This window comes from Eubalaena glacialis, chromosome 6, assembly GCF_028564815.1.
Source record: "Eubalaena glacialis isolate mEubGla1 chromosome 6, mEubGla1.1.hap2.+ XY, whole genome shotgun sequence".
NCBI lineage: Eukaryota > Metazoa > Chordata > Mammalia > Artiodactyla > Balaenidae > Eubalaena > Eubalaena glacialis.
This window is the reverse complement of record NC_083721.1, coordinates 119749488-119870136: the sequence shown is the minus strand read 5'-3', so window position 1 is coordinate 119870136 and position 120649 is coordinate 119749488. Positions and strand designations below refer to the sequence as shown.

General features: G+C 38.8%; 2 protein-coding genes across 7 annotated transcripts; one reads left to right on the top strand and one right to left on the bottom strand.

Moving 5' to 3' along the window:
• Nucleotides 1-204: 204 nt before the first annotated feature.
• Nucleotides 205-44109, top strand: HPS3 (HPS3 biogenesis of lysosomal organelles complex 2 subunit 1). 3 transcript variants are annotated; one of them, XR_009701359.1, is made up of 17 exons: nt 205-513; nt 14106-14597; nt 15148-15319; nt 15425-15510; nt 18617-18809; nt 23262-23343; nt 25802-25956; nt 27428-27536; nt 30146-30327; nt 31180-31360; nt 32292-32525; nt 33517-33702; nt 34044-34232; nt 35310-35417; nt 39754-39960; nt 40558-40652; nt 43888-43976. XR_009701359.1 is itself a non-coding variant. In XM_061194583.1 (17 exons), exons 1-17 carry the CDS (start codon nt 297-299, stop codon nt 44013-44015), a joined length of 3012 nt encoding a protein of 1003 aa, XP_061050566.1. In that variant the 5' UTR covers nt 205-296; the 3' UTR covers nt 44016-44109. The 3 variants fall into 3 exon arrangements, 2 of the variants coding, with proteins under 2 accessions (XP_061050566.1, XP_061050567.1); XM_061194583.1 differs by having other exon boundaries at nt 40562-40652; nt 43888-44109; XM_061194584.1 differs by lacking the exons at nt 39754-39960; nt 40558-40652; nt 43888-43976 and adding an exon at nt 36933-37044.
• On the bottom strand, nt 33425-102919 carry LOC133094078 (ceruloplasmin). Of its 4 annotated transcripts, XM_061194579.1 has the most exons (20): nt 102745-102918; nt 94122-94369; nt 92067-92279; nt 91527-91700; nt 89662-89916; nt 88189-88360; nt 84109-84248; nt 80492-80629; nt 79243-79457; nt 63089-63239; nt 60955-61167; nt 59921-60128; nt 58185-58324; nt 56961-57089; nt 53871-53977; nt 52187-52403; nt 51623-51762; nt 50132-50294; nt 38299-38403; nt 34141-34229 (listed from the first exon to the last, which is right to left on the bottom strand). In XM_061194579.1, exons 1-19 carry the CDS (start codon nt 102888-102890, stop codon nt 38300-38302), a joined length of 3273 nt encoding a protein of 1090 aa, XP_061050562.1. In that variant the 5' UTR covers nt 102891-102918; the 3' UTR covers nt 34141-34229; nt 38299. The 4 variants fall into 4 exon arrangements, with proteins under 4 accessions (XP_061050563.1, XP_061050562.1, XP_061050564.1 ...); XM_061194580.1 differs by lacking the exon at nt 38299-38403 and having other exon boundaries at nt 33425-34229; XM_061194581.1 differs by lacking the exons at nt 34141-34229; nt 38299-38403 and adding an exon at nt 45370-45763.
• Nucleotides 102920-120649: the final 17730 nt, after the last annotated feature.

Genomic DNA, 120649 nt, shown 5'->3' with positions numbered 1-120649 from the left:
GGCGTGGTCAGCACTGAGTGGCCTGGTCCAAGGCCAAAGAACTAAGGGCCCGCGGGGCGCGGCGGTGGCCGGGCGGGGCGGGCGCGGCCTCTCCTCCGGCTCCACCCTCGCCCGGTAGCGGTCTCTTTAAGAATCCGAGCCGCTAACGGGCCTGCTGGGACTCATGTGACTCCGCTCAGCTCAATCGCTCGCGGAAGTGGTGTAGCCTCCGCGTCCCGCGAGGGGGTCTCCGGGTGCCCCGCGGGGCGGGCTGGCCGGAGCGAGCACCGCCGGGCGGCCCACAGCAGGTTGCTGCGATGGTGCAATTATACAATCTGCACCCGTTCGGGTCGCAGCAGGTGGTGCCCTGCAAGTTGGAGCCTGAGCGCTTCTGCGGCGGGGGACGCGATGCGCTGTTCGTGGCGGCCGGTTGCAAGGTGGAGGCGTTCGGAGTCGCCGGCCAGGAGCTGTGCCAGCCGAGGTGTGCCTTTTCCACGCTGGGCAGGGTGCTGCGCCTGGCCTACAGTGAGGCCGGTGAGTAGCGGTGGGGTCAGGGGGCGCTTGGGCCCCGGATTGGGGCCTCCTTCGTAGAGGACCGAGCGACGCCTATAGCTCTGGATGGGGAAGTACTTCGTGCTTGCCGGACAGTCTTGCCTGGTCTGGCAGCTGATGGAAGGTGTGCGCTGTGCGGTTGTCCTGGCAACCACAGGTTAGAGCCCGCCTTTGGTGGGCGGGGGACGCTGATTGTTCCTGCTTTTCTGGCGTCTTCGCCGGGAAGTACCTTGTTTGGGTGGCTGGATTCCACTCAACCCAGACACTTCAAACCAGATAAACTTCTTTTAGTATAGAAAACAAGTACACACAAAAGTAGGGAGAATAGTATCCTGAACCCCCAGTTACTCCCATCTTCAACAGTTATGCCAACTCATGGCCAGTCCTTTATCTACTTCTTGTCGATTTTTGAAAGCTCACATTACATGCTGATTTTTAAATCTGTATAAATAGAACTCAGGTCTTAGACCCCTTTTTCCCCAAACAGGGTAACAGCATCCAGTACTCTTTTTCCACCAGAAACGTGAAACAGTGCCAAGGGGGTACTGTGTGGGTGTATCCCTATTTTAGAAAAATCGAACATTTAAAAATAGGTACTTCTTCAGATTACAGAAGAATTCCCCACAGGATTCTTTTAACTGCCTGATAATACACTTAAAATTTGAATCCTGCTTTTCAAGAAGGGTGTAAAGGTGTAAATTGCAGTATTTAGGGTGGAAAAGCCTTTGGCTGAGGTACTTTACTAATAAAGTGGAGAACATGAACCTGGAGGATTGGAGATCTCTGCCTAATCGCTACTCTGTCTGCAACTGATTAGGTGTGAGTTTATAAAAACTTTTGGGTCTCAGTTTCTGTTTAAAAAAAAAAAAAAGTAGGGCTTCCCTGGTGGCGCAGTGGTTGAGAATCTGCCTGCCAATGCAGGGGACACGGGTTCGAGCCCTGGTCTGGGAGGATCCCACATGCCGCGGGGCAACTAGGCCCGTGAGCCACAATTACTGAGCCTGCGCGTCTGGAGCCTGTGCTCCGCAACAAGAGAGGCCGCGACAGTGAGAGGCCCGCGCACCGCGATGAAGAGTGGCCCCCGCTCGCCACAACTAGACAAAGCCCTCGCACAGAAACGAAGACCCAACACACCCAAAAATAAATAAATTTTTAAAAATGTAAAATTAATAAAAAGAACTTACAAAAAAAAAAATAAAAATAAAATAAATAAAAAAAAATAAAAGTAATTTGAATGCTAGATCAGTGATTTCCAGACATTGGAATTTTGTGGATCAGCAAAGAATTGTGGGGCTACCATACACAGTATCTGACTGTTCATTTTGTCAAGTAAAGATATATATTTAAAAAAATGAAAAGCCCTACTGTTTACCATCATCGTTATTCATACTGATAATAGGAGAAACACTTAGCTCCAAACACTGGATGTCTTTCTTTATGAGCAACTTACTATACTGTTATTATTTTTTCTTTTTGATTAGTGAAGACATCAATAGGGGCCTGCAGGCCCACAGAACAGTTTGAAAACCACTTATTAGATCTGTAAGTTCTTTTTCAGCAGAAGATTCTGATTTTGGTATTTTTAATGATATTATTCTCCTAATCATTTCACAATATTAGTAGTTTTCCCCATCCCATCTCCTTTTTAGACGTAGGAGTTCTCACCTTCAAGAGCTCTGCTGAGTGGCAAACTCACCAGTTTCAACATTAGTATGTGTGTGTCTGCTGGTGAGGGAGAGACAGACAGACACTGTTTACATGATTTGTACCATTTGTCTTCCAAATGGACATTTAATCTAGAATTGGAAGTGGCAGGCATTATGTAAACCTCTAGCTTTCTTGCCTGTCAGCAGTGGTGATTCTGGGGAATCCTTTGATGCCGCTACTTGTGTATAAGAATCACCTGCGGGAGCTTTAAAAAACCCAATTCCTGAACCACAACCTCAGAGAAAGTGTCAGTTTCCTGGGGTATGGCCCAGCATTGGGTGAGTCTGGTGTTTAGTCAGGATTGAGAATCACTGACCTAGAGCCTTACTGGCTGCTGTAGGCAGTGAGTAGTATGGTACTGAAGCCTTGAAAAACAAAGATATTTTTGTAATTTAGTTGGCTGTCTTAAAAAACTTCAGGAGTCCTGTGGTATGGCATTAGCATGAGTCAGATAGCTCAAGGGTAGCTTTCAGCTTGAACTTAATGCCTGGGTACAGCTTCTATCAATCCACAGGTAGCGGACTCCTAGCTATGCTGATATCCAGATAACTCGTCTTACACTTTTCAGCTTTTTCTTTTTCGTCTCTGTCCTTCCACTCACAGTAACATGGACATGGGGATTCCTGCTCTAAGCCCAGGGTCTCCTCCACCCCCAACCCTGTCAAAAACAAAGTGAATCTTAGATCAGGGATTTATATTTACTGTAAATGCTTTGCAGGTCTCTTATCCAAACAGAAAACATTTTCAAGTTTTTTTTTTTTTTTCTCCATTTCTAATTAGCAGGATGCCAGTCTCCTTTCATAAAGTTTGGGGGTATTAGAATGTAGGTCGAAATTTTGAAGGATGGGCCCTAAATATCACCATCAGTAATGGAAATTTAATATAGGTTTTGTGTGCGAAGGGAGGAAGAGGAGATGTGAGAACTCGCTCTCGAGGGAGAAAGACCTGGTGGCCAGGGTTGAGTGCTGTGTGGGGAGCCCTGGTGCTGGACACTTGCTTATGGGGTGTCTGGAGGTGGTGAGGCAGAGAGGACAAGACCTCATGGCCCTCATTGCCTGTCCTTTAGCACAAGTGCATTAAAGAGCCCTAGAATGTCTATTATCTCCCCCCAAGCCCTACCCTCCCTCAACTTTTTTAAAGTCATAAAACATATTTTCATACATTGTATGTTATTTCTGCCTTCTGATATCCATTTTTTCATAGGAGTGCAGCCTTTTCCTTAATCTGGTATTAGTGTTAACCAGGTTTATGATCTTGCTGCATAAAAGGAAAAGTTTACTTATTTTTTAAAAAAATCAATGACTCTCAGCTTAAGGATAAATATAAGAATGATTTCTTAATTTACTTACTGAAGACAGGCTGTTGTAAAATAAGTAAAATAAAGCCTTGGGCACATAATACCTTAAAAAGTTTAATTCCTTTCTCTTATAAAGGGCTATAACCTCCACAGAATCCTCTAGACTTATATCTCCTTTTGAACATTTTGAGAGACAGCGTGGAATGAACATTGGCTTTTGAGCCAACCTGATCGAGGTTTAAACCCCAGTGCCATCCGTTTGTTGGCTATGTTGCCTTAGGCAGGTTACTCAGCTTATCTGAGTCTCAGATTCCTGATCTATAAAATGGAGAAGGGGATAATGTCTTGAAGAGTCGTGAGGATTAACTGAGAGAACTCTAAAGCTCTGTTCAAAAGGCTTACCAGGTAGACACAGCAAGTTCTAGTTCATCATTTATAAAACAAGTTATTAATTTGAAAACATATTAATACAAGACAGGATAGGCACTATCTATAGTTTGCAAATTATATATAAAACCATTGATATATAGACTTTACCAATGAAATAAGGATATATTTATACACATACGATAAAAAGCTTTTACTATAACTAAACAAATATTCTTAGTTTTAAAATTCATTTAGTAACTTGAATATGACACCAAAGCACTGACAAGATGACAAGAGAAAAAATAGAAAAATTGGATGTCATCAAAATTAAAAAGTTTTGTGCATCAAAGGACACTATCAACAGATTGAAAAGGCAATCCACAGAATGGGAGAAAATATTTGCAAAGCATATACCTGATAAGGGATTAATATTCAGAATATATAAAGAACTCCTATAACTCAACAGCCAAACAACCCAATTCAAAAGTGGGCCAAGGATTTGAATAGACATTTCTCCAGGTGGCCAACCAGCACATGAAAAGATGCTCAGCATCACTAATCATCATGGAAATGCAAATCAAAACCACAATGAGATACCACTTCATACCCATTAGGTTGGCCATTATCAAAACAAATAGAAAATAACAAGTGTTGATGAGGATGTGGAGAAATTGGAACCCTTGTGCATTGGTGGTAGGAGTGTAAAGTGATAGAGCTGCTGTATAAAACAGTATGATGGTTCCTCAAAAAATTCATAGAATTACCATATGATCCAGCAATTTCACTTCTGGGTGTATACACAGAATAATTGAAAGCAGGGACTCGTGCAGATATTTGTACACCAGTGTTCATAGCATTTTTCACTAGAGCCAAGAGGTGGAAGCAGCCCAAATGTTCATTGACAGATAAATAAAATGTACGATATCCATACAGCCTTAAAAAGGGATGAAATTCAGACACAAGCCACAACACAAATGAACCTTGAAGACATTTTGCTAAGTGAAATAAGCCTGACACAAAAAGACAACAATTTATGCATTCAGAGAGACAAAGTGGAATGCTGGTTGTCAGAGTCTGTGTACTCGAGGCACCACTTCTGATTTACTGCAGTGTTCAGTCCTAGTTTTCAGTTTTATTCTTTTTTTTTTTAACATCTTTATTGGAGTATAATTGCTTTACAATGCTGTGTTAGTTTCTGCTGTATAACAAAGTGGATCAGCTATATGCATACATGTAACCCTTTTGCATCTCCCTCCCACCCTCCCTATCCCACCCCTCTAAGTGGTCACAAAGCACCGAGCTAATCTCCCTGTGCTATGCAGCTGCTTCCCACTAGCTATCTATTTTACATTTGGTAGTGTGTATATGTCAGTGCTACTCCCTCACTTCGTCCCAGCTTACCCTTCCCCCTCCCCGTGTCCTCAAGTCCATTCTCTACCTCTGCATCTTTATTCCTGTCCTGCCCCTAGGTTCATCACAACCATTTTTTTTAGATTCCATATATACGTGTTAGCATATGGTATTTGTTTTTCTCTTTCTGACTTACTTCACTCTATATGACAGACTCTAGGTCCATCCACCTCACTACAAATAACTCAATTTCGTTTCTTTTTATGGCTGAGTAATATTCCATTGTATATATGTGCCACATCTTCTTTATCCATTCATCTGTTGATGGACACTTAGGTTGCTTCCATGTCCTGGCTGTTGTATATAGTGCTGCAGTGAACATTGTGGTACATGACTCTTTTTGAATTGTAGTTTTCTCAGGGTATATGCCCAGTAGTGGGATGGCTGGGTCATATGGTAGTTCTATTTTTAGTTTTTTAAGGAACCTCCATACTGTTCTCCATAGTGGCTGAATCAGTTTACATTCCCAGCAACAGTGCAAGAGGGTTCCCTTTTTGCCACACCCTCTCCAGCATTTATTGTTTGTAGATTTTTTGAGGATGGCTATTCTAACCGGTGTGAGGTGATACCTCATTGTAGTTTTTTTTTTTTTTTAATAAATTGATTTATTTTATTTATTTAAGTTCGGCTGCAGTGGGTCTTCCTTGCTGTGCGTGGGCTTTCTCTAGTTGCTGCGAGCAGGGGCTACTCTACGTTGCAGTGGCTTCTCTTGTTGTGGAGCATGGGCTCTAGGCATGCGGGCTCAGTAGTTGTGGCTCGCCGGCTCCAGAGCGCAGGCTCAATAGTTGTGGCTCATGGGCTTAGCTGCTCTGCGGCATGTGGGATCTTCCTGGGCCAGGGATTGAACCCATGTACCCTGCATTGGCAGGCGGATTCTTAACCACTGCACCACCAGGGAAGTCCCCCCTCATTGTAGTTTTGATTTGCATTTCTCTAATGATTAGTGATGTTGAGCATCCTTTCATGTGTTTGTTGGCAATCTGTATATCTTCTTTGGAGAAATGTCTATTTAGGTCTTCTGCCCATTTTTGGATTGGGTTGTTTGTTTTTTTGATATTGAGCTGCATGAGCTGCCTGTAAATTTTGGAGATTAATCCTTTGTCAGTTGCTTCCTTTGCAAAGATTTTCTCCCATTCTGAGAGTTGTCTTTTCGTCTTATTTATGGTTTCCTTTGTTGTGCAAAAGCTTTTAAGTTTCATTAGGTTCCATTCGTTTATTTTTGTTTTTATTTCCATTTCTCTAGGAGGTGGGTCAAAAAAGGATCTTGCTGTGATTTATGTCATAGGGTGTTCTGCCTATGTTTTCCTCTAAGAGTTTTATAGTGTCTGGCCTTACGTTTAGGTCTTTAATCCATTTTGAGTTTATTTTTGTATATGGTGTTAGGGAGTGTTCTAATTTCATGCTTTTCCATGTAGCTGTCCAGTTTTCCCAGCACCACTTACTGAAGAGGCTGTCTTTTCTCCATCATATACTCTTGCCTCCTTTATCAAAGATAAGGTGACCATATGTGCATGGGTTTATCTCTGAGCTTTCTACCCTGTTCCATCGATCTATATTTCTGTTTTTGTGCCGGTACCATATTGTCTTGATTACTGTAGCTTTGTAGTATAGTCTGAAATCAGGGAGCCTGATTCCTCCAGCTCCGTTTTTCTTTCTCAAGATTGCTTTGGCTATTCGGGGTCTTTTGTGTTTCCATACAAATTGTGAAATTTTTTGTTCTAGTTCTGTGAAAAGTTCCATTGGTAGTGTGATAGGGATTGCACTGAATCTGTAGATTGCTTGGGTAATATAGTCATTTTCACAATGTTGATTCTTCCAATCCAAGAACATGGTATATCTCTCCATCTATTTGTATCATCTTTAATTTCCTTCATTAGTGTCTTATAGTTTTCTCCATACAGGTGTTTTGTCTCCTTCGGTAGGTTTATTCCTAGGTATTTTATTCTTTTTGTTGCAATGGTAAATGGGAGTGTTTCCTTAATTTCTCTTTCAGATTTTTCATCATTAGTGTATAGGAATGCAAGAGATTTCTGTGCATTAATTTTGTATCCTGCTACTCTACTAAATTCATTGATTAGGTCTAGCAGTTTTCTGGTAGCATCTTTAGGATTCTCTATGTATAGTATCATGTCATCTGCAAACAGTGACAGTTTTACTTCTTCTTTTCCGATTTGGATTCCTTTTATTTCTTTTTCTTCTCTGATTGCTAAATCTTCCAAAACTATGTTGAATAATAGTGGTGGGACTGCACAACCTTTTCTTCTTACTGATCTTAGAGGAAATGGTTTCAGTTTTTCACCATTGAGAATGACGTTGGATGTGGATTTGTCATATATGGCCTTTAGTATGTTGAGGAAGTCCCCTCTATGCCCACTTTCTGGAGAGTTTTTGTCATAAATGGGTGCTGAATTTTGTCTGAAGCTTTTTCTGCATCTATTGAGATTATCGTATGGTTTTTATCCTTCAATTTGTTAATATGGTGTATCACATTGATTGATTTGCGTATATTGAAGAATCCTTGCATTCCTGGGATAAACCCCACTTGAACATGGTGTATGATCCTTTTAATGTGCTGTTGGATTCTGTTTGCTAGTATTTTGTTGAGGATTTTTGCATCTATGTTCATCAGTGATATTGGGCTGTAGTTTTCTTTTTTTGTGACACCTCTGTCTGGTTTTGGTATCAGGGTGATGGTGGCCTCGTAGAATGAGTTTGGGAGTGTTCCTCCCTCTGCTATATTTGGAAGGGTTTGAGAAGGACAGGTGTTAGCTCTTCTATAAATGTTTGATAGAATTCGCCTGTGAAGCCATCTGGTCACGGGCTTTTGTGTGTTGGAAGATTATTGATCACAGTTTCAACTTCAGTGCTTGTGATTAGTCCGTTTATATTTTCTGTTTCTTCCTGGTTCAGTCTCAGAAGGTTGTACTTTTCTAAGAATTTGTCCATTTCTTCCAGGTTGTCCATTTTATTGGTATATAGTTGCTTGTAGTAATCTCTCATGATCCTTTGTATTTCTGCAGTGTCAGTTGTTACTTCTCCTTTTTCGTTTGTAATTTTGTTGATTTGAGTCTTCTCCCTTTTTTTCTTGATGAGTCTGGCTAATGGTTTATCAATTTGTTTATCTTCTCAAAGAACCAGCTTTTAGTTTTATTGATCTTTGCTATTGTTGCCTTCATTTCTTTTTCATTTATTTCTGATCTGATCTTTATGATTTCTTTCCTTCTGCTAACTTTGGAGTATTTTTGTTCTTCTTTCTCTAATTGCTTTAGGTGTAAGGTTAGGTTGTTGATTTGAGATTTTTCTTGTTTCTTGAGGTAGGATTGTATTGCTATAAACTTCCCTCTTAGAATTGGTTTTGGGTCATCGTGTTTTCATTGTTATTTGTTTCTCGGTATTTTTTGATTTCCTCTTTGATTTCTTCAGTGATCTCTTGGTTATTTAGTAGCGTATTGTTCAGCCTCCATGTATTTGTATTTTTTACAGATTTTTTCCTGTAATTGAAATCTAGTCTCTTAGCGTTGTGGTCAGAAAAGATACTTGATACAATTTCAATTTTCTTAAATTTACCAGGGCTTGATTTGTGACCCACGATATGGTCTATCCTGGAGAATGTTCCATGAACCCTTGAGAAGAAAGTGTATTCTGTTGTTTTTGGGTGGAATGTTCTATACATATTAACTCCATCTTGTTTAATGTATCATTTAAAGCTTGTGTTTCCTTATTTATTTTCATTTTGGGTGATCTGTCCATTGGTGAAACTGCGGTGTTAAAGTCCCGTACTATTATTGTGTTACTGTTGATTTCCCCTCTTATGGCTGTTAACATTTGCCTTATGTATTGAGGTGCTCCTATGTTGGGTGCATAAATATTTACCATTGTTATATCTTCTTCTTGGATTGATCCCTTGATCATTATGTAGTGTCCTTCTTTGTCTCTTGTAATAGTCTTTATTTTAAAGTCTATTTTGTCTGATATGAGCATTGCTACTCCAGCTTTCTTTTGATTTCCATTTGCATGGAATATCTTTTTCCATCCCCTCACTTTCAGTCTGTATGTGTCCCTAGGTCTGAAGTGGGTCTCTTGCAGACAGCATATATATGGGTCTTGTTTTTGTATCCATTCAGCCAGTCTGTGTCTTTTGGTTGGAGCATTTAATCCATTTACATTTAAGGTAATTATTGATATGTTTGTTCCTATTACCACTTTCTTAATTATTTTGGGTTTGTTTTTGTAGGTCCTTTTCTTCTCTTGTGTTTCACACTTAGACAAGTTCCTTTAGCATTTGTTGTAAAGCTGCTTTGGTGGTGCTGAATTCTCTTAGCTTTTGCTTGTCTGTAAAGGTTTTAATTTCCCTGTGGAATCTGAATGATATCCTTGCTGGGTAGAGTAATCTTGGTTGTAGGTTTTCCCCTTCCATCACTTTAAGTATGTCCTGCCACACCCTTCTGGCTTGCAGAGTTTCTGCTGAAAGATCAGCTGTTAACCTTATGGGGATTCCCTTGTATGTTATGTGTTTTTTTTCCCTTGCTGCTTTTAATATTTTTTCTTTGTATTTAATTTTTGATAGTTTGATTAATATGTGTCTCGGCATGTTTCTCTTAGGGTTTATCCTGTGTGGGACTCTCTGTGCTTCCTGGACTTGATTGACTATTTCCTTTCCCATGTTAGGGAAGTTTTCAACTATAAGCTCTTCAAATATTTTCTCAGTCCCTTTCTTTTTCTCTTCCTCTTCTGGGACCCCTGTAATTTGAATGTTGCTGTGTTTAATGCTGTCCCAGAGGTCTCTGAGACTGTCCTCAACTCTTTTCATTATTTTTTCTTTATTCTGCTCCCTGGCAGTTATTTCCACCATTTTATCTTCCAGCTCACTTATCCATTCTTCTGCCTCAGTTATTCTGCTATTGATTCCTTCTAGAGTATTTTTAATTTCACTTATTGTGTTGTTCATCACTGTTTATTTGCTCTTTAGTTCTTCTAGATCCTTGTTAAATGTTTCTTCTGTTTTCTCCATTCTGTTTTTGAGATTTTGGATCATCTGTACTATCACTACTGTGAATTCTTTTTCAGGTAGGTTGCCTATTTCATCTTCCTTTATTTGGTCTTATAGGTTTTTACCTTGTGCTTTCGTCTGTAACGTATTTTTTTGTCATTTCATTTTTTTTTTTGATGGGTGGGGCTGTATTCCTGTCTTACTGGTTGTTTGGCCTGAGGCGTCCAGCACTGGAGTTTGCAGGGAGTTGAACAGAGCTGGGTCTTGGTGCTGAGATTAGGACCTCTGGGAGGCCTCACTCTGATTGATATTCCCTGGGGTCTGAGGTTTTCTGTTAGCCCGGCGTTTCGGACTCAGAGCTCCCACCACAGGAGCTTGGGCCCAACCTCAGGTCTGGGAACCAAATCCCACAAGCTTTGTGTTGCAGCAAAAAAAAAAAAAAAAAAAAAAAGAAAAAAAGGAGCAGTACAATATCAAAGAATAAAAAACAAAACAAAATTAGAAAGATAAAAAATAGATTAGGAAAAATAAAAATACAATTGAAACAACTGCAACAAGGTAAAACAAAACCGCAACAGAAAAAAGAAAAAAAAGGGGAGTGGGGGGAACAAGCCAAAAGTAGAGAACAATAACAAAGTATAAAGAATAAAATAAAATTAGAAAAATAGAAGATTTATTAGGAAAAATAAAAATATAAATGAATCAACAATAATGAATCAAAAAGGTAAAACAGAACCACAATGTAAAAGAGGAAAGAAGAAAAAAAAAGCCTTGGCTGTGGGGGCGGAGTTTAGGCAGGGGTGGAACTTAGGCAAGGGCGGGGTTTAGGGTGGGGTGGGACCTAGGCGGGTGGGGGGGTGACGCTTTAGCATGGGGCGGGGCCTAGGCTCAGGACCCGGTCTCTTGTGGTTCCTCCTGCCCCCTTAGGTGTCTGTGATCCCCCACGGGTGCCAGGTAGGTGCCTTGGTCGAGCGGAGATGCGAATTCCACGTCCTCCTAGTCCGCCATCTTGACTCCACCCCCTCACTTTTATTCTTAACGCACTTAGTTTTGCTTTCAATTTTATGTACCTTAGTTCTGAGTTAGATCTGCAGATGTGTACAAATAGTTCATATTTATGTATTGCACATAATCATGCTGTTCAGCATTGATGCTATACTGTATTATGTAAGTAATAAAAGCCACGTACAGAGGGTAGGAATGGGGAGTTATTGTTTAATGGATTCAGAGTTTTGGGGAAGATGAAAAAGTTTTGGAGATGGTGGTAATGGCTGCATAACAGTGTGAATGTACTTAATGTCGTTGAATTGTACACTTACAAATGGTGAAAATGGTAAGTTTTATGTATATTTTACCACAATAAAAATTTTTGTTTAATGTATTTACTGAGGGAATTCAAGGAAGATGGAGGCCACAAGGCATCTTTTGCCCCCAACTCCATCAAACTGCTTCTCTGGAACAGAGTGAGCAAATGTATGGGGCCTGCAGGGTATATTTAGGCATTCCACCAAGATCTCCGGGGAGAGAACAGGTACAGGCTCCACCTCTGTGGCATCAAAGGAACCAGCACAGGAGAAGGTTTGCTTCTGTTGAAGGCTGGTTCATTCTGGAGGAGGAGGGGCTTGGCCAGCCTACTTGCTGTCTGCAGAAAGGGGCTGTCCCCGGTTGCTTGCTGCATCTGTATATGGGAAGTTCGTGTGCTAACAGCAGCATTTCAGTTTCAATTCATTGGAAAAGGGCTTGTTTACCTAATAATGTTTAGCATATAGTAAGTTTTCTTTTTAGAATAACACTGACTTATCCCCTCTGACCCACAAAGTTCTAAAAATTAAAAATTTAAATGAGGACCTTCCTGGTGGCGCAGGGTTAAGAATGTGCCCTCCAATGCAGGGGACCCGGGTTCGATCCCTGGTCCAGGAAGATCCCACATGCTGTGGAGCAACCAAGCCCATGTGCCACAACTACTGAGCCTGCGCTCTAGAGCCCGTGAGCAACAACTACTGAGCCTGCGTGCCACAACCACTGAAGCTTGCATGCCTAGAGCCCATGCTCCGCAACAAGAGAAGCTACTGCAATGAGAAGCCCGTGCACCGCAATGAAGAGTAGCCCCCACTCGCTGCAACTAGAGAAAGCCCTCGCGCAACAACGAAGACCCAATGCAGCCAAAAAAAAAAAAAAAAAAAAAATTAAATTAAAAAACCACTAAAATAGAATATGTAAGTGTGTGTTTATGTAACTGGAGGACATAAGAGACCGTTTAAGCAAGTTAGGAAACACAGAAGCCAAGAAGGAAAAGATACATAGCTGGTTACATATTGTAAAAGATGCCATACAAAGTCAAACCATAGCAAAGTCAAAAGTCAAACTATAGACTACCAAAAATGATTTGCTATTCATGGCCAATGAAGGATTAATTATCACTTTTACCCAGAGAGCTGCTCTTCTTCGATAAGAAAAATCAACCTAATAAAATAGTAGATAACTTGCAGAAGAGAAATTATACATGGCTGAATAAACATAGGATAAGATGGCCAGCTTTATAAGTGGTCTGGAAAATATAAATTATAATAACCATTAGAGTCCATGTTTCCCCCATCACATGGAGTCAGTTCTAGTGAAGATGTGGGGAAATAGGCCTGTTTAAACAGCGCTGGTGACAACATGAATCTCTATTACATAATTGTGATTGTAATCTGGCAATATGTGTTAAAATTAAAAATGTACCTGCCCTTTGACCTAATAGTCTTACTTTTGAGAATCTATGCCATTGAAACTTACCCCCCACTAAATAAATATATAGGTATAGGCTTATTTATTACAGTATAAAGTATAGTAGCAAAAAAACCCTGGAAATACTTGAATGTAGTATCTCAGTAGGGGAATTATTGAATAAATTATGGCACATGTACATACAGGATATTTTGCAGATATTTAAAAAGATGTTAGATATCCATGTATCTAACCTGGAGGGAAAGATATTTGGTAATCTTTTGGTAATACATTGGTAATTTTTTAAAGTTGCAGATTATTAAATATATTTAGTGTGATTCCATTTTGGTAAAAACAAAAACGACAAACTACCGCTCTATGATCTAGGTTTATATGAAAGAAAGGTTTAGAAGGACATGGGTTTAGGCTGTGTGGGCTAACATTGTCTCCTCATGGATCGGACTGCCGGGGAGAGATCATTATGCTTTTCATTTTGCACCTCTTTATCACTTTGACTTCTCACGACAAAGAGTAATTCCAAAATTACTTTGTAATTTAAAAAAATCTAAGAAAATCAACAATTAAGGGAAAATTAACTTGGATTGAAATTTTATTTAATATGTATGGCTTTATCCTATTTCTCAGAGTTGACATGAAGATATGACTTTTGTGGGAAGGGGAAGGGTTGTAGTATAAGTTCTGCTAACCTCTTCAGAGTTCCTGAATTTATACCTAATTTTAACATCACACTAATACCAAACTCTTTATGTCAGGAGAACTTTGTTAGAGCTGTAGATTCAGAGCTACAATAACACTTAGAGCTATCATAGGAATAAATCGTAGAATTTCTCTGTAAGCTTCATGAATAATTAATGGATTATCTTAAGACATTAAAATGGGGGAAATTGTATTTCAGAATCTAAATGTCTATTAGTTAAAAATACACCTAAGATCCTGTTACTTAGAGTTTCGTTCTAGTCAATCTTTAATTCAAACATTCACATTAGATTCAGTTATAGTTCCTTTTCATGGTGCCAGGTACGTGGTGGTTTCTAATTACAAATTCTAAGGATAATCTTATTTCTTTCTCAGGAGACTATTTGGTAGCAATTGAAGAGAAAAACAAAGCTATGTTTCTACGTGCTTATGTGAACTGGAGAAGTAAAAGGACTGAAAACTCCCGAGTGTGTATCCGAATGGTCGGACATGACGTGGAGGCACCCTTCAGTGAAACCTTCAGAGACCAGATGTCTATTGTGGAAATGCCGCTTTCTGAGGCTCCCCTGTGCATTTCCTGTTGCCCTGTGAAAGGAGACCTTCTTGTTGGCTGCACAAATAAGTTAGTTTTATTTAGTTTGAAGTATCAGATCATTAATGAAGAATTCTCAATATTGGACTTTGAACGTTCTTTAATTATCCATATAGATAATATCACCCCTGTTGAAATTTCTTTTTGTATTGGATATGTCGCTGTCATGTCAGACTTAGAAGTTTTAATCCTAAGACTGGAGTCAGACCCCAAAAATGGAGAAAGTGTTAACCACCATCCACGTAAGACCAACAATCCAGTGAAACTGTCAGAAGGTAAATAATGAATTTAGCTTACTTTCTTGTTTTGGGTGCAGAGAAAACCCTTATTTCTGGCAATCTCTGAAAGGCTCTAGTATGTATATTGCAAGCCACATTATTTATGTTGTAGTTGTTCCTAATACATGGGATTTGGATTTATGATCTGGCTGCCCATATCTTATTCTGTAGCATGTAAATGTATTTCAACATATATTTGTCATGAGAAATAATGAAACAGCTGCTGTTGGATGAGGAGTTTCTAGTCCCAGCCCTCATATTTACTAGCTGAATGACCTTGGGTTAGGAATACCATCTCTGAGTTTCAATTTCCTCATGCGTAAAATGGGGATGGTGATAATATCCCATTGTACTTTATCAGTTGTGAGGGATAAATGAGCAAGTGCTGAGACTTTTCAAAATCATAGTGCTTTATAAATATGTGAGATGTGTGTGCCTCAATTATTACTATGTCTGTTTAATTGGTGGGGGGATATTGTGAAATCTAATTTGCATTGGAGGGGTACTTGGAGTTATTAAATAATTTTCTTCAATTTTATTTTTTAAGACATCAGTAATGAAACTTTGCAGCTTGAGTCAGATGATTTTGTTATCTGCCAAAAGCCCATGGAACTTCTTGGTGAAAAAAGCGAACAGTCTGGAGTATCTGTTACACTGGAGTCAACAGGATTAGCTGATGAAAAAGTAAAATATTTCCACGTTCAGCACCTGCTCTATAGGTATTAGAAAGCTTTTTATTCACCAGCATTTAACATATATTTACCTACTTAAAGTACATGGAAATTAGATCTCTCCCCTCTCTCTCTCTCTCTTTAAACTCACAGACGTTTTGCTCCTGATATTTCATCCTATGTCTTGTCGGATGACATCAAGTTGCATTCACTTCAGTTGCTACCCATTTACCAAACAGGTAAGTATGACAGTGCTGCAGTGCAATGAGGTGAAAAGGCCCTCTGACGGGAGGGGAGCCCGGTGTGAGAAATAGATTAGGTTCTTCTACTGAGGCTCCCTGTGGCCTTGGGCAGATTCCTTAGCAAATAACAGTGAGTGCTAGAAAGGGAAGTGGTGACTGCTAGGAGAAGCCATGGAGAGGACGTGACTGACACAACCCATTTCCCTTTTTGAAATGGTCACTAGGTCCCAAAAGGGAAATGGAAGCCCTGTTATAGCTGAGGTTCATCTGGGTCCAGCTGGGTCATTTGCCAGAGCTGCTTATGATGGCCTTGTGAGCCAGGTGGGAGAATGTGGACTGAATGGAAATCCATTTAGAGTGGTGGTTTTCAACCTTACTGCACATTGGCCTTACTTGGATGCTTTTCAAGATACTGTTGCCCAGTCTTTACGTGTTGGAGATTCTGACTTAATTGGTCAGCTATGCAGCCTGGGCATCAGTATTTTTTAAAACCTCCCCAGCAATATGATGGGCAACCGAGATTAAGAATCACTATTAAGTTTTGTACTTAGTTCTGACCTGCTTAATATCTTTAGGAGTTGCCTAGGGAAAGATATGAATATTTTTCTGATTAAATGTGTTTATAACCTTCATTATTTTTTTCTTTCTTTTAGTAAACATTTACTGAGTACCTACTATGTCGGGTATTGTGCTGAATACTAGGGAACCAATAATGAGCAAAAGTAGGCAAAGTACTTGTACTCAGGGAGCCTGTTGTCTCGCGGGGGGAGGCAGACATGAATGGAATGATCACGGGAAGGAGTACACAATTACACTCTGACCTGAGTGCTCTGTGAGAGAGGAACTCTGCCTCGGGAGTGTATAACCAAAGATCCTGACCTCCTCCTGGGGTCAGGGAAGGCTTCCTGAGAAAGAGGATCTGCATAGGGGCTGATTTGGGGATAGGGTTGGTACAGAGGAAGCAGTGAAGGCCTTGTGGCCGAGGGAGAATCTTTGCTTGCGGAACTGAGAGAAGCAAGGGAGAGGGAGGTGTAACACGAGGCAGGAGACCAGAGGGCACACAGCCACCTTAGAGGGTTAGCTCTTTATCCAGGGGTTTCCCGCAGCACCTGGAACAAAAGCCCAGATCCTTTTCATGGCCTCCATGACCCTGACTCGGAGCTCTTCTTGTCCCACTCACCCTCTTACAATTCTCCATCCATGTGGCTTTTCTCTGTTCCTCAGATACACCGAGCACACTCTTATCTAAGACCTGTTAATTTACTCTTCCAGTGCTCAGAAGGAACCTCCCTCAGAGCTTGCGTTACTTGGTGTCTTCCAGTTCTTCAGTTCACAGCTCAAGTATCACCTCGCCACAGAGAACTTCTCTGACTTCTCTATTTAAACTGTCCCCTCTCCACATACTGCAGAGTTTGTTCATTCTCCACCCCACTCCCCCTCACTAGAATGAATGCAGTTACTTTGTCTTGTGCACTGTGGTATACCCAGAACCTGGAATAGTGGCACGTAGTAGGTGTCTGAGGTGTCTGATGGATGTTTACTTAGTGGACAAATGAGGGGATGGGTAGTACACATATGAGCTGGGCCCTGATGGATGAGGAAAATTTTTAGAAGTTGGACATTTTGGTAAGGTATTACATAAAGGGAACCAGCACGTGCAAGGTGTAAAACCATCATGTGTGTTTGGAGATGAGCAAGCAGCTCTGTCTAACTAGAGCACAGATGTGTGTAGGAAAGAAGAGGAAGTAGAAACTGGATCAGTTGCTTTGGGCCAATTGTGGAAAGTGCTGTAATTGAACTTTCTTCTGTTATTGATGGGTGTCCTTGAAGGGTATCAATCAGAGCTATATGTTTTTTTAAAACACTTTGATTATGAAAAATTTCAAGCACACAGATGTAGAGAAAATTGTACAGTGACCCCTATGTACCCATCACACAGCTTCAACAGTGTAGCCTCATAACCACACCCCACCCCATGCCAGATTATTTTATGCAAATCCAAGAGTTTATACCTTTTCATCTCTAAATATTTCAGCATGTGTTTCTAAAAGAAAAGGATTCTTTTATTTAAACAAACCCCAAATGTAATTTCACATTTTTAAAAAACGGCTTGATATCATCAAATACCCGTCAGTTGTTCAAATTTCCCTGATTGTCTAAAAAAATTTTTTCTGCAATTTACTTGTTTGAATCAGATTCCAAGTAAGGTTCATACATTGCAATTGGTTCCGATGTCTTCTACGTCTCTTTTAATATGTAGGCTCTGCCTTCCCCTCTCTTTCTTTTTTCTTTGCAATTTAGTTAGCAAGAAACTGGACTGTTACTGCAGAATTTCCCACAATCTGGATTTTGCTGATTGACTCCCCACAGTGTCATTTAACATGTTCCTGTATCCCGTGTATTTCCCTCTGATCTAAAACTGCATTGTTCAGTATGGTAGCCATTAGTCACATGTTGCAATTGAGCACTTTGAAATGTGACTAGTCTAAATTAAGATATGCTGTAAACGTAAAATTAACACTAGGTCTTAAAGACTTAGTACAACAAAAAAGAATATAAAATATCTCAATTTTTTATTGATTGCTTATTGGAATGATAATATTTTGGATGTGTTGGATTAATACAATATATTTTTAAAATTTGGCCTGCTTTTTATTTTTTAAAAAGTGATTACTAGAAAACTTCAAATTACATATATAACTCACATTATATTTCTATTGATGGTGCTGTTCTAGACAGGCTTGATCAGATGATGGTGATGATCATGATTTTCTTTTTGGTAACACAAGTAGTGTTGAGTTCTCTTGGAAGGTACATAGTATTAGGTTGGCTCTTTTTGTTAACAACCATTGGTTAATCAATGGTTAACAACCATTGATGGTGATCACCTAGATCTGTTAATTTATTAGGGATTTCAAATGGTGATATTATATCACTCCTTTTTCTTTTTTTACTGGCATTCTTATATAAAGAGCAACTTCCCCTAAGCAACTCTTTGGTTCTCCATTTATAGACTTTTTTGCATAGAAAAGTCAAAATATTGGTTCCCTTTATTTACTGGTTTCATGGTTGGTTTGTTTTTTTGTTTGTTTTTTTCATGCAGGGTCTCTTACTTCTGAGAGAAAAAATTCATCTCAGGAAAAAGAGTTGCTGAGCCTCTTTTGTTTTTTCTCATTACCCCATGTGGGCTATCTGTACATGGTTGTGAAATCTGTTGAATTAATGTCAGTCTACCAGTATCCTGAGAAGTCTCAGCAGGCGGTACTCACACCACAATTTTTGCATGTCATCACAAGGTATGTTCCAGTCACTTGCTGGCTTTTGCATCACTCATTTCTCTGTAAATTCTTGAGGTGCTTTCTAAATCCTTAAATGAGAATTATGTGCACCGGTGTATAGCACTGTAAATTAATGATATACATCTGGGGTTTTTTTTTGTTCTTTTTTTAATGGCCCATACCTGCCTTTTCAATGTCAGAGATGTAGATTCCGGTTTTGCCTTTGTTTTATTTTCTTAGACTGGATGGGGATCTTTCTAAGGAAGTATAAAGTTCTTCATGAGGGAAGATTTTCGTAGGGAATTCTAATGAAAAGTCAGTGGAGCCAGTCAGGGCATCTCTTTAGACTTTGTTTTAGATTTCCTAATTTTTTATCACTGCTGTCCTATCTTTTCCGTATGAGTTGAGTTAATTGATAATGGTGTAGGACTGTCAAGAGGCCAGAAAGACCAACTGATTCTACCCTCTGAGTAGTGTAGATGGGGAAAGAAACCAGAGGTTGGGGGTGGTCAAGGTCATGTGGCTAACTGGTGGTGGATGTCTTCTGAGTTGCCTTACCCTAGTAATCTGGCATGTAAACTGGGTTCCTGAGCAGGGCTTTAATGTCATTTCCTTTTATCTCAGCAGTAAGTGATGTTTATGGTTTTATTTCCTGTTTTTTGTCAGTTTAGATTATAGTCAAGGCACTGCATTAAGCCCTCTGGCCAACCACCTGTGAATAAGGCACACCATCTGCTTTCTGAAGCAACAACATAAGAGAGGGCTAGAGACAAGGGACACAAACACTAGGAGATTAGTGAAAAATGTCTTAAGACTTCGTGAAAGGGGCGTAGGCTGTGGGAGGAGGGAAATTACTTCTGGCTGAGTCACACAGGTAAGGTTTTTGTGTTTGAAGTGAAGCCCGAAAGCTAGTTAGAATTTGACAGATAGAGATGGGAAGAGAAAGACATTCTAGATAGAGGGAAAGCTATAAACAAAGCTATGTCCAGGTTTGCGGGAGTGTCCAATAATTAATTGCATAGGACAGTGATTTTTTTTTTTTTCAACTGAGTGGTAATATCAGAATCTCCAGCAGGTGCTGGAGTGTATTTCACACAGCACAGGACCCACCTGGAGATGCTGACACCCACTCCTAGCGGGGGTGCTCCCCTGTCTTCTCACTCCCTGGTGTAGGGAGAAATGCTATTGTGTGTTCCTTAAATGAACAGTGTGGAGGTAGCTAGTCTTTTTAATTTCCAAAGTGTTGTGTAGTTATGTCCTTTAAATGTAAAGGAGCTGAAACATAGAGAAATGGGGAAAACAGTGCTTGAGAGAGAGCTCAGGGCTTTGGAAATTAAGGAATTTTTTGAGATTTTGACCAAAGAAAGGGATGTGAATAGAGCATTGCTTTAGGAAAATGAGTGGTGGCCACTGTGGAGGATGGTTTGAACATAGATAATGAGCTATTGGGATGGTTCAGTAAGGATAATGAGGGGTTGCATTTGGGCAGGGCAGTAGCAGTGAGAAGAGAAGGAAGCATGGATGGGAGAGAATTACAAGACTTGATGTCTAGTGGGATACTGGGAATGGAGAAGACATGAGAAAACCAACCAGTTTTGAGCCTGCTTTTATGAAAGAATGGAGGCTGCTATGGCATGGGGTGAAAGAAAAGTTTGGTTTAGACATTGGAGTTTGAGGTGCTTAGGGAATACCAAGAGGAAATGTTGATAGGTTTTTGGACACATAGGACTGAAGATTAGGGAAAAGAGGAAAGGTTAGATATTTTTATTACCAACAAAAAAGAGCTCATTATCAAAGTAGTGATCATGACCCCAAGAATGTGTAGACAGAGAAAAGTAGTTGGAGAACTAAAGTGGTGAAAGTCATGTTTAGAAAGCGAGGGGAAAAAGGGAAGGGTCTGTAAAGATGCTGAAGAATCCAGAAAACTATAGCTTCTGAGAAACCAAGGAAAAATTAGAGGGAGAAAGAAGGAAGAAAATATTTATTTCTGCCCCAAAATATTTATACAACAGACTATCTTTTATCCATCTGATTGCATAAATGTACAGGATACTGAGAATTTAGTGAGTGGACCCTCTAAATGCCCCTCCACCCAAAGTATAAGCCATGAACTAGTTTGGAATGTAGAGTCCCGAAAACATGGTATAGTGAGGGCTTGAAGAGACTTAAAATCTGTGGGTTTTGCCTGCTTCCAGGTGGGAAATTATTGAAGCTTTTCTTAATATTAGCACCAAAAGATACTCTGACATCATTAACCTGACTATGGAAGCATTAGACATTAGAATAGCAGTTGTTATATATAAATTCAGATTCTTAATAAAGATTCCCCACCCCTATATTTAAAATCCTATATTGTTGAACTAATTTTTACATATTTTTTATTTTACCCAATAGATATGTATTTTAGAAACATCTTGATCCATACGTTTGTCTTGAAAAGTTTCTTGAATAGTGATGAGTTTATATACGCCAAAAAAAAAGCAATAAAATATTTTTTAAAAGACTCTAAGAACAATATAAAATCATGTAATAAAATGTCATCCTTGTAGACATACATGACTCGGAAGGCCTCCCATAATCTGCCTTCTCAGAGTCAACCTTGTCAACACTTGGTCTATATTCATCCAACTTTTTTTTTTTAAAAGAATACATACACAACTATGGTTTGTTTTTTACAGAAGTGGATCGTATGATGTCCACTTTTCAGCAACTTGCTGCTTCGCTTAGCAGCGTATCCTGGTTGTCTTTCCAGGCCAGCACACTTCAGTTCACTTTGCTCTTCTCTTACACTGCTTCTTAGTATTCCAGCGATAGCTACATAGCTGGATTAATGTTGCTGGAGGTGAGTTGGAGGATGCAGCCTTTTTATCTCTGGAACCTAAAGGTCATCTTTGTGGTCATAGCTACTCTGACCTGTCATTCTGGCCCCACTGCAGGTACTTCTTTTGGTTCCCAGTATCTCAAAGTCCCTTCTGTTCAGTTTCCTTCGTGAGGGCACCCTCTACCCCAGATTTCTAAGCGGTGGTGCTACCGTCCCAGCTATTGTCATGACTCCAGAGGTCACATCCTAGAGCTCTCTGGACATGGACACAGTTGACAGTGGGCTGAGACCAAAGTGGAAGCCCCAGCAAACAGATGGAGAGTCCTGACGGATGCCTCTACATCGTGCCAAGTCTCGCAGCTGTGAAAATGTCAGAACGATTCTTTTGTTAAAGAAGTATTTCTTCTATTTTAAGGTTATTGTTAGATTTGCTTTAGTCCTTCATTTTTTTATTTCAATAAAGTTCATTTTTACTTCTCTCACTTTCCGATTTTTTAAAAAATTTTACTTATTTATTTATTTTTTAGGCTACGTTGGGTCTTTGTTGCTGCGCACGGGCTTTCTCTAGTTGTGGTGAGCAAGGGCTACTCTTTGTTGCGGTGCGTGGGCTTCTCATTGCTGTGGCTTCTCTTGTTGCGAAGCACAGGCTCTAGGTGCACGGGCTTCAGTAGTTGTGGCTCGTGGGCTCAGTAGTTGTGGTGCACGGGCTTAGTTGCATGTGGGATCTTCCCGGACCAGGGCTCGAACCCGTGTCCCCTGCATTGGCAGGTGGATTCTTAACCACTGCGCCACCCGGGAAGCCCTCTGATTTGTTTTTAAAAATCATTCCTGGGAACCCACGACAAGATGGGTTTCGTAGCAATTTCTAAGTTAACCATTGATGGTTTTCAGTGTCAGTGTTGGAGAGTTGACTTGTAAGTCTCCAAGCACTTACTGTAGGGTCTCCAGGTTGCTTTGCTGTGCAGACATAGCCTGGGGTTGTGGAAAGAGCTAGAGGAGTGTGAAGAGTGAGGAGACCTGGGGTCTAATTTAACTCCATTCTCCAGAGAGGACTTGGACCAATCATGTACCTTGCAGGCCCTAATCTTTAAAAACAAGCTGCTGGACTAGGTAATTCTGAAGGTTCCTTCAGACAGTCTCTGATTTTCTCTTCTACCGTTGGATTGGGTTTGCATAATCTAAGTGTGTTGCCCAGCATAATCCAGGCTCCGTTTCATCCCGAGATAATAATCAGTAAACTTGGGTTCTAACCTTGGCTTTCATAGTCACCTCTCTGTACTTTGGGCAGATCCCAGGGGCATCATTTTGTCTATAAGATGAGGGTATTGACCCAGATCCATGGTTCTTAACTAGGAGTGTACGTCACATGAGGAGCTTTGTAGAAATATACGTGTCTAGATTCAGCCCCTAAGAGATTATGATTTGGGTAGGAGTGAGGTGGGGACCAGTCATGTATTTAAAAAAACACTCCATAGGGTTTCTGAGGCACTCTCCTTGTTAAGAAGTAGCCTAACTTGTCAGCATTTGACAAATGCTTGGGTCTTCCCCCACCCCTGCCATTGCTCTGTGCTCCTGTGAAATCCTCCCAACAGTGGGCACATTGGTTCCTGGCCTCCACTTTGTTCAGTGGCATCTCTCCTCTTCCTCAGTAACAACCTGCAGTGTTACACGGTACGGTGCAGTGCGGCGGCCGCTCGGGAGGAGGACCCGTATGTGGACACCACCCTGAAGGTTAGAGCTGGCTTATGACAGTGAAACCTGAAGATCACAGTATGAGTGCTTGCAAATTTGCTCTTTGCGTCTAAGCTTGGCAAACACTAAAGTCTTGTTTTCTTAGTTAGAATGTTGGAATGTAAAATGATAAGCATTTTGTGATTCGTGGTTTAGATGGTAATTTTTAAGATTACTTTGAAAACATTTTACTCAGAATTTAGATATAATGCATAGTTTTAAAAATTTGGTAGAGAATATATATATATAGTGTAACTTCAGAGAGAGCACTTCACAACTATGGTATACTACAATTTTATTCATTTCATAGAAGTATTGGTGGCAATTGTATAGAGCTGTTAACAAAACAGTACAGAAATCAGTATATTCAAGAGCACAAAAGTGAATACAGCGCATTCAGATGATTTATTTATACTGTTATCAGATATGCCTTTAATTCTTTAATCGTTTTGCAAAGCCTTCCGCAACTTTTCTGTAGTTCTGTAGTTTTGATCTAGTGTAAATGGATATTCTAGATCAATAACCTCATTTTTAGTGAGTAGTAATACGCTTAGTCTCTGAAAAGCTCTTGACCGCCAAATAAACAGAGGCAGTTTTATGATGAAATTCTCTATTTTCTGACCTTGAATTTCTGTTCTCAGAAATACACTGATCATTTGCACCATATTCCTCATGTGCAGTTTTACCTCAGGAGCATAAGCTATTTGAATGGGTGTTTGCTGTGCATATCCGTGCTGTAGGGAACCCCCAAGTTATGATGGCCTCTATTTCACATGTTAATGTCCATCTGGCACCTGGAACGCCTTTTTCTGGAAAAATGAGTGTTCAGTGATGATGGTGTGTAGTACTTAATGTGTCTGAGGCACTCTTCCATTATCACTGTCACCCAAATTGTGATATGCACTGGCGTTTTCTCGAAATTGTGTCTGAGTTCTTTTTTGCTATGGGCTGCCTATCGCTTTCTGCTGCTGACCAGGCTTACTGCCTACCTTCAGCCTCTTAGGAAATCAGAATCATAGCTTTCCCATGCCTTTCTGTCCGTGTTTAAGATATACACATAGCCTTTTCAGGAGATTATTTTAAAAATAAGTGTTATGTCCCTAGTAAGAATGGAAAGGTGACAGATTCTTTGTCTCTTGCTTCCTCTCTCCCCATCCCATCTTGCCTTGTTTTTTGTTTTTTGTTTTAAACCTCAGAGAGACATAGGCTTGTGTAGGTAGTGATGGTGGAGTGAGGGGTACATAACAGATTGAGGTAGGATCAATCTGCATTTGGAAATAAATCTCAGTTCTAGGCCTTCTCAGAGTCTCATAAAACCAGAGGGAAGGAACACAGAAGAAAGGAAGGTAGAAAAGAGGAGAGATGGGCAGCTGGTGGGGAACGCTGCCCCTGAGGCCAGTCCTCCTGAAGGTGGCAGAGGGGAGGACGATGATGATCACACCTCCCGGCTCCCCCTTCCCTGCGATTCCACCGTTCTGAAATCCTAGATGCCCCTGAATGAGCACACCATCATTTTGCTCCCTTGCTGACTCAGGCTTTGGGAGCTGCGGTGTCTGAGAAAGGTTTCACAACCTCAGAGTCGGGACCGAAGTACACGCGATCTCCATTTCCCTTTCCTCTGAGATTCTGGCTCAGCATCACCAAGGCCACCCTAACTATTCTTAGGAATGTAAACAATAGATGGAGGTTTTCCCCCATGTGCTTTGTACAAAAGGGACAATGAAGATGACCTCAGAATCAAAACAGCATTAATGGAGGAGAGGGGAAGGCCTGGCAGCATCATTTTGTGAGTCACAGAATGAGCTCTTCCATTATCTTTCGTATCCATTCTACATGAGTGAATGGTCCCTTATAAGGACAGGAGGCTGGCTCCTGGTCCAGGATTTCCTCCAGTTTGCCTGACACACCCCAGCCTGTTGGCTGTTCCAGGCAGTGTTCACATCTACAGAGCTAACAGAGGCCATCGGAACATGAGAGTGTTTCTTTCGTACACACGCATCCACCAAGAAACCATTTCACGTACTCTACCTGAAGTACAATGTCCTTTTATAGTGTCTCATTTTGTCTAAAGAGGCCACTTGAACGTACCCTGAGCCAGCCCACTGTTAGTGGGGAATTTCCTGGGCGGCAGGTAATCAGCCCAGGGCTGGGCTCCTGGAGGGTCTCTGTAAGGCAGAGAGTTCCCGCAGCTTTGAGGGGCCTCAGGTGTACCCACTCTCTGCATTCCTTAAATCAAAGTCAACAGATACTAAGTAGCTCTTTGGCAGACACATGGATGAGATAGTTGGTTAAATAGTTTAGATAGGATAACCTCTTACTCTGATAAGAATAGGAATTTGAATTATTTGTGGGGAGAGTGAGGGGGAAGGAGACATTGTATCAAATAGATTGATTTTTGAAGATTAAAGTTCATGCACTTTATTCCTTGGCTAAATTTCGGATTTTTTTTCCTTATTAGGCTTGCCCACCTGTCAGTATGGATGTCTGTGCTTTAAGAATACAGCTTTTCATAGGCTTGAAAGCCATCTGTCACTTTAAAAACCACGTTATACTTCTGACCAAGGCAGACCCTGAAACAATTCCAGAGAGAAGAGAGTCACCCAAGAGGCTTCTGTAAGCATCCCCTCACCCCAAGACATTCCTGCGAAAGTTTCTGGAATGAATTGTTAATGCTATATTTTGCATACATCTTTGTTGATATTTTTTTAAATAAAAGCTTTGAATGATCAGATAGCTTTTCTAGGTGTTCTTTTTCCAGAGTAAGAAAAGAAGTTTCTAATGGTCTCTAGGATATCCTTTATTTTTTATTTTTTTATTTTTTTTTAGAATATCCTTTATAATTGACCTTGAACTTTTAGAAGAAGATAAAGTATAAAATTAGTTCAGTAAATATCTGTGGTGTTTTAGATAAGAAGTTAAAGGGCATGCCTTTTTGTGTAATTAACAAGTAAGACAGAGCCTCTTATGCTGATCCAAATGACAAGGCTCTTTATTATTTTTCTTCTTTGGTCTTTAAGTGGCTACATTTTTATCCAAAGATTATTTTCTGGTATTTCAATGAAAAAGAAATTAACAATGCATTTCTTACCTTAAAGCACATTCATGATGTATAGATTATGTGTTAATCTACCTTAGAGTAAAAGTGCATTATTCTAATCTCAGGTTGACACTTTGGTTTTCTGCTTTCACATTGTTTGGAATAGAATGCTTAATTCCAGAGTAGTTATGCTTCTGAAATTCGATGTTTTCTATACTGTGAACTTAGTGGTAGGGAATGCAATCTAATTTGAACATTCCTCTATGGAAAATTAAGTAGGAAAGAAATCTGTTTGCAGGGGAGGAACACAGATTGTATTTCAAGTCAAACATTGTTTTCCATTTTTAACATAAGTTTAAGCTTTTTTGAATTATTTGTGCCTGTGCTTTGTTCCACCAGCAGGAATAACCAGGTTCCCTTGGGTAACTGGTCACTTAGAGTGTGCACAACGTGGTCTGAGACTGACTGATCCTAATAGCTTTCTGGCGAGAGGAGAAATAGCTTGTAATCTCACACATTTGACATCTTAAAAGTATTGTATATTTTTAAATGATTTTTTTTTAATTCTAATTTATTTGAAAATTCATTTGATCTAGGGTCTGCATTTTTAAAAGATTGCATACTACAGAAAATGCATCATATAGTGAAAGCAAGAGATAAGATAGTGCTTCCAGCAGATGTTCAGTTCTGTCTTTTACATTTTCCCAGCAGCCCTGGCCTCATGAAGACCATATCCAAGTCTTTCTTCCTTTTGAGGGGTCTTGCCTGTTCTGTGAACTTATTGCCTATTTAACAATACTTGTGGAATGAATTGGAAGTGCTTGGTTTATCAGTCCATGAGAGTGCAGTATGTTCAACGCTGTTAGGCCTACGTAGCATTGTGCACTAATGTTCTCTAAAAATCGACTGTGTAGTTAATCAACAAAGAAAATATTAAATGAAAATGATATCATAGTTACAATATTTTAGGTATCTAATATTTACCATTTAAAATTCCCATTTATTAATAATATGTCTTATAATTCTTGTCCTTTGTTTTGCTTTTAGTTCTAGAAAAGGTACCAGTGTTAATCTCAAAACACCTCCTGTAGCTGAGGCTGCGTGGAATTTGTATATTGTGAATACGATCTCACCAGTGCAACTGTACAAAGAAATGGTACTCCTTTCAGACTTCTAATTCTTATTTGTAGAAATTTTTAGAGTCTAATTGATGACTAGAAATTGATTCTAATTATCGTACATTCAGAATGCCACAGCCAACCAGCTTCCAGGCTCTGTCTGACACTGAAGTGTATATCTTCACCTTCTTGTTTTCACAGCTCCTGATATTTGAGGAGCCAGGAGAAATTCCCTTCACTAAAATAAGACTCCCTTGTTCATACCCATTCTCTTATGAGAATTGATTAGCCAGTCTAAACTTAAGTAGCCTTTGACCTTTACTTTGAACCCTAGCAAAGAGAACCATGAAATGGAGCCGAAAGAAATCCTAGATCATATGTCCCTGTCTCACGCGTCTTTGAAATATTAGCAGATAGTCCCAGGGCACTGCAGCACTTGTAGCATTGTCCCATAGGCATCCTTATTCCTCTTCTAAGAGTGACAACTGCCTACTCATCCCTGACAATTTTTATAGACTCTTTATTTTGAAATAATTTCAAACCTACAGAAAAGTTGCAAGCGTAAGACTAGTACAAATAAAACCTGTGTATTCCCCACACAGATTTGCCCATAGCCAACATTATACTCCCTTTGTTTCTCCCTCTCTTTTCTTCTTTTTTGCACTCTTGTACTTTCTAAACGCGCAAGCATGCATGTATATTTTCTCCTGATCCATTGGAAGGTATATTGCATACGTCATAGCCTAAGGCCCCTAAATATTTCAGTGCATGTTTCCTAAGAATTGAGATATTTGCTTATATAACCACGGTACACACATATGCTTCAGAAAATTTAACAATGACACAATACTTTATCTAGTCTATGGTTCATATTCCAGTTTTGTCAATTGACTCAATAATGGCCTAGTAGAATCCCCCAGCACCCCCTGCCCCAGGTCCAGGATCCAGTCTAGCATCAAGTAATGTATTTAACTGTCATGTCTCTTTAGCCTCCTTTAATCCAGAATATGTTCACAGCCTTTCTTTGTTTTATTTAAAAAAAATTTTTTTTTGTTTTTTGTTTGTTTTTTTTTTTGTGGAAGTATAGTTGATGTACAATATTATAAGTTACATGTATAAACATAGTGATTCACAGTTTTGAAAGGTTATAATCCATTTGTAGTTATTATAAAATATTGGCTATATTCCCTGGGTTGTACAATGTATCCTTGTAGCTTATTTATTTTATACGTAGTAGATCGTACCTCTTAATCTCCCTCTCTTATCTTCACTGGTAACCACTAGTTTGTTCTCTGTATCTGTGAGTCTGTGTCTTTTTTGTTTTATTCACTAGCTTGTTGTATTTTTAGATTCCACTCTTTGTTTTATAACAGACGGTTTTGAAAAATATTTCTCCCCCCACCACCTTTTAAAAATTTATTTTTTCATTTCATATCATTTCTCATGATTAGATTCAGGTTGTATATTCTTCTTCCTGGCCAGAACATTGTGTAGGTGACGTATCTTTCTCAGAGTATCACACTGGGAGGTGCAGAATATTCATTTGCCCTTCACTAGTAATGTTAATTTTGGTCATCGGGTGAAGGTTTTGCCTGATTTGTCCCTGGCATTTTAATGCTGATAATTTTATCAGCTTTGTTCTGTGTTTTCAGTCTTGCTTAATTGAAAGTCTTAGACGTCATCTAGGTGATTTGCCTACTGGAGTCTAAAAATACTGATTGACTCAGATTAGCTAGTGATAATTTTTTTTTAAATTTTATTTATTTTTAGCGGCGTTGGGTCTTCGTTGCTGTGCGTGGGCTTTCTCTAGTTGCGGCGAGCAGGGGCTGTTCTTCGTTGTGGTGCGCAGACTTCTCATTACAGTGGCTTCTCTTGTCGCGGAGCACGAGCTCTAGGCGCTTGGGCTTCTGTAGTTGCAGCACGCAGGCTCAGTAGTTGCAGCACATGGGCCCTAGAGTGCGCGGGCTTCAGTAGTTGCGGCACATGGGCTCAGTAGTTGTGGCTCGCAGGCTCTAGAGTGCAGGCTTAGTAGCTGTGGCCCACGGGCTTAGTTGCTCCAAGGCACTTGGGATCTTCCCGGACCAGGGATCGAACCCATGTCCTCTGCCTTGGCAGGCAGAGTCTTAACCACTGCACCACCAGGGAAGTCCTAGCTAGTGATAATTTTTATAAGCCCACTGTGAGTTACAGAAATAGATGTAGCAGAACCTAAATTCACAGATTGAAACTAAGATAGAGGAAGCATACTCAATCTGAATTTGAGAAAGATTTAAATCATAGAACTTAAAAATAAAGTTAAGGTTTTCAGATATGTTCATTAGCCTTATCAAATTGTGATCAAATTATTACTAAGTTAACAGTATTGTTAGTATTACAGTATTAATTGTACCTTCTCTAATGATTAGCACTGTTTAACAAGAGAATATTTGCAATCATGTGTGTGTTAAACTGGCTCATAGATCATGGGGGAAAAGAAAACCACTTTAGCTAGGCCTTATCAGAATGATAAATAACCACTTTTTATTTTTTAGGATTTAATGTGTTCAGATACTGACTTTAGTAACCAACTGGATAGATATTCTTAAGAACTGGGAAACTTTGGGGAGATGTCTTCAGCAACATTAGCTGCTTGCCTTTTTTGTGTTAGGTAGACTACAGTAACACCTACAAGACTGCAAAAACGCAGAGCTGCATCCACCTTCTCAGCGAGGCTCACCTGTTAGTGAGAGCTGCCCTGATGGATGCCAGTCAGCTGGAACCTGGAGAAAAAGCAGAACTTTTAGAAGCATTTAAAGAAAGCTGTGGGCACCTTGGAGACTGCTACAGCAGGTTGGTGATGCTACTTGGAAACTTGTCAGAGAAGCCACCCTGAGCTTCAGGTGTGCTTACTAACTTTTCCACCTCTGGCAGTTACCTGACAAATGGGAGGACGCATGAGGGGAGGTGGTTTAGTTATTCATTTATGCCACAGCATTTGTTTAGCACATCCTGTGGGTCAGGTACTGGGCTAAGCTTCGAGAGATGAATATGACCTGTTGCCTGCCTTCAAGGACTTAGAGTTTATTAGATGAGCAGTTCATGAGTCTCCCATCAGTTAATTTAGGAATTTGAAGTTTCTTTTCAGACCTTTGGGTGGGCGTGGGGCATGACCAGTGAACATCCCTGAGACGACCATATTACTGTTAGCTTTAAGGGAGAGATACTAGTTGGACACTGTGATTTTAATCTTAGTAGTCAATGCTTTTATGATGTCAGAAAAGGACACTAGGATCAATAGTGATTTCTCTTTTTGAGAATGATCTTTATAATTTTTTTCATATATAATTGTTTCCAAGGCTTACTTGACCCATGGGAGTCATTATAAATTAATAAAAGACTTTTCCTACTTATAAACACCATTATTTTAGAGCCACATTATGAATATTAAAATTCACTTAATGAATTGTTTTTGTTTTTCTTATGAGCAAGCAAAAAGAAGCTACATTAATTAGAATGACTTTGCAGAACAGAACTCCGGAGTTTGTTCCAACTCCTAATGGCTGTAGAAAAGTATTTTGAGATTTATATCTTCTGGAAATCATGATCTGTTTTATTATTAAATGTGTTAGACATCCAAACTTAAACATGACAAATCTGAAGTGTTTTTTTTTGTTTGTTTGTTTTTTACTTCCTTCCCTTTAGGCTTGACACCCAGTATTCCCACCTCGCCTTGCCATACTATAAGATGTCTGGTTTGTCTATGGCTGAAGTTTTGGCCCGAGTAGACTGGGAAGTAGAGGATGGATCGCAGAAATACGAGAGGGGATTAATCTTTTATATTAATCATTCACTTTATGAAAACCTGGATGAAGAATTAAGTGAAGTGAATACAGTTTTCTATTTAGTTATATCTAATATTTTTAATTTTTAATTTTAGCAATTTATTTTATGTAATTCTGTTGAGAAATCAAGTTCCAAGTATTTTTCATTGGTATTATAGTCTTTTTTTTCTAAAAAAGGTAACTAGTGTGCCCTTTTCTTCATTAATAATACTCATAGAATTACAGCTTGGAAAAGAACTTATAATCATCTTCTCATACTTTCTCATTACATAGACAGGGGGGTGTGGTCCACTGTGGTTGAGTGACCTGCCCAATGTGACAGTGGCATGTCTTTAGAAGAATGACACAGAACCTGGGCTTTGCCTGCCTTCTTCTCATCTGCAGCCCTTTTCACAACCCTAGTTGCCCCACTCTCCAGGTGTCCAAAGTTTCCCTTATGAAATCCTGGCCCAGCAACCTTCAGACATATTAAGGATCATTTTTAGCCCCTCCTGTATTTTTAAAGAGTTGAATGCCAATATGCAAAATTGGGTACTATGATACCAAGTGTTCTAAGGTTTTAAGAGAAATAAAATTTTCTCATAAATATTAAGTATCTTTTATACATTAAGTATAAGTAAATTTTGTATTAAGCAGTAATTTTCTATAATGGACTTTTGAGTATAATTTAATCCAATATTTGTTTTCTTCTTCTGAACTCTTGTTAAAATTAGAAATGCTGGCCACAACTTGGTATACACTTTACCTGCTTTTTCTTCATTATAACTCAGCAAAGAGATCACTTTAGGTCATCTCAGCTCTCCCACGCTATCACCATCAACTCTCTTTTTAAATCGAAGCATAGTACTGTAATTTTATCTTAATTGGAATGTTTGTATCTTGGCTTTTTATCCTTTTTTTTTTTTTTTTTGCTGATTTTGTTGCTTTCTATTGGCTGACTGACCTTTTATTTCTCGTTTACGCTCACCAAAGGAATTGGCTGCAAAAGTGGTTCAGATGTTTTATGTCGCTGAGCCGAAGCAACTGCCGCATATTCTCTGTAGTCCTTCTATGAAGAATATTGATCCTTTAACTGCCATAAGCTATTTAAGGAAGCTGGATACTTCTGGGTTTTCATCAGTCTTAGTGACATTGACCAAGGCAGCAATGGCTTTGAAAATGAGAGATCTTGACATGCACAGAAATGAAATGAAAAGCCATTCAGAGGTACGGTGCCCTACCTGGTATTAACAGCAAGCTAAAATAGGACTCAGTGGTCCTGAGGTGTTTAGTTTTCTTCTGGCTTCTGTGTAGCTCATTTTTTTCTTAGTTGTAAAGGAAAATAGACTTAATATTAAAAAGGAAGTGGCCCAAAGTGGGAGTGCTTGGGCTTTGGATTTGGCAAATGAAAAGGAAAAATGAAAGATAAATGGCAGCAATGGATATCCAAAGACTTTTCAACTTAGTGTCAGGTATGTTCAGAACACAGTGCTTGGCACTGAAGAGTATACAGGCTCTGCCCTGAGCCAACAGTCTGACCTGGCATGAGGGGGTGGTGTGGTTTGTCCCTGAAAACAGAACAGTGATGTATATTCAAGTACAGCAAGTAGGTTATTAATCTTGAGTCTTAGGAGTCCAGTAGTTGCAGAAATAGCCTGCACTTGGGAAGATCACAAATGACTGTGTGGGAGATTAGGCACTTGAATGGTGTATCAAAGAAAAGGTAGCTTCCCCTTGGAAGAGAGGCCATTTAGGGACATAAGCCAAAGAAGTTAATCACTAGAGGAAGAAATTAAGAAGTGGCATTAATTGAGCACTTATTATGTCTCAGGTCTAACCAAAAAGAGCAGGAGTGCTTTATTGCTGTACAAATGGCACATTTTATTATGATGAAGAGAGCAAGTCAACACTGAGATGTCCTCTACTTTGAAGAGTAGAATTCTAGAAAGATGAATTTTCTTTTCATAATTTCGAAAAATCCTATATAGACCTAAATTTAAAGCTGTCTACAAAATAGGACATCTTGATGCTTAATTAAGTAATAATAACTTCTACAAAGACAGTTACCAATGATGTCCTTAAAACTTGTCTTTGTAAAGAAAAAATTAAGATTACAATAAATTATTAATGGCTTATCATTGATTCTTGAATTCACTAGCGTGTATTTCCAAGATGAATGCAATGTTTATTCTGTTCCTCAATTTTTTTTTATCTGAAGATGAAGTTGGTATGTGGCTTCATTCTGGAACCTCGGCTATTGATTCAACAGAGGAAAGGACAGATTGTTCCAACTGAATTTGCAGTTCACTTGAAGGAGACTCAGCCTGGATTGCTTGTGGCTTCAGTCCTTGGCTTACAGAAGAACAACAAAATTGGAATTGAAGAAGCAGATTCCTTCTTTAAGGTTTGTCACTTTGAAAATGTAATTGTTCTGGATGGCCTGATGAAGTTGGTGGGGGGATGGGGAGCAGAATAAGAGAAGTGAGTTTTCATTTGTTTATTGAAAAATGAGACTTACACATAACCATTTATAAAAGTACAGATTAAAAAAATGTATCTACAAAAATTCCGTTCATGCAACCTGGAGTCTGTTAAAATGTCTAAATTTGCTTTTGCCACGGCACTAATGCTAGTGATAAATTATTAAATACATGGCCCACGTGATGGAGTGCTGTTCAGACCAGCTGTAACTTGATCAGTACTATATTTATCTGAGCTATGGAGGCTTGTTTCACTGTTCTCAAGGTGCTTTGTGGTAAAGATGAAGATATGATTCCTCAGCTCTTAGTAGACTTTTGGGAAGCTCAGCTGGTAGCATGTCTCCCAGATGTGGTACTTCAGGAACTCTTTTTCAAGCTCACATCACAGTACATCTGGAGATTATCTAAGAGGCAGCCACCTGACACCACACCATTGAGAACATCAGAGGACCTGGTAAGATAATGGAATAGTACAGTGAATTAAACTTTATGTACATTATACATTATGATAATGACCCTTCTTATTTTTTTTTGTTTTGTTTTTTTTGTTTGTTTGTTTTTGTTTTTTTGTGTGTATGTTTTATGTTTTTGTTAAGTTTTTATTTCTTTCTTTTTATTTTAATTTTTGTTGACCCTTCTTATTTTTAATGGCATAAATCAGTCGTAATTCATATTACCAGATATCTCTTTAAAGCAAGAGTTAAAAATACATTTAAAACTTGTCTGTGAGTGAAGTTGCCCACATTTTAAACACTTTTGTAGGCTAAAGAGCACCTTCTACTGCTCCTATATTACTTATACCTACAGTGGTACTTCAGTAGCCAAAGTGTGGGAGAAAGGGCTTTTCCCCAAATCCACCTGTGCTCCCTCAGGCAACAGTCATGAAGTGGAACATGAGAGAAGAGACATCTGCAGACCTCCCTGCTGGGAGAGGAACTGCAGAAGGCTTGTGGGAGAGAGACTTCCTTACCAGACTTGCATTTCCTGTCAGCTGCACAGACAAGAGCTGTTCCGCAGTCTGCAGCAGCCCTAACAACTCTACTCTTATCCTTCCTGTTCCCCCCGACCCCCGGCAGCCCCTTTGTCCCTCACAGTGACAGAGTGGCTAATGTGGGTTTGCTTGAATAAGGGAGTCTTTACGGGAATTGTCTTGAGAACTTATGGACGAGATTTTGCCTCCCAAGGAAAGTAGTAGAAATAAAAATTATTTTCAGTATTACTGTTAACTTTTTTTGAGTGTAATTAGCTTAAAGGAAGTATTGCCCTTTTTGTGAGAAAGTGCCTCTTTGCAGTTTTTTGAAAGTTAAAATATTAGGAAATATTTAGTAAGGATTTATTCAGTAAGAAGCAGCAAAACTAAAACTTTTTCCAGGGGAATACATTCTAGGACTTTCTTCCCATTACCAGGAAAATGTATACCTAATTTTGGGACATGGCAGAATGTTAGGGATTGCTTGCTGTTTGTGGGATGGATGAAGAAAGTCTTGTTTTGTTGTATTTTTGTTTATGATAAATTTCTTTTACATTTTAGATAAACACCTGTAGTCATTATGGCTTAATCAGTCCATGGGTTAATGTCTTAATATCATCCGAATCCTTGGCTGATAAAAATTATATGGAAGACCTTTCAAAATTACAGGTAAATAAAAATGCCTCCTTTTCTTATGAATATGCATATTACCATATAGTATAGGACTTAAATTTGGTAAGATCCTGGGTGTCCAGTTAATTTAGAGTGTATAATTCTGGAGACAGAATCTATAATAGGCATACTCAAGAGCGCTGGAGGGAATTCCTGCCTCTGCCTGGAACTGCTGACGGGAAGTCTGGTTTCGTTGCCAGTCGGTGAGTGAGCTTCCAAGTCCTGTGACTCTTGCCTCATTCTCAGGATGTGCTTGAAAACACGTTGTGAAATGAAAGTATGGCAAATGTTTCGCGGTGTTTTCATTGACGAGATTCACTTTTATTTTAGTGTTCACTCACACAGATTAGGCCTCTAGCCCAAACCAAGCACTACTCTCCGTCTTATAGGAAATAGGTCAACGTAGCTAGCTTATCTGGCTCCTGAAAGGATTTTTTTAAAAGTAAGAAATATGATCAAGAGAATGTAGACCATCCTGCAAGAATTCTGGACGTGAGTGTTTTTGACTGAGAATGAGAAATAAAGTCCACATTTGACCTGGTGGATTGGGCTGGGCTCATTGTGGATGTGATTTTGTTTAATGTGATCAGTGGCCCAAGGACTGAGTATAATCCTCACATCTGTTGTGTTTGGTCTTCCCAGTGTAGCTGCCAACATATGAAAATTGAGATTTCAAATTCAGAACTTTGAGTTTCAAGTTTCTCTTTGAGAAACTCAGCAGAACTTTCATTCGGCAGTAACCCTGGGCCCTCACTGCCTGAGACCTGAAGGTTGGAGCCACCTACTGGCTCCCCTCCTTGGGCAGTGCTCGTGCTGTCCTGTCTGCCACAGTTCCACCTCCGTGTCTCGCTGGTCCAGATGCTGAGTGTCTGGCATCCATTTTCCTTATACCCAGCCGCCTTCATGCGTTTTCATCATCTGGTTTTCATCATCTGGTTTGGCCTTGTTAAGCTTTTGAGTTTGTAACCCCTGATTTACTCTGGGAACTTAGTGGAAGTGTGGTTATTGCTTATAGAAACCAAAATGTCAAATTGGGGATGGGGTGGCAGGATGTGAAGCTCAAGAGACCATAGTGCTTAGTCTTAGCCTCTAGACAGCCTGTGATGTCGCCAGGGAGTTACTTACATTTTTAAAAAAATTACCAAAGAAGGTTCTTGTTGGTTCTTATCTCTAGTACCCTTATGATACAGAGGCTGCCAAGCACTTAGTCTCAGATTTGTTCATTCCACAAATATTCCTCAATCACGTACTGTAAATGTGATTGATGTACAGCATTGGACGAGGCAGACAAGACCTTGCCCTCCTATAATGTACGTACTAATTACGTATTTAAAATGCTAATTGCAATAAGTGCTATTAAATATCCCCTGATAAATCTTCAAAGCATATTTATAATCTCTGCTTGAAAAAGTATAATTCAGTGATCTTTAGAATCCATTTTAAGGTATTTAAAAAGGGTATCTTGGGACTTCCCTGGTGTCACAGTGGTTAAGAATCTGCCTGCCAATGCAGGGGACACGGGTTCGATCCCTGGTCTGGGAAGATCCCACATGCCGCGGACCAACTAAGCCCGTGCGCCACAACTACTGAGCCTGCACTCTAGAGCCCGCGAGCCACAACTACTGAAGCCCGTGCACCTAGAGCCCATGCTCCGCAACAAGAGAAGCCACCGCAATGAGAAGCCCGCACACCGCAACAAAGAGTAGCCCTCACTCGCCGCAACTAGAGAAAGCCCACGCGCAGCAACGAAGACCCAAGGCAGCCCAAAATAAATAATAATAAAATAAATAAATTTGTAAAAAACTAAAATAAAAATAAATAAATAAAAAGGGTATCTTCTTTCTGGGAATCTTTGCTGTTAGAGGATAGAAAGTTTAGTCAGTCTAAACTTTTCTAAATCCTTTTCCTAATTATAACTCTTTCTAAATTATCTGGGGTCAATTAGTCTTAGTCATTAAGAAAAAACTAACCATCAAGAAACAAAAAGATCTCACCTGCTCTTACCTAGAGGAACAGGGGGTCGGTTCAGAATCACTTGGAGAGCTTTTTCAAAATTGCATGACTCCCCTCTACCCACCAGCTCACCACCACCACACAGATTTGATATAAATCTTTGTCTCTTGTTCTTAATCACTGTAATAGTATATTTGTGCAAGAACTAAAAACAATCTATAAATCATCTATGTGTCAAAAAGCCACTATTCAGAATGACACAGTAACTAGTAAATGCCCTGCCTTTTACCAGAATTGTCCTGGTCCCCTCTCCCCGCCTCCTTGCCATCCACCCGTCTTAGAGCCACAGGTGTGACTGTGTAGAGAATTCTGTGGGTTCCAGCCCTGCAGAGTCAGCTGAGCATGAGAGATCTAGATCAGAAAAGGGAATAAATAGTGCCTGTGTTGGGGGTGGAGAGTCCATTTCCAATATTGGAAAAAAAATAAAAAGGAACACACTGCTAAGAAGCAGACAACACTAAGAGTATTTTAAAGAGTAGTAGTAACCTGTGGGCCGTTTTTTATCCAGTGATATATGTGTTGTCTGGTGTTTCTTATTTTGAGGGTTTTTGTTTGTTTTGTTTGTTTTGGCCGCCCTGTGTGGCCTTGGGATCTTAGTCCCCCGACCACAGATCGAACCCGCGCCCTCAGCAGTGAAAGTCCGGAGTCCTAACCACTGGACCGCCAAGGAATGCCCTGGTGTTTCTTATTTTTAAACTTCTTGATGATATGGATATAACTACTTAAAAGTTCATGGGTAACCCATTTTGTACCAAGCTTTGACTCATTTCACTTTAACCACCTTATTTCGTATTTGCTATCTTATTGTCAGGGAAATTTTCAGATGAAGGTGAATGTTAAATTTGCGGGAAGGAAAGGGACCAACCTTATTCTCCTAGCCATTCCTTGGTAGATATTTGGAATAAAATCACGATGCTGACTGTAAATGGGTAGTTCATGTTCCATACCTTCCTGTGAGTCTGAGAAGATGCTGTAGTAAAAAGGATACAAGAAGAAGAAAATCAGGATATGAGCATTTCATTTTTATCCAGAAGAAAGGGAAAGCAGAGATTATTTTGGTGGTAGATTCAAAAGTAGTATTTATAGTTTAAATGTTTAAAAGTAAAATATTGTCAAGTTCTGACTACTGAAATAATAGCTGCTCTGTGTCATTCAGGTTGTAGCAAATGGTATTGATACAAATTATTAAGTTCTTAAGGATTGCTGTAGTTTTCTTAAATGTTAAATTTTATTTTTGGTTCTATGTGTAGTGCATGCTTATTATAGAAACCTTGGAAAATACAGGGAAGTGTGAAAAAGAAAAAAAAAGTTGGCTTTGTCCTCCCATTCCAGTGAACTGGTCTCTGTTTCAAATTTCGATGCTCTTCCAAAGGCATTTCTAGATGTGCATGTACCTATGTAGATTTTATAAAACTGATCATGCTCTGAATATAACTTTGTATTGAGATTTTTTACTAATTTTATCCTGAGCATTTTGTCCTTTGGCCTTTGAAAACAATTTTGATAGCTATAAAATATTCCATCATTTGAATATATCATAATTTATTTACTCATCCCTTCTTATTTTTTTTAATAAGGTATGTGAGATACATCCTTAACTTTTTTTTTTTTAATTTTATTTATTTATTTATTTATGGCTGTGTTGGGTCTTCGTTTCTGTGCGAGGGCTTTCTCTAGTTGCGGCAAGCGGGGGCCACTCTTCATCGCGGTGCGCGGGCCTCTCACTATCGCGGCCTCTCTTGTTGCGGAGCACAGGCTCCAGACACGCAGGCTCAGTAGTTGTGGCTCACGGGCCTAGTTGCTCCGCGGCATGTGGGATCCTCCCAGACCAGGGCTCGAACCCGTGTGCCCTGCATCGGCAGGCAGACTCTCAACCACTGCGCCACCAGGGAAGCCCCATCCCTTCTTATTTAATGTTTAGATTTCTTCTAGTTTTTCAGTATTATAAATATTCTTGAGGTGAACATCATTGGACATAAATCTTGACCACCATGTTGATTATATCCTTAGGATAGAGTCTTAAAGCATTCACATTAGTTTAAACTTACAGTCTATTCAGAGCAAACACAATCATGTTATTTTAAAAAAATCATAGCTTTGTATTAAACAGATTTTTTTTCTTTAAACTAGAGGTGGTTTCAAGATTAATACTTTGGTCTAATTAGACTTACTAAGTAAATATATGCGTGTGCTCTAAAATTACATTCTTTTTTTTTTTTTTGGCAAGTGAAATTTATTCTTTTTAAAAACTGTATTCTGTATGTTGTGCTTTAGTTTTTTGGGTGCCTCATTCCATAACATTTCACTTTTCTGTTCATAGTCTCTCATATGTGGTCCTTCATTTGACATAGCTTCCATTATTCCATTCTTGGAGCCACTCTCAGAAGACACTGTTGCTGGCCTCAGTGTCCATGTTCTGTGTCGTACGCGTTTGGAAGAGTATGAGCGGTGCATAGACAGGCTGTTAGAGAGATGCCCGGAGGCAGTCATCCCATATGCTAATCATGAACTGAAAGAAGAGAATCGGGTATGCTTTTCAGATTACGGTTTTCGGCTTTATCAGTGATAATCAAATGTTAATCTTGTCGCCTTATCTGCAAAATGGGGACAAATTATGCCAGTCCAACCTCACAGGGCTGTGTGAGTTAAAAGAGCATATATGTTACATGTTTTGAGTACCATTAGAGGCTGTTAAAACTTATGGTGCTTGTATGTTATCTTCACTAAAGGTCTCTTGTTTGGAGATGAAGTAGGCTATTACCTGAAGATTTGGAAAACATAATAAATGTTGGGAAAATTCTTTGTGGACTATCTGGTCTTTAGAAATTAGAAGAGTTTTTGACTTGAGAACTTTCTTGCTACCTAAGAGATGAAAACAAGACATGTCTATGTTTCTTCCTGAAAATAGCGGTGTACATATGTACAGTGTATATATTATTAGATTTTCAAGTTACAGATCTGACTTTTATGTTCTAGCTTAAGCAGAAGACTGTTCTAACAAAGTCTGTTCCTTAACCAAGATGATGTATTTTTGCCCTGGGCTTCCCTGCACAATCTTTTTCTTCTTGTTGGAAATCTGAATGTAAAATGCATCAAACTTAAAAAGTATTCATTTTTCCCTAAGATAGACTTTGTGGTGGAAAAAACTGCTGCCTGAACTTTGTCAGAGAATAAAATGTGGTGGAGAGAAATATCAACTCTATTTATCATCACTAAAAGGTAAAATAATCTTTTTTTCTTGATTATAAATTGAATTGAGGGTACTCATTTCCATAACTGGCTGAAGCCTTGCTGTCTCTCGTTTTTCATGTGATTCTCAAGTGTGGGGAAGAGGGTCATCGCAGAATCAACTGGAGAGCTTATTTTTAACATTCATGTGTGCTCCCGCCACCACATTTGATATTCATTTATCTCTTTTAGCTCTAGAGCTGATGCTTTTAAGTTAATCTTTCCAAACACTTAACAAATTATCACAGTCAGAGAAACTCACAGCCTCAGTATTTTAAAAATTGGAATAGCCATTAAAGTCCATTTTATATTAATGGTCTGGGTGCTTAATTTACTTCATGTAGGAAATTAAAATTATTATCATTATTAATCATAATTGTAAGCAAGTACTGAGGAATGATAAATTTCTCAAAGATTTAGAAGTGTAGTGTGTCTAAATTACGCAGTTTTTTACAGCGTAGGTAGTTATTGTTTGAATTTTTATAATTCATAGTCATTTATAAATCTTGATAGCTATGTGGTTATCAGTTTCGCTACTCTTGTGTGTTAATAGCACCAGTTAATGGTTGGCCTGATGACAAAGGTATGGTTATGTTAATACCAGTGTGCATAAAATATTAGAAGTTGACAGTGTTGGAATTGTATTTTCCAGCTGAGGGAATTGACTTTCAAAGTGTTAGGCAAAGCCAAGTGGCCATTGGATGGTGTTTTTCTGGAAATCCTCATTAAGTAAAGTTGTATGTTTGTGATTGGGAAGACAAGGAGGGGCCTTTATACTATTTGTCCTACCCATCTCTCTGCGTGATTTTTTGGTTGTCAGAAGGTAGAAGTGTCAGGTGTTTGATTGCCCAGCCCCATCTGCATCAAATTTATCACATAAATTTGAACTGATTATTCTTGTTGGTCAATCACTTTCTGGTGCAGATAGCCCACATCTTCACACCCCGGTAACATCATTATCTTAGTCAAACGACTCTTTCTTCATCCTTTTCTGATCCACACCCACAAACTCATAACTACCCCATAATCTTTCCTTCAAATGTTCCATTTTTCTGTGTCTTTAATATGTATTCACACACATGTGCATGTATGTATGTGTGTGGCTTATGGGACTAAATGTTGTGTGTGATTTACCTTTATTGTAATACCTCCAGAGCTGGTATAGTGTTTTATTCATTTTTCATGTTGCACTTTCCTTGCCAGCAATGTGCTTCTCCATACGGCGTATTCTATAACTATTTATTGATTTGAAGGGAAGACACCTGAATAACCTCAGGTCCGTTTTCATGGGGAGTCTCTCTGTTGGCAGCTGTGGTATACCAAGAAGGGACCAGGATTGGAATTAGGAGAACTGGAACTGAGTTCCAAGTCTGCTACTTACTGAGTATCCTGAAGCAAGACAATTTTTTAACTGCCTGGGACTAATGGGAGGTTCAGGACTGACTCTAGAGTAAAATGTTAGGCAAAAATTGCAAGATGGTGAGGTTGGAGATGGAGATCAGGGACTTACATAATATGCTTAGGAGCTTGGCTTTCTTACTCTCTAATGCAGCGTTCCTCAGCCTTGTCACTGCTGACATCTTGGACCAGATAATTTGTGTGTAGGTGTCCCTTGTGCATTTTAGGATGTTACCAGCATCCCTGGCCTCTACTCACTAAATACACTAAATACCATTAGCACTTGCCCAGTTAAAACAGAAATGTCTCCAGCCATCACCAAATGTCCCCTGGGGGACAAAACTGTACTAGTTGAGAACTGTTGCACTAATGCAGAGCCATTGAAACTGGGGTTAGTGGTTGACTTCTTTGTTTCAAGGCAGTACTTATGACTGTTTTTGTGACAGTGAGCTGTGTTTATTAATAAAAATTCTAGTACTATAGTAAATTACAAAGTTTAAAAAGTCATTTTAAACTTCACCAGCCAGAAATAACTATTTTCAACATTTGACACGTATTTTCTAGACACACTGGAGGATTTAAAGTACTCTATGGATTTAAGATATTGACCTTGTTCTTGGAGTTGTAACCTGTATTAGCCTTTCACTAGTTGGAGGAAGAGGAGAATAGAGCAGTGGCAAGATTTTTGTTGGCTCTATACCTACTTTACACTGGCCCCCACCTCAGTTTTTTGTATCTAGGATACTACTTACAGGTTCCACATTTAGGCAAAATAAACTAGTTTGATAGGAAAACATTGGTAATTCATGAGTTTTACAAATTAGTTAGCAGTTATTGTTTATTAAAGTTCTATTTTGTGTCAGATGTGCATCATTGTATTTTAAATTAATTCACAAAGGACTCTGGAAGCTAGCAGATGGTACCACTACATTATAAATGAGGAAACCAAGACCGAGGAGGTTGACTTTCTTAAAGTCACCCAGAGCATAAGTAGAAGAGTGTGATCCCTGCCCGAGTCTGTACGATTCCAGAGCTAGGGAGCTTTCTCATACGTCACACTATTCATTAACTTTTTAGCAACAAGAGCATGTCATTCCTTTGTGTAAGGGATGGTTTAGGTTGCTGGATATTGGACAGATGACTTTGGACGGATGCACACACACCTGAGCCGGAGATTTTATATTTCGGTTACTCTGCAAATAGAATAAGTGGTGGGCATGCACGAATCACACACGGAATGGACTGAAGAAGGTTTGGGAACATTGTTCTTAAATGTCACCCCCTTCTCTTCCCAGCAGAGGGCAGCATGCATGCATCGAGAAACAACAGAATCATAAAATTACATAGTTACCTTTACAAAAATGTTTACTAAATTCCTTAATATTTAAAATAGTCATTAGAACACATTAGTTTGCAGTTTGAGAAAAAAAGTAAATGGTCTTGAAAACAGATTTGTGCTTATTAATAACATAAAAATCTTATAATAGAGAGGAACTGATTTAGGAAAATGTCATCCAACAATTAATAGTATTTCCTGTCCTGCCAAACAGTCTTTATAAATCAGCTGCAATATAGTCCTAACATTAAAAACAGTATTCAATTGATTGTATTTTCCTACAAATGATTCTAGAAAGAATAAATAAGAAGTTGTTAGAACCATAAAGCAGTCTGTGGATTTAAAAGACTGGTTTTTTGGGGTTTTTTTCCTCTCTCTCTCGTAGTTATAACATTTTGTCACCTGAATTAGCTTCTAATTGGTTGAGTGATAAGAGAATAGGATGAAAGACAGAATTTCAGTTCTAACTCAGATATTCTTTCCTACAAACAGAAACACTGTCAATTGTTGCTGTGGAACTACAACTAAGGGATTTCTTAAATGTCCTCCCAGAAGATGGCACTGCAGCATTTTTCTTGCCATATCTTCTTTACTGCAGTCGAAAGAAATCATTGACTTGAAGGTATCATTTGAAATATACCACAATGGCATATGAGACTGAATTTTTCAAAACTGAATGCCAGATAAAAAATATATATATAAAGGATTTTTATATTGAATATGTACATATATTGCAAATGCTTTCAGGCTGCTTACCTCAGTGGTATTATTAGTTTCATAATTTATGACCTGAGTCCATTTAATTGTCCAGAATGTAAAAAAGCTACAAGATATAGGAGTTTCCTCAAAGAAGGCATATATTTTTAAAGGTAGAGACTGACTTCTATTCCAAGGAACATCAATTTACTGTTGTTGGGGACATGACAATCTTTTTCATCACGGGAACACAAACAATTTTTAAGTATGCTCGAAGGAATGTCATTCCAAGTGGTCCACAATTTAACCTTCTTGATTTTTCCAGATTTTTCTACTGGGTCACTTTTAAAAATAGTTATTTTCTTTGAGAAAGATGTTAATGTTTTCCCACAGTAAAAGATTTCAAACTTTATTTTCTTGTTACTTTTAAAATTCATGCTAAGTTTCTTTCTGAATCAAATGAAATAGAAGTTTACAAAGCTGACTTTCTTCTTGTCTGGCTATTAACATGATTTGTTGAGTGCATGTTTTTCAGCCAAAGCCTTGTTTCCATTTTTTGTTGATGTGTACTCTTGCTCTTTTAGCCAGAGTGTATGTGAAAATAAAGAAATATAAAGAACTGTGTCTTTTTTTTAGCCTCTTATTAAATAATTTTGAGTCCCAGTTCAGTTCATTGACAGTGTGCTTTGACTTTAGTTAAGGCTGGGCAAAAATGTTACTCACCTGATGTTTCCACAATGATATTTTGAAAACTTTTCTCCTGATGGCAACATTCATCTTTACCAGGATTTCATTTATAGATTGTTTCTCAATTCTGCCTTTCTCCAGTTCCATATTAACTTCCTTTTGATCATCTCTTCGAGGGTTCACAAAACTCAGATTGGCAACATTTTATTTTATTTTAAAAATTTGTTTTATTTTATTTAAACATTTTTAAATTTAAAATTAACAAAAAATTTTACCAGCTTTATTTAGGTATAATTGACATCTTCAAAGGGTACCCTATTGATTTTCTATTGCTGCTGTAACAAATTATCACAGGCTTAGTGGCTTAAAACAACACAAAATTAATTATCTTACAGTTCTGTAGATTAGAAGTTCAATATTGCCCTCACCGTTTTGAAATTTTATTATTAATATTTTATTTTATCGTGTTTAATTTTTTATTTTACTTCCTCTACACCTGTGCCCTTATCCCACTGGTCCATTAGGACTGACGTCAGCAGTGTGTTAGAGGGATTGATGGGAAGCCAAAGTTTGGAAACATTTCATTGAATCTTATTTGTTTGTTTATTTTTTTATTTATTATTGAAATCATTGAATCTTAATAGTGATCCTTTGAGGACTGTCCAGGACAACATCTGCTCATAGATTTTTTTTTTAATACAGTTTTGTAAAGCCCTAATGGTGGTGATATGTGTATTAGAGTCAGTCATGTGTCGTAATACAGTCTATTGATCTTTTCATATGAAACAGTGTAACACAGTTTTCCCCATAAATGCACAAAAGTATATGTTTTCAGTCTTTTTTTTTTAATGCTTATAGCCATTCCAAGTAAGCCTTCTATTCAACACTTTCACATACATTGTTATGAATCATTGTTTTTTCTTTTTTCTTTTTTTTTTTTTTTTTCACTTATCACCAATTTATTTCTTTCATCCAGACTGGGTCTCTATAGAAAAAGAAATTTTAAGACCATTATTAAATATAGTATATATCATATGGTTAAAAAAATTGGCACATGGTGCTTTAAATGTATTATAGTTTTTTAAAAGTTATTTTCTTTATTCTTGATTCATTTATATTTTTCTGCTCTTTATATATTTAAAACACATCTCTCACTCTAGTACTGCTTTATTTAAAGACAAATTAACTTTCCTCCCTGCAAGATCTTTATTTATTATCAAGGGAAAATTAGTCATTTTATAGTGGAGAAACCTGGCAGATACCACCATAAGCCCAAATGCTCAAAATGAACACAACCGGTAAGGGAACAAATCAGCATCTTGTGTCTCTTGACATGTATGCTGAGAAAAACACAATATCCCTTCTGTGAGAATCTTGCCAAAAAATGCATAATCCGAATCTGATCATAAGGAAACATTAGACAAACCCAAATTGAAGTCACATTCTACAAAGTGACTGCCCTGTATTCTTTAAAAATGTCAAAGTTGGGAAAGACAAAGACCAAGGAACTGCTCCAGACTAAGGAGACAAGAAGACATGTCAGCTGAACTCAGTGCATGAGTTGGATTTTCTTTTTCTCTGAAGAACATGATTAGAATAATTGGTGAAATATGAAAGGGGTCTGTAGTATTGAATTGTTTTTAATTTCCTGGTTTTGATAGGTGTACTTTATTTATGTATAAGAATATTCTTGTTTTTAGGAAATAGTATATGTATTTACAATATCTGTAGTCTGTGTGTGTATAAAGAGATACAGAGATAGGAGAAAGGACGAGAAAGTACATGATGCTGTGCAAAATGTTAAGATTTGGGGAATCTGGGTAAAGGGTATACAGGAATTTTTTTGGTACTGCTCTAGCAACTTTTCTATAAGTCTGACGTTGTGTCCAAAAAAGTTTTTAAAATTCCTTTTTATTGAGTTAATATGTGGTTAGATATTTACCAAGCAGTGTATTGGATTGGATTTGTGCACCTACTAGAAGTACAGAATATACACTCCCTGCCTATAAGGAACTTAAAGCTGAGTAAGCTTTTCCCCTCAGACAGCTCCAAGAGGTTGTCTGACTGTCATGGAAGTGTCAGTCTAAAAAAAGTACCTTTTATATTTGTCAGAGGAGGTCTTTATTATGCTTCCTCTGGTAGAAATAAGGCATTACATTAAGCATGACAGGATATCCACAATTCTTTTCTAGTGATCTTTTTTCTTTGTGGAGAAAATTGTCTCCCTGTGCGAAATATTGAAAGATTTCACTATAACTTGATTTCTCCCTTGTCTCTGTCATGGTAGGCTGAAATTCTTCTAAGATTTAGAATTAAGGTTAACTTGGCCAAAGCTTTATCAAACTTTCATTTAAAGATAATTGAGACTGATAAATGTGGCTCCCCATTTTTCTGTGAATAGTTCAAGCTATCTTTTTTGTTCATTACTGCTTCTTTCAGTTCCATGCAATACCTTGTCTCTTTGTAAAAGTCAAATTTCTCTTTAATCTTTTTTTCCAACATGTGTTTTGCCTCGCATTGCTATTTGTTCTACAGTTTTTAGTAGGGCTTTTAAAACAAGTATCCCCTTTCTTAACCAAGGAAACAGTCATTTCCCTTATCTCCTCCCAGGCTTATCCTACAGGAGGAATTTTTTCATGGTCTTTGTGTGTAGGCTTAGCCTGTAGCAGCATCCTCTACATGTCAGGCATTTGCACACATGAATTTCCAGAATGCCTGCCTTGGTATTCCTTCACTTTTGATTATCAATCTGAGCAGGACCATCCTTTTGTGTGGTTTACATGTGTGCTAATGTTCTTTAAGCTCTACTTAAGGTTTTCTTTCTCATGTTTGACTCTTCACCTTGTTCAGCAGTTACTGGCATTAGACCCGGTGGTTTATATGTTTGTCTGAGTCTTTGGTGTTCTGGTGCTCTCAGTACCACACTTTGTAATAAAGAGTTTTAGTGGAAATTTTTCATGTTATGAGGTCTTTGTGTAAGACCCAGGAACAGAAATTAAAACTTTTCATTTGCACTGACAAGTAATCTTTCAGTGATTTTTAGGTTTTGAAATATATTTACTTCTGTATTTTCTTCCATTTATGTGTTCCCTTTTATGCCAGTGTGAGGAGGAAACCCGAGTTGTTTTCTCTACATCATTTCCCCTCATTGGATTTGCTATTGCCAATTCCAACAATTCTGAACCCAGAAGACTCAGGAAACACCAAAGCCTGTGACCAAAAAGCAGGAATTTTACTTTTTTTTTTAACCTCAATTTTTAAAATTGAAGTATAGTTAATTTACAATGTTGTGTTAGTTTCAGGTGTACAGCAAAGTGGTTCAAAAATATATATATTCTTTTTCAGATTCTTTTCCATTATAGGTTATTACAGGATACTGAGTACAGTGCCCTCTGCTATACAGTAGGTCCTTGTTGTTTACATATTTTATATATAGTAGTGTGTATATGTTAATCCCAAACTACTAATTTATCTCCTGCCCCTGTCTCCCCGCCCCACAGTATTTCCTTTGGTAACCATAAGTTTGTTTTCTATGTCTGTGAGTCTATTTCTGTTTTGTAAGTAAGTTCATTTGTATCATTTTTTTATATTCCACATATAAGTGATATCATACGATATTTGTCTTTCTCTGTCTGACTTACTTCACTTAATGTGGTAATCTGTAGGTCCATCCATTTTGCTGCAAATGGCATTATTTTGGGGTTTTTTTATGGCTGAGTAATATTCCATTGTGTATATGTATGTGTGTGTGTGTGTATGTGTATATATATATACACACACACACCATATCTTCTTTATCCATTCGTTTGTCGATGGACATTTAGGTTGCTTCTGTGTCTTGGCTATTGTATTGATAAATAGTGCTACTTTGAACGTTGGGGTGCATGTATCTTTTCAAGTTAGAGTTTTCTCCGGATATATACCCAGGGGTGGGATTGTAGGATTATATGGTAACTGTATTTTTAGTTTTTTAAGGAACCTCTGTACTGCACCAATTTACATTCCCGTCAACAATGTAGGACGGTTCCTTTTTATCCACACCATCTCCAGCATTTTTTATTTGTAGACTTTTTAACGATGGCCATTCTGACTGGTGTGAGGAGATACCTCATTATAGTTTTGATTTGCATGACTAATTATTAGTGATACTGAGCATCTTTTCATGTGTCCATTGGCCATCCATATGTCTTTGGAGAAATGTCTATTTAGGTCTTTTGCCCATTTTTTGATTGGGTTTTTTTTTTTTGATATTAAGCTGTATGAGCTGTTCGTATATTTTGGAAATTAATCCCTTGTTGGTAGCAGGAATTTTACTCTTTATATAACGCATTTCTTTAGTTTTTATCCATAAAAGGACTGCTTGTTTTCCTGTGTTTTTATTGTGTGTGTGTATATGCATATGCCTGCATAGGAGGGAGTGTTCTTGCTGGGGTGGGCGGAGCAGCAAGATTTTAGAATCTAAAAATAGATTGTTTTTTTTTTTCCTGGATCTTTGCTATGGTCTAAATGTTTGTGTGCCCCCAAAATTCATATGTTGAAAGCCTAATGCCCAAGGTGATAGTGTTAGGTGGTGGGGCCTTTGGGAAGTGATTGGGTCATGAGGGTGGAGCCCTGGTGAATGGGATTAGTGCCCTTATAAAAGAGGCCCCTGGAGAACTAGTTTGTCCCTTCTGCCATGTGAAGGTATAATAAGTCTGCAACCTGGAAAAGGACCCTAACCCAACCATGTTGGCACCCTGACCTCAGGTTAACAGCCTCCAGAACTAGGAAAATAAATTTCTGTTACTTATAAGCTACCCAGTATGGTATTTTGTTACAGCAGCCCGAATGGCCTAAGACAATCACTGACAAAACAATAATCAGTAATTCCTCCCCTCCCCCAGAAGCACAGAAAGACACTGTTCTGCCTGATTGACTATTTGAAATTATATTAGTTATATGGGTTTTTTTTGGGGGGGGGATGCTTTTTCCTGTACCAGGTACTTCCTAGAAAAAAAGTTAATGTTTTCTATTAAGAAAGAAATTAAATTTTAAATGTCTTTTGTTAAGTCACAACTACTCTCTTACACATGTCAGTTTTAGGAATATTAATTACACTGCATCAAATTGGTGTCAATTTGTATTAGTTTAGAGACTATTGGTGCTGTTATCAGTACCAGCTATCAGAAGATAAGCAGTATCCCACACCACTTAGCAGTAAAATAATTCCTATTTGGAAGTAGAGAAGGAAGAAATCAGGGCAGCAAATTCAAAAAAGCTTCAGTTGGGGGGAAGTATTGATATATAGGCAAAGTAGTACATCTTAATTATATTTGTGATATATACCTTCTAGAATTACTAAGTGGATATTCACCTTCATTTGGTAGAACGGTGTAAGTAGTTTCCATTCCAGCATGAATGTGGTCAGTCACATGGCAGTGGAGTAACCAGATTCCAGGTGTTTTTGGAGACATTTCTAAAGTTTGGTATGTCCCAGGGAAAATGTCAAAGACATCAGAACTATAAATGCCCCTGTGCTTAATTAGAAAAAAATAATGTTTATTATATGTGAGAGTTCATTCAAATAATCTTTCATTGGCCAGCTCAGGGATATTAGAAAATGGATAAATCCGTTAAAAAAAAGAAAGAGAGAGACCCTGCACATTGCTATGTCTAATACAAACAATGAGGTAGTGGTCTTTGCTAAACCCTTTGCACTGCGGGCTATTAAGTGGGTGTGAATGAAAGATGTGATGAAAGTGAATTCATCAGTCAGGAACATCTGACTCTGGTTTGCCTTTTTATCAGAGCACTTGAGTTACACAAAGGAATTTAGCTGTGGCCTCATTTCAGTCTTAATCTCACTCTTGCCGAACCTATCCTAGATGAGCTTGTCTGTGAAACTTGAAGGCTGGTAGGTAATGAAGGGAGCAGGAAAGGAGGCCAATGGAGAAGCCAAAACCAGGGGCAGTTCAGGTAGAGTCTTGACTAGACAGAGTATTCGGGCGGTATTTCGGCAGGGATGGAATTGAAAGTCTGCTAATAAGTCAACCAAAAAGCGATAATAAAATGGTTCTGCAGTGTGCTTTGTGGTAGCTTCTGAATTTTCTATGTTAACGTGAAGGTAAAACAGAAGCATTTCCAAAAGGGTTATTGATTCCTGCTGAAATCAGCACTGGGTGAGAAGTCAAAGTAGGATTGAGATCTAGGGACCAATCAGTTGCTTGACACCAAACTGCCGATCTTGTTTACTTCAGGCCATTTAAGATCCAGAACTTAGAAGAGGCAAAGTTTAAAATAAAGTCTTGTCTCTACTCTCTAATCCATCATTACATGAACATGCCTACCCTCTCTGCTGACAATTCTATTCAAAGGCCTTGCCCAGGAAAATGTGAGCAGAACTCCAAGAAAATCCAGTAAAAACGAAATCTAAGGGAGAGCCCAAGGTGTAAAAAGGTTCGTAATGACGATTGAAGTTGCTGTGTGCCGCACTCTGGAAATAATTTAGTTGTCTCTCTTTTTTTTTAATTGGAGTATAATTGCTTTACAATGCTGTGTTAGTTTCTGCTGTACAACGAAGTGAATCAGCTATATGTATACCTGTATCCCCTCCCTCTTGGACCTCCCTCCCATCCCCCACCCCCATCCCACCCATCTAGGTCATCACAGAGCACCGAGCTGAGCTCCCTGTGCTATATATATTTGACATAAATGCAATACCATGTGTAAAATAGATAGCTAGTGGGAATTTAGTTGTCTCTTGAAACCTTAAACTTTTCATAAGTCTTTCTGAGGAAATTTTTTCTTCATTTGCATTAAAACATTTTCAAATAGAGCAGGAATAATGACCATGGTTGGCCCTTACCTGGTATTGGAAGCTGTGGCCATGGAAATGTACCGAGTGCAAGTCTATTTCATTGCCCATTCCCATCAGATACCAGTTGACTTCATCTCCCACATGCATTGTGAGGCCTTGTAAGTTCCCAAACATTCTTCCATTAATAGCTGGGGAAGACACATGAGTTTTTATTACCTTCCAGGATATTTTAAACCAACAGCTATTACACAGAAAATAGGTTTATTAGGTTAATATATGGGATCTTTTTGAGGTAATAGAACTTATTTCACTACAGATAGGGGAAATGGGTACTTTAAGGTCAATAATATCACACTGCTTTTATAGTCACTTAGCACCAAAAGCCTTATTCCTAATTTTGCATTTAAAAGGGAATGAGACTTTGGAACTGGGAGAGAAGTTAATGGATGATTTCAAATATAGTCCCGTTTTTGCTTTGAACAGAATTCTACCTCACATGCGAAGTGTGGCAGAAGTGGTTTATTATAAAATAAAACAAATGAATAGTTTCCAAAGTAATTTTATTTGAAAGAAGAAAAGGGAAAAAATAGGTTTTAGAATAATGTATCATACCATGCATTTTATTGCTTTCTATGAATTCATCATTGGCTTTGTCTACTTTCTCAGGGTGATCAGAGTATGTTTTGATGTTGTCATCTAAGTACCAAGATTCATTCTCATCAAAAACAAGAAACAGAAGGGAAAATTCCAGTTTCTTTATGGGATTGAATACTTGCAAGTAATGTTTCCGACAAACAATCAGTGGGCCAATTAATCCACTATAGAGATCCTGAAAACAAGCAAAAACTTAGTCATCCTTTTGATATAGGTCGGGATTTCAGAGAACTGGGACCTTATCCCCCATGACCTCAGGAATTTTGGAGGGACTGATTTAGGTAGTAGACTTTGCCCAATGTGGTTCTGTCAATTCAGTAACTTTCCACTTGGAGTAGTTAAATTGGAACAATGTCGAATTTGTGTGGGTGATGCTCAAGTAACAGAAATGTGTTGCAGAGGCCAAATATTGGCTCAGCTAATGAGCAGCAGTTGAAAAGAACCCCAAGTGAACAGTGCTGGTTTGCTTATGGAATCATAAGCCAGGCACTATGCCAGTCACTAAAAATCCAGAGATGAATCAAACAAAGACCCTGCCTCCTACTAGGGAAAATAGATGAATAGAAGAAATGAACCACTTGCTGCGATGGAGGTACAAAAAGTGCCAGTGAACACAGGGAACACCACAATGGACTTAAATCTACAAGAACTTTGGTTTGGCTGGGCATCAGTAATGGCAGATTAGATCTTGAATGGCCTTTGAGCTGTATTATGTTCTGGAATTTTAGATTTTGTCTTGTAGGTCATAAGTAGTCACTGAAAAATTGAACATGGAATGGCAGTATATTTGCATTTTAGACCAGTGATCCTGGTGGTAGAGTGAAGGAAGGTTTGTATGGGGAAGAGACTGGAGACTAGGAGGCCACTGCAGTAGTTGAGGCAAATTACTAGCACCTGATCTGTGGAGATAGAAGGAATGGACTGAGCTCTGTATAGGTGGGTGAATTGCCTGGGTGAGCCAGGGTTAAGAATTAGATACTCTATATCCAGGGTACTAGTTTGAACAAATGACTAGGTTTGGTACTTGTGCTATTTATCACAACTGGGAATATAGGAGGAGGTGGAGGGAGATCTCAGTTTCCACTGTAGACTTGCTGAGTTTCTGTGCCTGTGGGACATGCTGGTAGAGGTGTTCAATCGGCAGGTATATAGACAGGTCTGGAACTCAGGAGAGAGATTTGGACTAGAGGTTTAATTCTACAAAAGAGTCTTGGTACATGTTCTGATTTATAGTTGTTGAGTGCTTTTTTGGCTTTGAAATATTTAATCAAACAGCAGCTGTAGCTGTGCTGTGACTTACTGCTGAGATCAGCATTTTTATTATGTAATAATGGAGCTCTGAAATCATGTACCTCAGTTCTTTAGTATGTATTTTCATATCAAAAGGGAAATAGAATACCATATTAATATTTAATCCTGTGGTACCCATAATCAGCAGTTACAGAGTTGATACATTTATAACTGTATCCTTAAACAAACCAAAAAAAAACCAAAAAACAAAAAACCCAAAGTGAATTTCAGAGCAGCTTACTTTCCTATAATTTTAACAGAATTGGACCACAGGAAAACTCTAACCTCATCTTCCTTCAACTGTGTGTCTATTTGGGGAATCTGCACAAAACACAAATGATTTAAAGTTTACCTTAACCCGATCCACAGTTGAATAGTAAGCCCATGGAATACAAGGAGAATCATCTATTCCAGCTCCAGATCTTTCTGGGATTTTCCATATGTAAGTGCGAGTTTCACCTAAATTAATCAAGTGTTAATGTATCTGGTTATATTTGGTATGTATTTGATATATGTATGTCAAATTGTTATCAAAGCCTTGATAACCAATGACCCAGAAACTGGAAATGTCAAAGTAATTAGTGTTGAAAAGCAGCAGTACTCAAAGTTGTTTTCAAGAATTTAGTTTTACTAGAAGGAAACATAATAACCTCCATTATTTCAGAGATGATGAAAGTCAGGAGCACACAAGATATTTGCTCTAAGTTATAAAGCTAATAAATAGCAAAAGTACAACTTAGATCACAGGCATGCCAGTGCTCAGACCTGTGACCATCCATTACTATTTGTTGCTTCTCAGAAAACAGGCAGAAGTTTCATTGTCTTCAATGATGAAAGGAATATTAAAAAGGAAAACTGTTACACCTCTGACCTAAACGATAATGAAGCCAACAATTAAAAAATAATTTTCTCTAAGTAAATTTTGTCTGAATTTGGAAAAAAAAAAGAATTTAGTTTTAAGACCAACTGTAAGACACACTTTTATATATTCTTTGTCAGTTATAAATTAACTAGCCATGAAACACAGGCCACACTACAAAGCCAGGAGGTGGCAATTCAGTATCACAATTTGAAGAAACTTCACAATAGATCTTTCCTTAGTTTGAAGTCTGCTTCTCTAATACACTTTTTTCTTTTCAACTCTCAAGCGATTTTCCCCCGGTGCTAGTTGCTTCCCCGCTGTCTTCTTTGTGTCTGTGTATCTGGACTATCCTGTGTAATTCCTACAGCTTCACCACCCCCTGCCTTTTTTCCTTTTTCACCATTATCCTCAGTGATTTCACAGTTCCTGGCAAGGAACCATTAGACTGCTTGATCTCATGGGTCACTGACCTGTCAGTGACCTCTCTTGTCCGCCCCATTCTGTCATACCATACACTGTTCTGTCACATACAGGACACGACCACACCCTGGACCTTTACATTTTCAAGTAGCTCCACCCTCCTATCTTGCCAAGGTCTTTACCTTCTTCCATTTGCCCTGGGCTTCTCTCCAGCCTGATCTTTGTGGCCAGTCACCTCACGGCATCCTGTACAACTACTCACAAGACCTTGACTTTCAGCCATGGCCACTCACTGTCTATTTATGCAGACCTCACCATTATATATTCCTGCTGTCAGAGTTTAATTAGCTAGAATTTGACAAACCTTTACGAGGGAATCAAGCAGGACTTGAGGGATGGTCTCGGGATATGGTAGACTTTTTCCTTTTTCCTCAAGTCCTCCATCTTACCTGCCCCTGTGTCCTCACCCTTTTTGTAAACAGAATGTTTCACTGAAAATTTAAAGAGTAGATTCATCACCTGAACATTTTGTCTCTTCATCTAAACTCCTACTGTCTCTTCTCCATTCCCCGCCCCAACCTGCTCTGCCATCAGTGTTTGATGCCCAAGCCCTGGGCTTGTCCTTGACTCCTCCTTACTTAACAACCAACTTTTCAGCAGGTCCTTTTAGCACCACCTTTAAAATGGAACCAGAATACAATTCACCACTTCAGCTGCTTCTACCCTGGTCCAAGTCTTACTAATTTTTTACCCAGATTATTGCGATAGTCCCCTAACGGATCCTTGATTTCTGCCCTTGTCCCCTACAGTCACTTTTTCACACACCAACCCCCGGGCTGCGGGCCAGTACCTGTCCGTGGCCTGTTTGGAACTGGGCTGCACAGCCGGAGGTGAGCAGCGGGCAAGCAAGTGAAGCTTCATCTGCCACCCCCCATCGCTCCCCACCGCTCACATTACCCCCTGAACAGTCCCCCTCCACCGCCCCACTGTCCGTGGAAAAATTGTCTTCCACGAAACCGGTCCCCGGTGCCGAAAGGGTTGGGGACTGCCGCTTTAAAAAGTGTTCATCGGATCATCACTCTCCAGCTCAAACCCTCACATGGGATTTCAGAATGAAATGTAAGGTCGTAACCATGGCCTCTGATGTCCCCCTCCCTCCTACTGCATCCGGCTCCCTGACCTGCCTAGATCTCATCTCCTCACATTCTGCCCCTGTTTGCTCTGCTCTGGCCTTTGGCCATTCCTCAGACACACCAAGTCCACTTCCATCTCAGGACCTAGAATGCTCTCCCTCTACAACTCCCTGAGGCTCATTACTTCTCATCATTTAGGTGTCTTCACCAGTGGCACCTCCTCAAAGAAGCCCTCCTGACCAACCCCCTACCTAAAATAACACCCTTTTACTTAATTTCTCTCATCTGCCTTAATCTTTTTCATAGTACTTTCTACAATTTGATATTATATCTATATTTATTTACTGTTTACCTTGGAAGAATGTGAGGGTCATGAAGCCAGGGCCTTTTATTTCTATTCCTCTATACTGACAAGACCAACTCTCTAGAGTAATTTATTTTTTCTCACTTGATATATTTTGAAAACTGCTAAATTACTGAGAAATGGTCCTTTCCTAGAAGCCAACTTTCCAACGAATAGAAGAAAAATATAGATTTTATTAAAGAAAATACACATTTATGTATTTAATCTATTGCACTTTTTACTCTGTATTAATTAAAGAGACATTTACTGAGTTCCTAGTCCATGCCAGATATTGGACTAGATTCGAGGGATTTGAAATTCCAAGTGGCAGCATCTGCCCTTAGGACACTGTCTTTGGATACAGGCATGGAAACTTTCAGCCACATGATAGATGCTGTCTGGGATGTGTTCTACCTGAGCCTGGGTAGATCATCTCTGCTGACTCAACCTTGAGTATGTGTAGGTGTTCAGTACCATCAGATTTTGTTCTTTACAGTCCTGTGGATTTTTTTTTTTTTTTTTTGGAATGTGCATGTAGGCATATATCACACAGCCACACCTCTGTGTGTGCCCTCTTAACCACGTGCTTCTTCACTCTCTCAAGACGCACTCATGTGGGTAACAGGTGTTTGTGGAAAGGCTGTAACGTCTATTAAAATGTACCCCTCCCCACACCGTGAATACCTGGTGCGGTTGGAGTCACTGTAGAATTCTCCGTTTTCACCCCATGGGCGTGTATTGAGTAGGACCTTGTGGCCATGTTTTTAAAGATAATATTAACTTTGTCTCCAACATCTGCATGAAGTTGTGGACCTGGCAAGAGTGAAAAGGAAGACTGGCTTATATACCTGTCAGATTGGAAGCTCTAACTCAGTAATAAAAGCAAGATCAGGTAACTTTTTTATCGTTAAGAATGTTGTCTTTGTCGTGTCCCCCCTGCCACCCCGCTTCATGCTGTAGTACTCTTGGATTGATACCCGGTCCCAGAGGATTCAGGATAAAAACACTAGTTATGGCTGTCTCTAAAGATGGAGACTATGGGTGCATCTCTCATCAAGAGTCCAAGGGGAGGTTTTGGCCTGAAAGTTCTAGACCTTCCTGTGAATTAAGGACAGTACCGCCTTTGAAAGGATAGGTGGGGCTACCACACCCATTCCTACCCTCTAGCCAATTTTAGCTTGTCTCCTGCCTGAGAGAATTTCTGTGACCCGAAAACAATGCCACTCTCCCTTGGGTGTCTTACTCACTCCAGGGACGGAGGATAAGAAAGCCCCAGGGAATTCTGTTAGTGTAGGAACACAGTGGGCTTGGGAGTGGCTTCCCCTTCACTTGATGATTTTAAAGAAAATTCCCAAGACCAGTGTTGGTGGAGTTCTTAGACATTCTGTCTTAAAGTGATTCCTGAAAAATTGAAGTCAACTTTTCCCCAGCCTTGTACACCATAACACTTTTCCCTTTTCCTTATTTCCTTGTTTATATGTATACTTCTTCTTAAAGTTGATCATTTACATCTTAATTTTAAAAGTAAATAGCTATGATTTTTTGGGGGGGGAGTAGTAGAATAACAGGGGGAACTTGGTTAAGAATTTCAGTAGAAAGTAATTTCTAGCAATTTCATCAAAAATAAAGGCATCAATTTGATAAACACCAAATATATACAATTTCATTAGTACATGGGATATTGATATTATACATTGTTTCTGATAGAAATAAGTAATATTTTCTTATGCCATATTTTTAGAAAATATAGGCTTCTCATTTTATTAAATAGATTTTGTTTTTCATTTTTATTTGAATAACGTTAATAAATGAACCAAGAAAATGAAGCCCACAGACATGGACTGACTCTCACCGCGTGGATTACCACATCACCAACCCACACCCGATGAACTGGAGCTAGGGCAGTACCTAGAATTCCCAGGTGTTCTTCTTCAGGTTTTCTCTCCCCAGGAACTTGGAATGTGCTGTCAGTGAATTGCCGATACACAACTTTCTTGTACTTTGAGCCTATGTAAAATTCTTCCTTATCTAAAAATGCATTTGAAAGACTTAAAACACACACGCGCGCACACACACACACACACACACACACACGACTAAGGTTAGTATTTATCTTAAGGAAAGTGGAAGTTGAGTTTTAAATTTTGAATAAAAATATAGTTTTTATTTAATTATGCTAGTTTTTAATATCACTGTCCCATTTGAGCAAGAAAGAATAAGACTTTAACAATAGACAGGTGTGGTAGAGAGTGTACCTAGCTAGGAGTGGAGTCATCAGAGTCCTGGCCCTGACTCTGTCACTAGCTAAAATGATGTCTAGCTAGTCATTGCCTGTCGGAGCCTTAGTTTCTTCATCCCTAAAATGAGGTATTCAAGGGGATTCCCTGGCAGTCCAGTGGTTAGGACTCTGCACTTTCACTGTGAGGACCCAGGTTCAATCCCTGGTCGGGGAACTAAGATCCTGCAAGCCAATGAAATATTTGGAGGAAAGATAAGCAACAAATAGTTGGTAAAGAAAATTATTTTAGCTCTGAATGCAAGCCAAGCAGCGTGGCAAAAAAAAAAAAAAAAAAAAAAAAAAATGAGGTATTCGATGAGGTCGTCTCTAAGTTTTCTATATGGCTCTAAAATGTTATGAGTCCAGATTTCATCAATGAAGTGTTCTCTGCTTACTGCAGTATTTCTGGTCTATAGGAACAGAAATGGCCCCTTTATCCAGCCATTCCCTGATCTAAAGCTTTCATTGACTCCTAACAGCTCTGCATACTTTTGACAGTTCTATCCCAATCATTGAAATAAACTTTTACTCCCTTACACCACAAATCCCACTCACCATGGCCGTCAAACTGACCAGCTAACCACCTGCCTTGCTGTAGGTTACCAGTCATGTTGTGCACTCCAGATCTGAACACAAGCCCACCCTGATCTCTCAAATCATATCCCCAAAGGGTTAGTGCATAATGGGAGACGGTAGAGGGGAGAGTGCTTAGCAAAGTATAAAAGAGCTACACCTGGAAGTGTCAGGTGATGCTGCTCTAAATGTATTGTTTCTGAAGCTCCAATAACCATCCTTTACTTACATTTGTTCACTGACCTCACTTTTACATTTCCACAGCATACATGTTATTGGTGGTTTTTGAAGCATATTATACTGTAAGTTCTTAGAGAGCAGAGACCATATCTGCTCTAGTGCCCTCAAGAATTTAAAATATTCTTCCATATATAATAAATAGTTTTAAGAATGTGAAATAACTGATTACTAGACTCATAATGAAATATTTGGAGGAAAGATAAGCAACAAATAGTTGGTAAAGAAAATTATTTTAGCTCTGAATGTAGGCATTAATTTTGGTTTTAGTTTGAAAATCAGTGACAAGGGCACATGAGTATGAGAAGAGAGTCTAATAGAAAAGAAAGTAAGATGAGTAACTGCAAAGAATCAAATGAGATCAATGAAAATTTTCCTGTGAGAAAATTGAGAGAAGCAGAAATGAATGAGGAGGGTCCCTAGGAAGCATTTTGTTGTTGTTTTTGTTGTTATTGTTTAATGCAACTGTTCGTTGGTTTTTAATTTAGCATAATTCTTCTTACTTCTCTGAAAGAGAAAGCTAAAAAAAATTAGGAATCAGAATCTGGAGAATTACTTTAGTTCTTGTAAATGATGCAGCTCCTTTTCCCATTTCCTACTTGGGGAATAATCCCATTCCACCTCCACTGCTGCGATGTAGTAGGTCCTTTCTCCCAGGTAGTGGTATGAATTCTCAGATGGCCGACTGCACTGGTTCACAGTGTATTTTTGTTTCATGCCACCTGTGTAGTGATCAGTTGTGAGGCACTCAACATCAAAAGTCCCTGGAATGGTAAATAAAAAGGCAGTTCACCTCCACAGAGTATTTTTACCCACCTTTCCCCATCAGTCATCAGCCCCTTCCCCTGCCCTATTTTTCTTCATAGTATTTATAACCACTTGATATACGTATTAATATACTTGCTTGTTGTCTGTCTCCCTGCATTAGAATTTCATCTCCATGAAAGCAGATACTTTATCTCTTTTGCTCACTGTTGTATTTACATTTGCCTAATAAAGGAAAGGTGACACTGAACATGTCCTGCGTTTTAGTGGCATCTAATGAACCAAATAAAGCCTGAGGCAAGTTAGCATATTTTCATGTTTTGGTTAAAATTCTTTTTTGTTTTAGTTTGTTTTACTCATTCAGAGACAGTTCTGTCAGTGTCTCTGAATTTGCACGGCTAGAGTTCTAATATAGCCTATTCAATTGTAGACAACTAATAAGCCAACGCTACATCTAGGGTACAGAGACATGACAAAAAGTTTAGATGCAAAGCCTTTGTGGGAGTCATTCCCTTTCTAGTCTGATTTGCCAGCTATCTTTAAAGGCCCATAATTGAAAAGGAGACCATCTTGAGGATTTGACTAGGTGGAAATGGGAGAAACCTCAGTCCACTTTTGTCACTCCCTTCCCTCCCCCCAACAACCAGGAAATGGACCTCTCTGGCATATGCTTAGCTGACAATAGCCCAGACATATCTTCCAAGGGAAGGAAGAGTAGTTGGGAGGCTTGGGGAAGGGATGAGCTTATCATCCAACACAGAATTTTAAACTGAAACCACACAAATCGATCCAACAGAAACTTGTCTTGACTTTAAAGGAATATACCTTCAGTGTCAGGCTGCATGAAGAGCCTCAGACTTGTTTGAGGGAAGAGGTTTGCTGTGTCTCTCCTTTCTCCTCTTGACAGATAAGTGTTTCCTGAAAAGTATATCCCGTGTACATCAACCTCATTTCCAGCACTGAATAAATACCACACAACCGAATCTCCTTGGCACATATTGAGACCAGGCTGATTCCCGTACATGAATCCATTCATGGCTGTAAAGGTTGGGAAATGATATTTTGAAAGTGGTTTAATCTTATGTCCTACTTCATGACAACCTCCCAGACTTTCCAGAGCCAACTAGGTTTATTTAATTTTTAAAAGATCCATTCAGGCCTGCCCACCCCTTTATGTGTCAGGAGTGTCTCTGCAACTCCTTGCTGTACCCAGCACTTCCAGGCAGGCCTTGGCTGAAAGGCGTAGAGCTGAATGCAGGGTTCCTGAAGTTCTGGGCCCTGGGAATCTCACTGTTCTTCCCAGCGAGTCACTTCTCAGTTCTCTCAAGGGCCATATCTGTGAGCACCAAAATGGGTGCCTAATAACAGCTCTTCCTGGGCACTGTAGGCTGGGAATGTGTTCATTGCTCGAGATGGAAAATTCTCTGATTCATCTTGGATAACAGGGAAGAGTATATGCAGGAAGTTTCCTCTCACCACTATTTTTTTTTATAACTCTTTCACTTTACCATCCAGTTTGATAGATCCTTTTATTTATTTATTTATTAATTTTTGGTTGCGCTGGGTCTTCGTTGCTGCGCACGGGCTTTCTCTAGTTGTGGCGAGTGGGGGCTACTCTTTGTTGCAGTGCGCGGGCTTCTCATTGCAGTGGCTTCTCTTGTTGTGGAGCATGAGCTGTAGGCGTGTGGGCTTCAGTAGTTGTGGCACACGGGCTCAGTAGTTGTGGCTCACGGGCTCTAGAGTGCAGGCTCAGTAGTTGTGGCTCACGGGCTTAGTTGCTCCGCAGCATGTGGGATCTTCCCAGGCCAGGGCTCAAACCCGTGTCCCCTGCGTTGGCAGTCGGATTCTTAACCACTGCGCCACCAGGGAAGTCCCTCACTGCTATTTTTAATAGATAATATTCTTGACTCCTCCAAAATGCAAAAATGCAAAATCAGAAGAAGTATTTTAAAGATTGTGGGTGGTGTGACTATTAATAATCCAATTTAAAAAACAACATCAGTTTGTAATACAACTTTACGTTTTTTCCTTCTAGTTACAGTGATTTTCATATGTTGTCCATTAGTGGCGTGGACATTATGATCGATCAGCTCGCTATCTCTAAACTCTAACTGTATTTTATTTATTTTTTTAAAATTTTATTTTTAACAGCTTTACTGAAATACAATTCACATACCATATAAGTCAACCATTTGTTTATTTATTTTTGGTAACACCCTCGGCATGCGAAATCTTAGTTCCCATACCAGGGATTGAACCCGTGCCCTCTGCAGTGGAAGCATGGAGTCTTAACCACTGGACCGCCAGGGAAGTCCCTCTAACTGTATTTTAGAATTACACTAGTAGTTAATCTGATGCTGTTTCAATTAAATAAAAGTCTATGGAGGTTGTCCTGAGGATTTAAAAAGTAGTTTTAATAGTTTGTTAAAACTCCTAGGGGATTCTTACGTGTAGTCAAGGATGAGAATCATTGAAGTTCTTGGGAGCAGAGATCATAAAAGGAGCCTGTCATTATTAAGCCATAGATGAGAAAAGCATCCAATCCAGTAGCTCTCAAATTTAAGCATATATCAGAACAACCTGGAGGATTTGTTAAACACAGATTTCTAGCCCCACACCCAAAGTTTCTGATTCAGTAGGTCAGGGTTGGAGCCCAAGACTTTGCATTCCTAACAAGTACCTGGGTGATGCTGAGATGGCTGACCCAGGGACCACATTTTAAGGACCATGCATCTAATTGGCATATATTGTATGTTTTTTTATTCTGAATTAAGTGAAACAAAGTTTCAATTGACTTATATGTTAAATAATTAACAGTATTACCCTTAGAGCACTATGGTATTTAATCATTTATTGAAAATTAATCAATGGGCAAAGCTATTAGTATTTTGGTTTAATTAAAAGCATTACATGTGCAGCACTGAAATAACTTGATATTGGTGGATGATGCAGTACTTACAGTGCATCTTATTAGATTCCTGAAAGTCTTCATTTTCCTTATTCACCTGATCAGGTGCTGTTGTAAACATTCTAATATTATCATCCAGGAGTAAACTCTCATTCTCATCAAACACTGTAGGAAACAAATAGAACTCCTTGTCTACATCCTTCTGTAAATCAAAACAAGAACAATGAGGTGAAGACAGAAAAAGTAAAGCAGAAAGACTTCCATATATACAATACTATTTATGCACAAACATGCTAAAGGAAGGACAAGAACTGAAGTTTCCATTCCTCTTTGAAAATGGAGCTCACAATGTACTCCTGTTGACCACCAGAGTTTTGATTGGTATGTGCGTAGTAGATTTTTGGCTCAACATGATAATCTAAGCCTCTCTCTGCACTTAAAAGTTCTGACTCTCCTCTCCCTACCTTTCTGCCAGCTCTGCCCATTCAACTTGAACCCACCCCCAAATTGTTAAAATGGGGCAGGGGGATATGCGCTTGTGCTAGAAATTAGGGAAGGTGCTATTCACAGTCATGAAAGCTCAAAGAGTTACTGTAAAGCAGAGCAGGTGGAAGCAGATACATCTTAAGTGAAGAAATAGCCTGCAAGTGAGTTGGAACAAGAATTCACACACAGATTGGTTCAAGATGGTGGAGTAAAAGGACGTGCTCTCACTCCCTCTTGCAAGAGCACTGGAATCACAACTAACTGCTGAACAATCATTGACAGGAAGACACTGGAACTCACCAAAAAAGATACCCCACATCCAAAGACAAAGGAGAAGCCACAGTGAGACAGTAGGAGGGGCGCAATGACAATAAAGTCAAATCCCATAACTGGTGGGTGGGTGACTCACAAACTGGAGAACACTTATACCACAGAAGTCCACCCACTGGAGTTAAGGTTCTGAGCCCCACATCAGGCTTCTGAACCTGGGGGTCTGACAACGGGAGGAGGAATGCCTAAAATCAGACTTTGAATGCTAGCGGGATTTGATTACAGGACTTCGACAGGACTGGGGGAAACAAAGACTCCACTCTTGGAGGGCACACACAAAGTAGTGTGTGCATCGGGACCCAGGGGAAGGAACAGTGGACCCCATAGACTGAACCAGACCTACCTGCTAGTGTTGGAGGGTCTCCTGCAGAGGCGGGGGGTGGCTGTGTCTAACTGTGAGGACAAGGACACTGGCAGCAAAAGTTCTGGGAAGTACTCCTTGGCATGAGCCCTCCCAGAGTCTGTCATTAGCCCCACCAAAGAGCCCAGGTAGGCTCCAGTGTTGGGTTGCCTCAGGCCAAACAACCAACAGGGAGGGAAGCCAGCCCCACCCATCAGCAGTCAAGCTGATTAAAGTTTTACTGAGCGCTGCCCAACAGAGCGACAGCCAGCTCTACCCACCACCAGTCCCTCCCATCAGGAAACTTGCTCAAGCCTCTTAGATAGCCTCATCAACCAGAGGGCAGACAACAGAAGCAAGAAGAACTACAATCCTGCAGCCTGTGGAACAAAAACCACATTCACAGAAAGATAGACAAGATGAAAAGGCAGAGGGCTATGTATCAGGTGAAGGAACAAGAAAAAACCCCAGAAAAACAAGTAAATGAAGTGGAGATAGGCAACCTTCCAGAAAAAGAATTCAGAATAATGATAGTGAAGATGATCCAGGACCTCGGAAAAAGAATGGAGGCAAAGATCGAGAAGATGCAAGAAATGTTTAACAAAGACCTAGAAGAATTAAAGAACAAACAAACAGAGATGAACAATACAATAACTGAAATGAAAAATACACTAGAATGAATCAATAGCAGAATAACTGAGGCAGAAGAACGGATAAATGACCTGGAAGACAGAATGGTGGAATTCACAGCTGCAGAACAGAATAAAGAAAAAAGAATGAAAAGAAATGAAGACAGCCTAAGAGACTTCTGGGACAATATAAACACAACAACATTCACATTATAGGGGTCCCAGAGGAGAAGAGAGAGAGAAGGGACCCGAGAAAATATTTGAAGAGATTATAGTCAAAAACTTCCCTAACATGGGAAAGGAAATAGCCACCCAAATCCAGGAAGCGCAGAGAGTCTATACAGGATAAACCCAAGGAGAAACATGCTGAGACACATAATAATCAAATTGGAAAAAATTAAAGACAAAGAAAAATTTTTGAAAGCAGCAATGGAAAAATGACAATTAACATACAAGGGAACTCCCATAAGGTTAACAGCTGATTTCTCAGCAGAAACTCTACAAGCCAGAAGGGAGTGGTATGACATATTTAAAGTGAGGAAAGGGAAGAACCTACAACAAAGATTACTTTACCCGGCAAGGATCTCATTCAGATTCGATGGAGAAATCAAAAGCTTTAAAGACAAGCAAAAGCTAAGAGAATTCAGCACCACCAAGCCAGCACTACAACAAATGCTAAAGGAACTTCTCTAAGTGGGAAACACAAGAGAAGAAAATGACCTACAAAAACAACCCAAAACAATTAAGACAATGGTAATAGGAACATACATGTTGATAATTACCTTACACGTGAATAGATTAAATGCTCCAACCAAAAGACACAGGCTTGCTGAATGGATACAAAAACAAGACCCATATATATGCTGTCTACAAGAGACTCACTTCCGACCTAGGGACACATATACACTGACAGTGAGGGGATGGAAAAAGATATTCCATGCAAATGGAAATCAAAAGAAAGCTGGAGTAGCAATACTCATATCAGATAAAATAGACTTTAAAATAAAGAATGTTACAAGAGACAAGGAAGGACACTACATAATGATCAAGGGATCAATCCAAGAAGAAGATATAACAATTATAAATGTATATGCACCCAACATAGGAGCACCTCAATACATAGGCAACTGCTAACAGCTCTAAAAGAGGAAATCAACAGTAACACAATAATAGTGGGGGACTTTAGAAAAGCACAACCTTCCTAGACTGAACCAGGAAGAAATAGAAAATATAAACAGACCAATCACAAGCACTGAAATTGAGACTACGATTAAAAATCTTCCATCAAACAAAAGCCCAGGACCAGATGGCTTCACAGGCGAATTCTATCAAACATTTAGAGAAGAGCTAACACCTATGCTTCTCAAACCCTTCCAAAATATAGCAGAGGGAGGAACACTCCAAAACTCATTCTATGAGGCCACCATCACCCTGATACCAAAACCAGACAAAGATGTCACAAAGAAAGAAAACTACAGACCAATATCACTGATGAACATAGATGCAAAAGTCCTCAACAAAATACTAGCAAACAGAATCCAACAACACATTAAAAGGATCATAAACCATGATCAAGTAGGATTTATTCCAGGGATGCAAGGATTCTTCAATATACGAAAATCAATCAGTGTGATACACCCTATTAACAAATTGAAGAATAAAAACCATATGATCATCTCAATAGATGCAGAAAAAGCTTTTGACAAAATTCAACACCGATTTATGATAAAAACTCTCCAGAAAGTGGGCACAGAGGGAACCTATCTCAACATAATAAAGGTCATATATGACAAACCCACAGCAAACATTGTTCTCAATGGTGAAAAACTGAAAGCATTTCCTCTAAGATGAGGAACAAGACAAGGATGTCCACTCTCACCACTATTATTCAACATAGTTTTGGAAGTCCTAACCATGGCAATCAGAGGAGAAAAAGAAATAAAAGGAATACAAATTGGAAAAGAAGAAGTAAAACTGTCACTGTTTGCAGATGACATGATACTATACATAGAGAATCCTAAAGATGCCACCAGAAAACTACTAGAGCTAATCAATGAATTTGGTAAAGTTGCAGGATGCAAAATTAATGCACAGAAATCTCTTGCATTCCTATACACTAATGATGAAAAATCTGAAAGAGAAATTAAGGAAACACTCCCATTTACCATTGCAACAAAAAGAATAAAATACCTAGGAATAAACCTACCTAGGGAGACAAAAGACATGTATGCAGAAAACTATAAGACACTGCTGAATGAAATTAAAGATGATACCAACAGATGGAGAGATACACCATGTTCTTGGATTGGAAGAATCAATATTGTGAAAATGACTATACTACCTAAAGCAATCTACGGATTCAGTGCAATCCCTATCAAATTACCAATGGCATTATTTATGGAACTAGAACAAAAAATCTTAAAATTTGTATGGAGACACAAAAGACCCCAAGTAGCCAAAGCAGTCTTGAAGGAAAAAAAAGGAGCTGGAGGAATCAGACTCCCTGACTTCAGACTATACTACAAAGCTACAGTAATCAAGACAATATGGTACTAGCACAAAAACAGAAATATAGATCAATGGAACAGGATAGAAAGCCCAGAGATAAACCCACGCACCTATGGTCAACTAATCTATGGCAAAGGAGGATATACAATGGAGAAAGGATATACAGTGGAGAAAAGACAGTCTCTTCAATAAGTGGTGCTGGGAAAACTGGACAGCTACATGTAAAAGAATGAAATTAGAACACTCCCTAACACCATACACAGAAATAAACTCAAAATGGGTTAGAGACCTAAAGGTAAGACCGGACACTGTAAAACTCTTAGAGGAAAACATAGGAAAAACACTCTTTGACATAAATCACAGCAAGATCTTTTTTGACCCACCTCCTAGTGTAATGGAAATAAAAACAAAAATAAATAAATGGGACCTAATGAAACTTAAAAGCTTTTGCAAAGCAAAGGAAACTACAAACAAGATGAAAAGACAACCCTCAGAATGGGAGAAAATATTTGCAAACGAATCAATGGAAAACGGTTTAATCTCCCAAATATATAAACATCTCATGCAGCTCAATATTAAAAAAACAAACAACCCAATCCAAAAATGGGCAGAAGACCTAAATAGACATTTCTCCAAAGAAGACATACAGATGGCCAAGAAGTAAATGAAAAGCTGATCAACATCACTAATTATTAGAGAAATGCAAATCAAAACTTCAGTGAGGTATCACCTCACACCAGTTAGAATGGGCATCATCAGAAAATCTGCAAATAACAGATGCTGGAGAGGGTGTGGAGAAAAGGGAACCCTTATGCACTGTTGGTGGGAATGTAAATCGATGCAGCCACTATGGAGACCAGTATGGAGGTTCCTTAAAAAACTAAAAATAGAATTACCATATGACCCCTCAATCCCACTACTGGGCATGTACCCAGAGAAAACCATAATTCCAAAAGACACATGCACCCCAGTGTTCACTGCAGCACTATTTACAATAGCCAGGTCATGGAAGCAACCTAAATGCCCATCGACAGACGAATGGATAAAGAAGATGTGGTACATATATACAATGGAATATTACTCAGCCATAAAAAGGAATGAAATTGGGTCATTTGTAGAGACGTGGATGAATCTAGAGACTATCATACAGAGTGAAGTAAGTCAGAAAGAGAAAAACAAATTTCGTATATTAACGCATATATGTGGAACCCAGAAAAATGATACAAATGAACCAGTTTGCAGGACAGAAATTGAGACACAGATGTAGAGAACAAACGTATGCACACCAAGGGAGGAAAGTGGCAGGGTGGTGGTGGTGGTGGTGTGATGAATTGGGAGATTGAGATTGACATATATACACTAATATGTATAAAATGGATAAGTAATAAGAACCTTCTGTATAAAAAGATAAAATAAAATTCAAAAATTCCAAAAAAAAAAAAAGAATTCACACAATCTCCAGCCATCTGGACATTCTCACTTCCCCTTCCCCTATCCTTGGTGAAAAATAAGGAAGCAGAAACACTATCTGGTCTATGGAATGATTCTGTAGTTGACAAGAAGGCAATTGGTCTAAAGAATCAAAGCATATGAATCCCTGAGGAAAACTTATTCCCTTAAAGAAGAGAAAACTTGAGAGATTATTGCATATCTTTTTCCTGAGATCATTTTTTTGGATGAAAAACATGCTTATCAAATTTTAAAAATCCAACTAACCTGAAGGTTAGATCCTGCAGATAACTGAATCAATGATGCAGATGGTCTTAAGAAAGCTCCCATAAGTCAGAAGAAAAGATTCAAAGATGAAAAATATATACCTAGTAATGATTTTAGAGAGAAGTTATAAAAGGGTGAGACATAATAATAATAAATAATGGTGGAAATATTCACCACTATAAAGGGGAAAGACTAGAGTATTCAGATTCAAAAACTTCACTGAAAACAAGACAAAATTAGTAATATAGACCTATACCTAAAAATGTACTGGTAAAAATTTTGGATTTCAGAGAGACAAATTTCTACAATAATCCATTTTAAAAGTTACCATGAACATTCGACTCCTCTAGTACAATAAATGTCAGAGGAAGTTAGAGTAGCAATTACGTCTTTTGGGGAAAAGATTATGATAGAAAAATCCTATACAGGCAAAGCACAACAAAGTGACATTTTCAGATGTGTCAGGATTCCAGCAGGGAACTTCTATCATCGCTTACATACTGACCTGCAGAGAAAACTTCAGTGAAAAGTTTAAAGGTCACATTTCATAATTATAATGCAACAAAACTGAAAATTACTCATAAAAGGACAAAAAGTAAAAAAAAAAAGATCATATTTTGTCCAAATAACTCAGATCAAAGAAGAAACAAAATTGAATTTCTAAGAATTTAGTAAGTAATGTCCATGAGAACACTACAAGTCATAATGTATGGAATATAATTAAACATATAAACTGAGAGTCTGAAATGTTTATTTTAAGCAAAGCCAAATAAAAATAAATATTGTAAATATCTGAAAATTTTAGAAAAATAAAAAGAAGAAGAAAGGAGTTAATAAAAGCAAAAGAAATTTATAAAAATGTAAAGGTATTAAAATTCTTCCTGATTTATTTAATGCAGATAGTACAACTATGATATATCACTAAAAAAGCACACAGAATCTAATATCACTTACAGCTTAGATGAGAAATTCTAAATAAAACACTATCAAATTCAACACAGAAATATATTGAAAAAAACACCATGCTCAAAGTAATATTTTTTCCCCAGAAGTGCAAGGATGGTTCAATAGGAAATTCTTAATGTACTTGGTCACACTTATTGGTCAAAGGAGAAAAGATAGGTAATAATTCAAGGAAATCTAAAAATAAATTTTTATAAAATTTGACATTCTGGCAGTAGCTGTTCCTTTTGTGTTTCCCTCAGATTTTTGCAAGGCTGCCTCTTTAAAATTTAGATCTCACCTCAAATAATACTTCCACATTATCTAAACTATAATTTCTATTCACTATCACATTACCCTATTTTTTTTTAAAACACTTATCACTTTGAGGTTATTTTTATTTTTTCTGTTTGCTTATCTCCTCTCCTTTCCATGCCATCACTCACTTTGCCCCTTCCTCTCTGCTACACCACACACTAGAATATAAACTCTATTAGACCAGGCCTTATTTACCAATGAATTCTGTGCCTAGCACAGTACTTTTTTTGTTTTTTTTTGTTTTTTTTTTTGTTTTTTTTGAGCAGCTCAAGTGATTTTATACAGAAAAAACAGTGCCAGTAAACCAGAAATAGAATAAAAAGTAACAACTAGTAGCCAATGTCATATTTAGTGGTAAAATAATAGAGATATTTTCATTAATCTCAGACACTAAACAAGGTACTATTTAACTTACTCTGAATATTTTATCCAATCTGAAGCCACATGGCTAATACGTGAAAAAACCAGGATGAGGACTTCTTTTTTTTTAATTTTCTGGCCGCACCTTGCAGCATGTGGGATCTTAGCTCTCCGACCAGGGATCAAACCTGCACTCCCTGTATTGGAAGGGCTGAGTCTTAACCACTGGACTGCCAGGGAGGTCCCCAGGATGAGGACTTTTAATAGTTCCTGTAGACCTTCCTGTGTTGTGACTTTCATTTGACAAATGAAGAAAACAAAATATGTAGAGAAAAAAACTCACATTTTAAATCTCAACTCACTGAGTATCAGTTCCTCTTCTGTAAAAATGGGGATAACAATACTTAGCCTCTTGGGTTGCTGTGAAGGTTAAATGAAGTAAAATGTGCAAAAGTGCCTAAACGGAGTTCAATAAACATTAGTCTCCTTTTATTCCTTGCCAAGGTAAGCACAAGATAAAAGAATGGAATTTAGGGGCTTCCCTGGTGGCGCAGTGGTTGAGAATCTGCCTGCCAATGCAGGGGACACGGGTTCGAGCCGTGGTCTGGGAGGATCCCACATGCCGCGGAGCGGCTGGGCCGTGAGCCACAATTACTGAGCCTGCGCGTCTGGAGCCTGTGCTCCGCAACAAGAGAGGCCGCGACAGTGAGAGGCCCGCGCACTGCGATGAAGAGTGGCCCCCACTTGCCACAACTAGAGAAAGCCCTCGCGCAGAAACGAAAACCCAACACAGCCATAAAAATAAATAAATTAATTAATTAATTTTAAAAAAATTATAAAAAAAATAAAAGAATGGAATTTAAAGGTAGAAAACCAGGGACTTCCCTGGTGGTCCAGTGGTTAAGAATACGCCTTCCAGGGCTTCCCTGGTGGTGCAGTGGTTGAGAATCTGCCTGCCAATGCAGGGGACACAGGTTCGAGCCCTGATCTGGGAAGATCCCACATGCTGCGGAGCAACTAGGCCCGTGAGCCACAATTATTGAGCCTGCGCGTCTGGAGCCTGTGCTCCGCAACAGGAGAGGCCGCGATAATGAGAGGCCCGCGCACCGCGATGAAGAGTGGCCCCCACTTGCCGCAACTAGAGAAAGCCCTCGCACAGAAACGAAGACCCAACACAGCCATAAACAAACAAACAAACAAACAAATAAATTAATTAATTAATTAAAAAAAAAGAAAAGAATACGTCTTCCAATGCAGGGGACACAGGTTTGATCCCTGGTCAGGGAACTAAGATCCCACATGCGGTGGGGCAACTAAGCCCGTGCCACAACTACTGAGCCTGCGCTCTCTGGAGCCCGTGCGCCTCAACTAGAGAGAAGCTCCCGCACCACAATGAAGAGCCCATGCACCACAACAAAAGATCCCACTTGCCGCAACAAAGATCCCATGTGCCACAACTAAGACCCAATGCAGCCAAATAAATAAAAATTTTAAAAATGGTTGTAAAAATCTTAAAAAAAATAAAGGTAGAAAACCATTTTTTTTCAGTAACATATTTAAAAATTTTAAATGATGGCCTTACCATTTATAATAGACAAATAAAAATAAAATATCTAGGCATACACTTTAAAAAATCCAAAACCTGAATAAGGGGAACTATAAAATATTCCTGAAAAACACAAAAGTAGACTTGAACAAGTGGAAAGACATATGTTCTTGTGCAGGGTTACTCAACTTTATAATAATGGCTGTTTTTCCTAATTTAATTTGTATATTTGAGACAATCCCCATAAAACACTCTCAGGATTTTTTTTTTTTTCTGGAGCCAGGTAAGTTTTTACAAGGTTCATTAGAAAGAATAAGTAAGCAAAAATGGCCATTGAAATGATGAAAAAAGTGCCTTGAGGTATGGCTACAAGTCATTTAAACACATTATAGCGGCTCTGTAATTATAATAGTATGGTATTGGTGCATGAATAGATAGAGAACAATGGAATAGAATAGAAAGTCAAGAAATGGACTCAATTGTGTATGAAAATTTAGTATCTGATAAAGGGGAGCATTTAAATCAATGGGCTAAAGTGTGACTTTTTAAAAAAATATTTATTTAGGCTGCACCAGGTCTTAGTTGTGGCAAGTGGGACCTTCATTGCCACGTGCAGGATCTTCGTTGCAACCTGTGGGCTCTTAGTTCCAGCATGTGGGATCTTTAGTTGTGGCATGTATGTGGGATCTAGCTCCCTGACCAGGGATCAAACCCGGGCCCCTGCATTGGGAGTGCGGGGTCTTAGCCACTAGACCACCAGGGAAGTCCCCTAAAGTGTGACTTTTTAATAAATGGTGTTGAGATAACTGGATAGCCATTTAGAAAAAGATAAATTTGATCTATTCCTTAACTGTACACCAGCATAAATTCTAAATGGAACAGAGACTTAAAAGTGAAAAATGAAACCTTACAAGTACTTGAAGGCAGAATGGGTGAATTCCTTTATAACCTGAGAGTTGTGAAAACTTTCTTAACTATGACTTTGAATCCATTAACAATAAAGGAAAAGATGATAGAAATAAAAATTTCACATGGTAAACACTAACATCCATAAGCAAAGTATAAAGGCAAATGATAAACTAAGATAAAAAATACTTACAACTAATATCTCAAACAAAGACTTTCTATACCTAATATATAGAAAGCTTCTAAATCAGTGAAGAAAAATAACCTTATAGAAAAATGGGATAAAGTTATGAACAATTCATGGAAAGGAAGTGAATATAGTTCTTAACGATTTGAAAAAATGTTCAACAACTAATAATAAGAGAAACACAAATTAAAATTACAGAGGTACTGTTTATGTCCTATCAGACTGGTAAAAATCCCCAAATTTGACAATACACTTATGAACTGTGGAAAACAGATAATCTAATCTCATACCTGGTGGGAGTATAAAATGGTACAATTCCTATGGAAGGGAATTTGGCAATATCTAGCAAAAGAGTACATGTGTTTATCCTTTGCCCCAGCAGAACCAAATTTATCCCAAAGACATGTTGTCAAAATATAAAGAGACATATGAACAAGGCTACCCGCAAACACCTGCCAAATAGTGGACTGATTGTATAAACTGAGGCATGTCTACACCAGGGAGTAATATCCACTGTAAAAAAGAATGAGGAATATTTCCATATATTACAGTATAAAGACTTACAGATTATATTGTTAAGTGAAAAAAGAACATTAGAATATGAATACATACCCACACACATTTGTTTTTTAAATAAAATAAAATAAAAGAATTCTTTTATTCTTTAAATAAAAGAATAAGAATTAGAGAAGAAATCAATGACATTGAAAACAGGAAATCAATAGAAAAAAATCAGTGAAACTAAAAGCTGATTATTTGAAAAGATCAATAAAATCAGTCAGTCTTTAGTCAGGCTAACTAAGAAAAAAAGAAAGAGAACACGAATCAGTAATATCAGAAATGAAATATGGGATATCACTACAGATCCTATGGACATTAAAAGAATAATAAAGGAATACTACGAACAAATCTATGCCCATAAATTTGATAACCTACATGAAATGGATCAATTCCTTGAAAGACACAATTTGCTAAAACACACAAGAAGAAATAGACACTCTGAATAGGCCTGTATCTACTAAAGAAATTGAATCAATAGCTAGTAACCTCCCAGAACAGCCCAGAAGTGTTCATTGGTGAATTCTACCAAACATTTAAGGAAGAAATTATACCAACTCTCTTTAAATCCATCAGAGGACAAAAACAGAGAGAATACTTCTTATCTCATTCTAGCAGGCCAACATTACTCTAATACCAAGACCAGACAAAGACATTACAAGAAAACTGGAGACCAATAACTCTAATAAATATAGATGTAAAATACCCCCAAAAAATTAGCAAATACAATCTGAAAATGTATAAAAAGAACTATACCATGACCAAGTGGGATTTATCACAGGTATTCAAGCCTGGCTTAACATTCAAAAATCAGTTAATGTGATCCATCACATCAATAGGCTAAAGAAGGAAAGTCACGTGGCCATATCAATAGATACAGAAAAAGCATTTGACAAAATCCAACACCCATTCATGATCAAAACAAACAAACAAACCTCTTAGTAAAATAAGAATGGGGGAACTCCTCAACTTGATACAGAATATCTACCAAAAAACTACTGCTAAGATAATACTTAATGGTGAGAAACTAGAAGTTTTCCCACTAAAATCAGGTACAAAACAAGGATGTGCCCTCTCATCACTCCTTTTCGATATCATACTGGAAGTTTTAGCTAGTGCAATATGACAAGAAAAGGAAATAAAACGTATACAGATTGGGAAGAAAGAAAGTAACTGTCTTTGTTCACAGATCACATGATCATCTATGTAGAAAATCCAAAAGGATTGACAAGGTAACTCCTGTAACTAATAAGCAATTACAGCAAGGTTGCAGGATGCAAGGTTAATATACAAAAGTCAATCAATCTCATATATACTAGCAATGAAAAGTGGAATTTGAAATTAAAAACAATACCATTTACATTAGCATCCTCCTAATGAAATACTTAGTTATAAATCTAAAAGAATATGTACAAGATCTTATATAAGGAAAACTAAAAACTCTGGTGAATGAAATTAAAGAACTAAGTAAATGTTCATGGATAGGAAGACTCGATACTGCCAAGTTTCAGTTCTTCCCAACTTGATCTATAGATTCAATGCAGTCTGAATCAAAATCCCAGCAAATTATTTGTGGATGTCTACAAACTGATTCTAAAGTTTACCTGGAAAGGCAAAAGGCCCAAAATAGCCAACACAATATTGGAGAAAAATGAAGTTGGAGGACTGACACTCCCCAACTTCAAACCTTACTATAACACTCCAGTAATCAAGACAGTGTGGTATTGGTGAAAGAATAGATCAATAGATAAATAGAAAGCATAGAGAGCTAAGAAACAGCCACATAAATTTAGTCAACTGATCTCTGACAAAGGAGCTAAGATAGTCTTTTCAATAAATGGTGCTATAACAGATGGATATCCACATGCAAAAAAATGAATCTAGACATAGACCTTACACTCTTCACAAAAATTAACTCAAAACGGCTCATAGACCTAAATGTAAAGTGCAAAACTGTACAACTCCTAGAAGATAACACGGGAGAAAGTCTAGATGACTTTGGATATGGCAATAGCTTTTTAGATACAACACCAAGGGCACAATCTATGAAAGAAAGAATTGATAAACTGGATTTTATTAAAATTAAATTTTATGCTCTGAAGAAAATATTGTCAAGAAAATGAGAAGACAAGCCACAGACTGGGAGAAAAATATTCACAAAGGACACACCTGATAAAAGACTGTTTATCAAAACATAAAAAGAACCCTTAAAGCTCAACATTAAGAAAACAACCCAATTAACAAATGGGCGAAAGACCTTAACAGACAAATGTACTGATGGCAAACAAGCATTTGAAAAGATGCTCTACGTCACATGTCATTAAAACGAGATACCACTACACACTTATTAGAATGGCCAAAATCTGGAACATGACAACACCAAATTCTGGCAAGAATGTGGAGCAACGGGAACTCTAACATTAATTTCTGGTGGGAATGCAAAATGGTACAGCCACTTTGGAAGAGAGTTTGGCAGGTTTTTTTTTTTTTTTTTTTAAACTAAACATACTCTTACCATATAATCCAGCAATTGGGTTCCTTGATATTTCCGCAAAGGAAATGAAAACTTATGTCTACACAAAAACCTTCATATGGATGTTTATTCATAAAGCAGCTTTATTCATAATTGCCAAAACTTGGAAGTAATCAAGATGTTCTTCAGTAGGTGAATGGATAAACTGTAGTACATCCAGACAATGGAGTATTATTCATCGTTAAAAAGAAATAAGCTACTGATCCATGAAAAGACTTGGAGGAAACTTAAATGCATATTATTAAGTGAAAGAAGCCAATCTGAAAAGGCTACACATTGTATGATTCCAACTATATGACAATCTGGAAAAGGCAAAACTCTGGAGAGAGTGAAAAGACCGGGTTTGCTAGGAGTTGGGGGTTGGAAGGAAGGGATAAATAGATGGAGCACAGAGGACTTTTAGGGCAGTGAAAATACTCTGTATGATACTGTAATGATGGATACATGGATCTACTTTGTTGCGGATGCTGATATGGGGTGAGGGCGTGTGTGGGGGAGTAAGAGGTATATGGGAAATCTCTGAACTTTATCCTCAATTTTGCTGTAAACATTAAAGTGCTCTAAAAAATAAAGTTAATAAAAATAATAGTGAAAAATAAAAGAATAAAGTTTTAAAAAGTTATCTATAGTGAGGGAATAGGTGACAGGGAAGAAAGGATAGACGCTAGATTTCTTTGAATCTGCTTCTTTTTGTAGATACGATGTTGGAGTCAGGTAAATGCTTTACATAATTATAAAATAATGTTACAGTTTAAAAAGCAATCCCTAAAAAATAAAAAATAAATAATTTAAATAAATAAATAAATGAATAAATAAATAAATAAACCTGTGTATCCAGTGGGTTGCAAAACTCCACAGGGAGGAACTATTCCAAGTGACTTTAAATCTGTAATTTGACTGAACATCCTTAGTGGGATCCACTCTAAAGACAATAAGGGCTGCAAAACTTTCAGTAATTATATTGTTTGCTGTAGTGTTGTAATTGTAATCCTGAGACTGTTGTGTCTATATTGTGGGATGAAATGAGTGCATATTTATGCTGGTATTATTGAGAACTCAGCTTTTTCAGTGCAGCTGAAGGGAGATACAGATATAAGATCAATGAGGTTAAGTAAACAAACAAACTAACTAAATCCATAGACCTGAATTTGAATAGAAAGTATCAGTATGAACTCATGATGAATTTTATTAAAAAACGTTTTTTTCAATTCTGCTCACTGAAAAGGCTTAGGAACAACGATTAATCCAATAGCACTGAGCACCCCTAATGCCCTGACTGTAGTTTTAAAAATAATTTCTTACTGAAAAGAACCAGGACTTTTTGGGAGAAATGACTGATTTCAGGTCTGGCTCAGACAATGTACAATATGAACCTGAAATAGCTTTTTATACTAGAAGTCAAAGAAGCTTCAAAAACTACTAAGTTCATGTAAAAATGAAGTCAACCTGAGCAAGTCCCCCAGTGGCAAAAAATAGGACATTCTGAGCATCAGTAAGTATAATAGCAATGAATTGAAGCATACTAAATACGCTTAAATCCATGAGTTTACAATAGTACTTAAAAATAAACTATTAAAAACCTTTGAAGTATGCTAGGAGAGAACTAGTAATTCTAAAACTTGTAAATAAAGGGAAAAAATCAAGCATTTGTCGTTCCTTTCTTATATAACATGTACCTCAGGGCAACCAAATAGTCCATTAAGAGAAGTTTCTGTTTATACAAGTATAGTAGCTAATAAACACAGAAGGAATGATGGAATCAAAATATTACTATTGTGCAGCACCTGATTAGTTTATGAATCTAGGAAATGTTTATCAGTAGCTGACAACATCCCCAACTGAGAGACAAGTATACATTATATACTCCTTGATACCCAGTACCACACATGAAGTAGTATTGCAAAAAATAAAAAAAATCTAACCTGAATCTGATCAAGCTTGTAGATCTAGCCACTGATTTATAGGAAATAGAGAAAAAGAGAAAGAAACATGTTAAATGACACCACAGGAATGCAATCAGTAAAATCTAGACATGAGAACTTCTACAGGCTAAAAGACTCTTGCAACAGAAAAACGCAAGAAAATAATCTTGAGAAACATATCAACTGATTGTAATGTGTGTAATTATTTGAGTGCCTATCCACACAACAAACTTGAAGCAATTAAAAGACAAATGTTCAATTAAAATGTGAACATTGATTGGAAATTTGATGATATTAAGGAATTATGATGATGCTTTAAGATGTGATAACTGTATTGAATGCATTTTTAAAGGAATCTTTCTCTTTTAAAGATTTATATTAAAATATTTATTTTAGAGCTAAAAACAATGGTTGGATTAGGGATTTCTATTTCTAGATCAAAGGGTCATTTTCCCATTTCATTTTTTTTAACTTTATTTTATATTGGAGTATAGCCAATTAACAATGTTGTGATAGTTTCAGGTGCACAGCAAAGGAACTCAGCCATACATATACATGTATCCATTCTCCCCTAAACTCCCCTCCCATCCAGGCTGCCACATAAAAAATATTTTAAGCAATGTTTCCTTAATGAATGTTGAGTGATTTATTATCATTAATAGGTGATTTTTTTAAATGTGTGTGTTGAAGTCTAATGGTATCATAATAGACTTTGGATTCAAAGGAAAATCTTGTTTCCAACTCATCTTGGAACAATCATGTTAGCCAGAGAATCTCTGCACAATATAGATATAAGCCTAAGAAAAAATTATAATAAGCATTATGCGTGGAACCCGCACTGCCTCAAACCCCAGAATTTTCCTTATAATAATGATAATTCAAAGGGATTGGAAAATCATTTTCAATTTCCCTCATTGGACTTACCAGTCTCCCATTTGCAAGTAAACTTCCGTTCCTGCATATTTTCATTGGCCCGATAAGCCCAGTAAATATATCTTTGGTGGGATCCACAGCAGAATAATACATCTTAGCTAGACAGACAGGATCTTTGTAAGTGGGTCCTACTTCTTTGGGGACAGTCCATTCATAGGTAAATGTTCCTTTGGGTACCACATGGGAGGCTGAAGGAGGAGGCGCACCTGTAAGAAAGGTCACACTGGAGAGGTAAAGTATGCTTTCTAATGTCATCATTTGAGCCATGGAGTAGACTGCGTTTAGCCTAGGATAACCCACTTCTGTGCTCCTTTTATGAATTAGAGTGGAATCCTACCAGTGTCGGGTCACAAGTGGGAATATTTTTCTCCAGGAAGTCTCCTCTAAACCTCTGTCTGAGATTGGTGCCTGCTATAGTCAGAATGTTTATGTTTCCCCAAAATTCACATATTGGAATCCTAATGCGCAATATGATGGTGTTTGAGGTGGTGTTTAGGAGGTAATTTGGTCATGAGAGTGGAGCCCTTCTGAGTGGGATTAGTGCCCAGACAAAAGAGATCCCACAGAGTTCCCTAGCCCCTTCCTCCACGTGAGGATACAAGAAGTCTGAGACCCAGAATAGGGTCTTCATTTGTCAGCCTTGACATACAAAAATACCTAAATACTTTCATGTAATGGAATATTTTGTATCACTAAAATTATATTCATAAAATGTTTATAGTGCTAAGAAAGCAAACTCTGGGTACAAAATTATAGTGATAAGTATATTTATATTCTGTGATCTCAAACACATGTAATTATTATTTACACAGATCAAAGAGTGGAGGACATACAAAAATATAATAATGGTTGTCTATAGAAATATGGATAATATTTTTGGCTACACCTTTTTATATTTTTAAAATATTCTAAAATGTACATCTAATCTTATAATTGCAAGAATATTTTTCAAATTTAACAATCACCCAAATAGAACTCTGGAAATGTATATTGATGCAATCCAAATAAGTTACTAGCAGCATTGTCAATTATCATCCAATTAAGGTAGGACAAAATTCCACAAACATACTGGAAATGGTAGGAAGAGATTTACTTGCTTCCTGGCATGATGCTGAGAACGGTATATGAGAAGTTTCCTCAGAAGTTCCTGCCTTTGGTTTTTGCAGGACAATTTTCCCGGGGGTGACCAGCACAGTAGGTTATTAAACATTATTCTTTGGTTACAGAGTGTTGTACTCACTTCTGCGTGAGTTGTAGTACGTGCCCTCATTGCTTTTATCAACTCTCACCCCAATCGGCTCAATACTGAGGGGATATGTTCCTTTGTTATGGAAGGTGACTCTGATGGTGTCTCCCACCTCTGCCGAAATGACAGGACCTAGGGACAAAGAGAGAATTATTATCCTCCCTGATATATAGCATACAGGATGCATAAGACAGTTGTTTTCTTTGCCTTGTCCTCTGGCAAGAACCACTGGAAGCAACATGCTTATTGTTGCAAATGGAAAGCTTGGTTTTTAAAAAGTCCATTATCAATTTGACATGCGGAGGCCAGAAAAAGATGAGAGGGGCTTTCTTACTTAACTTCAGGTAATGAAATTTGTTACCATTTTTATCCAAGTTAGTTCACAAGCTTCATACGTCTATAAAATACTATTCAGAGTATCTACACTCGAGCTCTACCCACCACCAGAGCCTCCCATCAAGCCTCTTAGATAGGCTCAACCACCAGAGGGCAGAGAGCAGAAGCAAGAAAAACTACAATCCTGCAGCCTGTGGAACAAAAACCACATTCACAGAAAGATAGACAAGATGAAAAGGCAGAGGGCTATGTACCAGATGAAGGAACAAGATAAAACCCCACAAAAACAACTAAATGAAGTAGAGATAGGCAACCTTCCAGAAAAAGAATTCAGAATAATGACAGTGAAGATGATCCAGGACCTCGGAATAAGAATGGAGGCAAAGATTGAGAAGATGCAAGAAATGATTAACAAAGACCTAGAAGAACTGACGAACAAACAAACAGAGATGAACAATACAATAACTGAAATGAAAACTACACTAGAAGGAATCAATAGCAGAATAACTGAGGCAGAAGAACGGATAAGTGACCTGGAAGACAGAATGGTGGAATTCACTGCTGCGGAACAGACTAAAGAAAAAAGAATGAAAGGAAATGAAGACAGCCTAAGAGACCTCTGGGACAACATTAAACGCAACAACATTCGCATTATAGGGGTCCCAGAAGGAGAAGAGAGAGAGAAAGGAGACCACAGAAAATATTTGAAGAGATTATAGTCAAAAACTTCCCTAACATGGGAAAGGAAATAGCCATCCAAGTCCAGGAAGCACAGAGAGTCCCATACAGGATAAACCCAAGGAGAAACACGCCGAGACACATAATAATCAAATTGGAAAAAATTAAAGACAAAGAAAAATTACTGAAAGCAGCAAGGGAAAAATGACAAATAACATACAAGGGAACTCCCATAAGGTTAACAGCTGATTTCTCAGCAGAAACTCTACAAGCCAGAAGGGAGTGGCATGATATACTTAAAGTGATGAAAGGGAAGAACCTACAACCAAGATTACTCTACCCGGGAAGGATCTCATTCAGATTCGATGGAGAAATCAAAAGCTTTACAGACAAGCAAAAGCTAAGAGAATTCAGCACCACCAAACCAGCTCTACAACAAATGCTAAAGGAACTTCTCTAAGTGGGAAACACAAGAGAAGAAAAGAAGCTACAAAAACAAACCCAAAACAATTAAGAAATGGTAATAGGAACATACATGTTGATAATTACCTTAAACATGAATAGATTAAATGCTCCAACCAAAAGACACAGGCTTGCTGAATGGATACAAAAACAAGACCCATATATATGCTGTCTACAAGAGACCCACTTTAGACCTAGGGACACATACAGACTGAAAGTGAGGGGATGGAAAAAGATATTCCATGCAAATGGAAATCAAAAGAAAGCTGGAGTAGCAATAATCATATCAGATAAAATAGACTTTAAAATAAAGAATGTTACAAGAGACAAGGAAGGACACTATATAATGATCAAGGGATCAATCCAAGAAGAAGATATAACAATTATAAATATATATGCACCCAACATAGGAGCACCTCAACACATAAGGCAACTGCTAACAGCTCTAAAAGAGGAAATCGACAGTAACACAATAATAGTGGGGGACTTTAACACCTCACTTACACCAATGGACAGATCATCCAAAATGAAAATAAATAAGGAAACAGAAGCTTTAAATGACACAATAGACCAGATAGATTTAATTGATATTTATAGGACATTCCATCCGAAAACAGCAGATTACACTTTCTTCTCAAGTGCACACGGAACATTCTCCAGGATAGATCACATCTTGGGTCACAAATCAAGCCTCAGTAAATTTAAGAAAATTGAAATCATATCAAGCATCTTTTCTGACCACAATGCTATGAGATTAGAAATGAATTACAGGGAAAAAAAAGGTACAAAACACAAACACATGGAGGCTAAACAATACGTTACTAAATAACCAAGAGATCACTGAAGAAATCAAAGAGGAAATCAAAAAATACCTAGAGACAAACGACAATGAAAACACGACGACCCAAAACCTATGGGATGCAGCAAAAGCAGTTCTAAGAGGGAAGTTTATAGCTATACAAGCCTACCTAAAGAAACAAGAAAAATCTCAAGTAAACAATGTAAACTTACACCTAAAGAAACTAGAGAAAGAAGAACAAACAAAACCCAAAGTTAGCAGAAGGAAAGAAATCATAAAGATCAGAGCGGAAATAAATGAAATAGAAACAAAGAAAACAATAGCAAAGATCAATAAAACTAAAAGCTGGTTCTTTGAGAAGATAAACAAAATTGATAAGCCATTAGCCAGACTCATCAAGAAAAAGAGGGAGAGGACTCAAATCAATAAAATCAGAAATGAAAAAGGAGAAGTCAGAGTATCTACACTCTTCTCACCCTATTTTTCTGTGGACCAGATGTGTGTTATTTGTCCCAAGAGTCAGGAGAATGCCATAAACCTTGACCACCCAAAGGGGGTAAGTTAAATTGTCTTGGCTGTGAAAAGTAACACCACTGTTGTGGATTTCCCATCACCAAAATCAATATTATTACTAAATATAGAACAAAAACACAGAAATATAGTACAAAAATATTTTATGTAATATATTAAATGATACTTATTGAGAGCTTCTTATGTGCTCTTCTGAGTGTTTATGTGAATTAACTCATTTAATCCTTACAACAGCTTTATGAAGTAGGGACTATTGTTATTATTGTTCCCATTTTACAGAAAGGGAACAGGCACAGAAAGTTGAGTACTTTCAAAGGTAACACAGCTAATAGGTGAAGCGTGAGGACAGTCTGAATCCACTCATTTGCTATTCTGCCCAAGTGCCTGAGCAAGAACAGGTCTCTGGGCTCTGCCTGGGGGCAGCTTGCAGGAGGCTCTAAAACAAACCCAACCTGTCTCATTAGCAGCTGAATTTTATTTCTAAGGGAATGTACATTTGGCTAAAAGCGGAAACTTATAGCTTTACTGTCTATTTAAACAAAGTCACACAAACCCCTTACCTCTTTGAAGAAAAAAAAAAATCAATCATTTGAAGTCAGCCTGGCTTTTAATGATGAAGATTTACTATGGGTAATTTACATTTGGAAAAGTAATTAGCTGCTGCATTTTATTGATGATTCCTCTTCCATGTCCATAGTTTATACGTAGAAATCATGCCGCAGGTTCTGAAGCTTCTGTTCTTTCTGAGGTTGATTGTAGCTCAGGGGAAGAGTGCATTAGTCATATGTATTCTGCACAGACTCACCCAGGATGCCAAGATGTTCCTCTTCAGGGCCTCTCTCCTTTCGATTTGTAAAGGAGCCATCTGTGTACTCACGATAAACCAGCTTTTTATATGAGCCTCCAATTCTTGTAGAACCATGTTCAAAAAATACCTCTGAATCACTGCCAAAAGAAAAAAGGTTTAATTCTGGAGTTGAAAGCAGAACAGAGCCAGGTCGTCACATAGGATACTAACTGAAGAGAAAAATTCTGACCTGTGCTTAGAAATTACCCATTATTTACCAAATACTCCTCAGGGGAGCAGAGAGCACTAGGCACCTTATAGAAGGATGTTCAGTTAAGGGGTGGAGACTCATGGCATAGAGATGTTATTTTTTCAAGCGAAGTGAAAAAAATTTCAAGAGGATCCATGTCAACCCCTGACAGTTAATAAATTGTCCTGCAATAGAATCTTTTTAATAAAGTATGAAATGTCTAAAAATACAGTAACTATTGTTTGTTGCATATTAGCCTTCAGAAGCTTTCATTTATTGTCTGAAACTCACATGACAATGCAACAAAGTTGGTATTATCCTCCCCAGTTTACAGTAATCTGCATTTCTGTCAATAGTCTTCCTTAATTGCTTCAGGATTTTCATTACCTCCTTTTTGAACTCGGTGTCTATTAGACTGAAGAGGTCTGTTTCATTGTTTGTTCCTTCAGGGGAATTCTCTTGGTCTTTTAACTGAGAGTGGTTCCTCTGCTTCTTCATTTTGCTTACATTTCTCTTACTCTGTGAGTTTAGGAGAAACAGTTACCTACCTTAGTCTTGGAAGGTTATTTATATGAGGGAGCATCCCTGCTAGCTTGTGTGGTTTTACTATTTTCTGGCGTGAGGGCCACTTTTAGTTGGGATGCCTTCTACCTCTTTTCTCAGCACGCGCTGGCCCTTATCCCCTGGATAGAGGGCGTGCAGATGTGGGGACCGGCGTCCCCTCCCGGGCCCTGTGATGGCGGAGGCGGCGATTGGCTCCCCGGTTCTCTCAGTGGCTGAGGCCCAGCCCACCCCCACCCCTGGACCTCGTGCAGGCAGCGTCCTGTGGCCTGAGAGCGCATGCTCGGGGAAAAGACGCTCCTTTGGCAGTCCTGCCCCTCCCCTCGCACAACCCCCAAAGATGGCACCCTGCCTTCAGGCTGTCCTCGCGCAGGCAACCCCAGTGTGCTCCCCGGGTCTAACCTCCAAAGCCTGAGCTTCAGCCCCCACCCACACCTGTGGACGAGTGTCTCAGGCTGGGGAGCTCAGGGTGGAGGTACCAACCATCCCTGCAGGTCTCTCTCCATTTTACCTTCTGCAAACTGGTTGCTGCGCTCCCCTCCGAGGCTCCAAAGCTCCCCCTCTGTCCTGGCTTATCTCCCCGCCAGTCAGGGGACTTCCCAGGTTGTAGCAACCTTTCTTCTAACCCAGCTCCCTCCCAGGGGCACAGATCCTGTCCCAATTCCTTTCTCTCTCTCTCTTTTTTTTGTTTTTTCTTTTGTCCTACCCAGGTACGTGGAGATTTTCTTGCCCTTTCAGAAGTCTGAGGTCTTCTGCCGGCGTTCAGTAGATATTCTATGAGAATCGTTCCACATGCAGATGTATTTTTGATGTATTTCTGGGAGGAGGTGAGCTCCACTTCCTACTCCTCTGCCATCTGCTCCCCATTCTCCCCATTTTATAAATGAAAAAATGAAATCTCAGAAAGGCATTTGACTTGCCAAAGCCACCCCATTCATCTCTTCTCCCATTTGACAAATGTATGGAACATCTGCTCTGTACCAGGAACCCTGTTATATGCTGATGACATACCCATAAGCAAGCTGGACCCGTCCCCGTCCACATGGACTTTACATCTGTCCCAGAAGACAGACTACAAATCAATCAATATAATAACATGTAATAAGCACAGAGTGTTATGAAACATTTCTCCTGGGGTTGGGGAAAGTGATGGGGAGAGGCCCCAAAGGCTTTCCAGAGGAAGAGTTTCTTTAAAATTATCTAGAGAAGAAGTGGAGTTAAAATGATGGAATATGTGTGTGGGGAGAATGGGGCGGGTATTTGCAAAGAGGAAACAGCCTGTGGGAAGGCTCAGAGAAGACAGCAAGCATGGCATCTCTTATAAACTAGGGCAGGAGCATAGCAGGCAGGGTAGGGAAACGGGTCAGCAGCCTGCTTTTAAAATCTCAGTGAGAGGTAGTGGTGACTTCAGAGATATTAGCAAAGAGGTCGGAGAGAAGCAAACAACTTTCCGAGATATTTAGGGTATAATGAGGCAGCATTTGATGAGGAGAGAAGGAGGGATTAGTGAAGGAGGGAGGGAGTCAAGGGTGGTGCTCAGGCTTTGGGCTTGAGTGATGGATGGATGGCGATACCATTCATGCAGAGAGGGAAACTCAGATTTGTGGGGAAGACAATGGATTCAGACTTGGACATATTGATTTGGAGGAGCCTCATCCAAGTGGAGTGTCCACTAAGCAGTTCAAAATGCAAATCCGCAATTTATAAGAGCCTTCCGGGCTGGAGATACAGCTTTGGGAGTCATTGCATCTGAATGTCAGTGTGCTGGGGACTTAAATCTCTGCTTCAGTAGTCACAGGCTTGGGTAGAGTCAGGCCCAGCTATTGACCTGTTGTTTGCCATTGAGTGAATCACTTAACCTTTCCAAGTAGATGTGTGGCAAACAAGGCTTCTCTAAAGAGGTGATGTTTGGGCAGAGACTTGGAGCAGGGGTGTGGCATAATCTCACTGACATTTTTGAAAGATCGCTTTGGCTGTTTTACGAGGAATGCACAGTAGGAAAGGAAGACTGAGGCAGGAAGAACAGCTGGGGGGCCGTGGAAGTCATCAGACATGTACCAAAGGTAGCTTGTATGCATCAAAGGACACTATCAAGAGAGTGAAAAGAAAACCTACAGAATAAGGGGAAATACTTGCAAAGCAGATATATCTGATAAGGGATTAATATCCAGAATATAAAAAGAACTCTTATAACTTAACAACAACAAAAAACCCCAAATAACCCAATTAAAAAATGGGCAAAGGACTTGAACAGACATTTCTCCAAATTGCCAACAAGAACATGAAAAGATGCTCAGAATCACTAAGCATCAGGGAAATGCAAATCAGAACCACAATTAGATACCTCTTTGCACCTGTTAAGATGGGTATTTTTTTTTAAAAATGGAAAATAAATGTTGGCAATTAAAAGAGAAATTAGAACCCTTGTACGTTGCTGATGGGAATGTAAAATGGTGAAGCTGCTGTGGAAAACCATATGGTGGTTCCTCAAAAAATTAAAAATAGAATTATCATATGATCAAGCAATTCTACTCCTAGATGTATACCCAAAAGAACTGAAAGCAGAGACCTAAACATATACTTGTACTCCAGTGTTCATAGTGGCATTATTCACAACAGCCGAAAGGTAGAAGCAACCAAAATGTCCATCAACAGATAGATGGATAAATAAAACATGGTATATGAATACAGTGGAATATTATTCAGCCTTAAAGAGGAATGAAATTCTGATACATGCTACAACATGGATGAACCTTGAAAACATTATACTAAATAAAGTAAGCCAAACAAAAAAGGACAAATATTACATGATTCTACTTGCATAAGGTGCCTAGAATAGGCAAATTCATAGAGACAGAAAGTAGAATAGAAGTTATCAGGGGATGGGGAGTTTTTGTTTAGTGGACACAGCATTTCTGCTTGGAACGATGAAAGAGTTCTGGGAATGGACAGTGCTGATGATTATACGACCTTGTGAATATACTTAATGCTGCTGGATTTTATAATGCTATGTTTTCAGAAATGGAAAGCAAATGAACTGATCTAATTGTATTCAATGGTTTCTGAGAGTTTTGTTGAACATTTGAAAACTTTTAAATCTATTCTTTTTCATGGACTCAGAAGTCCTATTTCTCAAGCTTGGACTCACTACCAAACCTTAATAAATATTTAGCAGTCTAGTTACTCAATTTCCGGTACCAATTAAAATTTTAATCACTGAATCAGCCTTTTATGATTTTTTGGGGGGGGAGGCATATTTTGAAATAATATCTTTTTTTCTGAATTACCTTCCAGGTGCTGTTAAGTTTTCTTTGGTGAAGGTGTCTATGCCGGAGGGTGCATAGTTCCAGATGATTTCCTCAGCAGCGATGTAGTAGTGTCTAACATGTTTGCCACGGATATCGTTCTCAGATGAAGGCTTCTGACAGTCTTGTACCCAGAAAAAGGCCTGCAAACCAGCTGAAAACCACACAGGAGGAGACACTGGTTAATGAAGCCAATGTTTGTCTCTCCTATTGCCTTGTAAATGCTGCTGGTGAAAAGACAGATGGAAACTGAAGAAATAGATAGCTAGAAACAATACTATAAACTAGAGTAACCAGTTGTATATAAATCACTCATGGAAAATTCAAGCAGTGAAAAAAAATTCTCTATATGGCACAGAGAAGTGATATTTCTAGTGTTTTCAAAAATGTGGAACCAGTTTCTGTGGAGTTTCGCTTGGGAAGTCTTTTGATGAGAAAGAAAAAAAAAAGGACACATTAATAGATAAGTGATGTGGGGAGAAATGAACTTTCACCATTTAATTTCACTTTTTTGGGGGGGCCACGCCATGTGGCTTGTGGAATCTTAGTTCCTGGACCAGGAATTGAATCTGCACCCTTGGCAGTGAAAATGCAGAGTCCTAACCACCAGACCACCAGGGAATTCCCTCACTGTTTTACTTTATCAGTGAGTCAGCATTGAAATAAATAATGCTTTAATGAGAAAAAATAGATAAGTGATGAAGAAATGCTCTGCCATATTTTAGGGGATATGGTGGGGTGGAGGAGGAGGAATAGAATGAGCATGTATTATTATTGTTCTCTTAGATAAAATGGTTATGCACCTGCTGTGCTGTGCCTTCTGCTGCCATGATCACATTTGATGAATAAGATCATGTTTGAAAGTCAAAGTAACATACTCAAAGACCCAGATTAAACCTAATTTCTTCAGAAGACCGATATTGCAAACTGATATTTTTCAAGAACTGGGGATATTTTATTGCCTTATATTAAAGAGATGGAGGAGAGATTTAGCATGTTAAACTAAGGAATAGTTGGACTCAAAGGACAAAGTTGGTTATATTTAATAGAACAAGTCAAAAAAAAAAAAAAAACCAACAAGCTACCTTTCAGCACAATATACAAATCTTCTGGTGTTTAAAATATCGTGTATTTTACAAATCTGGGAAGCTGTATGCAGTATTATACTTTTAGGGTAGAACTATACATCAGAACCAATTTTTTCTTTTCCAAAAATTAACATATTTTCAATTTTTAATTACTTTATAAATGCTCCAGTCTTTCAGTCTTTTAAAAAAATTACATTATGATGCATACTGTCAGAGGAATAAAATTAAGTTAGCAGTTCAAAGCTCAGATCATTCCAAAGTTATTTAGCTTTTAGATTCTGATTTCCAATAATCACCCCATTAATAGTGTAACTGAGACATAACTCTTTTCTCAACTGACAGCTAATTTCAGGTAAAGATGCCTTACCTTTCAGATGGTTTAAATTCTGACAGCTAAGCATCCATTCTCCAGGGTTCTGGGCCACCATAAAAGCATCAAAGAGGGTAGCAGGAAAGAGATTGATTGTATCAACACGGTAGTTCTTATTAGTCAATGCTTGCCCGTGAAAAAAAGCTGAATGCACATCAACTTCATTACCCATACCAAAAAGATACCATTTTACTCTGTCCTCAGCACACATGGAGAGTCCTGGGAGACTTCCAAAAGCATATCCATTCACAGCTGTAAGTCAAGAGCAGAGATTGTGACTAACAGACATTGGTGACTGGGATATTGATAGTTACCTCTAAATAAAATCAATTTGGGATTGAAAATACCTGGCACACATGCTGCTATTCTTCCCTCCTGTACCCACATCAGACATTGTTAATCAATCACAGTACTCTTTCATTTTGGACCTGAATTCAGCCTCAAGATTTCTGTCAACACAATATTAGCACATGAACACAACACTGAAGATGAAATCTATTTGCTCTCTTTGTTATAAACTCTACACCTTGGTATGTTCATGTGTATATTTGTAAATACAAATGTGTACATATATACACACATATATATAAATGTGCACACATATAGTAAATAGAAAAAACACTGAAGTTTATTTAGGAATCAATCATGTATCATGTTGGTGGTGGTGGTATGGATGATGTCAGTGTTTTTTGTTATTGTTTATCAGAACTTTTCCAATTTTCTACAGTGAATGTGAATTGCTCTTGTAATAAGAACACAAGGGAAGCTTTTTTTTTTTTAGAGATTGAAAGACAAAATTGGAAGAAATGTGAAGGAGGAAAGAAGAAATGCAGGGGAAGGACAGTAGGAACAAGTAACCAGAACCACAAAGACCTAAGAGGTCAAAAGCAGGATAGCCTGATTCTTCAAAGAAACTCAGGGTCACTGCTCAAACTGAGAGGTCCTAGAGTTAAGGTAGAAATCAGTTCTGGGAAGTATTACGAGGTAACCAGATGCAACAGGGATACCAAACCAGGCTTAGCCAGACTAGAAGTTTGAGTCTCTAACACCTATTTTGGTTAGCACATAACAGAGGCTGGATTAAAATATGGAAAGAGGATCTTTAAGCCAGAAATAAGCAAAAGTTGGAAATAAAAATCCATACTTTGTTAATTAGTTAATTTTTCTTCTTTGATAGTACAGTTATTTTTGTGTCCTCAGTTTCTGAGTAAGGGTTATTTTTAAGAAGCTAAACACAAACTAACAAAAGTCTATACTTATTGGTTTAGTTCGTATTAAGGGATTTGATTTTTTATGCAAATTCTGAGTGATAGACTATTTTACTAACCCCATTATTTTGTGTCTGAGAATCAAGGAGAAGCCCAGGCAGTAAAGAAAGCATTTTTAGAAGAAATAAAGTGAACTAAAATATAGGAAAAAATGATGCAAGGTTGGGGGGGCAGGTGTTGAAGAACAATATGTATGTAAAAGAAATACCTTTTAGAACTAGTGGTTTGAACTATTTTCTTAATTATAGTGCAATACTTTACAATATAATTTAACAATTTTAGGCTGCCTCAAATAATTTTTAGAATGAGTTGGGAGAATAAAAAATATACAAATATAACATGCATATACATTTAACCATAATTGATAATGTTTTATCCTTATTGGTTTGGAAACAATTTGATGTATCCAGCTTTACCTGGCTCAGAGTTTTGATTGGACATGTTTAGCTGAATATCAAGTTGCACATCCAATATGCTTTGTTACCAAGGGCATAGATTAGAAACACACTACTTATTCATGTGAGGGAATAAGAGTAGCAGAATTAATGGACCGAGAAAAATAAGATAAAGTTAACAGATCTTATGTAATCTTACAATACATTCTGTTACTCTCCTGGAAGTCTTCATTGTCTTTGTCAACCTTCTCTGGTTCAGAGCAGTAGGTCTTAATGTTGTCTTCTAGGTACCAGCTGAGATTTTCATCCACAACAGAAAACATCACCACAAATTCTTCATCAATATTTTTTTCTTTTTCTTTATCCAGAGAATCTGAAGTGAAAATTACTATTTCAGTAGAACTTAATTTTTAGCATGAATTTTAGCATGTGATTTATAGTTTAAAAATTTTTTTAATTTATTTTCCTAACAAACCAGAAATCTAAACCAGTCACTTCTGTTTTATAGACTTGGAAACATTTAGGGAATTTACGTTCAGTAACCTGAATGTTGTTCCATGTATTCATTTTTCTCCTTACCCTTCCCTGCTCTTCCTTTCCTTTTTTTCTAGACTGACTCACTGCCTCTCTACCTTACCTACTCAATCATAACACATAAGACTTAAAGTATATTTAAAAAACAAACCTCCCTCTCTACTGTCTTTGGTCATTTATTGTGAGTAATAATGAAAAAATGTACCTTTTTTACAGTGTATTAAGGGTCCAATGAGTCCTGTGGCGATATCTCTTGGAGCATCAATGTGGGAATGGTAAATCCTGGTCACACAATTGCTGTCTTCCTCACCAGGACCTTGTTCTGGGTTGGCATGCAATATGTACATACACTGTTCACCTGGCCGCACTTTGTCATCTGCTTTTTGAAAATCTGTGGTGTTATCAGGGTAGATGGCCCCTAGGAAACAACATGCAATGAAATTACAAATTGAATGTGTTTGAGCTTAAATGAGAAAATAGATGGTCTATTAATTCATTCAGCAAACATTTATTCAACATCTAGTATGTATCCCCTTGGGAACGCAGTGGTGTTCTATTTGAGCACAGAAGAATAAAAGGCAAATGGCTACAGGGTCTGGAAGTTTCACAGAAAATGTTATCATTTTTTATACTTGACTGAGTCTTCAAGGAGCAGTAATAGATATGTCAGCAGCATAATGACTGTTGGTTTGCAATTTAAAGAACCACTTTTGCCCTGGGGTTATGGTATGGAAGTAAGAGCAAAATGGCTACTTTCTCCTATCACTTGAAGCTTCTTGTATGATATCAGATTTTTGCCTGTGAAGTAATCATGAGATTGTTTAATTTTGTAAATTTCCAAACATACGCAAAAGTTGAGAGAATAATATAATGAACTTCCATGTGCCCAAAAACCCAGCTTTAACAATGATCAACTCAAGGCCAATCTTGTTTCATCTATACCCTCACCCACTCTTAACAGTGAATTAGTCATCATCAGTGAATTATTCTAAAGCAAATCCCTGACATCATATCATTTCATTCATAAATAATTGAGTATGTATCTCTAAAAAACTCTTTTTTCTTCTAACATAACCACAATACAATGATCATACCTTAAAAATGATTAAAACCATAATATACCATGAAATTGTAAAAAATAAATAAGATGGCAGTCAGCTTTTATGCTATGAATGTAATTGTTTGGTTTAGAAAAGCAAATTTAAAAATATAGAAGATCAAAACATTCACCCTGTAAAGCAATACCTCTTTTAAATAGAAAACCAATAATTAATTAAAACTAATTTTATCCTAATTTCCAAACTTGATCCTTATAATTTCAATGAACATGGCCTCAGCATTTTTGCCTATGATAATAGCTGACATTTATTGAGCTATTATTGTGTACTCTCATTGTCCCTATTTTATAGATGAGAAAACTGAAGCACAGAGAATTTAAGTTAACTTGTCCAAGGTCATTCAGTCAATAAAAGGCAACGCTGCACTCAAACATCGGTCTATTAATTTTGAAGCTCTTGTTCTTAATCACAACAAAACACCATCTCCCTTCATCATCATCACCGTCAACATCATCATCATCACCGTCATCATCATCATCACCATCATCATCATCATGATGTACTAGGAATGAGATCACAAGCACCAAATCTAATATTTGTTCTTCCTGTACCATCTTTAAGGATTCCAAGTCCTACATTCAAATGACCTTTTGGTTAACTGTGTCTCAGATGTGACTCTGGGACCATCCAGCCACCTGCACTACTTAGCTACTGTATGAGACTACTCATGCTGCCTTAGCTGGGACGGAGTTTACCCAAAGTTAGGATGGAAGGTGACAATGGCTACAGTATGTTCACATGTAGGAACTTCAGAGATAAGACAATCCCCATCTTGAGTCCTGTTTCTTCCTTCTGGATTTTTGTCTTTTCCAGGCTTTAATGCACACTGCCCATTTCTCTTATTTTGACCATTTGTCTGGAAAGGCGTTGGGCACTGGGAAGGAAGTCCCAGCTCTCACTGACTCTCACTACATGAGTCCACACAGAAATTCTATCACATTCACACTTCACACAAAACAAGCACAACCCAGAGAAACACAGCGTTATTAGGATGAACCAAAATACTTATTCATAAAATAGTTTAGAGCTAAACAACATAGTACAGGTCTTATCCAGGAGGAAAGTCCATAATCTCAGAAGTGAAAAAGTGTTCCTACTGAAAAGGAAGAGGAAATTCCAGCTAGCATATGAGCTGAACTTACCCTCATGCTCCTTATAGTAAGTCATTCCATGTGCATGAAAAGTATAAGGCCTAGAGGCAAAGTTTTTAAAATGTACATAAACTGTATCTCCAGTTTCAGCTTTGATAATAGGGCCTAAAAACCCCAGCCAGACAGGTTTGTCTATAATCGTCCTAAAGGTTTCATCTGTGTACTGAATATACAGGGCCTTCTTGTAGACTCTTCCAATTCTATTGGGGCCATTTTGAAGATAGATATTGGAATGTTCCCTGCAAAGGAAAAGAAGACAACTCTATTAGAAGCCATCACTTCTGGGGATAACATTATAATGAAAGAGAAATGAATGACCATATCATGTTAAATGTTTGCCAGTTGTTGTAGGGATGCCTCCAAAAAATGAAGAGGAGAGCTGGCACTTAGCCCTGTTATTTTAATTATATGAGGTGTCACACATCAGCTATATGGCAGACCACCATGTGTGGATGCGCCATAAAAATGTAATGCATCTTACCGGAGTATTTCTTGTAAGATTTTCATGGTAAAACACAGAGGCATTGTGGAGTAGAATACAAAATTAAAGTGAATATTAAAATAAAGCAGTTAATGAAGGCATTTCTCACTTATGGCGTACCTCTTTCAGCCACTGGAAAAATCTGAGTTTATAAGCATTCAATCTGGATATGTGAGATGTGAAAGTGAGTGCATATTTTTTTCCTGAAGTAAAACTAATAATGCTAAAGTAATTCCATCTTTTTAATTTCTTTTAGCAAAACTAAATCAAAGTTGGAATTGATTCATCAATGTGTGTGGGTCTTAAAATTATCTTTGCATTTGAATTACCCCTGTGGTTTTGTAATCCCTTGCTAGCAAAAATACTTGAACATTGAATGTTTATGTTCTGGTTAGGGGCTGATTAATAGTTGCTTAAAACTTTCCTAAAAATATCAGCAAATTGAATAGTAGCCAGGAAAAAAAAAGAAAAGAAAAGAAAGCAAGTTTGATATTCAAACTTTTGAACTGATTCTTAAGTTGTCCTTAATGCAAGCCCAGAGAGTTCAGTGGGATCTATTTGTGGGCAATGTCTTCTAGCCATTCAGGGGAACCCACTTAAAACCTGGACTTTGGCAAGCCCTTCCACAACCGAGGTCTCCTCCACTAGAATAAAAACTGCTAACCCCAGCTGATGGTCTGGGGTTTGTGTTTGTTCGTGTGTGTGTGTTTGCGCGCGCGTGTGTGTTTTGCCTACTTTGATCTCGGTGACTTTTGACACCTTACCATTTTCCATTCAACCCATATGAGGCCAGATAACCTGACTGAGGAGGAATAAACTTTGTCTTGTTTCCTCAGCGGGAAGCTCATCAGAAAGAGTGAGGGGTACTTTTCCATTCTCTCTTCAAGATGAAGGCAGGGCTCGTCTGGGAGCTCTGGACTTTCTCTGTTGCAAGGTCCAAGTTTAAAGACTTGGTTTTTTAAAAATCTAGGGCTCTGGCCTAATGTTTCTTAAGTTTTCATGTGCACAGGAATCTACTGAGGACCTTGATAAATACAAGTTCCTAGGCCCCAGGCCCACTGATTCTGCTTCTGTGCTGCTGGTGTGCGGGTCAGGCATCCGCATTTACTAACAAATACCCCTGTGTGTTCTGATGCCGCTCTGCGTTCATGGACAACCTGAGTAGGGGAGGCTGCAAGGGGAAGGGGAGGAAAGCGGCCCAATCCCATAGGCAGTGGGATTCCTGGAGAACATGAGACAGAAAGGTGGCAGGTTCTGTTTCCAGGCCATACCCTGGTCGTGGTCAAACGTCTGCTGGCATGGCAGCATGGAGCCACCAGATTGAGCCTGAGTGCTGGGACCAGTGAGCAGGGCCGCTTGGCAGTGGTCCTGGTGGCTGCGTTTGGGCATTGGGAACAGGCTTTGGAGATAGTAGAGCCCCCATGTTCTGAATTGACCAGGGGGTTTCAACAATGAGCATCTCATAGTTGTCACACTAGGGACCCCAATTTTTTAAATCCTGGATTGTTGGGCTTCCCTGGTGACGCAGTGGTTGAGAGTCTGCCTGCTAATGCAGGGGACACGGGTTCGAGCCCTGGTCTGGGAGGATCCCGCATGCCGCGGAGTGACTAGGCCCGTGAGCCACAGCTGCTGAGCCTGCGCGCCTGGAGCCTGTGCTCCGCAACAAGAGAGGCTGCAATAGTGAGAGGCCCGCGCCCCGTGATGAAGAGTGGCCCCCGCTTGCCGCAACTAGAGAAAGCCCTCGCACAGAAACGAAGACCCTACACAGCCAAAAAAATTAATTAATTAATTAATTAAAAGAAAAAAAGAGCACCTATTTATTAAAAAAAAAAAAAAAAATCCTGGATTGTTTAAACCCCAGGATTCTCAACTTGTTCACTGAAAGATGAATGAGATGGGGTTCCCTTCCCCTATCATGGTGGGAGAAGGGCCAAGCTGGAAGTTAGAAAAATAAAGAAGTGACATTTTTTGTACCCGGGATGGCAAATCCATGCTTAGGCCTTTATTTCTCATATTTGTTTTCATTTTCTAATTGTTTGTTGCAGTTTCCATTTTGTTAGAACCAAACAGAAAAAAAAAAAAAAAATTAAGAAAGGCTCTGAGAGACTTCGAGGACATCAAAATACATGGGAAAACATTCTTCCCTGGAAACTGCAGCATTAGTACGGACAGGAGTATTCTTAATAAATAGATGTTTTACCAACAGCAAAATTCGGAGGTACTGAAGGCCACTGAGATTAAAGGCAGATTTGTCCAGTCTACACTGCTGAGAGGAGGTCAGGAAGAGGGCAGTTCAGTCAGGCACGCAGCGGCAGCTGCAAAGCTTACAGTGCAAGGATGGAATTACTCTTGGGTCACACCAGAGGAGCCTGGACAACTCAGTCTCACACAGGTCCGTCTAAGCCTCGGGGTAAAATTTCTCCAGTGTCTGTACACACTCTTATTGCTAGGGGATTGGCCCCAATGATATTTAAATAGAGATTCTAATCTGTGTTCTACCATGCTCTGTGGATCCATATCTTAAATAAAGCCAGAGTTTAAAAATAGCCCTCAAATTCTTAAGGCTTCATGTATAGTGTGTATTTATATTTCCTAACTGTGCCTCTAAAGCGTTAAGGAATATGTGACATCCCATTTCAATAAACTGAAGCAGACTTTGTCAAAATGCTTTCATTGTATTGAAATTCTCCTGTATTCATCATTTCCTGAAATAGGAGAAGCATTGTCTAAGTTTTGGGATTCGTTTTTTTGTATACAAAGATTTTTGGGGGAGGGGTGTAAAACTTACTTAAAAAATAATTGATCTGAAATTATAACCTATCCAGTATTTTTAACATTTGGAATTCCTCTTATACACATAGCAATATGCAAAATGTGTTTCCCATCTTGTCTTTTTTTCTGAAACAAAATTAAATCTTAACCAAATTGGGAAATATTTCATATCATGTGATAGCGTGGGGGATGCCTGTTTGCTTATGCTCTGTCTCCAAAGGAACATCAAACTGTCATTAGGGAATGTCTATTTAACTTTAAGAGCACAGCTTTGGGGACAAAGCGTCAGTTACTGGAAGCTTGCAGGAAGTTTGCCAGTCAGATATCCAGTCAAAAAAATCTATTATGGTTGTTCTTTGACCCAAACAAGTAATTCACATCAATCATAGTTCTTTCTGTTGGCAACTGTAACATGTTCTTTTCTATTCATTACAATAGCTATGTCCCCGTCTCAGTAAACACATCCTTCCTTTTTAGCGCCCCCAATTCCTATAATCCTATAGCAATTCCTCTAATTTCTGGTGGATTCAGACCCAGAAGTGAGTTTTTAATGGTAGGGCAATTAAAACATTTTTTACACTGCCTTAGTAAGATAATAATAATGCTACTCCCTCCCATAAATTCAGAATATACTCAAGGGGGCCTTGGTTTATGTTTAGCCATGGTTACTAAAATGTGGGTAATACACATGAAAAGTTTCTGGATTCTTAGCTTCATTAATTGAGACATAGTATATTAGTTTTCTCTTGCTGTGTAACAAATGATCATAAAGCAGCTTAAAACAGCACCTATTTATTATTTCACAGTTCCATGGATCAGAAGTCTGGCATGGCATGACTAGGTTCTCTGCTCAGGTTATCACAGCTGGCATCAAGCTGTTGGCTGGGCTGAGTACTTGTCTGGAGGATCTGTGGAGAAGTCCACTGCCAATCTCACTCAGGTTATTGGCAGAATTCAGTTCATTATGGTTGTAGGACTGAAATTCCTGCTTCCTTGCTAGCTACCAGATGAGGACCTCTCCCAGTTCTTTAAGACCACCCATATTCCTTCCCAGCGGCTTCTTCCATCTTCAAGTCAGCAACAGTTTGTTGAATCCCCATCAAACCTCTTTGAATCTCTCTGACTTCCTTTTCTTCTACTAGAGAATTCTCTGCTTTGGACTAGACTCACCCAGATCATGTCCTTAGTTTAAAGTCAACTGTATCACTGAATATAACATAAATCGTGGGAGTGATAGCTCATCATATTCACGGGTTCTGGAGTTTTAGGGTAGGATATCTTTGCGGGTCATTAAAAAAATTCTGCCTACTACACACAGGAATCACAAGGAAAACAGTCAAAATTAACTGGCAGGCAAAGACAACCTGGGTATGCATAGCACAAACTCAAGTGAATTATAGGTTCTCACTAGCCTGGCTTCACTAGCACAGTATGAAAATGGTACCTAGGTGTCAGCCCTCTTTTGGATATGTTCTTGGGGAAAATAGCAGCTGTGACAATAAATTGTAGAGCCTGAAAAGTATAAAATGGTGTAGTTACTTCATTAGCTCCTGCACACAGGCTGTCCTATATAAAGTGTTTACACCACACCAGATTTTGCTTACTATTTTTTATTTGGCAACCTTGGAGTATGAGTCGTCATAAGTGAATTTTCCAGATAACTTTAGCTCATAATTATACCTCTTTAAGAATTATTTAAAAATTTAAGACCATTTTTGAAGGGGTAAAATGAATGCCTTCGGTGCAAGTTTTTTTAAAAAAATGTTTTGTTTGCTTCCTTGTTTTCTTAAACAGGGTGTACTGGGGAAAAAATCAACTTCTTTTCTAATAATGATAGTAAACATTAACATTTATTGAATATTTATGGTATCCTGATCGCTCAATATTATAATTATACTTATGATTATACCATAGTGTGGAATGTTCTTGGTTTGTTCTCTATTTCTTTGGGTAAAATTTGAGCTGTCATTTCTTCTGGTCATTGGGTCTGCTTATGATGACATCTTCACCATAATATTTCTGATTTATTTCTCAAACCTACAATGGGCTGGAAAACTAGGTAACAATGTTTGTAAGAACCATATGTTAATTAAGAGTCACCAAGCCTGAGCGAGAGCCTATGAAGTTAGTGTAAAAGGGTTTTGTGATGGCTCTTCTTGTGTTTAAGGATTTTTTTCACTTATTTCTAGCATCCTATAGGTCACCAGGAAAAAAAGTAACCTGAAGATAACAGGAGTATTGCTACTTATTGCTACTATGTAACCAATAGTCGATACATGTTTAATTAGTGTCTACCATGGGCCCAGAACAAAGTATTGCATTTGTTAATTGTTTTCATATGTACGTCTTTTATTCTCATTTAAGTACAAATAACTTAGGAGCAGGAACTACATTTTATAGATCTTTACTTATTGATTTGTTGAAATGACAGATAAGACATGGACCTAAGTAAATGGCAGTGCTGAGCATAAGGAAATTTCTTTCTACCTCACCCCATTAGAAATAAATATTACTGATATAATAAAAAAAAGTAAACTCTATTTTCCTAGTTAAAAGAAATCCATACATTTTCTCTTTTATATCTGCCAGTATTTTCAGTTCCACTAACCCACGTACAACTCCATAAACTGGCTTTTCTTATTTCGTTGTATCTTCTGATTTATTTCATGGTGTGAATCTGTCCATACTAGGAGCAAGGGAAAATTTTTACAACACAGCCTATAATTTTGTCTAGCTTCCTATATACTTTTATTCATTCACTTTCATTTAGTCAAAAATATTTATTTAGTGTCTCCTATGCTCTAGGTACTAGTGATCACTGGTGCATGAAACAGATGGAGTTTCTGCCCTCTCAATACATACTTTCGTCTTCATTGTTCCAGACCTTCAAGGTCAACATCAGCTTAAACCTAATTCTCTGCCTAACAACTATCTTGCACTCTTTCAACCTGTTTCTCAGCCTATTTATCTCTACTCCTTTTTAGCCTTCACACAACGAGTGTCAGTAATCATGCCTGGTGTTATCACATCAGTCTTTGCCATATTTATGTCCAACCCCCATCGATTCATATGTTGAAATTCTAATCCCTAATGTGATTGTATTAGGAGGTGAGGCCTTTGGATGTGCGTAGGTCATGAGAGTGGAGCTCTCATGAACAGGGTAAATGCCTTATAAAAGAGGCTCCAAAGAGATCCTTAGTCCCTTCCACCAAGTGAGGACACAGTAAAAAGGCTATGATCTCGGAAGAGAGATGACCATGTTGGAACCTTGGACTTCCCAACCTCTCGAACTGTGAGAAATTAATTTCTGTTGTTGATAAGCTACCCAGTCTGGTGTATTTTGTTATAGAAAGCTGAATGGATTAAGCAGCTGGACATTTTGCAAATCTGAGACAAAGAGGAAGCAAAAAGTTGCTACCTAAACTCATCTATACGAAAAGGTTAGCATAGTACTGGCAAAATTGCTAAAGGCCTATTCAATATTCGCTGTTCAGATGTATTAAAAATTTCACAGACAGAGTGAGCATTGTCATCTAGAGTTTGCACAATTCTAGGCCGTTGTTGAAGCAAAAGGAGATGATCAAGCCAATGCTGTATAACCTCTCCAGCACACACAGGACACTAGAGTATTTAATCTTTTTTTTTTTTTTTTGATCGTGCTGTGCGGCATGTGGGATCTTAGTTCCCCAACCAGGGATCGAACCCACGCCCCCTGCATTGGAAGTGGGAGGGCTTCCAATCTTAACCACTGATCTGCCAGGAAAATCCTTAGAGTATTTAAAAATAAAGGAATTCTCTTCCCTCCCTGCAAAAAAATTCTTAACAAAGCCTTCTTCTCTTCTAAATTTCTAGAATTAGAGAAGACTTTATTAAAGCGTGCTTGGGACAATGTCTTGTACTTAGTTGATGCCCAATAAAACTGATTCGATTTTTTACCATGAATAATGGCAGAAGGATGGTGGGTGAGGGCGTGGAGTAGGGCAGTACTTTTTTTCCCCTAATATGTCTGACCTTTTAAAAAATGTGTCTAGTTTCCCTATTAAAAAATGCATAATTTATATTATGTTTAATTAGGGAAAATGCTGAATGCACACAAAATAATGGTCCTTATGAAGCCATAAAAATATGTCATGTCCCTAAGAAGAGAACAGTAGCTCAAAACCAGGCTTAAAAAAAATAATTGCAAGATATACTAGTTTTATTTACAATTAGTTACTTTAGGTCAGAAACTTTCCTCACTGCATATTACTGAATTAATAACTTAACAATTAGGTATTATCAGTTTTGAAAAATTTCAAATGTACATAAAATTAATGAGAATAGTGTATATCCATCAACAGAGTCAATGTTATGAAATTTGGCATACTTTATAGCCAATTTTTAAAGATACAATCTCAGCAGTTAATGGTCATTGGGTTCATTTGTCACCATTAACATACATTTTTAGGTATCACTATTAAGATACATTTATCATCTTTAAAATACATTTTCACCACTAAAATACATCTTTAAATGCTGTGAATATTGGTTTTGAATAACAAATTTCAATTTGGTGTTAAGTGTTTAACTAACATTATTAAAAGTGATGACCTCTGTATAGATAAACTTCCATCACAAAAAACTTCAAGGAAAACTATACCCCTGGTTTTTCATGTGGTGGATGTTGCTGGAAATAAGGGACCTTTCAACTGAAACAAGAAAACCTTTAAGTTACATAGAGCTTTTTGAGGAGGCATTATAATAACTATCTCACATTTTTTTGCACATGTATTATGTGCCAAGGACTGTGCGAAGAGCTCTACATGCACCCATTCTTTAAACAACCCCCTGAAGTATTCTCATTACCTTCATTTTACAGATTAGGATGCTGAGTCTGAGAAAGATGAATGTAATTAACAGTCCAGAGTCACCCAACAAGTATTAGGCAAAGTCATATTAAAATTGTATTTGATTTCTATAAATGACTCTTTGAAGGATTAAAAAACCTTTTATTTTTACCACTAGTAATCAGTGAACGGTATAGGAAATATAAAATTTTATACAGTCATTCTTTAGATGAAAGAACTTCTGCATAAACAGACAAAAAGACTGAACCCTGGTGGGAGATGTGATAAGAACCAGAGGGGGTAATAAGAAACCCACACTGTTCCTCAGGACCAAGTGGAAAGGAGTAAGGCAGCCTCTCAAAAAACAAACAAAATCCCAGGAATTAGAGATTTATTAAAGTGTCTAATGTTTCAAGTCCATATTTTGCAGTTTTTGTATATACAAATTAAAGAAATATTTCATCTTATTGGCTTTATTTTTTTTAATCAATAATTTATAAATTTGGTCTATAATCAAGAAAAAATAGTGACTTACGTGTCAACTGAAATAAGTTTCTTTTCCCCATGGTCAGAAGCATAGTCCCAAGTTGTTTCAATAATTCCAATGTAATAATGTTTATCTTTCGCCCAGGCTGAGGTACTACATAAAATTAGAAAAATACAGAGCAAGGAAATCTTCATTTTTTTTTCCTCTTGGAGCCTGAGAAGCAATGGAATGAAATCAGAAGCAGGCAACTTTATAAATAAGCCTTTCTCCCTTTATTTGCTTGACTGACAGAATTTTTTGTTGCACAAGACAAAATTATTTCGTTAAAGCAAATAACATTTTCCACTTCAGTCAGTTCTCGTAAGCCCAGGGAAAACTTAGTTGTCCATTGCCAGGATTCTCTGATTGCAAATAAAAAGTCAATAGTTATTGTTGGAGGCGCTGGAGTGTGTATAACTCTGTGCTTCTACCATTCATTGTGTAAATTCCAGGAGGGCAAAGATCATGTCTAAATGCTCCTTTTGTTCTTCCAACAATATGCTACAATACAATGCCCTCTTTCCTTTCGAAAAGCCTAACAATACCTAGTTACAACTTTAAGCTACAAAACATGATATTTAGCATGCCAGATTTAAGTACCCTCAAGTAAGAATTTATTTTGAAGGCTTTATTTATTTTGTAAGCTCCAAACACATCTGCATAGAAAGTTTATCAGATTATTGTGTACTGCTATATGCAAATAACTAGCAGAGAATAACAGGGGTTGATGATTCTGTGTTAATTATCGAAGAAATGAGACATAAATAAACCTGTCTTCAAAGGTAAAAGTTGATTTTAGTAAAGAGAAAGAGCTCTAGTTTATTAACCTGGGGTTTCTCTCTTTGATGTGGACATGAATTTGGGGGTAAAAGACTTTTTATTTTTTAGTTGAAGAAGATCCTGATGATAACAGTGCACATTTTGTGCTGATGTAATCTTTTTCTCTAGAATACCTCAATGCATTACGTAAGTATTTGCCAAAAGGTGTTTATAGAAATGGATTGGTATAGGAGAAAGCACCCCAATGTTTGAACGATTCATTCATTTAATAAGTATTACTGAATGAGCCCTCTGTGTGCCAAACACTGTTCTAAGCACTGTGGGGATAGAGCAGTGAATAAAACAGACATAATCTCTACCCTCATCAACTTACATTCTACTGGGGAGAGACCAACTATATACAAATGAAGAGTGAAATATTTATTATTAGCAACAAGTGCTACAGAGAAACATAAATCAGAGAAGGAGACTGAACGCTAAGGAAAACAGCAGGATGAAGATCAAAATCTGATGACACCATGTGACCCCAGGCAAGATACATACTTGACCCCAGCCTCAGTTTCCTCACCTTTAAAATCTCAGCCTCAGAGGGCTATTGTCCAAATTAACTGAAATGACCCATGTTAGGTAACATAGTGGAGAGTCTCCTTTCACCAGCTAACAATAATCTTAACTAATTATCTTGATACAGAAAATTGGGTCACAATGCCCAGGATGTCCCAAGACCTCCTTCTTGAGACACCTTAAACAATTGTGCCCTCATGCCCACTGAGAGAACCTGAGTGGGACTAAAATCTTGCCCAGACTCCACTGGCCAAACTCTGTGTCTTGCAAGATGCTGTTCCTTTTAAAAATTGGTGCCTAGAAAGGTTCCTTTTTTCCAAATGGTCCACACAGAGAGAACATCTTTTGGTAGTTTATTCTCATAGAGGGGGCACTTTTTTTTTGAGGGGGCACTTTTTAATTGGCATGAAGCCCCTTTATGAGCCAGTGTATGGCTGATGGTGTAAATGATGCCATCTTGGGACTGCACAGTTCCTGTTCTTCCACTGACCCTACCCAGGGCTGTACTATGCAGGAAATCACTTATCTATCATCGAGGGCTTTGTAGTTAATAGATATTTTTTAATGATCTTTAGATCCAGGTGGCCTCTATGCCCTGAATACCTTCACTGATATATTGCCAGTGCCCATGAGACTAGTTACCCATTCATAAATCTTGACTTAGAAATGTGCCTCCTGTTTCCAAGCAACTACCCCCATACCCTAGGTTAACTATAAAATTGTCCCATTGGCCCCTGGGTGGTGTGGAGAGCAGCTGTGAATGTTTCTGGATCCTTGTCTGCCAATCCTACCCTGTGAGGAATTTACTCTATAATAAATGAATCCATTGATTGTATGGAGCTGCCTGCCTCGATTTCTGGTGTCAAGATACCTTCTCAGTTCGTGGGCACTTTCCGTCCCCTCCATCCTCCAACAATTGGTGAGCCAGCCAGGAGACAGAAAATGACACAGGAATGGGTAAAGGGGTCATGCTGGGGGAAAGCCCTCTGTGGTGGGGGAAATCCCAGGCTGGCCAGCCTCTTCCATGTGGGGTGACCTGGCTAGGTTTGTGGGACGCTTTGGGCCACTGTGTGAGTACAGGATGCCTGGAAAATGCCAAAGGGCTTCCTAGATATATTGACTGAAGCAGCAGGAAAGTGAAAGTGGGAAAAAAAAAGTGAGCAAGCTATCTCAGCTGTTGCATGGCCTTCGTTATATGCTCTAAGGATTAGCACAGAAAAGGAATTACAGCTCAGCAGGAAACTAGAGAAGACTAAAGAGATTTTGTTGTTAGAGAGGGATGTCCAGAGGGCATGTTCTGCCACTTGTGACCTCATGTCAAAGAAAATACAACAGGAAGAGCATATTGTAGTGACGGCATGTAAGATAGCTAAAATGCAGGGTGGTAGGCTGCCCCACTCAAAGGTGAGGACTGTTATTTCACAGCAGAACTGGGACTCCAAGAGGTGTGATCCTTGGGATAATGAGTTGTCAGAAGATGAAGACGTAATTAAAGAGGAGGAAAAGGAAGCACAACCTCCGATCCAAACTAAAACACAGGCCACTAGGGAGCCAGGAGATAATTGAGAGGAGATCCCTACAAGCCCCAAAACAACAGTGCCAGAATATTCCTCCGCTGAGTTAATAGAATTAACCGGCAGGTTTAACCAGAAGAGTAGGGAAGGAGTAGCAGCCTGGATGCCCCATTTACGGAATACTGGGGGAGATGGCATCATGTTAAATGGGTCAGAAATGTCTAAAATGGCCTTAGTTATAGTGCAGCCTGGCCTCTGGCAACGTTTTTATGTGGCCGAGGGCGCCTAGCCAACTTGAGTGAGATGTGCCGTCCCTACACCTAGGATGGCATCTATAGAAGAGTTACAAGAAATAGCGCGAGAATTAGGAATGAAGCATGCGATCAATACCCCTAATTTCTGAGGACCTGATAAGGAGTTATTTACAGCAGGTATGAAGGATCGTATTCAGAAGACTACTCCAGGAGCTTGGTTAGTGACCTTGGTTAGGGACCTTAGTTTCAGTTTTGGGCCCAATTGTTAGTCAACCCATTCAGATGATTGTGGCCATGACAGCTGATTTAAGTGAGACTGAAAAGATCTGACACAGGGGAAATAGATGGGTAGATAACACCAAAGAGAAAAAAAAAAAACACAAATAGTGAGGAAATTAAAGGGACCCAACTAGAATTTCCCACAGCAATTATGGCAAGAACTTGTATTAACCAGGACCCCTAAAGAGAATATAAATAAACAACCTAATTTGGTCCTTTTAACCTTATAGAAAGCATTACCCAAAGAAAACCAGTTTACTCGCCTGACAGCAAGAGGAAGGGGCAAAAGCCCACACTCTACCACTGTGGAAAGATGAAGATAAGGGGTGGATACCCCCAGTTCTAGGGATCAGGGCTAGATACCAGGGTTGCTCCTTGGTATGGTCATAAAGGGTGACCAGAGACCCAATGTTGAACTATTTATTGGTCCTGCACCAATAAAATGACTTCTCTGGCTTTAGTAGATACCGGTGCCCAGTGCACCCTGATCTATGGGAATCCATCCAAGTTCCAAGAGGAAATATGACCCATTGATGGATATGGAGGCCAAACGGTGCAGGTGAAACATGTGAGCTTTTATGTACAAATTGAAAGATTAACTCCCCGTGTTTTTCTGGTTTATATTTCACCCATACCTGGATATATTTTGGATGCGGATGTCCTACAGGACCTGGACCTCACAACCACCACCAGCAAGTTCTGCTTAAGAATCTGCGATCAAGCCTGTAATTGTGGGTCATGCTAAATGGGACCCTGTAAAGTTGCCCATCCCTGGGAGAATGGTGGCAATAAAACAATATCGTCTACCAGGGGGACAGGAAGGAATAAAGGCTACCATCATGGGATTAGAGAAAGTAGGGGTTATAAGACCAGCACAAAGCCTGTTCTATAGCCCTATGTTGCTGGTGAAAAAAACCAAGCAGCACCTGGCTTATGACAGTAGACTATAGAGAATTAGACAAGGTAACACCCTGTATCTATGCAGCAGTTCCAAACATAGCCCAACTCTTGGATACAATCTCCTTTTCTCTCAAGACAAACCACTGGGTTTTATATTTATCTAATGTCTTTTTCAGCATACCCTTAGTTAAGGGGTACCAGGACCAGTTAGCCTTCATGTGGGAAGGGAGGTAATGGACTTTTACTGTCTTACTCCAAGGTTATCTGCACAGCCCTGCTCTATGTCATGGGATGGTGGCCCGGGACTTGGAGAAATGGGGTCTCCCTCCCTCTTTGGTTCTCTGTCATTACCTTGATGATATCATGTTAACCTGTGAAGACTTGCTCTCTCTTTTCCAAGCTGCTGCATCTCTTCAGGGACATTCAAAAGCAAGGGAATGGGAGGTAAATGCTGACAAGGTGCAAGGACCAGGACAGTCAATAAAGTTCTTGGGAGTTATGTGGTCTGGTAAGACTAAAGTCATGCCTGAGGCTGTTATTGATAAAATACAGTAAGTCCCCTACATACGAACCTTCAAGTTGCGAACTTTCAGAGATGTGAACGTGCATCTGGTTCCAGCAAGGAACCAGAATCTGTGCCATCAATGTCAGGTGTGAATGAAATTGCAGCTTGCCCTCCCTCTCCTATTGCTGATGATCCTTCAACTCTACCACATCCCACCTCGTCTCCCTCCTCCAGTCAGTAACTCTTCTTGCCTGTTCACTTGATGTATAGTATCATGTCATCTGCAAACAGTGACAGCCCCTGTATGCCAGCTGTTGTACTGTACTACTGTACTTTTCAAGGTACTGTACTGTGAGATTAAAAATGTTTTCTTTATTTTTGCGTTTGTTTTTAATGTATTATTTGTGTGAAAAGTATTATAAACCTATTACAGTACAGTACTTTATAGCTGATTGTGTTCATTGGGTACCGAGGCTAACTTTGTTGGACTTACGAACAAAATTGGACTTACTAACGCACTCTCAGAACGGAACTTGTTTGTATGTAGGGGACTTACTGTACAGGCACGTCCCGTGCCCTGCAGTGTAAAAGAACGACAAGCCTTTATAGGTCTGCTAGGGTACCCGTGGTCTTTTATTCCCCGCCTTGCCCAAATATTAAGACCCCTATATGCTTCAGTGAAAAAGGGAACAGTCGAGGACTGGAATATCTCACAACAAGAAACTTTTAAAAAGGTCAAGTTGGTTGTCAAACAAGTTCAAGGACTGGGGGTGTTGATGTCAGATGCAAATTGTGAATTGGATGTAAATATGTATCCAGAAGGGTTTGGATGGTGACTGTGGCAGCCACAGAATGGGAAATGTGTTCTGCTAGGATTTTGGTCTCAATTATGAAAAGGGGGAGATAAATGATATGGTCTTACAGAGAAACAATTGTTATCAGTTTACCTAGCCTTACAACAAATTGAGGGGCTAACCACTGACCTACGCATCAGTATCAGTGCACAGACTTCCCTGTCTGGATGGATTAAGGACAAAAGGGTGGTTTTAGGTTTATGGGAGTTGAAGTTCTCATTTTTCTGGCTGCTGCAGGACCTCCCACCTGGTGTTACTGTAATTCATTGGCATTTAAATTAGTCCCTCCCTCCCAGGTCGCTTGGTATCCTAATCCTCTGGGGGACCCTGGGTATTACTTTAAATCCAGTCTTTTATATGGGAATGGACCCCACACAGACCCAGATCACCTCTCCCAAAGCATTAGCACAATATCCCTCCTTACTGGAAATTCCCCATAACCTTCCCACTATTAAGTCCAAGTGGTGGGCCAATCATATATGTCATGGTGGGAATGGCTGACATCTATTTTCCTTCTCCAATACATAGATGTAAGTGCTAAACTAGAAATCTAGGCATTAGCAGTTTCCCAGGTCAGCTTTGAATGACTCCCACCAGAGCATCTCTCTATTAAATGAGGAAATAACTCGCATGAAAAAGTGGTGCTGCAAAACCGATGGCTTTAGATATGTTGAGAGCTGCTCAAGGAGAAACTTGTGCCTTTTTTTTTTTTGAATTTTATTTTATTTTATTTTATACAGCAGGTTCTTATTAGTTATCTATTTTACACATATTAGTGTATGTATGTCAATCCCAATCTCCCAATTCATTCCACCACCACCACCACCACCCCTGGCCCATCTTTCCCTGCTTGGTGTCCATATGTTTGTTCTCTACATCTGTTCTCTATTTCTGGCTTGTGAACTGGTTTGTCTGTACCATTTCTCTAGATTCCACATATATGTGTTAACATATGATATTTGTTTTTCTCTTTCTGACTTACTTTACTCTGTATGACAGTCTCTAGGTCCATCCAGGTCTCTACAAATGACCCAATTTTGTTCCTTTGTATGGTTGAGTAATATTCCATTGTATATATGTACCACTTCTTCTTTATCCATTCGTCTGTCAATGGGCATTTAGGTTGCTTCTGTGACCCGGCTATTGTAAATAGTGCTGCAATGAACATTGGGGTCCATGTGTCTTTTTGAATTATGGTTTTCTCTGCGTATATGCCCAGTAGTGGGATTGCTGGGTTATATGGTAATTCTATGTTTGGTTTTTTTAAGGAAACTCCATATTGTTCTCCATAGTGGCTGCATCAATTTACATTCCCACCAACAGTGTGAGAGGGTTCCCTTTTCTCCACACCCTCTCCAGCATCTGTTGTTTGTAGATTTTCTGATGATGCCATTCTAACCGGTGTGAGGTGATACCTCATTGTAGTCTAGATTTGCATTTCTCTAATAATTAATGACGGTGAGCAGCTCTTCATGTGCCTCTTGGCCATCTGTATGTCTTCTTTGGAGAAATGTCTATTTAGGTCTTCTGCCCATTTGTTGATTGGATTGTTTGTTTTTTAATATTGAGCTGCATGAGCTGTTTATATATTTTGTCCATTGATTCATTTGCAAATATTTTCTCCCATTCTGAGGGTTGTCTTTTCATCTTGTTTATAGTTTCCTTTGCTGTGCAAAAGCTTTTAAGTTTCATTAGGTACCATTTGTTTATTTTTGTTTTTATTTCCATTTCTCTAGGAGGTGGGTCAAAAAAGATCTTGCTGTGATTTATGTCAAAGAGTGTTCTTCCTATGTTTTCCTCTAAGAGTTTTCTAGTGTCCGGTCTTACATTTAGGTCTCTAATCCATTTTGAGTTTATTTTTGTGTATGGTGTTAGGGAGGGTTCTAATTTCATTCTTTAACATGTAGCTGTCCAGTTTTCCCAGCACCACTTATTGAAGAGACTGTCTTTTCTCCATTGTATATCCTTGCCTCATAGATTAGTTGATCATAGGTGTGTGGATTTATCTCTGGGCTTTGTATCCTGTTCCATTGATCTATATTTCTGTTTTTGTGCCAGTACCATATTGTCTTGATTGCTGTAGCTTTGTAGTATAGTCTGAAGTCAGGGAGTCTGATTCTTCCAGCTCCGTTTTTTTCCCTCAAAATTGCTTTGGATATTTGGGGTCTTTTGTGTCTCCATACAGATTTTAAGTTTTTTTGTTCTAGTTCTATAAAAAATGCCATTGGTAATTTGATAGGGATTGAATTGAATCTGTAGATTGCTTTGAGTAGTATAATCATTTTCACACTATTGATTCTTCCAATCCAAGAACATGGTATATCTCTCCATCTGTTTGTGTCATCTTTGAATTCTTTCATCAGTGTCATAGTTTTCTGAGTACAGTTCTTTTACCTCCTTAGCTAGGCTTATTCCTAGGTATTTTATTCTTTTTTTGCAATGGTGAATGGGATTGTTTCCTTAATTAAGTTTCTGATCTTTCATTGTTAGTGTATAGGAATGCAAGAGATTTCTGTGCATTAATTTTGTATCCTGCAACTTTACCAAATTCATTGATTAGCTCTAGAGACTTTCTGGTGGCATCTTTAGGATTTTCCATGTATAGTATCATGTCATCTGCAAACAGTGACAGTTTTACTTCTTTTCTGATTTGTATTCCTTTTATTTCTTTTTCTTCTCTGATTGCTGTGGCTAGGACTTCCAAAACCCTGTTGAATAATAATGGCAAGAGTGGACATCCTTGTCTTGTTCCTAATCTTAGCAGAAATGCTTTTAGTTTTCACCATTGAGAATGATGTTTGCTGTGGGTTTGTCATATATGGGCTTTATTATGTTGAGGTATGCCCACTTTCTGGAGAGTTTTTATCATAAATGGGTGTTGAATTTTGTCAAAACTTTTTCTGCATCTATTGAGATGATCATATGGTTTTTCTTCTTCAGTTTGTTAATATGGTGTATCACATTGATTGGTTTGCATATATTGAAGAATCCTTGCATCCCTGGGAAAAATCCCACTTGATCATGGTGTGTGATCCTTTTAATATGTTGTTGGATTCTGTGTGCTAGTATTTTGTTGAGGACTTTTGCATCTATGTTCATCAGTGATATTGACCTGTAGTTTTCTTTTTTTGTGACATCTTTGTCTGGTTTTGGTGTCAGGGTGATGGTGGCCTCGTAGTATGAGTTTGGGGGTGTTCCTTCCTCTGCAATTTTTCGGAAGAGTTTGAGAAGGATGGGTGTTAGCTCTTCTCTACATGTTTGATAGAATTCATCTGTGAAGCCATCTGGTCCTGAACTTTTGTTTGTTGGAAGATTTTTAATCACAGTTTCAATTTCATTACTTTTGACTGGTCTGTTCATATTTTCTATTTCTTCCTGGTTCAGTCTTGTAAGGTTATACCTTTCTAAGAATTTGTCCATTTCTTCCAGGTTGTCCATTTTATTGGCATAAAGTTGCTTGTAGTAGTCTCTATGATGCTTTGTGTTTCTGTGGTGTCCATTGTAACTTGCCCTTTTTCATTTCTACTTTTATTGATTTGAGTCCTCTCCCTCGTTTTCTTGATGAGTCTGGCTAAAGGTTTATCAATTTTGTTTATCTTCTTAAAGAACCAGCTTTTAGTTTTATTGATCTGTGCTATTGTTTTCTCTGTTTCTATTTCATTTATTTCTGCTCTGATCTTTATGATTTCTTTCCTTCTACTAACTTTGGGTTTTGTTTTTTCCTCTTTCTATAGTTCCTTTAGGTGTAGGTTAGATTGTTTATTGGAGATTTTTCTTGTTTCTTGAGGTAGGCTTGTATAGCTATAAACTTCCCTCTTAGAACGCTTTTGCTGCATCCAGTAGGTTTTGGATCATTGTGTTTTCATTGTCATTTGTCTCTATGTATTTTGTGATTTCCTCTTTGATTTCTTCAGTGATCTCTTGGTTATTTAGTAACGTATTGTTTAGCTTCCATGTGTTTGTGTTTTTTACATTTTTTTCCCTGTAATTCATTTCTAATCTCATAGTGTTGTGGTCAGAAATGATGCTTGATATGATTTCAATTTTCTTAAATTTACTGAGGCTTGATTTGTGACCCAAGATGTGATCTATCCTGGAGAATGTTCCGTGTGCACTTGAGAAGAAAGTGTAATCTGCTGTTCTTGGATGGAATGTCCTATAAATATCAATTAAATCTATCTGGTCTATTGTGTCATTTAAGCCTTGTGTTTCCTTATTAATTTTCTGTCTGGATGATCTGTCCATTGGTGTAAGTGAGGTGTTAAAGTCCCCCACTATTATTGTGTTACTGTCAATTTACTCTTTTATAACTGTTAGCATTTGCCTTATGTGCTGAGGTGCTCCTATGTTGGGTGCATATATATTTATAATTGTTATTTCTTCCTCTTGGATTAATCCTTTGATCATTATGCTGTGTCCTTCCTTGTCTCTTGTAACATTCTTTATTTTAAAGTCTATTTTATCTGATATGATTATTGCTACTCCAGCTTTCTTTTGATTTCCATTTGCATGGAATATCTTTTTCCATCCCCTCACTTTCAGTCTGTATGTATCCCTTGGTCTGAAGTGGGTATCTTGTAGACAGCATATATATGGGTCTTGTTTTTGTATCCATTCAGCAAGCCTGTGTCTTTTGGTTGGAGCATTTAATCCATTCACATTTAAGGTAATTATCGATATGTATGTTCTGATTACCATTTTCTTAATTGTTTTGGGTTTGTTTTTGTAGGTCCTTTTCTTGTCTTGTGTTTCCCACTTAGAGAAGTTGCTTTTGCATTTGTTGTAGAGCTGGTTTGGTGGTGCTGAATTCTCTTAGCTTTTGCTTGTCTTTAAAGCTTTTTTTTTGATTTCTCCATCGAATCTGAATGAGATCCTTGCCAGGTAGAGTAATCTTGGTTGTAGGTTCTTCCCTTTCATCACTTTAAATATATCATTCCACTCCCTTCTGGTTTGTAGAGTTTCTGCTGAGAAATCAGTTGTTAACCTTATGGGAGTTCCCTTATATGTTATTTGTCATTTTTCCCTTGTTGCTTTCAATAATTTTTCTTTGTCTTTAATTTTTTCCAATTTGATTACTATGTGTCTCAGCGTGTTTCTCCTTGGGTTTATCCTGCCTGGGATTCTCTGCGTTTCCTGGACTTGAGTGGCTATTTCCTTTCCCATGTTAGTGAAGTTTTCGACTATAATCTCTTCAAATATTTTCTTGGGTCCTTTCTCTCTCTCTTCTCCTTCCAGGACCCCTATAATGCGAATGTTGTTGTGTTTAATGTTGTCCCAGAGGTCTCTTAGACTGTCTTCATTTCCTTTCATTCTTTTTTCTTTATTCTGTTCCACAGCAGTGAATTCCACCATTCTGTCTTCCAGGTCACTTATCCGTTCTTTTGCCTCAGTTATTCTGCTATTGATTCCTTCTAGTGTATTTTTCATTTCAGTTATTGTATTGTTCATCTCTGTTTGTTTGTTCTTTAATTCTTCTAGGTGTTTGTCCTTTAATTCTTCTAGGTGTTTGTTAAACATTTCTTGTATATTCTTGATCTTTGCCTCCATTCTTTTTTCGAGGTCCTGGATCATCTTCACTACCATTATTCTGAATTCTTTTTCTGGAAGGTTGCCTATCTCCACTTCATTTAGTTGTTTTTCTGGGGTTTTATCTTGTTCCTTCATCTGGTACATAGTCCTCTGCCTTTTCATTTTGTCTATCTTTCTGTGAATGTGGTTTTTGTTCCACAGGCTGCAGCGTTGAGTTCTTGCTTCTGCTGTCTGCCCTCTTGTGGATGAGGCTATCTAAGAGGCTTGTGCAAGCTTCCTGATGGAAGGGACTTGTGGTTTGTAGAGCTGGGTGTTGATCTGGTCTGCAGAGCCCAGTAAAACTTTAATCTGCTTGTCTACTGATGGGTGGGGCTGAGTTCCTTCCCTGTTGGTTGTTTGGCCTGAGGCGACCCAGCACTGAAACCTACAGGCTCTTTGGTGGGGCTATTGGCAGACTCTGGGAGGGCTCACGCCAAAGAATACTTCCCAGAACTTTTGTTGCCAGTGTCCTTGTCCTCACGGTGAGACACAGCCACCCCCCGCCTCTGCAGGAGACCCTCCAACACTAGCAGGTAGGTCTGGTTCAGTCTCCTATGGGGTCACTGCTCCTTCCTCCTGGGTCCTGATATGCACACTACTTTGTGTGTGCCCTCCAAGAGTGGAGTCTCTGTTTTCCCCAGTCCTGTCGAAGTCCTGCAATCAAATCCCACTAGTATTCAAAGTCTGATTCTCTGGGAATTCCTCCTCCTGTTATTGGACCCCCAGGTTGGGAAGCCTGATGGGGGGCTCAGAATCTTCACTCCAATGGGTGGTCTTCTGTGGTATAATTTTCCTCCAGGTTGTGAGTCACCCACCTGAAGACAGCGGTTATGGGATTTGATTTTATTGTGATTGCGCCCCTCCTACTGTCTCATTGCGTCTTCTCCTTTGTCTTTGGATGTGGGGTATCTTTTTTGGTGAGTTCCAGTGTCTTCCTGTCAATGATTGTTCAGCAGTTAGTTGTGATTCTGGTGCTCTCGCAAGAGGGAGTGAGTGCACATAGTTCTACTCCGCCATCTTGAACCAGTCCTATCCTTTACTGAAAAGAGAATGCAGTCATTTTGACAGCTGTATTTTCTTTAATCGGAGTGAAACTAAAACAACGACTTTCAAACTTTGGTGTCTGTCAGAGTTTATCAGGCAGGGGTCTAGGCATCTGCATTTTTCTCAAAGCTGTTGGGAGGGACAACTGGCCCCAAGGCTGTGCAATGGAAAGTTGTGAGGGCTGCTGTGGCTTTGGACCTCAGCAGACCTCAGACTGGGGCCCCATGTTCTGTGCCAGAAACCTGCACAGCTTAACCTGGGGCTTCTAGAAGGCTACCAGAACTTGTGCCTTAATGGGACAGGAATGTTGTACATAGATGTCTTCATAGGAATCCAACATAACTGACTTACTGTCCTGCGTGAAAACAGTCAGTAATCAAATGGTTTCCTTTGCTGATGCTTTTACCTCTGACTTACTTCTCTCCTAGGCAATGGGGAAGCGTAGTTCTTAGTATCCTTTTATGTTTAGTAGGAATCCTTTGTTCTTGCTGCTGCTCATATTGTTGCTATGGGTTTGGAGTGCAAGCCACCCTGGATGTCTTGTCCTAGGTTCTATGGGGAAGAATGACGGATAAGATTGTGGGGCCATAAAGTTGTTGGGGGAAGAGTGTACGGCTGTTGTCATAACTGATGCCATCTTGGGCTCATCCAGTTCCTCCTGTCCTTCCACTGACCCTACCCAGGACTGTAGTACATGGGAAATCACTTCTCTGTCATCAAGGGCTTGGTAGTAAATAGATATTGGTTAATGACCGTTAGGTCCAGGTGGCCTCTGTGCTGTGTTAGCCTCCAGTAATGAAGACCTTCACTGACATATTCCTGGTAAACCATGAAACTAGTTACTAATTCATAAATCTTGACTTAGGAATGTACTTCCTGTTTCCAAGCATCTACCCCCATACCCTAGGTTAACTATAAAATTGTCCCAATGGCCCCTCGGCGGTGCAGAGAGCAGCTGCTGCGAATGCTTCTGGATCCTTGTCCACCTAATCCTATTCAGCAAGTAAATTATCCTGTAATAAATGGATCCATTGATTATATGGAGCCGTCTGCCTCATTTTTTGGTCTCAAGGTAACTTCTGAGTCATGTGGACACTTTTCATTCCCTCTGTCATCCAAGAGTCAGCAAGTTTCCAGGCATTTTCTTTTTTGTTTTTTTAAATTTATTTATTTTATTTATTTTTATTTTTGGCTGTGTTGGGTCTTTGTTGCTGCGCATGGGCTTTCTCTAGCTGCAGCGAGCAGGGGCTACTCTTCTTTGTGGTGTGCAGGCTTCTCATCCCGGTGGCTTCTCTTGCGGAGCATGGGTTCTAGGTGCACGGGCTTCAGTAGTTGTGGCTAGCAGGCTCTAGAGTGCAGGCTCAGTAGTTGTGGTGCATGGGCTTAGTTGCTCCCCAGCATGTGGGATCTTCCCAGACCAGGGCTCGAACCCGTGTCCCCTGCATTGGCAGGCAGATTCTTAACCACTGCACCACCAGGAATCCCTCCAGGCATTTTCTTCTTACTCATTTTCTACTCCATGCTCAAACTCAGCCCTGTGGGATGGAAGCACAGTGATCAGAGCACAACAACAATCCCCGAAGTCACATTTTCCAGAAAATTCTAGCCCCCCCCACAAATGCTCAGATAGTTACTGAGCTGAGGGCTCCAGAATATATATTTATAACACTCATATTTGTGGTGAAATGAAATGGTTAAACAGTTACCTCCCTGACCAGTGCAAGTAAAGATTTTATGGTGTAATACAGGAAGAGTCATGAAGTCATATTTCTGTCCTGTTTTGAGGCAGTTGACCTTCCCATTAAAAGGCATGTAGCTGCTCTGTGGCAGGAAGTGGGGAGAGGGCTGTGAGCCTCAGGACTCTGTCAATAAGAGGGAGAGGTCACTGGGGGCTAATAAGCAACCAGTCGTGGGCAGAGTGAACACTGCAAACCTCCTTACAGTGATTGCAGAGTTGATACTTAAAAGTGAACTTAGAATAATGTTGCAGTTGAGAATTTCTGCCCTCAGCATAGACTGGGATGAGACAAGAAGGTGGAGGAGCCACCAGGAGAGGCTCAGCTGACTTAAAGTATTTTGGGAAAGAGAAGAGAGGAATCTACACCAGACCAAACACCCCTTCCTCTTAGCTGTGCCTGTCAGAAGGTTTTCACCTCAGAACCCCAGGGTATAACTTTGTAGCTTGTTATAAATAATTACTATACGCCCCAGTTAACTGTTTAGTAGCCCAAGTAAAGTGACATGTCACAAGTTTTTTTGGTTTGTTTGGTTTTCTTTTTTTTTTTTTTTGGCCTCACCACACAGCTTTTGGGATCTCAGTTCCCTGACCAGGGATTGAACCCGGGCCCTCAGCAGTGAAAGCGTGGAGTTCTAAACACTGGACTGCCAGGGAATTCCCACATATCACAAGTTTTAATCATTTCCCACAGTTTCTTTTCTTGTCGGCTTAAAGATTTCTGGATTGGGTGGGTCGTCTCTGCATTTAGCAATCGAGATTCTGAATGACTGGTAATGAATAAAAACAAGGAAGCAGTCTTCTTTACAGAATATCGCTCCAGCTTTATTTCTCTCTGGCAAGATGCAGTCTCTCGTTATCTCCAATATTCCTGCTTATACTCTCTAATTTGTTTCTTGTTGACCCATGAGAACTGGCTCTAAACCTCTACTTCATGACATCAGAATTATTAACAAAGCAACCACCCAGGACAGTGCTTCACTTTGTGACAGCAGGAGACACTGAATATAAAATAGCAGGTCATCCTGGCCGTGACCAGTCAGACCACCACGGAGCTATCTTTTTCACAGAAAGTTGTGTAACTCTGGAATTTCATCACTGAGTGTGGTCACGTACAGAACTTTGATAATGAGTCCCTGACTTGACCTAGTGCAGTGCGAGCTGGCTGAGCCTCTTCTCCACTATTGATCAGTTCAGGACTGTGTTGGGAATGATCACGCAGGTAGGTCTTTGATCGCTCCATGCCCTTTGGCTGCCCACTAGTGGGTCAAGGTCCTGCTCATCACCTTCTGTCAGGTAAAGGAGTCAAAGGCAGAGGAAGAGAGAAAGCCAAAACTCTAATCTAGCAAAAGCCTTGATGGTATTGATATCTACAGTGGTATTGAGCGGGGATTTTTTTTTTTTTAATGGCATAAGGATTTCAATTACTCCTTCATTCTTGTTCTCTCACTTCCCTTGAATGATGTAGAAATCAAAGCATATGATTTATTAACAATGAAAAAGAACCACAATACTAGAATTATTTTTGCAAAAGATTAAAGAATAGCATTCACAAGGTTTGATTACAAGAACATCACTGGGTGACTTTCTTGAAATGTCTTCCTCCCTTGTCTTTCCGGACTGATTCCCTCTTGCTTCTATTCCGTGCCGGGCTAATATACTCAGTGCAGAGCTTAGCACTTTGATTTGTGCCCAGGTCTTAATTTATAAAAGGTGACTGAGTGATGACACAAAGAGGCCAACACCACTGAAAGAAAAGTTCATTGTGACTCACAGTTAGTTCCCCTAGAAATGAGAGGCAGACGTGTCACACGGCCACATGAAGAGGCACTAAAATTGTTCAGAAGCAGGAACCAGGGGAAAGCATAGGCGGCCACAGTGCTTATTGGGGTTTCTATGAAAAAGGCAAGGCAGGGCACAATAAATGGTTTAGGATGGGCTACTTTGAACAATTCCAGCAGGCTTTAGAGGCATAGGGGCTGTATTTGTCTGGTACTTGTCTCAGGTTGATTTAGGGCAAGGGAGGTATTGGCTTGGTGTATGAAATCTAGATAAAGGAGGCTCTTGGCGATATGGACTTGGGATTGGTAAGTTTGTGTATAAAAGTCTGGCTCACCAACAAGTTGTTTATAATCTCTAGGAATTAACTAGCTCTGGGAGTGGCAGTCCCTCCCCAGCTAGTAAGGTCCCCCAAAGATGTCAAAGCACCATCAAATATTGAAAATTAAAAACATAATTAATACATGTTTCATTTCAGAATTAACTATTTATGAGACTCTCTCCTCAGACTGGGCCTCCTTGGGACAAATAACTATGCCTTGTTTTCTATCGAATCCCAAGCACTTAGCATAGTGCTTGACACATAGCTTAATAAATATAGAAAGAACAAGCGAATGTTAACTATAATAATAGTCATTCATAATTATTAGATGGTTACTGTATGCCAGCACTGTGTAAAAGCTTTATAAATTTTATCTCCTTTAATTCTCAGAGCAACCAATTAGATAGATGTATTAGTTTTTTATTGCTGCTGTCACAAATGGCCACAAACTTAGTTGCTTAAAACAACATAAATTTATTATCTTACAGTTCTGTATGCCAGAAATCTGACATGTGTGTCACTGGGCTAAAATCAAGGTGTCAGTGGGGCGATTTCTTTTAGGAAGTTCTAGGGGAGAAGCTATTTGCTGCCTGTTCCAGTTTGTAGAGGCTGCCCACAGTCATTGGTTAATGGCCCCCTCCCGTCTTCAAAGCCAACAATGGCAGGTTGAGTCTTTCTTACATTGCATCACTCGGACCTCTTTTGCCTCCTCTTCTACTATTAAGGACCCACCGTGATAATCCTGGAAAATCTCCTTATCTCAAGGTTAGTTGATTAGCTAACTTTAATTCCATCTGCAACCTTAATTCACCATTGCCTTATAAGATAACATACTCACAGGTTCTGGGGATTAGGATGTGGACATCTTTCTGGGGGCTATTATTTTGCCTACAGGATACCACTATTAAAAAAAACACAAAATTCAACTGAGTATATTTTGAAGATCTCATTGGCTTTATTCAGTGATTCATGAACAGGGCAGCATCGCATCTAGCAAATAGAAAGGAGCGCCAAGGAGCTGTGCAAGATGAAAGACTTTTATTGGCAAAAAGGAGTGGAACAATGACATGATACTAGCAAAGAGAGGATTGTCGTAGTAAGGTCTTCTTCCTTTCGGGGATGGCAGGGGTCTATCAGACAACCTCACTAGTACTGACCAGGTAATTCCAGATTGACTGGTTTAAAGTTCCATTCCTGGGAGAAGCCAAAACTGTAATTTTAAGTATTCAATCCCCGTTTGGTGACATGGGGTTTAGCATACGTGAGTCAATTTGGGGCCTAGTCTCCCTCTCTTTTTTTTAAACGAACACCACGGATATCTTCATTTTACAGATAATGAGACTATGGATGAGAGACATTTTATATCTTGTCCAAAATGCCCCAGCTAGTGAGTGGGTGGCTGGAATTCAGTTACAGGCTTGCCTCCCAGAGATGCACTGTGGCCTGAGGGCGTTAGAGCATGGCTCCACACCATGGTAGGTGGGGCCACCAGGTTTCTCCGCCCTTTGGAAGAATGCTGTCCAGGCTTTGGTTGGCAGCTGACAGATTCAGAACCTTCTTTTTGTCAGTTTACATAAAGATGACCAGGTTTAGAGGGCTAATTGATTATTTTTTTAATTTATTTATTTTGTTTATTTATTTTTGGTTGCGTTGGGTCTTTGTTCTGTGGCTTCTCTTGTTGTGGAGCACGGGCTCTAGGCACGTGGGCTTCAGTAATTGTGGCACGCAGGCTCAGTAGTTGTGGCACGTGGGCTCAGTAGTTGTGGCTCACAGGCTCTAGAGCGCAGGCTCAGTAGTTGTGGCACACGGGCTTAGT

Coding starts and splice junctions, on each gene's coding strand:
- HPS3 (XM_061194583.1), top strand. CDS start 297: ATGGTGCAATTATACAATCTGCACCCGTTCGGGTCGCAGCAGGTGGTG. Junction 18,810..23,261: donor TTTTTGCATGTCATCACAAG/GTATGTTCCAGT, acceptor CCTCTTCCTCAG/TAACAACCTGCAGTGTTACA. Junction 25,957..27,427: donor GAGTCACCCAAGAGGCTTCT/GTAAGCATCCCC, acceptor TTTTGCTTTTAG/TTCTAGAAAAGGTACCAGTG.
- LOC133094078 (XM_061194579.1), bottom strand. CDS start 102,890: ATGAAGATTTCCTTGCTCTGTATTTTTCTAATTTTATGTAGTACCTCA. Junction 63,240..79,242: donor TACTTGCAAATGGGAGACTG/GTAAGTCCAATG, acceptor TTTGATTTACAG/AAGGATGTAGACAAGGAGTT. Junction 58,325..59,920: donor CATCATTTACAAGAACTAAA/GTAATTCTCCAG, acceptor GTGTGTTTTAAG/TCTTTCAAATGCATTTTTAG.